This window comes from Acomys minous (genome assembly GCF_964271855.1).
Source record: "Acomys minous genome assembly, chromosome: 10".
Classification (NCBI taxonomy): domain Eukaryota; kingdom Metazoa; phylum Chordata; class Mammalia; order Rodentia; family Muridae; genus Acomys; species Acomys minous.
In genome coordinates this window covers 97,520,596-97,664,774 of record NC_140491.1, presented here as the reverse complement: position 1 = coordinate 97,664,774, position 144,179 = coordinate 97,520,596, and the positions used below count along the sequence as shown (strand labels likewise).

The following is a 144,179-nucleotide window of genomic DNA, read 5'->3' as shown; positions in this document are numbered from 1 at the left end:
TTTATCCTAGGACAAGTCTCCAAGTCAGAAGCCAAAATCAAGGCCGACCTAGCAGTGCAAGTCTGCAATCCCAGCTATAAAAGGGGAGAGTGAGGCAGGAGGATTATAAATTTGAGACCAGCATCACCCAGGAATCAACTCGAGGCCACACTGGGCAACTTGGAGACCCCATCTCAAAAGGTAAAAAGACCCCTAAAGACAAAACTCAGTAGGGGAGCGTTTGCCTAACATGCCGCTGAGAGCCCTGGTGTCAGTGCCCAGTCTTGAAAGGAAAAATAAAAAAAGAATAAGCCAGGCAAACTGTTTTCCCCACCTTGGCTGAAGTCAAGGTAGCAGCAGGGCCCTGGTTTCCACAGCAATTCTAAGAACTCAAAGCCCACCGTGTTCCCAGCTGAGAAGAGGCTGCAGAGCTTCGTTCCCGGCCACCTGTCCATCCTCAAACCTATCACTGCAACATCTGCTCCCCCTCCTTTCTCTCGCACCCGGATCCTCCTGTTTCGATTTTTATCTTCACATTCGTGTCTACACTGGGCTTCTCTGGAGAATCTAGGATAGTCTCTTCCACTCAAGCTCCTGAGTCACCATTGCAAAACCCATTTATTTGGCTGTTCACTTTCTGGAGGTCGGGGCACGCGCTTCTAAGAAATGAGCCAACATAAGTAAGACAGATTACTCGCGTAGCAGTTTGACAGTAAGCAGCTTGAGATTTTATTACAGAGCAAAATCCACGTGAGAAACAAAAAGGAAATGTTACAACCTAAACAGCGAGGTAAGTGGACTTCGCTGTTCATTGGCAGCTGATCGGGACATGAAGGCAAGCACAATTACCAGGGTTGCACAGTGAGCTACGGGATGATTGTACAGCAAAAGATATTTAAATTACAAAAAAAAAAAATTTAAAGGAATTGTGACTGTGTCGCTTAGGAGGGGAAACAGCATAGCTCTTAATAATTAGTTGAGAGGGTGCGAGATGTGGGCCAGGGATAATTAGCAGAGAGGTTGAGCGTGTACTCCCTGCATTCGCTGCGAGCTGACAAAAAGAGGAAAGGAGCCAAACTACAGCGAGAAGCTAGGTTTTTAAAAAGGGAAGTTCTTGACCATGAAGATCAGACTACCAAGGGAAGCTGTGTAATCTCCATCCTTAAAGAGCTTTAAAAATAGTATAAACAGCCATCTGCACAAGATGATTTATGCATTGACCTTCAGGAGGCGGGCCCGATCATCCCGTGAAGTCCCTTCCAAGTGTGGGATTCTATGATTTAATCAGTATGTGATTTTTCTCAGCTCTACATTTTGTGAGATAACCAGCAGATGGAAGACACAAATTCCCCAACATCATACCAAAATCATGGTTCCTCACACTGGTAGGGCCCAGTCAAGCTTGCCAAATTGGCATCCATTGAAAAAAAAAATCATTGAAGGACCCACCTCAAACATTTATTTATCTCCTTGTGGGTGTCTGGACCACCCATGTCCACAAAATATAGATGATCTTTATACTGATTCGTGTGCATTTAGCTTTGACTTAAATAAGAGTCATATTGAGAGTATGAATCTCATTTTGAAACCTGAAACGGCAGCTCTCGAAAAATGAAGGGAGGGCTTACAACTTCCAGCTGAAGGAGAAATGAGGTCAATTAGACACAGCCTTCTCACAGGAAACGCTTTATAGCCCACTTGAGCATTACTTGTTTTCACTTAAATAGCAGACGCGCTGTCTGCATAGACTCATTAGTTCTGTGGGCAGCTATGTAGTGCTTCTTATATCCTAGGTCCAGTTCAAAGCCACGGGGAGACAAACGCCATCCATTCCTCACCGTGCTTAGTCTTCCAAATGAAGAGGCCATTTTTTTTCTTTCTTTCTTTTCTTTTTTTGTTTTGTTTTGTTTTTTGTTTGTTTGTTTTGTTTTGTTTTTTTCGAGACAGGGTTTCTCTGTGTAGCCTTGGCCGTCCTGCACTCACTTTGTAGACCGGGCTGGCCTCGAACTCATGGAGATCCACCTGCCTCTGCCTCCCAGAGAGGCCATTTTTTATGCCGTCCACAGAGCACTTTATGGGGTTTAGGTTATGGCATAAATGATGGGATGACACCAGTAGAACAGACCAAGTCTAAGGGAACCGAGGGGCTTGGACTTGTATCTGAAGGGCAAAACAAAGCTGTGGAGAAAAGAACGATAATAAAAAATAATGTCTGGAAGGAGAGCATCCAGGATCAGTGGCTGGTAAATCAGGTGAAGTGGAATTTGAATACAGCTGGTGCCTAAGGTGTAGAGAGAACGGTAAAAAGGTGAGTGGGCAGAAGGAAAGATCCAGAAATGAGGGATGCTGAGAGATCTCGGGAGATCTCACAGGTCATGCAAAATAATTGAGACTTGACGTGGAAGTTGTATAGCCACTAAGCGACGTGGAACAGCATGTCCCTTTAGAGGATTTACTGAGTGCTCTTCGGAATCAAAAGATAGGAAAGCGTTTACGTATGATTCAGCAAAATGAGGGTTCAGTGGCCCTCACTGAGACTTCAAGCAGTAACTCAGTAAGGCAGAGCATCGCCACAGAACTTGGATGGGGCACATCAGGGTACTCTTCTTTCACCTCCAATCCATCCCCCCCCCACTTGTCCATTATGAGCCCCAGGGTTACATTCTTGGCCTCCTGAATTTTAAGCCTCCACCCGAGACAAGCCAGAAATACACTGGCCCTGTTATCTCACTCACAGACCCGAATGGCCAATGAAAGGGACCAGTGACAGTTCACGTAGCCATGGCTGGGGAGAGGAGGTGCATCACAGCACAGAGCTATTGCTGCACACATGCAGTGGAGAAGGTGGCCTTGTTCCCTGAAAGGGAAGGGTCACTTTGCAGGTTAGCACCTGTGCCAATGTAGCAACTCTGGTTTGTTTGATAGAGACAGAAGCAGACAGAGCATCAGTGTGGGGAAGGACAGTGAGTGTGGGGATGGTGTGTAGCTCCTACCTGGATCAAGGAGGAAAGATGCAGTCTCCAGTGAGCCCACAAATTACTTGGCCACACTAGCCACAGCCCCAGGACAAGCGCCAAGCCTCCATAGGCACCTCAATCAGAGAACAGGTTTCTCAAACTGTGTTCTTTATTCAGAACTTATAAGCGGCTGGCAGGTTCTGCTCCCATATATGAATTTCCAATCAGCGTGCTTTTATTCAAATTGTTCTTTTGTTTCATTGTGTTACTAAAAAAAGTGTGACAGGTTGGCATGCTTGTTTATGTAAATGTCTGGAACTGTAATCTCTTATATGTTAACTTCAGATAATTGCATTGGCTATCTTAATCTTTGAGGACCCAGCAGTCATCTTAAATGCACTAAAGTTAGACTTTTCTTAAATTAGTGATAAAGAAACATGTATGAAATATTTTATTAATAAATGATTTACCTTCCTCGAATCTTCAAAGAATTTTAATTTTTGCCAATGGAAACGACATGGAACAGTATATATGCAGCTATATAGATAACCACTAGATGGCACCATACATCTTTTCTTCCAATTTTATTTCCCTAAACTAGCTTTTATAGAAAAAGAACCGTGTGTTGTTTCAAAAAGAAAAAAAGAAAAGAGAGAAAAGAAAAAATTTAAAGCCATGATACTTTTGCAACACTCATTGAACATTTGTCAGTGTTATTGCTTATTGGTAAAACTATCTGTACTTAAATGACACATGGCAGGAATACATTTCCTAGGAATTTTTTTTCTAGATCTTTATTATCAAACCATATCGTTTTATTTTTTTCTTGTTTTACAGTCCATTTCAAGACTGCTGTCCCCATCATTTCTCTGCAATATCTTTATTTCTATAATTTTTCTTCCCTACAACTTTTCCAAACAAAATTTAACTTCATTTAATTATGTTAAAAGAAGGAAGACACAAATTTTGTTTAAATTGTTAATAAATTTAACAATAGCAAGAGTAATAAACATGCATGCAATTTTGGAGGAAGTCAAATCTTTATTATATTTTTCGGTCATCAAAAGAACACTTTTGAATGAGTAATGTGCGTATGCTTTTTGCAGACGTGAATGTCTATAAAATAAACTAATATTTTGGGAAGGGTGTAGTCAAAGATTCATTATAAAGGCTGGTAATGTGGAACTACTGTTCATGTGCAACTGCAAAGGCTTACATTTATTTGTATAATTCAAAAGGAATATTTATACTCCATATATGTAATGATGCCAAATTATCAATAAGCCAGAAGACAATCATTAGAAGGGGTTAGGAACTACAGAAGGAATAAAGTAATAACTTCAAGAATAATCATGATAACAACTTTGTTTAAAATAGAAAAGAAATATATATGGTAAGTCAATATCTCTGGGAAATAAAATTCGTGTTTTTGAAGACTTTTGAGAATTCTGTGCATTTTCTATAGTGATATATATAGTGTTCATACTCAAAGAAAATAAACAAACCTCAGAGACTTTCCAACAGCTAGAATTCATGGAGATTGCAAAAATACACTATTTTCTAATACAGACTTATTTATTGCTCAGTTTTCTTCAGAATAATTACTTAGTAAATGAACAATCTTCGTGATGTTCCAGGCAGGAAGGCTGCTGAAAGAAGATGGACTTTTTGCTGCCTTTCTACAGGCATTCTCAGCCATTGCCCAGGGAGGTGATCTTGCTGGTAGGCAGCAGCCTTCTCAGGACTCTGACCTCCCAGACCCTCCCTGTGAAAGCCTTCATCTTCCTGCAAGTGGCAAAAACCTTTTTGGTGTCACAGACCCTTTTCTTTCTTAAACACTGGTATTACATTTGTATGGGCAGTGTATGTTCATGTTTTACATATTCTAAATTAAAACATATTGATAGCTGTTTATTTACTTTAAGTTAGAAGAATTGCTCCGCTATAAGTTAACACAAACAACAGTTTTATGTGAAAAGATACATTGTATGAAACAGGTAAAATGCAGAAAGACAGTGGCCTGTTGTGCAGCAGCGTCTGGCATCTCTGATTTCTTTCTGGCTGGGAAGTAGATGGATCCTGCATTCGCTTCTGCACTCAGTCATTGTGTTTACTCTATGCAGCTTCTGGAAATCCTCGCTGTACCCATGGGATAAAAAGGATAAACAGCAGCAAATGACATCTTAGTATTATTATGAAAATACTGATAATCAGAAAAAAAAAACATTTAGGGAAACCCAGAGGTTCCTAGGTCTTGAGATTAGCTATTGAACTGGATTGTGGTAACTGAATTTTAATCCAAAATCTTCCTCTGCTTTTTTTCTAACATCTTTAGCTAAAATTGAAACATAATTTTGAGGAATGATGATTCTTCATAACCTATGTGCTGATGTCAACCTAGGGGAACATGTTAGGCTGGATCTGCCCATCATGCTAGAGGGGACTGAGGTTGATGACATCATCCACACCTCCATTCCATCATGGCCACCGCCATCTACTTAGTTACTCCTTGTTATCTTTAAAGATCCTTATGTTTTCTACTTTCTAATCCTCCAGCTGCTCTCCAGCTTCTTAGTGAGTCTGTCCCTGTGGCTGATGTTTTTCAGATCCTCCTATTTCAAATCCTGGAAGATGCAACTATAGATTTATAGGTAGAGAACACACACACACACACACACACACACACAAACACACACATACTCACACATAGTCACACACAAACGCACACACCATACACACACACAAACACACACACCACACACACACACACACACACACACACACTCACACACACCACACACTCATATACACACAGACACTCACACACACACCACACACTTATACACACACAAACACACACACACACACACACACACACACACACACACATACACACACACACCCTTGACCACTCATTTCTATTGATTCTGACCAGACGTGCAATGCTGCCTTGCCTCCGTTTTGTTTACCTTTCTAACTATTAATACTGTTTCTTTAGTTCAGTTCCTTCACACCTATACCCACAATCCCTCTATCCAATAATCATCGTCAATTAATGGAATCTTCAGGTTTTGCCCAGTTTCTCCTGCACCCTCACTGCTCCTGCTACCCAGCTCACACTTGTCCTCAGCTTCCTTGCTTTCTTTGAACTATACTGAATAACGCCCGGTTGGTTAAACTCAGCGTTCTGCTCACTTCTGCGCCTGCGCTGATATGGATGAACGTATCTAGAGAAAATGCACTGATGATATCAATGCAGATGCAAGGCTGTGAATATGACGAGGAAATAACACTGCCTAGCAACTGCATCACATCGTCCTGGTTGTTAACTTTTGCACTGTCAAATGTTACTGTGTCTTGCCTTCTCTTTCTTCAAATTCCAATCCCTCATTCACAACTGGTAGTTTTGCCTCCTTTGTAATTAACTGACGTAACCACCCACTCACTTACCTGCGTGCACAAGTGTTTCATTTCCCTAAAAATGCTATTGCTAAGCTATCTGTGCCCCCCAAAACCAGCCTCCAGGGTGGGTCCCAGCCCAGCCCAGCCCAGCCCAGCCCATCTGCTCTGACCTACTTAAACCGCAACCACAGACATGTTCCTTGTCTACTTTCAGCGATGATCAATTCACTTTTATTTTTCTATTGCTGGTTTAACAAATGTCCTTTCTTCTATCTCTCTCCAGCTATTTTCCTTGCAAGGGCTCCCTGTACCTGCCTGACTCAAAGTTAGCTATTGCTGCTAGCTCTAGATAATCACACTTCTGACCCGATTTCATCAGCGGTTTGCACGCTGCCAAACTCAGTGATCAATACTTAGGTCTTACCTTCCTTGAGATCTTGGCAGCATTTTCCACAGCTCTTCCCTTCATCCTTAAAAACAGTCTTCACTTGGCTACAGAACACTTGGTGTCCTGATTATCCTCTGTGACAGCTCCAAGGAAAGAAAGGAGAAGAGCATTGGCTGAACTGGAATTTTACAGGTTTCTGTAGTCACTGGGAAGTTAGGCCAGAGAGAAGAGTATTCCAATGGAGAGGGCCATAGGAGACACACCTGGGATTGGAAGGAAGTAGCTGGCCTTTCTATGACCCAGCAGGAAGACACTGTCCCTAGAAAACAGTCCAGAGAGCAGATGGGTGTTGGTTTTTACTCTGTTGGGTCCTAGACCAGAGATCTAGGTAAGGGACAGGGAGGGCAGAGATGGTAAGTAGGTATAAAGGCAGAAATGAGAGAACTGAGAGGCTCTGCTTTAGCTCAGTAGCCAGATTATGCTAACACCGCACATACACTTGTTGTGTGTGTTACAGTTTTTAATAAGGTGCTGTCATGTCCCTTGGCTTACTTGTTTGACGTATCCTTGTGTTTATCCTAACTGTGTGAATGAAGACATTGAGCTTCTCTGAGTTAATACAATTGTTTAAGGTTGTGCAGCATTTTAGCAGAGTTGAGACTAGAACCCAGACCCAAGAAAACCAGGAGGATAAGAGCAGCAGTCAAGTCCCCAAACAGAAACCCTTGGCAGCAGAGTGAGAAGCATCAGGTGTCTTGGTCCAAAAAGCCAAGAGCTTTTAGCGTGGGGCTGCTGTCCAGGTATACGTGAGCTGATAGCGGGGTGATGCGGTCAGCCTCAAGGAGCACTGCATAAGTGGCAGAGCTCAAGAAGCAGGTGAAATGGGCTGGAGAAATGGCTCAGAGGTTAAGAGCACTGACTGTTCTTCCAGAGGTCCTGAGTTCAATTCCCAGCAACCACACGGTGACGCACAACCATCTATAATGTGATCCGATGCCCTCTTCTGGCCTGAAGGTGTACACGCAGGCAGACCACTATATACAGAATAATAAATAAATAAATTTAAAAAAAAAAATAAAGAAATAAGTTGAGCTCACACGGAGAGATCCCATTCATTATAGAAGAGACTGCTCTGTTCTTTAACTTCTGGAGCTAATAGTACTCTACCCTGGCTGGGTTTAATGCTTAAGGCCTCATCTCCGTCTGCACGTGAATTACTTGACTGAGGTGTATAGCGGCAGTGAGAGAGGCTTCCATCGATCAACGCATAGACTAGCTGAAATGATGGTCTCTGTGGGAGATTTGGCATCACCTCCTGGAGGTGCTTGTCCTATGTAGGAAAGAGACAAACAATGAACTCAGTGCAAATGGGCCTAGGTGGCTGGACGAGGAATGGGAAGAGCGGCAGTCTGCCTGGAAGATTTTTAAATAGTTCATGGATGTGCATAATCAATCCCTTAGAAGTAAAATAAAAGAATCAACATTTCCTTTTTTTTTTTTTTTGGTCCTGATTTGCTGTTCCTGATTTCTTGTTGGGTCACAAATGGGTTAAGGTTCTGGTATGCCAGGCGTTGAACAAGTGTGCCCAGTGACAACATCACATGAATTACTTACTCCCTGTCTATACATATGCACTGGAGTTGGCATTCCTTTGCTGCTGGCTGAACACCTGAGCGCATTGCAGAACTTTACTTGAGTGTCTGTGAGGGCTACTCACTCCAGTCTCCTCTGCAGCAAAGAGAGTTAAATACAACTGGAACAATTCCTCACCTGACTTCCCCCTGCCCTTTGGTGATGCTCTCCACTGTGGTAACTTACTCTCTCCACCTTTTGATTTCTGTCCTGACTTCCAGACCTTGAAGCTTACTGGTCAGTTTCTGAGCTGATGTCCTTTTAGGATTACCTTTTAGTATTCTGGGCCTGGCAAGTGTTTAGAAATGCATCTGTCCTTCATGGGAGCTTCCATTGGTACCCTGCAGGGTCTCTGTTAGATCACACCTCTGGCCCAAGTGGATGCATCTGACTCTGACGGAGCAATGACGGGCAACTGACCATCTCGGATGCAAATGGACATATGTCCATTTTAGACTTCACAATTCGCTAATTGCTTTCATTATACCTCTGTAAAGGTCTCACCTTGATGATTTAATGATCTCCTCCAGGCCCTACTTTCACATGGAAAACACCTCAGTTCTGGCTAAGCAGACTGGCTAAGCTAAGCATTCCTTTTAGGGGCCACCTGTGAATCTTTCTGTAGCCCTTAGTTACCTGGTGTCAATTTTAGCTTCAGGCTTCTGGCTCCTCATCTTTCGAGGATAGTAGGAGCCAAATGCAGAACCAATTCACACTGACTCACTCGAATGCCCGGTACATTATAGGAAATATCTCTCTGCCCTTTGAATTCTGGAGCTAGAAGTACTCCAGGCGGCCTGGATTTGATATTTAATGTACTCATCTCCATCTGCATGGGAAAAGCAGCTCCCTCACCACCCCTCTCTTCTTCTCTCCTGGGAGATTACCCTGGACCCATAAGAATGGCCCCTCCCTCTGACAGGCTTTAGGGGTGTCCAGTTGGGCTTGGAGAAAAAACAAACAAACAAACAAACAAACTTGCTCACCCATGTGCTGAAGTATGCTAAAGCCCTTATAATGAATTTTGGTGAGCGTCGTCGTTCCCTACCCTGCTTGGTCTGCTGGTAAATGCAGCTTTAAAAATACAATGCTCCTGGCAATTAAAATCATAATAATATAAAACAGTGAATTTAAGAAACTTTAGTAAAATATGATTTTTTAAAATAAAAAGTAAAGAAAGCACTTTATGTATTTAGTTGCAAGGGTTGAACTGAAGCTTCACACTAGGCACATACTCTGTCCTGAGTTACATCCCTTTTGTAGTAATCCTTTATCCTGTTGTCATTATCCTGTTTCTCTGTGTAGCCTTACTGGACTCACTTGGTAGACCAGGCGGGCCTCGAACTCACGAAGATCCGCTTGCCTCTGCCTCCTGAATGCTAGAATTAAAGGCGTGCGCCACTGCGCCCGGCCTCCACTTTGACTTTTTAAAGCAAGTTAGGCTCTCATTCTCTGAGAATCCCAACTATGAGAAAGATGATTCAAGACCCTCCAAGCGGAATCAGAACGGTGTCTTGTTACTAAGCTTTGGGTAAACCAGGCTGGGAGAAATGTTCTTTCCAACAGTCTCCTCTCGATGTCTATCCCACGTCACCATTTCCCAGTTTGAAAGTAGTTGTAGAGACTCAAGTCCCGGAGAGAAAGCTGTGTGTGCTGTGATCCAGCAATGCAATACCGCATCAATTCTATCTTGGATTCTCAGCTTCTAGCTTTAATTTTAAAACTCTATTACACAAGAAACAAAATAAAAACTAACCCAGTAGGTGGCACCTGCAGAAATATATACAGAGCATGTGTGGCAGATTGTATTTTCCAAAAATGGCCCTAGCAATATTTATGTTCCCACATAGTCTCCCAGAGCCTTGACATCCTTCCATCAAGCAGCTTAATCTATTCTCTTCCCTCTGAATATGGAACACCTCAAGCACGCACTTGTAACAAATTTCAGTGTACTATAAGCAATGCTGCCCGATTTCCTAGACACAGTTAAAAAGAAGAGAATGTAGCTTCTTGGTAGTGTTCTTCTTCCTCTTGTCCCCTCTCCTCTTCCTCATCTCCCCCTTCCTTATTCTCCTCATTTCTTTCTTGGTTATAATTAGTGGGACTCAGTGCAATTAAAAAAAAAATGAACTTACTCAAAATTAAAATTTCTAAGCCAATGACCAGCTCAGGCTTCCCTCCTCTCTCTGCAGATGGAACCTGTGTACCAGCGCAGGTCACAAGTCACAAGGCTGGTTCCAGTTGATAACTACCATCGAAGGCTGTTGTAATAGAGTGTCACAAACAGAGTGGCTCAAGCAACATACATTTGTTGTTCACAGTTCTGATGCTGGTGGCTCATATCAAGGTGCCCCTCAGGTCAGGTCCCATTGAGGACCAGACTTCTGTTTTACAGACAGGCATCTTCTTGCCACGTTCTGTAGTGGAGTGAAAGGGTGAAGGGCTGCTTTTGATAGCACATTAATCATTTAATGACCTGCCCCTGTTGTCCAAATATCTCCTAGAAGCCTCACTTGCATATGCCTTGACTTTGGAGGTTGAGTTAGACTTGTGGGGCATGAGCATTCAGTCCACAGAACACCCCTTGAATTACCCTCCTAGCCACCAGCCATTAACTATGTGAGTGATCAAGTGCCCGGATAACGCTAGACTCTGGTCATCAAGCCTTCTGAATGAAACTCAGACTTCACCAACAATCAATAAACAAAGCCTTCACTAGGCCCTGTCCAAAGAATCCATCAACAAATGGTTTTGTTGTTGCTGCTGTTGTTGTTTGGCTGTTGCTCTTGTTTATGTTTGTTTTTCTTTCTGCCACTGTGTTTTGGGGTTGATACCCAGCCACAGGAACTAAAATAACACGACCATAGCTATGGCATACGTGCCCTCTCTCTCTCTTGGAGGAATGTTTTTTACATCTCATAATAACACCAATGCCTTCCCCATGGTCAACAATAAGCCCATGTCTCTATACTACACCCATCACAGCCCACCAGCAAAAAAGTCCCCTGTTCCTCCTGTACCATTGCCTCCAGACTGTCTTTGAGGCATATACGAGCATCAAACCTCAAGTTGCATCTGTGTAAGTCTCTCAGTTTGACCCTAGGACCTGGGACTTGCTGAGACTACACAGAGCTGATTTCATGGGTGGACTACCAGTCACACCCACCAGTGCCAATGGTCCCAGTGCAGGTTACCCTTCCAGGAACTACATCTATTAAAATCCTCAGGAGAGTGAATTCAGAACTTAGGTATCACTTATGTCAGGATTTCTATGAAACAGAAGCCTGAGACCCAAACCCACAACTGGCAAAACCTAATGTTTTATTAGTGAAGAGTCATGACCCAGCCTGTGATCACACAGGATCCCTTGGACTTAATGGCTGCTGGAAGCCTGTGACTCTTCTTTCTGCGTGCTTATCTGCGTAGCTTTGGGAGCAGTATCTCTTGGAATTTAAAATGTTCAACCCAATGTAATTTAATATGCCACAGCACTCTAGAAAAGAAGTATAAAAATAAAGACTCTAACTAGAAGGTTAGGCTTTTTTTGTTAGGTTTTTACAAATTATGAAACCATGACCACTGAAAGAAACTCATCCATTATACAAAATGGTGTGATGAGTTATTTTGAAAATGTAGGAATGTTCTCAAACTAAACAGTTTTCTTACCATGGTGAATTTATTTTGTGCAGAACTTGTTGAATTATCTTTTCGGTTCTTGTTAGTCGTCCAGCTTGGCTGCTCTAGCTGAAGTCCTCTTCCCCCTGACTTTACTTTCAGTTCTATATTAATGCAGGAACCACCTCAAAGGCATGACAGCATTAGCTTATTTTATGCATACTCTTTAAGCACATATGTATTCTCAAACATTTCAGACATCCTTTATATTTCTTTCAGTTATCCAGCTGTCAAATAAACTTTAAAATCTCATAAACTTGCTTTTTTTATATTAAGCCTCATACAAATTATTTGAGAAACATAAGCCATAATACAAATAAAAATGAAAAACGGAAATAAAACCACAGTGTATTCACCAAAGGAATCCTGTCAAATAATGTTTTTTTAAGTGCATGAGGTTCTTTTTTTTCCCCACCCTTTCTTTTTCCTGAACCATGTCCAAACTAAACCAAGCATGATCATAAAGAAGGGTTATTAAAATACATTTCTAGTTCCCTACGGGACCATTCTTATTGCTAGGATGTTACAAAATAGGAAAAGAAATGAGTTATAAAAAAACAAAACAAAACATAAATTGCTGGCCAGAAAAACCCCAAACCAAGGTTTAAGAAACAATAGAAAGATGACCAGCCTGCTAGTGAATATTCTAAGGCATTGGCCTCCCAAAGCTAGATAAGTAGAAACAGTTTTAAAACATTTTGGAATATTTTGACAATCTTTAGCTCCATGTGACCACCCAGTTATGTTTGTGGAATAAAATGACATGACTTATCAACTTTTTTTTTTTTCTTCTTCGACAACTTACAAGATGAGCAACACTCTAGCCATTACTCAGGAGAGGTCCTGGCATTGTGCTGCTATTCCAGTGTTCCACATTGTTGTTGACTTTTTTTTAAGCTAAGCTTGTCATAAGTGTACTTAAAGTGAGCAGCTGACAGGAAGCAGGCAGGTAACTCAACTGTGGTCCACAGTAAGTGGGTATTATAGAAATACATTGATGCAGATTATTTTTAAAAGGCTCCTCCGTGTATCTCTGATACCTAGCTGAATTTTTAAATTGAAAGTCATCCAATTAAACCGCAGAAATCCCCTTTGTCTGCACCTGCATTTCTCAAGCCACACTCCAAGGAGCATTAGTATGTGTGCCAATAACAACATGTATTGTAAGGATGACAGAGTACCCCAAACTATGAACTATGGCTCTGGAGTTTGACCTCCTACTTCATCTGCCATTAATTATATTAGCCTATTATTGTACCAATGAATGTGTTATGTTTCACCCTCCAAAAAGTAGCCTGTCACAGGACTGCCAAGGTGGATGGTAAGTAAACATTGTGCCTTGTAGGCCAAAGGCCAAGATCTAAATAGAAATAACAGCTATCAGATACCAAATCTCATCATGAACCCCCATCCCCCATCCCCCCCCACACACACACATAGCAGATACCCACAGTGGCTTTTCTCACTTGGGGGGGGGGTAGGAAAATATTCTTTGGATGAACTTAGTGGGTGTGATAGCAAAAAAAAAACAACAACAACAACAAAAACCACGCTCGATTTAAAAACAAACTAGAAGTGATAATAAGATGGACCACTCCACAGTTAAGAAACCAGCACCCACACAAAGGGCCTTTCAAGTTGTACAAGGCAAAAATCGACTCTGAACCAAGGTGAGCTGAGAAGCACATGCTGTGGAAAGTCTCCCAGCACCACAATCTCTGGGAGAACAAAGGGATGTCAGTGGGAAGCCTGCTTAAAGTGGATAATCTGCGCAGAGAAATGGTGAAAGCCGAAATCAGGAATCAGAATTAACTGAGCTAAAAATAAATAAATAAATAAATAAATAAATAAATAAATAAATAAAGCAAGAAGGAGGCCCTCCAGGAATCTCTCATGGTGCACAGCAAGCAACCAGGCCTTGATAGCAACGTTGAGAAGAGTACCGTCCTTTGTGGATTAGATATTTTGGCAGCAACCTACACAGGCCTGCGGTATTCAGTGTGTTTCGTGTCTTTTCTAAGGATGTCCCCAAATGATGTTTGCTGTGCCTTCTCAAGTGGCCCTCAGTAGGATCATTATGAGAGTGCATTGTAGGAGTTTCCGGGATATTTATGCTTTTGGTGCTTTTAAAGATCTCACATGGTCAGGGGAGAAAGGAACCTTCTTCAGCATGACAATGCCAGTCTTGAGCCTGCTCTAACAACTAAAGCTATTCTGATGTTAAATAATGTGCCACACACTAAATCAGAAGATCTCAACTTGAGGGTTGTGACCCCTTATCAGTTATAAATCAGATATCCTGCATTATGATTCACAACAGTAGCAAAATTGTAGTTATGAAGCAGCAACAAAATAATTTTATGGTTGGGGGGGTCACCACAACGTAAGGAGCTGTATTAAAGGGTGGCAACAGTAGGAAGGTTGACAACCACTGCTCTAGATGATACCTTGCTGCCCACGGGACACTGTGCAGCTTGCCTGGGACTCTAGTACAAAGGAAACTGAAAGACAAAATAATAGACACCTGTTGTGCCTCTGCCCCAGTCTGGCCTTGCACATTGGTTACTACCTGTGTTGTCAGAACAGAGGGACCCTTGATTCTATAATGCCAAAGTAATGATGTCCGTGCCCAAAGGTCCCCACAGATTCTGACTCAGGCCACTGCAAAGCTGCTGTCCCTCTGCCAAAGGTCCAGTTTGCATCTGCATCTCTCAGGAAGGTGACTATGCCTTTTCTTGTTCTCTAGCATCCATACAAGTGCCCTTTGTACTTTGCTTACAAAAGAGAGGAAGAGGAGAGAGAAAGGACTGTCCTACTTGCGCTACTGTGAAGTTTTCTTCCTTGAAAATAATACCAGGTGCAGAGAAGTGGCCTGTGCCTCATCTTCCTTTGTGTTTCCCTCTCTGCCTTGTTTGTTTGTTTTCTTCTTCTTCTTCTTCTTCTTCTTCTTCTTCTTCTTCTTCTTCTTCTTCTTCTTCTTCTTGTTCTTCTTCTTCTTCTTCTTCTTCTTCTTCTTCTTCTTCTTCTTCTTCTTCTTCTTCTTCTTCTTCTTCCCTAAAAATCATCTTTTAGCTACAGAAGAGTGGAGAATGGACTTAGGCAAATAATATTTGGGGGGGGGGGGGAAATCATGGTTGCTGGGGACATTAGAGGCACGGGAACGTAGCCAAACAAGGGAATCAAGCAAGATGTCCGTAAACAGATGGATGGGGAAGAAAATGGCTGTAAATACACAATGAAGTTTGGTTCATCCATGAAGAACAGACCTATGCCTGCAGGACAACGGACAAAAAGAGAGATGATGGTATGTGAAATGAATTAATCTCACCAGCGTGTACTTTCGTGGTTTGAATATGACAGGACCATAAGCTCACGGGTTGGAACACTCGATCCCCAGCTGGCGATGCTGTTTGTGGAAGCTGTAAGAAGAGGAGCCCCTCTCCCTGGAGGAAGTGAGTCACTGGGGGCAGGCCTTGAAGCTTTAGGGCCATTCTCACTTCCTGTTCCGATGTAACCGGCCAGTCTCCAGTATGGCCACTGTAGGCAGGCCAACCTGCTGCCATGTCTTCCCCATCATGATGGACTATAAGCCCAAATAAGCCCTCTCTCTCTCTCTCTCTTCAGATGCTTTTGTCTGGATATTTTATCACAGGAACAGAAAACAACAACAATAATAGCCAAAAAACAAAACAAAACAAAACAAAAAAACAGCAACACTCATGCTTTCTCTGTAATGCAGCACTTAGATGGAGAAAGGAATGGGGCCTGTGAGGCAGGAAAGGAGAGAAGGAAAAGATAGGAAATCATAATGGTTCATGAGTGTAGTAAAAGTGATGTGTAAGCCAGGTGTGGTGGCGCACGCCTTTAATCCCAGCACTTCCTACAAAGCAAAAATATACAACGCCTTTTATGCCTGTGCCCCAGAAATCATAGAGACGCACATCCATAGAACTCTATCAGCTACAGAGGATAAGACCAGAGCTTTGAAGAGAGCTAGCCAAAGCCATGCGTGCATGCCTGGTAGACTCGTTTCTTGGAAGCTGTCTTTAGAACCTGGAGAGATGGGATTGGAGAGATGGCTCAGAGGTTAAGGGCACTGACTGCTCCTCCGGAGGTCCTGAGTTCAAGTCCCAGCAACCACATGGTGGCTCACAGCCATCTATAATGAGACCTGATGCCTTCTTCTGGCCTGCAGGTGTACATGCAGACAGAGCACTGTATACATAGAAAGAAAGAAAGAAAGAAAGAAAGAAAGAAAGAAAGAAAGAAAGAAAGAAAGAAAGAACGAACGAACCTGGATAGAACATAACAAGGATGACGTCTAAACTCAAGAACCTCAGAACGGTTAATAAAGCTGGGACTACGTGTTGTACTCTGATTACTGGTTTTGGCTTTGCCTGTGTTTGTGAAATTGACTTCACCTTTAAATACCAAACAACAAAGCATAAAATCACTATTGGAGAGAATATTAGTATGGTGGTTTGAATAGGAATGGCCTCCATAGACTCAGTGTTTGAATGCTTGGCCCATAGGGAGTGGCACTATTAGAAGGAGTGACCTCGTTGGAGTAGGTGTGGCCTTGTCCCAGGAAGTATGTCACAGGAGTGGGGTGGGGGTAGGGGGTGGGCTTTGAGGTCTTCTATGCTTAAGCTACACAGAGTGGCACACTGTCTCCTTCTGCTGCCTGCAGATCAATATGTAGAAGTCTCAGCTCCTTCTCTAGCACCGTGTCGTTGGGTTCTGGGTGGAAGCAGAGAAAACGCACTTCAGAGACAGAAGCTTAAAGTGCAGGCTTTGTTTTCTGCAGGTGCAGAGAGGCGGCCAGCTCAGGATCTAAACCACATCCCTGAAGGGAGACTGTTAAGACGTTTTAAAAGGATGGGAACACAAAGCAAGAGGGAACAGGGTGGGCTGCTGCGTTGACAAATCAATCATATTTTGTAACAAAAGGTTAAGCAAGGAAGTAAGTGTGGGTGTCAGGGCCTCTCCAGGTCACGTGGTTTCAAGACCCTTGAATCAGCTTTGTTAAGTGGATCTGCTCCTGGACTCTGACCTGTAATTTACGAGGAGGGAACAAAGGAGTGGGCCAACTGCTGGTAGTTAATTAAGTGAAGACAGGCAACTCATTTACAACCTGTGTGCTTCAGTTTAGATAAGGGACAATGGTCACTTCCCTCTTTACGTCCTTTACTGGCTAACAGACAAACACGAAACACCTGAAGAAGCAGGAGAGGAGTTGGGTTCCGGGGCCTGGAACATGACAGCAAGATGCAACTTGTTCCTGAAAGGGCTGGACCCAGAAAACTGTCTCTTAACACATGTCTGCCTGCAGGGCATCAGGCGTCTCACCATACAATAATGGACTAACCGTCTGAAACTGTAAGCCAGCCCCAGTTAAACTGTTTTCCTTTATAAGAGTTGCTGTAATCATAGTGTCTCCTCACAGCAACAAAACCCTAGGTAAGACAAATGGTTTTCTCTAACTAAATACGAGGCAGCAGTTAAAAAAAACAAGAACAAACAAACACCTATGCTTCAAAGAGTCTTTTAAAGTGGAAAAGTGTTCAGTTAAAATGCAGATGACAAAATACTGTATGTTCATAGTCTAGCCTGTTTTTCTTAAAACACACACACATATATGTTCATATGCATATAAAATCATGCACACAGACTAAAACGAATCCTATAAATGTGACCAAGACCAAGCCTTTTCTTCTTTATGCATCTCCAAATTTACTGTAATCAACATGTACTGTTTAGTTATCTTATCTCTAGCATGTATAATTAAATCCTACAAGGGAAGTGAGGAGTTAATCTTTATACTCCTGCCTGGAGCTTTGGCTTCGAAAAACTACCATCAAATGAGAAGTAAGCATGCATTCTACAGTGAGACTTGGGAAAAGTAAAAACAAAGCCTTCAAGATGGCTGGAGATGGCATTCCTTGATCTCAACAAGCTTTAGAGGAGTCTTGTGAGGCAACACCGTAGTTCCTAAATTATTCTATGGGTAGAAAGGGTAACTCAGACAACAGTGAGTCCAAGAATTGAGTACACTGTTTCTGTAACACACACACACACACACACACACACACACACACACACACACACACACACACACGTGCACATGCACACAGGCAATGTTCTGACGTGGGTAGTGTTTACCATTTCTAGCAAAGTTGTATAATCAGCAGCATTTGGTTTCTGGAATAGTTCTAGAGTACCAGTGTTTATTTTTCTGGTTTTGTCTTGTTTTTGAGATAAGGTTCCAAAAAGAAAAAGAAAAGAAAGGCCGGGCGTGGTGGCACCTTTAATCCCAGCATTCAGGAGGCAGAAGCTAATGGATCGCTGTGAGTTCGAGGCCAGCCTGGTCTACAAAGCAAGTCCAGGACAGCCAAGGCTACACAGAGAGACCCTGTCTCGAAAAACCAAAAAAAGAAAAAAGAGATAAGGTTGCATTATGTAGCCAAGGAGGCCTATAATTCACTATGTAGCCCAGGCTGACTTTGAATTCACAGTGATCTGCCACCTTCTGACTGCCAGATTCTGGGATTCAAGGCCTGTGTACTGATTCTTCACTTAGCATGGGGTGAAGTTGTCCTAATCTTCTAAAATGTAAAAGCAAGGTGAAAGAATAAATACGATTAAAAATCCATATAACACAGCATTTGAAACTGAGAGTTCAAAAAAAAAGAAAAGAAAAAAGAAAAGAAGAGAAAGAAAGAAAGGGAAGAAAAGGAAAAGAAAAAAGAAAAAGGGAGGCAGGCACGGTGGCACACGACTATAATGCCAGCACTTGGGAGGCAGAGGCAGGCAGATCTCTGTGAGTTTGAGGCCAGCCGGGTATATAAAGTGAGTCTTGGTAAACCAAGGCTACACAGAGAAACGGCGTCTCAAAACACTGGAAAAAGAAAGAAAGAAAAGAAAAAAAAGTGAGAGTTCAAGGATATCTATTGGAAAATGCAATATTTTTAAGCAGTAGTAGACACAAAATAGTAGACACATACATAAAGGAAGAGAAAGTATTTAAGTGAGAGAAGTGTGGAGTAGCAATCAGAAATAAATGTTTAATGAACTATGATTCCTATGACTGAACTTCATTTCTATATCAGAAGTAATAAAATATGGTACAGATCAAGATTTTTTTTTTCCAGTTTTTCAAAATAAGGTTTCTCTGCGTAATAGCCCCAGCTGTCCTGGATTCACTTTGTAGACCAGGCTGGCTTCCAACTCACAGAGATCCACCTGCCTCATGCCAGGCTCAGGTCAAGATTTTAACTCAAGCTATTAACTTCATTTTCCAGTGGAGTTTAAAGTATTTAACCATATAGTTCATGATAACTGCATTTAAATTCCTATTCCTTTCATGGGCTGTCTGGGATTCATTCACTCAGTGTCTGTTCTTCTTTTCTTCTCCAGAAGAGCCCTCTCCTTAAACAGGGCATTCACAGAGAATAAAGTGAAATGTCCTGGCTGGAGCCGTGTGTGTAGGTTGTCAGCAATGATTTTTAAATGAAAGTATCAGTCACCCCTGGGAAGCATCTAAAAAGGCATCAGCACAGTTCCATTGTCCTTTCCTTCTCACAGCAATAATACAGATGATTTGACTAGAGTGTGAACATCTATTTTGGTGCCTGAGAGACTGCACCAATAGAGATGGAAGAAAAGAGAGACTGGGCATGGTGGCACAAGCCTTTAATCCCAGCACTTAGGAGACAGAGGTAGATGGAGCACTGTGCGTTCGAGGCCAGCCTGGCCTACAAAGTGAGTCCAGGACAGCCAAGTCTACACAGAGAAACCTTGTCTCAAAAAACCAAACCAAACCAAACCAAACTAAATAAAACAAAAGGACAAATACCAAATGCTGTTGATCATGCAATTTCCTTAGCAATTATTAATTCTACCTATTTACCTATGCCAGATCAGTGTGTGTGTGTGTGTGTGTGTGTGTGTGTGTGTGTGTGTGTATAGAAACAATTCGCTGTTTTGGGTCAGGGACTGTTATTCAGATATTGTTCTGCACAATTAATAAATGGGACTTCATGAGGCTGAGAAGCTTCTGTAAGGCAGGAGACACTGTCAAAAGAACAAAGCAACAGCCTACAGACTGGGAAATAATCTTCACCAACCCTGCATCTGACAAAGGTCTAATATCCAAACTTTATAAAGAACTCAAGAAATTAAATGCCACCAAACCAAATAACCCAATTGAGAAATGGGGCTCAGAATTAAACAGAGAATTCTCAACAGAGGAATATCAAATGGCTGAGAAACACTTAAAGAAATGCTCAACATCTCTAATCATCAGAAAAATGCAAATCAAAACAACTCTGAGATTCCGTCTTACATCTATCAGAATGGCTAAAATCAAACATTCAAGTGACAACACATACTGGCGAGGATGTGGAGAGAGAGGAACACTCCTTCATTGCTGGTAGAAATGCAAACTAGTACAGCCACTTTGGTATTCTATCTGGTGCTATCTCAGAAAACTGGGAGTAGGGCTTCCTTAAGACCCAGCTATTCCACTCCTTGGAATATACCCAGAAGATGCTCCAGCACACAACAAGAAAATTTGCTCAACCATGGTCATAGCAGCCTTATTCATAATCGCCAGAACATGGAAACAGCCTAAGTGTCCCTCAATAGAAGAATGGATAAAGAAACTGGTACATTTAAACTATGGAATACTACTCAGCTATTAAACACAAGGAATTCCCGAAATTTGTGGACAAATGGATTGAACTAGAAATGATCATAATGAGTGAGCTAACTCAGAAGCAGAGAGACTCAAATGGTATATACTCACTTATAACTGGACACTAGCCCAAGGGGCAGGTCCCATGAAAATCTGCACCTACCAGGAAAGTAGGATAGAGGTGAGGACATCCTATTGAGACTCTAGGTGAGAAAAATATAGGGGAAAGGGAAATAGGTGGATCCAGAGGGTCCTAGAAACCTACAAGAAGAACATTATTATGGGTGGATCTGAGCCCAAGGGTTCTGCTTGATCTAAGGCACCAACCAAGGACAAAACGTGCAGTCATCATCAAACCCCTACCCAGATCTAGCCAAGGGACAGAACATTCTCCACAGTTAAGTGGAGACTGGGGATTGACTTTCACAGGATCTCTGGTGCCCCTCCTTTGTTGAGGAGGCCCAGTGGCACTCGGAGGAAGGATAGCAGACTACCAAGAAGAGACTTGATACCCTAGCACCATATTCATGGGGAGGAGTCCCCATCAGTCACAGTCATAGGGAAGGGGGATTGGGGTGAAAGTGGGAGGGAGGGAGGAAAGGGAGGTTGCATGGGATGGGATAGAAAATGAGATGTAATATGAATTATTTTATCTTTCAATAAAAATGTGTTTTATAAAAAACAGATATTGTTCTGCAGCTTGTAGCCAAACATACTCTCACTTGATTTAAAAATAAATCTCTTATATGTTATATCTCTCAAGAGTTTCTGTTGTAATATTGATAAATATGCCTCCACACTACATATTTGTTATAAGGGGACTTATTGTAGAAGAGAGAAGAGGAGAGAAAGTTAGGGGGGAAGAGGAGCCCCAAGAAGACAGAAGGGAAGAAGCTGAGACAGAGAGAGAGAGAGAGAGAGAGAGAGAGAGAGAGAGAGAGAGAGAGAGAGAGAGAGAGAGCATGACAGATGGATTATATCCTGAGGGGCTGGTGCAGGTGATGACATAGGACCAGGTGGTGATATAGGACACTGTCAGGACCCTAAAGGACCCTGAGGACAGGCCAGTTGAATTGCCTGTACACCAACATAAGTGACACCACAAGTCTGGTTTAACCCCATACTCAGGTCCCATGGTCACATTGCCAAGTTCTGTGAGGGGAAGCTTCAGATGCCTTCTTAATCCTCTTCATATTCAGGGGACCAAGCCTTAAGCCTCATGCCTGGAGCTGCTATTGTCAGGTCTACATATGGTCTACCTTGTTACTGGACTCAAAAGGCAGGTCTCAGATGTACCCTTTTACCATTTCTTTAGCTTAAAAGACAGCGACCACTCACAGCAGTCTCACATGTGTCTCATGGTAAATTATTAGGTACAAGGCCTAAGATTATAGAAGTTTAAGTTAAAAAAGGAAAGCTTCTAAGAAAGCATTTGAGAGTCTAAGATGGGTTTTTAAGGTTGATAAATGCAAGGTTTAAATGTATGGATGTTAGAAGGTCTAAAACGTTGTTTTTAAGGTATCGAAAACAAGTAGGTAAAAATGATTCAGATTTCTTTCTGTTGCTATGCCGTTGTTGCATTAACTGTTCAGAGCTTTGACTTTAATCACTGGAGCTCTGATTTATTAATCCAACTCAGATCAAACATTCTACTATACAATCCACTATCTTGGGTCCAAGCTCAAGCTTCTAAATTTCCTTTGGCTTATTTTTTTAAGTATAGACTTAATATGTTTCTCATTGTGCTTGATTTATATACATCCAGTCCTCTGGACAGAGGGAGGAAGCCCCTCTTTCATGATGTGTACTCAGGCTGAAAATTAAGATGAAGTGGGATTTTGCCCTTCTGCTCTACAAGAAGTTTCTGTCCTCCCTGAGGACACCCATGCTACCATTTCTTAGATGTCAGAAAGATCCATAAGGCTTCTGCCTTTCCTAAGATCACCTCAGAGAGTATTCATGCTTTTAACCCAAGGTTTTGTCCCAAGCCTCTGCTTTGCTACCTTTTTTCTACAATGTGTATTTCATTGCAGGCTGCTAACATGTGTAAAGTTTATCTCCTTTGTAAACTTAAAACAAGATTCTTGTAAGCTTCAGGAGGTCCACTCTGAGTCCACAGGTCACACTCCAGATAAGGACCACTTCCAATCAATAGCCTAAGCTTCTATGGCTTATTTCAGAGGGTGGGACTCCCTCCCCCATCTACCAAGACCATGGGCCTCAAGTTTCAAATGTGTACCTATTTTTTTTTCCTCCCTAACCTACTTAAATTTATCTTCTGCCCTTATATATGTTCCAGTACCCTGACAGGTCCAGGTGCTCTCTACATCCAGGACAGCACGGAATCAGCTACCCCCACAGGTGCTCCAGTCTAATTCTGCAGATTGCATCAGCTGGGCCTGTACTTTCTAGATGTTCTCACAGGTCTTGCCTAGCAGCAGAGCAAACCAGCTATCTCCCCCAGGGACTGTGTTAGCTCACCCCCACCCCACTCTCTTAGGGTTCCCCAAAGATGTCTTTGCCCCTAAGTCAGCAGGAAGCAACCGTTTTTCACTTTTGAACAAAACGCCCTCACTCCCACCTCACCATCTTTTCCTAGTTCCTCATTTTTTTTTTAAATTAAACAAAAAAGGAGGAATATTACGTTAGTGTGAAGGCAATTCAATTTGGCCTACCCTCAGGGGACTTTAGGGACCTGACAATGTCCTATGCCACCACCTGTGCCAGGAGTGAGGGATATAACCCGTCTGGAAGCCCTGCCCCTTCCCCCCTTTCTTTCTCTCCCATTCTCCCTTCTACAATAAATCTCCTTATAACAAATATGTATCATGGAGGGATATTTATCAATATTACAATAGCTTCTATTCCTAAACCCCCTAGAAAACTTTCCTGCTTGCAACCTTCCTAGATCTTAATGTTGTAGTGACCCCCCCCCAACTATAAAATTATTTCTTTGCTACTTCGTAACTGTAATCTTGCTACTGCTATGAAGGATAATGTAAATATCTAATATATAGGATATGTGATGTGCTATATGTGACCACAAAGGGGTCACGATTCACAGGTTGAGAACCACTGCTCTAGGAACACCATTCCAGAACTTTCTTTTCTCCCCAGGCAGGCAGGCTTCTTGTCGATTTTCCCCCTTCTCTCTTCCCTCCCTAATATTGAGCTCTAGCTACTATTTCTCACTGCCTAAACTCTAAATCACCTTCTCCTTATGACTCCTATGCCATAACAGGACCTCTTCAAAAGCTAAGAAAAGTAGCCGATAACAGTGACCAGCTTCTCTTTAAGAGGAAAACAGAAGGGGCAGAAAGCCCAATGGGAAAGCTCATGTGTTCTTTCTCTATATAGCATAAAGTTTTCCTTTCTAGATGTGAAGCAAGAAAAATATTCAAATTTTGAGAAGGAGCCTTTCAATGTGTACAAGCAGCTTCACGTGGAGAAGAGCTGGAGGAGCAATGGCGAGGGGGGACAGGGGGGGAACAGAGGGGGAGGCTGCTGCAATCCGAGGTCAGTGAAAGAGGGTATCCAGACTCAAGAAGGAGATGGAAGACAGCTGAAAAGCACTGGGAAACAGGCAAGGTGGAGAAAAGTAGGAAGCAGTCCCCAGTTCTAAGTAACTCTCTGGGAAGGGAACCGAAAGCCACAACCACAAGAAAGCCCCGGATTAACACTGATTAGCAGTCCTAGCCAGATGAAAACCCCACAGTTTTCAGGAGCCATGAATTTGGGGCAAGGCAGGGATTTAATATGACACTGTCCCTTCTTGCTTAGCAAGCCAGCAATGAAGAAGAAAGCTCTTGAGTTGCCCCCTACCCCCACCCCCATCCCTTGCCATTCCAGAGTACTAGATAGCCATGTACCATCTTAATAGCCTGTTGGTTGAGACTGAGATACTATGGGGTGTTGGAGGAGGCTTCTTAATGAATTCATTCTATGATGGGGAACTAAAAACAAACGCTCTCTAGCTCAGCCACTTGGCGATATGCTGCCATGGTTTCTGGGCATAGCAGTAAGAGACCAAGTAGAGACAGTTGTTGAGAGAAGGATCAGGTGTTGAGCCTCTGAGCACTGGCTGTGGACGCGGCAGCAGCCGGAAGCTCTGCGCTCTGTGCAAAGGTGCAAAGCTATCTTCTGTGGATTACGGAACGTGAAAGCTCTGAGCCTATGGCTGGAGGATGGCTTGGCCTCACAGACGGCCTGCATGCAGGCTGTGTGGAGCTTGCAGTGAGGCATCACTGAGCTCTGATCCACTCCCTGCAGGTCAGCTGTTTCCTGCAGACTTGTCTCTCCCAAGGTGGTTTCCTGCTCAACAGGATGTGAAAGCCTTGAGGAGCAGCAGGCAGCGTATGATTCCCTGGGGTCAGTATCTCCAGCGCAGACATCCGCGCTCTGTTTGCTTTCTCCACTCTCCTCTACACTTGGGGAACACCCTTTGGTTTACATGTTTTACATCCCCGAATTCACAGACTCTGGATTTAATTGGCAACTTGCTGAAAGCCCCAAAACTGGTTAGAGCCAAGAACAAAGAAGCGAAAATCTGAAAGTGGACTTCATTCTAATGGTGACAACATACTTAGCCTACTTGTAGAACCAATTCTTTTAGCCCACTTGTAGAACCAATTCTTTTTTTTTTTTTTAGAACCAATTCTTAAGGTGGGAATTCAGACGCAAAATAGACACAAGCCAAAACTCACTCAATACCTCCCACACCGGACTACTAGGAGCTTCTCCAAGTCTGTGTCTAAAACAAACCATAACAACAACAACAAAACCCCAAACAAACAAACAAACAGAAAACCCAAAAAACAAGACAAAACAAAAAAACTATTAAAAACCAAAAATCAGCATTTTTACATCATTTTCTCATTTTTTTAGCCTTTTATGTTTATATTTTTCTTCCTCTTTTTATTTTCATTTACTTTTATTTGCATATTTTTCTTTAGTTTGGAGTTGTTTTTTTTTTAATTTTGTGTCCTTTTTTCCACATTTATTTCATTCTTTTGTTGCTCTTACTTTTACCTTTACTAATGGTAGTTCCTCAATGGTCCTTTTCCTATTCTTTTCCACTCTCTTTTCTACGGTTGCTAGTGGTGAAATGGTGTCCTGACTTTTGAAAATTGTATTTCTCTATGTGGCTTGTTTTAGTGGTGTGGCCTTTACAGTAGCGTGCTTTCTTCTCTGAGTGGTGTTGTAGACTATGTTTTCAGGGAAAGCTGCTCACTAAGAAGACTCTCCATAAAACCAGAAGAGACACCCATTTTAACAAATGCACAAGTTTATGAACTAGTAACACAAGAAACATGACAAACAAGGTGGTATGACTCTACCAAGAGTTTATAGCTCTTTAATAGCTGAATCCAAAGATATTGAGAGGGTTGAGAGAGTAAACAAAGAGTTTTGAAATGTACTGTTTAAAAAAAAATGGTCAGTGATCTCAGAGAGGGTTCAAATAAATAGAAGAATGAATTAAGTAAGTCAATTCAAGACTCAGGGGGGAAAAAGCCAACTATTAAAGATAGAGACACTGGGGAAGAGAGGCAGGTGGATCTCTGTGAGTTCGAGGCCAGCCTGATCTACAAAGTGAGTCCAGGACAGCCAAGGCTACACAGAGGAATCTTGTCTTGGAAAAGAAAAGAAAAGAAAAACAAACAAAACAAAACAAAACAACAGCAACAAAAAACGCAAAAAGATAAAGACACTGGGGGAGGGTGAGAATTGTTGAGAGTGAAAATTTTTATAAATCACACCAAAAATCCAATGTACGCTGTCTCCAGGAGACTAGACCACATAGAAGAATGAGTACTGGGACTTGAAGGTGAGATTGAAATATTTATAGTCAAATAACAATAAAGAAAAATACAATCAAGCCCTTTGGAGCATAACTAGGGGAGTAAAACCTCTTAATCAGGTGTGTAGGGTAGGGAGCTGATGTGGAAGGAAAAGAAAAAAAACCCTTAAAAACTCAATCAATGGAATTATAGCAAAGAATTTGCCACATTAGGGAAAGAAATGGATGTCCAAGCACAGGAGGTATCTAGAGCCTCAAATAAACATGACTAGAAAAGAATCTCTTTACATCATGCTATGCTTCTTAAAGTATAAAGTCACACAAGAAAGAAAGAATATTGAAAGTATTTCCTCATAGTTGCTCATGAAATCTTCCAGAATTAAATGAAAAATGCCATGTTCTTCAAACTACCTATAGAGCAGAAGGGGAAAGAACATTTCCCAAATCATTCTGATGTAAAGGTCCCAAGACTTTAAACACAGTTAACTCCATGTTGGAAGAACCATTCTTGTTGGGGGACAGTCTGATGTATTTTGATGTTAATTACTGCTTACTGTCTCTGTGACTCACCTTTTGCTTAATAAAAAGCCATCCCACCTGGGCAGGGCAGGAGATAGGTGGGGTAGGAGAGAGGAATTCTGAAAAGAAGAAAGACCTCAAAGATGAGGAAGGAGAGATACCTGAAGGGAAGAGAGGAAGGGAGGAAGGCCGCCATGGGTTAGATGGAGGAGAAGCACATGCTGGCATGGATGGGGAATCCGGCCCAGATGAAAAACATTAGCAAGTATTTGGGATTATGGATGGGAGGTAGCTTGATAGAAATTATTGGAAACAAATGGCATGGGATTAAGGCAGAGATCCCATGCCTGCACCCACTGGAAGGTAGTTTCGAGGATTGATATCTGCCCTCTCTAGGTTAACTAAGGCTATTTTAAAATATAACAAGTATCTGTGTCTTAGTTGATTGCTAGCTGGGCATACTGATAATACACATTCTGACCTTAGAATCAAGCAGGTGCATCCCAACACCTACCAAAACAGAAACAAAGATCTAATCCAACAAAAGCCTCATCCATACCTCCAGGGTTTGGAATATCATATTGCATGGAAAAATGTTTTTACATTTCAATACAAATGAGTCAATTCAGTACACTGCTTGATTTCTTAGCCAGGAGATGAAATAAAAGTGGTCCAAGGAGTCAAAGACCAAGGATGACACTATTCTGTATCTAAAATATCCTAAACACTGTACCATCAAGCCCCTAGAACTGATTAACTTTATGACAATGGAGTAGTAGACTTATAAAAATCAACAGAAAAAAATGTAGCTTTTCTACATAACAGTGCCAGTCCTATTCACAATAATCTATAAATTAAATGTAATTCCCATCACAATTACAATAAAATTCTTCATATTAGCTTGGAAGAAACTCTAAATGGAAGCCCACAAGATCCTACTCAGCCAAAGGATTCTTATGCAAAAAGAGAAGCATTATAGGCATCACAATTCTTGATTTTGGCTCTACTACAGAGCAAGGGAAACAAACCCAGCAAAAACAACATAGAGACCAATGAGTGGAAGACTCACAAATAAGCCAGGCAGATATAGACATTTAATTCTCCACAAGGGGACCAAAAACATACGTTGGTAAAAGAAAGCAGACTCTACAAATTGTGCCAAGACAGTCAGATATTCTTTATAGAAGACAGAACCTAGATACCTATCTTGCCTCATAGGAAAATCAAATGGATTAAAGATCTTAATATAAAGACTGAAGCTGCTAGAGAAAACATAGGGTAAAGATTTCAGAATAAAACTATAAGCCTGAAATAATAGCAAAAATAGACAAAGGGAAACCACATGGTATTATCTGTACCACCGAGGAAACAATTATCAAAGTTATGATATAGCCTACAGATTGGGAGAAAATAGCTGGCAGCCAACAACTCTAACCAATTAATGGGCAAGAGCAAACGGTGGTTCTCAAAAGAAGTGCAAATGTCCTAAACACACATACACACACACACACACACACACACACTTAACATCTTTACCCATCAAGGAAACGCAAAGCTACACTGAGACTTTATCAGCCAGTCAGAATGGTTGTTATCAAGAGAAAAATTCAAGCGACACCACGTGCTGGCAAGGATGTGGGGAGAGAGGAACATTCCTTCATTGCTGGTGGGAATGCAAACTAGTACAGCCACTTTGGAAATCTATCTGGCGCTATCTCAGAAAACTGGGAATAGGGCTTCCTCAAGACCCAGCTATTCCACTCCTTGGAATATACCCAGAAGATGCACTAACACACAACAAGAACATTTGCTCAACCATGTTCATAGCAGCCTTATTCATAATAGCCAGATCATGGAAACGGCCTAAGTGTCCCTCAGTAAAAGAGTGGATAAAGAAACTGTGGTACATATACACTATGGAATACTACTCAGCTATTAAAAACAAGGAATTCCCGAAATTTGTGGACAAATGGATTGAGCTAGAAATGATCATAATGAGTGAGTTAACCCAGAAGCAGAAAGACTCAAATGGTATATACTCACTTATACTTAGACACTAGCCCAAGGGACAGGTCCCATGAAAGTCTTCACTGACAAGGAAAGTGGGAAAGATGTGAGGACATCCTCTTGGGACTCTAGGTGAGAAAAGTATGGGAGAATGGGGAAATAGTAGGATCCAAAAGGTCCTAGAAACCTACAAGTAGAACATTATGATTGGCAGATCTGGGCCTATGGGTTCTGCACAAACTATGGCACCAACCAAGGACAATACATGCAGTAAACATTGACCCCCCATACCCAGATCTAGCCAAGGGACAGGACATTCTCTACAGATGAATGAAGAGTAGGGACTGACTTTCACAGGAACTCTAGTGCCCCATATATGACCACGTCCCCTTGATGGGGAGACCTGGTAGCACTCAGGGAGGGAAGGATAGCAGGTTACCAAGAAGAGACTTGATACCGTATAATCATATACAGGGGGAAGAGGTCCCCCTCAGTCACAGTCATAGGGGAGAGGAATAGCGTGAAAGTGGAAGGGAGGGAGGGAAGGGATGGGATAACAATTGAGATGTAATATGAATGAATTAATAAATAAATAAATTTTTTAAAAGACAGAGTGTCATTCAGCTGCAAAGAAGAATGAAATAACATTGTTTGTAGTAAAACTTTATGCAAGCCTATTGAAAATGCATGGATTTTTTTTTTCCTTCTTATGGCTTCCTGTATTGAATGAAGACTTGAAGACAGAAGGTTGCCCAGTGGTGAGAAATAATATTGAATAAAGAGCAATAGCAATCCAGGCATAGCCTTTCAGTTCTTTGATCTCTTACACACAACTAACATTTGAATCTGGGGCTCCACTCTGTCTTGAAATGCCAAACCACAGCTTCTGACTCTGGAGAACAGATGCCATTATGATCTACTTCCCACACAGTTAGAGCTAAGCACAGTGGGTGAAGAGACCTGCTCAAGTTTACATAGCACATGACAAGCTCTGATGAGGGTCTTTAGTACTGGCCGTGGCTCAGCAGGAGAGCATCTGACCTTGCTACACCTTGCCTTCAGGCCTGGAGATGTGATTGTGTTTGGCTACTAATGTGTGAATTCAAGACCAGTCCCTGATATCAAATTGGTTTTAAGACAAGTTTTTCTACCTTATCCCTGCCAGAAGGCATGCGTGCCTCAGGATAAAGTGAGGTCATGCCTCAAGTATTCAGAGTGGAGCCATTGTATAATCGACATGTAATCTGAGACAGAATAGATTTTTATATTAGAACATTTATTCTTATCATGCAATTTAATATAAGTTGACTGGTTAAAGGAAATGGCACATAGTGTACGTGAATCAAAAGCACATGAGTTACAAGCTCACCCCATCCCAAGGGACTTGCCCTGGGTACAAACAAGACTGAGCCTGCAGGCATTGTGGTACTTTTCTACTTCCAAAGTCAGCCTTGCTGGGCATGGTGGCTCATGCCTTTAATCCCAGCACTTGCAAGGCAGAAGCAGGCAGATTATTGTATGTTCGAGGCCAGCCTGCTCTACAAAGCAAGTCCAGGACAGCCAGGGCTACACACAGAGAAACTCTGTCTCAAAACAAAACAAAACAAAACAACAGCAACAACAAAATGTCAGCCTCTTTGCAATGTGGTGTGAAGTGTTCTTAGGCTTGACAATCTGTTCACTCAAACTAGCATGGGCATTGCTGCTGAGCCCCAGCGTTTGTTGCCAGGCTGCCACAGGTGTAACTCAGCACAGAGTACTGGGTGCTGCTTCTCTGTGGCCCAGCCTGCTTCATGCCTTGGTGGATCTTGCTGTCACTTAACCTCAACTTCTGCCTCTACAGATAAACCAGAAGGGTAGAGGGACATCGAGAAAGGTCTATCCCTGTTATCATCCCTGACACAACTTTGCGAAGGGAAGGAGAGTCTGCAATTAGGTATATTGTTAAAGTTCCAAGTCAAGGGGCACTAGGAAGGCCTCATGGAAAAGAGTGCCTAAACCTCCGCTAAATTAAAGGTCAGACATCAACTCATGCCTTATCAGTGTCCAACTAGAAGATCAGTGGTTGCCATACAAGCCATAAAGAGATCTGGGCTTGTGATGGTTTGAGTAAAAATGGCCCCCATGGGCCCCACAGGGAGTGGTACTGTTAGGATGTGAAGCCTTGATGAAGACAAAGTAGGTGTGACCTTGGTGAAGGAAGTATGTCACTGAGGGTGGGCTTTGAGGTTTCAGAAGTTCAAGCCAGTCCCAGAGTGTCACCTTTTCTTCCGGCTGCCTGGCAATTTAGATGTAGACAGCTCAGCTCTTTCTCCAGCACCATGTCTGCCTGCCCATGCTTCCTGCCATGACGATAATGGGCTAACCCTCAAACTCTAAGCCAGCCCCAATTAAATGGTTTTTTTTCTTTATACGAGTTGCTGTGGTCACAGTATCTCTTCATAGCAAGAGAAACTCTAAGTCAGGGTCACAGCTTTGTTTATATACACCAACAGTAGCTCCAGTGATTTCTAAAAGCAAAACAAAACAAAACAACAACAACAACAACAAACAAACAAATGAACAAAACAAACCCTAACTAAAATAATCAGCTTTCCTCACAAGTGGAAGTCACCAGCTTGGGGGCACGGAAAGGGGTTTGGAGGACACAGCCATCACATGCCATCCTCTTCAAGGAGATGTGGTCTGAGAAAGGACAGTTTACATTTCATTTGCACAACACGCTGTATTTGTCAGGGCAGTTGCTTCCTTGTCCAAAGTATCCTTCTGCCAGTGACAAACTTGTATCTACTCATGTCTTCCAGCTGTGAAAATCTCCTGACATCCCACCAGCATAGCATCACTGTTGTCTCTCGGAGAGGGCGATGGAAAGATTTCAACATCAACAAGGAAAATACTAATCCCTATGTGTCACAGTGTCAATTTAAAAACTGTCTTTGGCTTTTAGTCAGCAGCATTAGCACCTTAGCAAACTCATTTAAGGATATGAAAATAATATTTATTCGCTATAAACCTTTAATAAAATCTGTAAGAGCTAATTCCTTAGGGAACATATCTTTTCAGCAGGACAAGCCATGTGAATAAATGTGGGAAGAGACAAGATAATTTTTGTTTTGTTTTAAAAATTACAACAAAAAGCAACAATACCCCTTATGTTATTTTCATACTTACTTAATTTGGGTTGATTCTGCACCTCCCTCCGTTTTATCTTGGCTCTACTGCATTCTCTTTCACAAAAATATAAATATCTGAAAACTAGGAACTAGCATCCTCACATGAGAGAAAACATGTGGCATTTGCCTTCCTAAGCCTGGGTTACTCCACTTACTGTAACATTTTCCAGTCCTGTGCATTTTCTTGTACACTTCTTAATTTCGTTTTTCCTTACAGCTGAATAAAATTCCACTGTGTATGGGCACTATATTTTTATTATACAGTCATTAGTTGATGGGCATGTAGGATGATTTCATTGTTCTTGACATTGTAAATACTCTAGCAATAAACACGGGGGTGCAAGTAATTCTGTGGTGGATTGCATATTGATATATTCTCATCATAGCTGGAGCAGATAGGTATTGTTAGTTTTAGTTTTTTGAGAACCTTCTAGACTGACTTTTAGAGTGGCAGAAGACGCTTACATTCCCACTGGCAGTGAGTAAAAGTTCTTCTCTCCCCATGCCCCCACCAATATTTGCTGTCATTCTGCTACAAATAAGATATTTACAAACTCATCAGGTACATGCTCTTCTGGACAGAGAAGCCACAGTCTTTCTCTTCTGCCCACTTCTACTTCCAAAGATAGTGAAGCCTGAGGGAAAATGAGGAAGAATAGCTCAGAGCACAGAGTTACTTGAAAGTACAAAGAGGAGCTGTGGGTTGCAGTGTTCCACGCAGGCTTGACTTGTCTCACCTATGTGATGAGAAGGCCAGCTAAGGCTGTGTCTGCTTTCTTTGAGTAAAGCCAATGTCTTGCAAAAAGATATATTTCTATGTTTCTTTTGTTGTTGTGTGGTTGGTTGGTTTTTTTGTTTTGTTTTTCAAGACAGGGTTTCTCTGTGTAACAAGCCCCAGCTGTCCTGGACTCTCTTTTTAGACCAGGCTGACCTCGAACTCACAGAGAACATTCTGCCTCTGCCTCCCAAGTGCTGGAATTAAATGTGTGTGCCACTGCACCCGGCTTATGTTTCTTGATTCTGTAAATTCCTATGTACTTTTCGTGAGTATATGTGTGGTAGGCACACAAATCATGTCCATCATGGATCGAGATAATTTCTTATAGACTAATATAACTGAGGTAGTTTCTTTAGTTGAGGTCCCCTCTTCCCAAGTGATTGGGTCAAGTTGTCTAACCAGGACACCTACTAGTCTTTCAATTAAATTCAGTGGCAACATCTTCACAGTCAGCTTCAAAAGTCTTGGCAGCTAGGTTCCCCCTTTCACACAGTTTTCGTATGTGCCAGCTTTCTTGACTCCTTCCCCACTTCCATGGGAGTCCTTACTCCTCCAAAAGGACCCAGCTCTGGGCCCATCCTTGGTGAAGCCCTTTGGAAACCCACCCAGGAGTCTTTGCACTCACTGTTTATTTAGCAGAAAGCACCGGCATCTAAATGGTGTAGAGTTGTGACTTTGTGTACCAGTGCAGCTTGTGATCAGAGTTGCCTCACCCGATGCCCTTCCTCATACTTCTTTCTTCTTTTGACCTGCTGCCAAGTCCGCACTGGCTGAATCCAACCAAAAGTCAAAGGGAGGAATTGTGAGTGTTGATTTTATGCCCTAGCTTGACAGAGCTATTGTTTCCCAGTGTGTCTGCAAAGGCTCTCTTTGGAAGCCTAGTATTGGAATCAATAAGCTAAACGAAAGGTTACCCTCAGCAATGAGATAGTGCATAAAGTGTTGAGGACTTAGATCTTATGTAAGGACAGAGGAAAGAGCTTTTTCTCTGTCTAATCTGGTTCATGAGTCTCTTTCCTATTCTTGTGTATCTGTCCTCCTGATTCTTACATCTTTAGAAGTTGATTCTTGGGACCTTACATTTGGTCGAGAACTGTATTGCTGGCTTTTGGGGGCCACCACTGTGCAGACAGCACATCATAAGACCATTTAGTTTATTTGTATGATCCAACCCTTATAATAAACGTCTCTCTATATGTCCAAGTAGAGATAGGTGATAGATGATAGTTAGATGATAGGTATCTGGTGGATAGACAGACAGACAAACAGATAAATAGATGATAGGTGAGATAGATAGATAGATAGATAGATAGATAGATAGATAGATAGATAGGAGGAATAGATGGATACATACATGTGTCATATTTGTTCCACTCTTCTGAAGAACCCCGGTTAATACAGGAACACCTTGTAGAGCCAGGGTACTATGGAACCTGACTGGAGCAGGAGTCTGTTTAATCCTGGAAATCTTGTCTTGAGTGTGGTAGGAGTGGGATCCGCTCCTTCCCCTGCCCCCAGGCCTGAGTGTTCCAGTACCCATAGTCCTGTGACCCCCACCTTTGCCCACACCAGAGGAGATCATAGTCTCAGCCAGGTTAAACTTCCCCGCTCCTTATAAGGTCGTGTCCAGCAAGCACTTGGTATTCCTCTTCATGTAAATAAGGCATTCCCAGTGCCTTGGCTCTGGCCAATGTTGTACACTCACCCCCCAAAGCCTCTACCCACTCCCCAGAGGTTTAAATAGCCTATGTTCCCACCAATTAAATGCGCTGCTCAGTGAAGCCTGCTTCCTAAAAGTCTGTTCTCGTCATGTTCACTCTCTGAATGAGGTCTCCATCATCCCCTGGCCATTCCTGCCTCCTGCTTCCTCCCCTTAGGATCCACTGGTTGCTATTGCAGCCTAACCCACCAAGAAGGGAGGGGGAAACAGAGCCCAAATGGCACCACCCAATGCAGCCCTTATGAATTAGCCTTCTCAGGGAAAACCAAGGCAGACTAAGATGTGAAGTGCACACAGGGGTGTGAGAAAACCAAAGGTGCCAAGCCCTTTTTAGTGCTTTTGTGAGATTTTAATGCTATGGTCTGTTTTCAGCCGTGTTTCCCCCCTGAACTGTTTAAGTCTGCCTACACTGTCTCTACGTTCTCTGCATGTGGCAAAAAGTTTAGACAATGTTAGTTACCTAGTATTTGTTGAATTAAATAAGAACATGGCATGGATACTCTAAGCATAAATGGTCTTCTTGAATATTCCCCAAAATCTATTTTTAATATTTTTTTTTTCCTAGGCAGCTTCTTAATTTCTATCTTCTGGAGTCTGATTGTTTTTTCTGGAGTAAATTTCTGTGATTTTTCATTCTAAGCACAGAAGCTATTTGTATTGTCTTTTTGTTTGTTTGAATTGTGTTAATGAGATTTTTTGTTATTTAGGCCAGTTAAGAATATATCTTTGAGCAAGTTCACTTTAGTCTGTTTTATTTTTGTGTATATAATTTTGGGGCAATTTAATTTACAGAAGAAGGTACATTTCTAGCGCGTAGTTTAAAAATTTCCCTTACATTTTTTCACTGATTTCCCAAATTCCTTTACAGAATTTATATGGATCTTGTCAATCAAATTTATTCTGTATACGAGATTAATAGAGAAATGCTACATTATAAGGCTTCCAATTTCCTTGAATGATTTTTAGTATTCTGTAACACTTTTTTGTAATTAAGATTTAAATACCCAATCCCTCAAGACTTGCCATACAGAGAGCTGTCAATCAAGGAATTGGCAGTCTGTATGAACCACATGATGAAGTCTTTATCTTTCCTCTCTGGTGCCTTCAAGACCAGCTTTCCCGAGCTGATCCTTCATTTCACATGTCTTAGAACTCGCTCACACTTCTTATGCTTGGAAATGTAACACACACAGTGACAACGTAATCCACAGCTAATAAGTTAGCAGCTATAAAAATGAACATCCACGCTAACGTGCCAAGCATGGAGGATGGAGGTGTTACACTGCGCTCGTGTATACATGTCTGCCAGGGCAGTAGTACATATGCCTTTGTAGATGCTTCTAAGTTATGCAAAAAAGCCGACGATATTTCTTGAACTTTCTTGTCAGGATCCAGTTCCATTTAGGAGTCAAATCAGCTGCATCAAAACACTTGGCCATGATTAGCCACAGTTGAGCCTTCAAAGAAAGCACAGCAGAGTAGCCCTTGATTTGGAAGTTTTGAAGAAATAGGCTGTCCTGATGCACTTTGCAGTTTCCTCCCGTAGGGCTTATGTCGTGGTTCTGGAAACATAACAATAGAGCTTGGAAGCCTCCTCTGCCTGTCCCCTAACTCACCATACAATGATGTAGAATTAATAACTACTACAATCATTTAGTGGAAAGGGTGACTCTTAAATGTATGCCATTGGTTTAAGTATAAGAGTACCAAGAATACAACTCCGATTTTTTCTTCCATTTTCCTTCAAAATGTAAGTTTTTAAGTTTATTAATTATAAGCAGGGATTGAACGCCATTTGGAGGCCGGAAGCAAGCCAAAGTTTACCCACCACAAGCTGAGCTCTGTCCATTGCAATCTTTCTTTTCACGGGAGTGGGAAGAGGAATGCTAAGACGGGGCCTCATTCAGCAGCCTAGGCTAGCCTGGAACTCACTCTGTAGGCCAGACTGGCCCCAAGCTCTTTCCTACTGTCTCAGCTCACCGAGTGCTGGGATTAAGAGCACCGAGGCACCATGCCTCCAGTGTTTCTGCAGTCCTGAAACATGAACCCAGCGCCTAGTGCATACCGTGGTCTCTTGCTGAGCTACATCTACAGCCTGAAATCCAACTGTGATGTCTACTTATACCACAGGAGAAGATATTCTATAGACATGCTCTACAAATATTTTAACTATATTATAGATGTAGATAATATATATGCTGGCCACTCACAATCATCTTGCCTCCAAACCCCCTAGAGATGGAATTCCAGGCATGTGCCATCTACTTTGTAAGTATTTCTTAAGTAAATGTGATGCCATGATATAAGATCATCACCTTATAAATATGCGGGGCATCTCTAGTCTGCGGACTGGGTAAGCTAAGTGACAGCAGATAAGAAAGAAGTCAACACCTTTGCCCATTAGAGTATAAGGCTAATGCTCCCAACTGCAGTGAGACCCCAGAGGTATGTTTCTTTTGTTTCTATGCTGATTCCGGTTACAAGACTTAGGAAGGTTGGGTAAATTACCTAAATTGACAGCCTGTAAATTGTAAAGCTGGAACATTAACCCAGATCTAATTAAAAAGTGTGTTATTTTTATCATTCCCCACAGTTTTCTAACATACTGAGAGTAAAACAGTCCACATATTCTTTGAAGATAGAAGCTCTACCCAAAACATAGCCGTGCGTCTCCGTGTTTGTCTGTTCTGTCACTTACTCATTCATTCAATAGGCATGAATGTATTTAGCATCTACTCTGAGTAAGGTAGTGCGTGCTGAAAATACAACAGTGACCAAGATAGACTAAAGACCTCTTCCTCAAAAGGCCTCCAGAGCAGGGTGAGTGTCAGATGAGGAAGAAAGCAGTGGGGATATAGTGTGGTTAGTGAGGCAAGCAATCTTAAGGTTCTGCTGGGGAGCTCGTTGGAAGCGGTCCTGAGTGAGAAGAGGGTGAGCATGAACGACTGGGATTCAGGAGGAAAAGGTGGGGTGATAAGGAGATGGGAGTGATACTGCAAGGAATTTTAGGTATAAACACATAAAAGAACTTAGAAGCCAGAGGATCACACCTCTCTATTTGAAGCCTGCCTCTCTGAGCAGAAAAGTGACAAGAGGTAGAGACTGATGTGGTTGAGGGTCTGAGGGTAACGCTTAGCTCAGTGGCCTAGTGGTGTCAATCCAAAGTAACACTGTAGGCTAGGAAGTGGAAGAGCCAACTGTGTGGCTTAGTCTGAGAAAGGGAGAAATACACTGGAGGTCGGCTACCGGTAAGGTCAAGTTTCTCTTAAAGGGACCACCCCTGGGTTTCCCGTACCTAGAGAAAAGCATCCAAACAACCATCCTGTCAAGGTCAAGACCATCCTGAGGTGTTCTATGGGAAAGCTATTGCAGATGCCACTATCCAGTAATGACAACTGGGTCTTCTCATAAGCCTTAAAGAACAGCTCATCCTTTAAAAAAATAAAAAATAAAAAAATATATATAAATAAAACAAAACCTTCAACATTTAGAAGGAAAATATCTAGTAGTGAGGCATCCAAACATCCTAAGGTGTTTATCTCTGAAAAGATTAAGGGGTACTGCCTGACACTGTGGGGTCAATAATAGAATCACATCTTTCTTGGCAAAATAGAGCAGCCATTCTACAGTATTGATTTTATTTTTCCTTTCCAAAAGAAATGAGATTTACTCTGGATGAGTGATACTGTTAGGTTCCTCCTTATGTTTGTGCTGCCCCATGCCACCGACACTAATTAGTTCCTTTATTAAGACTGTCTATTAGATTCATAGTAGCTGAAAGAGAGTGTTAGCTGTTTTGGTTAATTCTGAGTTGTGAATAATTAGTGAACCGGAGACCCAAATATAAAATGAGGAGATGACTTTTGGACAGTAGCCATAACCCCAGAATGCTTCATTACTTCAAATTCTCATTATAATAGTTAATTACATTTATTATTGATCAAATTTATTAATTTTATATACTATTTTATTCATGTAAGGGTGACATAAAAATGGAAAATATTTCATGCGTGTGTTGTGGGATATTTGTGTATGGTATATGCATTAGTGTGTGTGTGTGTGCCTGTGCGTGTGCGTGTGCGTGTGCGTGTGTATGTGTGTGTGTGTGTGTGTGTGTGGTGGGCGCAAGGGTGTACAGATGTGTACATGCACATGCCCATATACATGTGTTGATGCAGGCACATGAGGATGTCAGAGGAGGTTGTTGTGTGTCTTCCTGTATTATTCCCTACCTTGTTTTGTTTTGGTCTTTGAGACAGAGTCTCGCACTGAGCCAAAGGTCACTGTTTCAGCTTTGCTGACAGACAGAGAGCTCCCAAGATCTTCTTGACTCCCTCACCCCCCAATGCTGGGACTGTAAGCACACAAGGCTCACCAGGGTGCTGAGAATTTGAACTCAAGTTCCCCCGTTTTCACAGCAAGCTCTCTCACCTACCGAGCCATTTCCTCCAGCCTCTAAAACACTTCTTGTCAAAGTAATGTGGTGCCCTAAATGTTTGTGTCTCCCAAACTTTACGTCAAAATCATCAACCCAGTGTTACGTGTGTGCAGATGAGACTTGGGGAATGTGGTCAGAATGAATGAAATTGTGTCCTGGACCATGAGGAGGGAATCCCCCATTCGCTTCCTGCTGTTTGACCACAGAAAGGAGGTCACCTGCAACTCTACAGAGGACTTTCACCCTGGCTTTGGATTTCACCCACCAGGATAATAAGAACTAAATGTGATGGCTTCTAAGCCACCAAGACAAACAAGCACTCTACAGTGAGACAGTAGAAAATCCCCTGAGCCTTCTAAACACAACTCACCCCTGACTCAAAGAACATAATGAAGGGTTGTGTTGTAAGTGTTACTGACATTAGGTTTTATAGAAAATGATGAGATTTTGTATAATCATAAAGCTCATAGTTATTGTGTGTAGAATAATATAATACAAATTTTCATCCGTCATTGGCTCATCATTGCACTTTTAAAGCTATATTAAAACAATTTTCAAGCTTAACTATACCGTGCCAGGATTGTAATGTCAGATTTATGTTTGACATAATGTAGAATGTGTTGCCTTATGAATAAACCTCACACATGGTAGTTGTACTATCTTAACTGTTCATTTTGGTAGCTCAAAGGTGTGCATGAATGAGCTATTTCTTATGATTCAAGTTACTCTTTATGTGTATTTTTCCTGCCCTTCCTTTTTATAAATCTTCAATGGAGATTAGCTGTGTGAACCCAATCAGTCATGAATAGATGCCTAAAGCAAGCAGTATCCACGTAGTATATATTCTATTACACACTTAATCAAAAGTATTCACCAAGCCATAGGAATGGACTTTCACAGAGATGGCTGAGTAGACGAGATACTCAGAAATATGACTCTATGTGTTTATGATTTTCACTAAAACAATAAAGACTGATTTGTTTTGCAGTACAAATAGTAAAACTGGGCTGGGCATGGTGGTGCATGCCTTTAATCCCAGCGTTTGGGAGGCAGAGGCAGCCTGATGGCTGTGAGTTTGAGGCCAGCCTGGTCTACAAAGTGAGTCCAGGGCAGCCAAGATAACATAGGAAAACCCTGTCTCGAAACCCCCCACCCCTCCAAAAAAAAACTTCAAAGAGAAAATATAAATGACCTATTTTGTAATCAACGCCTTTCAAGATAATAAGGAGGGAAAGCTGTCTGAAGTTTGTCTATCAGCAGTAATGAGTAGGGGAAAATTCAGAATCTTTTTCTGTTTTGTTCTGGTTTTGGCTTTTGATTTTTCAAAACAAGATTTCTCTATTACACAGAGCCCTGGTTGTCCTGGACTCTCTTTGTAGACTAGGCTGGCCTCGACCTCACAGAGATCCACCTGCTTCTGCCTCCCGAGTGCTGGAATTAAAGACCTGCACCATCATGCCCGGCCAAAACTCAGAATCTTGATGAAGGGAAAAAAAAAAAAAGTTACAGATTTGGCCTGGAGAACCTTGCCAATCCAGGTGGTTTAATTTTGCCACCTTTGGAAGTGAGAAGTCCTTGATTGCTCCTTTCAAAGCAACTGCAAGGCCTAGAGGGGCTGACAGCATTTCAAGAACAGCTGAGCATGTGAAGAGAGTCTTTGAGCTTCTGAGGAGAGAACTGGGCTAGACAAACAGGGTGGATGCCTCCAAGCAGCTAAAGGTTTGTAACTCCACCCAGAATGTCCAGTATTCCGTGATCATAGGTAAAACGTCTCACCACTTATACACTCCATAAATAATACTGATATGAAACACTGCATATGTTTAGCAGTACAGGTATCTTAAATTACTAGCCTTCTTCTGTGCACAGGTGTATTCTTAGCTCCTAAAAACCCCGAGGAGAGTTCACAAAGAGAAACCAAAAAAGAGCTACCTTGTCCATATAGGAAGTACACTCTTCCTGGGCAGGAAAGATGAACTCGCCTATCATAACCGGAGAAGGTATCTCCCATAAGCCCTTTCCTCCCTAAGGGAGCCCGTTACTGCTGTGCACATACATAGCACCTCCCTTCCTAATAGTCCGAGGACTAGAAGCAGAACAAGCTGCTGAATAAATGCTTCTCACAGCCCCCTTTCAACTGGAGTCCATCTGGGAGACCAACTCCGTCCTTTCACTCTAGTCAAAAACGGTTCTGACTTTAGAATCTATCTCAATATGTTTCTTTATTCATATAGCAAGATCTTAGAAATTAAATAGTAATAATAATAATAATACAAATGAAGACTCCACTGTTATTCACTGACCCATTGATATCCCTCAGAAGAACTTACTTGTCTCTGCCTTTTCAAGCCTTGTAATAATGCTTGCAGGGAGTTACTTGGAAAAGACAGGGAGGCACCGCCTGATGTGAACTGCTAAGGTCATAAAGAAACAGAGGCCTGGGGCCCCTGCTCTGCTTGCTAAGGCAACAGGGTTCTCAAACGCCAGGAATCAAATAAGCCAGGTTGACCACTTAAATTTAGCATATGTACATAGTCACCCCAAATCTTACAACTTCTACCATAGAAAGACCATAATATTTTTTTCAAACGTACTGAGAGTTTTGAGTGTTCATTTGGAAAAGAAAAACACACAGTGCATGTACTGTCTCCATCCCCTCCCCAGAAACACTGCTATTACTAATGTTGCCCCAACCTTGCCGGGATCACAGAGAAGGTGAGGATTCCCTTTTATAAGATTTTTTTTTCTTTTCTTTTTTTGCTTATTTTTAACTTGTCTTGCCTCCAATAAAATGATCTTTTCCCTGTATCAGCTTCTCAAGAGGTGTGGAATACTGTCCATTCCTTTCCTCTGTGAACATCTGTCCTCCATCCTCCTGAGGGAATCCCATTTGTGCACAGCCCTTCAGCACTCTACAATGTTGATCTGCCATCTTCTGCTCCTCAAAATGCCTGCAATTATTTTTAGCCTGTGGGCTGTAGTTTTCAACCTTTCAGTCGTTTTTGTGTCCATAACCTCCACCCATATTTCCACGTTTTGCTGTGTGATAGCTGTTTGTGTTATCTTTTTCCAAGGAATTCAAAGAACTTAACTGAAGAGCCCTCCACCCACACACTCACAGGAGGCAAAAAGGTTCCCTCCCTGTTTTTTTTCAGAAGTATGGAACTGTTTGGCTCCAGAGAAAGTCTGTTTTTCCAGCTGTGAAGTAGCAGCTGACCAGATGTTTTTTTCTACACACTGAAAAAAATGAGCGGAGCCAAGCATCGATGATGTGCACGGCTGATGCAAAGACTCAGAAGAGTGCAAAGCAAAGTTTCCAGATCTCTGAACGGGTCCATTTCTAAAAGCAGTGAAACTAGGAGAGAGATGGATTTAACATTTAACTTTAAAAAAAAATTTTTATGATGTGCTGAGTACTAAGTGGCTGCATGCTGAGAAGAAACAACAACAACAAAAAAAGCCCAGCCTCTCCCCTCTGGGAAAGAGAGACCCAAATACCCAAATGAGTCAGCACTCAACTCATTCCTATGAGCCTGGAACACCTAATAAGCAGCTAGTGTGTTTCTGTCATCATTTTGAGTCTCAGAAGTCCATCAGCGAACAGACAAAACCCTTGGGGCTCTTAGATAGAAAAACACAGAGCAAATCACTGTACCGTGCCCCGGATCAAGCCATCTGGGTCCAAATGCTGTCTGTTGGATGCAGGAGAGGGAAGCCGCCTCTCTGTGCCACAGTTTCCCCTTGCAGATTGCAGGGAAGACAGTAAGTAGTACCTACTGCACAGTGTTGTTATGTAGATCAATGAAGACGACACCTTTTATAATAGCTTTTCTCATTGTTGAGGCCAAAGATCTGACAATAAGCACCTTAATGGGGAGGTGTATTCTGTCCTGTGATTAGGAGAGTCTTTTAAGGCAAGGAAGGCACGGCAGCAAGAATAGCTTGTAGCTTTGGCAATAGAAGCTTGCTCAGATTTGGGTAGATCGGGGCTGGGAAGATGTTGGGACTAATCTAGAAGGCTCCATTCCCCCTTTTATTCAGTCTGGTAGGCCTGACCGTGTGGTGCTGCAACTTGCAGTCAAAGAGAACTGTCTTTCTTTGGTTAAACCACTGAAAACACCTATGGTATGCCATATTGGTGGCCGCCCTTGGCAGTCAAAACTGACCATCATATACACACTGATCTTTCATCCAGAACACAAAACTGTGTCCATGATTCTCAGCTATAGTTTTATTAATATTATACTATTACTTTAGACAGTAAAGGGATGCTTTGTTTTTATTCTGGCACAAAGCTCTCTGGGTACAATGAGGCCAAGCATCCTACTAGGACGTGTCTTCTTATAGGACATGATATTGTTATGCCCAGATCTTGAAATCCCCAAAGACCACCAAGAGTCCGAAGTCATATGCAAAAAACAAAGAGTCTTTATTTCTCTACCTTACCAAAGCAGCGGATCAGTAGCAAGAGCCTCAAACCATTGTTACGCAGGGTTTTTATTGTGGTTATAGCAAGCAACGAGAATTTTAGCAAGAATGGAATGGCACAATGGGTTCAGTCAAGCTTGGTCATAAGAGAATAATCAATCTATCAATAACATCTGGGGACATTAGGTATATTCCTGATGTCCCCTGACTAGGCCTCAGGTGGTTATTTTCCTAGAACAGTTTATGGTTTTTCCAGTAGCTAGGGTGAACTTGAGGACAGGCTTAAGATGGAGTCTGGTGACAAGATGGAGCCACCATGGCTCAGGCCCCACCACACCTGACTCCTGCGTGTCTACTAAAGCCAAAGTGAACAGAATTCCTAGCCAGAATACACTGTATTTTAAGGTTCTGAAACAAAGGGGAGAGAGGCTGCACTTCAGTTCTTAGAAATGCAGGTAGCTTAAGCTATGCATGGTGGGCACAGGACTTAATCCAAGAAGTTGGAGGGTGGAGGGAAGAGGGTCATGAGTTCAAGGTCAGCTTCACTTACCCTAGAGGCCCAATCTGCCACCTTGAGGCACAGTCTGGTGGAAGACACAGTCTGGTGGAAGACACAGCCTGGTGGAAGACACAGCCTGGTGGAAGACAGTCTGGTGGAAGACACAGTCTGGTGGAAGACAGTCTGGTGGAAGACACCCAGAAGCTGAGTGCCACGGAAATGAACAAGTATGTGGTAGAGAGATGTGCGCCAGGCATGGTGGCACACACCTTTCATTCCAGCATTCTAGGAGGCAGAGGCAGGCACATCACTGTGAGTTCAAGGCCAGCCTGGTCTACAAAGTGAGTCTAGGACAACCAAAGCTACACAGAGAAACCCTATCTCGAAAAACCAAAAAGAAAAGAGAAAAGAAAAGAGGTGGAACTGGAGATGTAAGTGTGGTAAGAACAGCCTGATGTGAGTAGCCTGCACTGCCACCTGAGGGCATGGTGCTATCTGAGGGCTGCGTAGAGCTGGCCCCACCCCTCACACGGGCAAAGTGGGAGAGGTAGTGGGCTGAACAGCTCAGCCACTACCCAGGCCCAGATCCAGGGCTTTCAGTTGGTCCTCTTCAGTATCTACTCCACGTACTAAGTGCTGAAGTGTGTCAGGGGGCTGGTCAAACAGAGCCAAAGTTGCAGCATCTCCTTGACACAGGGCAACAACAGGAAATCCAGGAGGAATCCCAGGGAGGGTCCAGTACTGATAGTGCAGCCAAAGCGAAAGGCCTCAAACCAGAACAAGGACTTATTGCAATGAACATCTGCAAGTAAAACTGTTGGGCTAAGGGGTATACTGTGTGACACACTGCAGCTTCCACGGCGAGGTTTTATTTTCTTATTTTATTTTTACTTTTTGTTGTATTTTAGGGGGAAGGTTGCAAGAGTGGAGGGCAGATATGGAGGGACAGGGAGATGAGTGAGATGTGGTATGTGACATGAAGTTCACAAAGAATCAATAAAATGTTTGATGACACCTGAACTCCACGTGATCAAAAAAAAAAAGAAAAAAAAAAAGGAAAGAAAAAGGGAAGAAGGTGGGAGGGATGGAAGGGAGGGAGGCAGACAAAGAGACAGAGAAAGAAGGTGAGAGGACTCCAGGAAGAATGTGGCCTAACAGAGGTTGAGGAGGGAGCTATGACCACAGCTGTCAGACAATGGCCCAAGGGATTTGAACAATCTTTAACCTGCTGCCCAGGGTAGGGGTGATGCTAGTTTTAAGCAGGGCTGCAACAGAGGCTGCCTTGTAGGGCACTGGCCAGTCAGAAGGGGCTGGAGAGTGATCCTGGCTGGGAGAGAGGAAGGCCTGAGCCAAGGTGGAGGATAAGGGATGCCGGAGCAGAGGCCCATGTGTGGGGAAGGAGAGCTGTCTATGCAGGTCTGCTGAGTTTCTGGCTTGGGCCAGTTTTCTTCATCAAGGAAGAACATTCAAGGAAAAGATTACATCCGGTGAGTGGGAAATTGTGCTGGTCATGTTTACAATGCAGCTGGTAGTCCTCTGTGTCACCTAAGTAGGGGCTTTCTGGAGGCTTGGAACCCATAAGAGAGGTACCAACCAGAGGTGAAACCAGTGGTGCTTGGAGCTGTGTGAAACCTGGAGAAGAGCTGCTGATGACTCAGGTATCATTACAGCTCCCCACCCCTGGGAATTAGGTTGTAAAAGTTAAGAGCCAAGGGCAGATAATTGCTGAGTGGCAGAGCCAAGCTTGTCTGACTGTCAAGTCTTCACTTTCTTCACTTCAAGGCTTTCCAGGTGGCTGGGTGAGCCATTGGAAGAGGCAGTTGCCACTGTTTGTAGACAACAGCCCAGCCCAGCACTGGTGGCTTTTCTAAAAATACACGCATTAATAAAGTATGGCTGTCACACTGCAAGCAAGATAAGCCAGACAGGAAGGCCACAGATTATTTCCATAAAACACACACAGCTTAGAGAAGGAAGTTTGTGCAGGGTATGTTTGGCACACGGTTTAAGAATCAAGGAGGGCCTCCAAGCCAAATGCATCGTCAGTCTTACCTACCGCTCTCAGGTTTGTTTGTCACAATAGGTGCAATCGAAAATATAGAGAAGGAAGAAGGTGTCCTGTCTATGAAGAAGATAAAGAGTTACAAAAGAGGATCTTCAGAGTGGGAGGGAGATTGGAAAAGAGATAGAAAGAGCTGGAAGGGAAATAGGAGGTGAGGCACTTATTTCAAGGATCTAGTAAGACTACCTCATCCGGATGGAACACTATGACATGCCAGTGCTCCGCCCCTTGGAAATGCTTCTCATGACCAGCAAACACTGACCAGTATTGACTTTTGCTTGCTCTGGTAAATTACAATTGTAAGTTATCTTGTAAACCCTCTGATGATGGGGACTTGCCTGACTCATCTTGAGATCTGTACACTGCCTGGCACAGCAGCTCTTCAGTGAGTATGGAATATGTTTTAATTTCCCTTGGGGGCAATTTTAGTTTACGTGCCGCTGCGTTCAGGCTGCTATGCTAGTGGTTGTGACAGAGAGTCTTAACTACAAAGACAGAAACATTTTTAATGAGATCTCCAAGAGTATCCACCAGAACATAATTTTCTTCTTCTTCTTCTTCTTCTTCTTCTTCTTCTTCTTCTTCTTCTTCTTCTTCTTCTTCTTCTTCTTCTTCTTCTTGTCCTCCTCAATAATAAACTTTTAATAACTTCAGCAACGTCTTTTGGTATAAGATTGCTTTAGAAGGCTTCTTACCAGGTATTTTAGCAATGGTCTAGATATTTATCATCAGAGTTATTAAAAGTATGGTGGGCTAAAGAGATGGCTCAGTGGTTAACATCACATTGCCTTTGCAAAGGACCAGATTTAATTCTCAGCACCAACACTGTGGTTCACAGATATATGTGCAGGCAAAAACACTCACACACATAAAAAAGAATGGATTAGATATCACACACACACACACACACACACACACACACACACACACACACAGTGGGAGGAGGAAGTATAATGATGAGAGGATGGAGTCAGCTATGTCAGCACAGCTTTTGCGGGGGGGGGGGGGGGGGTGATTAGAGGATATAGAGACCAAAGAATGAGCCGTTGAGCTGTTCTTCCTGCCAAAAGAGAAGTATCATCAATGGTGTCTCAAGACACATAAGAAAAATTCCCAGAAGCTGCACCCTCATTCTGCTTTGTGGGAATACATGAAGAACACCGAAATGAAAACACAGAGCTTGCCTTTTCACAACTTACTGTCACATGGGAATCATCCATCATCACACGGGACTTGACAACACTAAAAGCAGGCAGGGGGAGTGTGAAAGCTTCGATAGTAAAAATGAGAAAGGCTTCAGGTCTTCCCTGATGGAGCCTGTTGGCTTACAAAAACAGGAAGTAGACTAACTAGAAAAGCATAAGACTCATGTGAGGAACACCAGAGATCTTTTCTGATTTGGAAACATAGGTCAAAGACAGGGCTGCTGGCAGTCATTTGATGACCCCTGACCTTTCTACAGTTGGGCAGACTTCTATGAAGGTTGTAAGTCTTGGCCTCATTGCCAGAGATGGTTTTTGTTCATATTGAGTCTTAGCACTAACCTTTCAGAGGTTCCTTCTCTCGGGATGAATGCAGAATTTCCATCATGTATATGGAGCCAGCACACAAAACATTATTCTCTGATCTAGAGAGATTGGAGTGGTCATACTGGCATCTATGCATGTTGAGTATGCACACTGAATAGCTTCTTGAGGGCCAAAAATTCTTGTTTTTGTCTCACCAATATACATTTTTTTTAATGATTTGTACATTTACTCCAATTCTTTCTAAAAATAAATAATGGACTTATTTCTCACTCTATTCCCATCTTTATTATGTAATTTTCCCTTATTTTGTTATTCATAAATGGACCAATCAAATCATAAAGCTTCTTATAAATCGTTTCCTGGTTATGTGATTTACCAGCTAAAATAGAAAACGGTCGCTCCCTTACCAAATTTGAGATTTTTAAAAAAGTCTTGCTTGGGTCCTGCCTTTAGCACTGTTTCTCTCCCTAATCATAAGAGCCACAGCCCATCCCCCACCTCAGCCCTAATGCCAATTTCTAAAGATCTCATAAACTTCTCCCCTATCAGCACATCATCCATGTATTTACAGCCCAGACAGCACAAAGCAGGAGCTGTCCTCATAGCTACATCTACTTTGGAGAACTGGGTTCTAAGAACTTAACGTATTCACTCACGAACCATATAATCACTTCTTAAAGCAGAGTTTAAAAGAAGCAAGTTCTTCAAATTACAAAACCCACACACTCTCCAAAGGGCACCAACAAAAGAAGAGCACAAAGGTCTCCAGGAGACTGGCTGGTGGCTGGTTTAACAGGTATTTGCTGAGCACTTGAAGGTAACTGGGGAGAGGTGAGCTTTGATCTGAGATCCACAGGGCATGTGCTATTTGGCCCAAGGGCAGCAGGATCTCATCCTCCCAGGGAGACTGGCTTTTCCTGCTTGGAAGGAGGCAACTCTCCAGTGAGGAGCAATAGGCATCCCACACTAGCTGTGCTCCCTCCTTATCAGTTTCCCTCACCCCTGCCCCCAGATAGCCTCTTCCCTCACTTCCTCTTTTCACAATAGGATCCTGTTGCCACCAGGCTTTACAGTTTCCTAAGAGCACTCACAGAAGGATATGATGTTATTATTTATTTATCTTTACATTTATCCAATGACTGTGGCTACTCATATTCCCCACGTACTTGGAGAGAGAAGTGAAGGAACAGGTGAGACATTTCCACTCGCCATAAAGAGGCGGTTCAACAAACAATAAGCCTTAACTTGGTTTCTACTGTTTACTTGGTTCCTTTCTGTTTGTGTCCCTGCACATCCTCCTGGGAGCCACCCCTATGCCAACACCATTGTCTTCTATCCACTCTGTTTCGTCCCTGCATCTCTTGGGCTCAGCCACAGAGGGCCAAAGCACTGAAAGGAGGAAAAAGCAAAGCAACAACAAATCAACAACAACAATAGCAAAAACCTGTAGCATTTATTTCTTCTGCTTTACATCTGCTTTGTTGTTTATGCTCTGTTACTTCAGCTCCAAGATCCAGGTTCTCTAAGGGAGCCATGACTACAATGGTTGCACAGATAGCGTGTTGTTCTTGAGTATCTGGCCTATAAGTGTAGCCATGATAGATGTGCCACCATTATGATCACGTGTAGCCTTCTGTCACAATATCAAAATACTTGAGATCTTAAAATGTTAAATAGAAAAGCTTCTGTTGGCTCACAGTTTTGGAGCATTCAACCCACAGCCAGTTGGTCCTGTTGTTTTAGACCAATAATGACGCAAAGCATCACAGCAGGGAACACTGGGGGAGAGCAAAATCGCTTCTCTAGTTCCTAGGAAGCAAAAATGTAAAGGAAGGGTTGGATTCCTACAATCCTCTTTGAAGTCATATCTCTACTCCATGAACACCTGCCAAAGAGCCACATTGCCTAAAGGCTCCACTTACCTCACAGTAGCTCCACTTGGAAGACAAGTTGTTAAGAGTGGACCCTGGGAGACAGCTAAACATCAACAATGAGGTACTTAAAAATGGAATGAGTAGATGGCAACAGTTTAAAATATGGATAGACTCACGCAATGAGAAAAAGTCAAACAGAGTCTGAGCTGGGCGAGGTGGCGCACGCCTTTAACCCCAGCATGCAGGGAGGCAGAGGCAGGTGGATTGTTGTGAGCACAAGACCAGCCTGGTCTACAAAGTGAGTCCAGGACAGCTAAGGCTACACAGAGAAATCCTGTCTTGAAAAAATAGAAAAAAAAGCAAAAAAAGAAGGAAAAAGAAAAAAAGAAAAAATCAGAGTCTGAAAAGAGGAAGTCTGACATAAGTGTCTGCTACTATAACGGAATACAAGAGTCTGGGTAAATTATAAACTTCAGAAATTTTTAGACTCTGAAAAGTGATGATGGCCTCCTCACTGTGGTGTAGAATGGTGGTGCCCACATGGTGAGAGCAGGAGTAGGGGAGAGGGCTAAGCCTCCCACTCACCTCTTTTTAATTAGTCCACATATAGGAACTAACCTCAACCTACTCCCACAATAATGGCCTCATATCCATATTCATGAGGGCAGTGCCCCAACAACCTAATCACTTTGAAAATGCCCCAGCTCTTAACATTATCATGATAGCAATCGTACTCCAACAAGGGTTTTTGGAAAAAGTACTTGGGTCATGGTAGTCCTGCACTTATGTTTCCACATTAAAAAAAACTTACAGGCCCTGGATGCCTGGTAGGAATTAATCTTTTCAAGAAAAGATTCTGACTGAGGATGCTGTCACTGTACATAACTTAAATACTTCTCCAAGTCTTCCTCAATGCACATGAAATCTGGGATGCCTTATAAAAGGGAATAAATTTAGACCTTCCTGGAGTATTAAATACTGACCCTGAGTGTATATGAATTTCTCTGGAGTTAAAACACCTCTGTGAGCAGTAGCGCACACCTTTAATCCAAGCAATTGGGAGGCAGAGACAGCAGGATCTCTGTGAGTTCGAAGCCAGCCTGGTCTACAGAGTGATTCCAGGACAGCCAGGGCTACACACAGAGAAACCCTGTCTCGAAAACTTAAAACAAACGAACAAACAAAAACACTTCTGTAGTGACTGTACAGATGGCACAGCAGTTAAAAATACTCGCCCTTGAAGAGGATCTGGGTTCAGTTCCCAGCACCACGTGGCTGCTAACAACTGTTGTTTGTAACTCCAGTTGCAAGGGATCCAGTGCCCTCTTCTGGACACTGCGTGCACAAGATGCCCAGGCACACACTCAAGCACAATACCCATAAACAAAAACTGCATCTCTAAAAACAAAACAATACCATGGTCTCCTGACAGTTTTCTATTGTTGCTGCCACAGAATGGCCACAAACTGAGTTGCTTTGCTTATGTATTTGCTTGGTTGAATGAGGATGCAAAGTATTAGGCTTCCTCGTGGAATTTTCAAAGAAAAATTGCTTTTGTTGCTTCTCCTACCCACATCCTCACCTCCATCATCCTCCCCCACCCTGTTGTTGCATAGCACCCACTTACTACAGGATAGTTCTAGAAGCTGGAAGTCTGAGACAGCTTTTGCTGGTTATCAGAAAGCCCCTGCTCCATGACAGGCTGTAAGGAAGCATCTGTTTCCTCCTCAGCTTCAGACCCGAGAGACCAACTGTGATTAACCTCTAAACTAGGAAGATATATTAAGGAGTATGGTACAGGGAGACTCTGGCACCACCCCTCCGCACCAATATGGAAATTCGAAAGCGCATTCCTGTGTAAGTGGCATCGGTCCTAGGTCAAGTGGCCGCTACTCAAGAACCTCACTAACTCAAAGCCCCCTATCATTCAAAAAGTTTCAGGGATTTAGTTATGTGCAACTAGTCAGGGCATCCCTTCTAATTGGAAGATAAGTCACTCCAGCCTTCACATCTACCACAAGGGAGAGCGACACTCGCCAGAACTCTGGATATTGGAGACACTATGATTGGGCGTGCTTCGCCACCCCTTTGCTCGGTGATATGTTGGGCTGTTTCTTCTGAATAGAACTTGGAGGGAGAGAGAATTCTGCAAGTCTATGCTATTACACAAGTTTCCTTGCAACTTGAATTTTGTGACCCAGTCCACGTAGCCCTTAGTATGAAATGGCCAAAGCAGCCAGGTCCAATGATAGAGTCATGAAAAATGCCTCAGGTTTGAGAGCATCTCATTAGTTTCTTTTAAAAACAAAACAAAACAAAACTATATTTTATGGATATGAGCAGTTTGTCTGCATATATATCTGTGCACCCCAGGCATGCCTGGTGCCCAAATAACCCTGAAGAGACATGGGGTCTATTAGAAATGGAGTTACAGATAGTTGTGAACTCCCATGTGACTTAACTCAGACCCCATGGAAGAAGGACAAACGGTCTTACTTCCTGAGCTATCTCTCCAGGCCTGCTGCTTTTTGTAGACAGCATCTCCCTATGTAGCCCTGGCTGGTACTGCCTCCCCAGTACTAAGATTAAAGGTATGCCTTCCACCAACATCTTAGCTATTTATTATTATGATTATTTATGCCCAAACTCGGGAGACCTCCTTAAAGGTGGCTAAAGTGACTTGGGAGGCAGAGGCAGGCAGACCTCTGTGAGTTTGTAGACCAGAATGGTCTTCAAAGTGAGTCCAAGATAGTCAAGGCTATACAATGAAACCTTGTCTTGAGATAACAAAAACAAAAACAAAACAAAAACAAAAAGGTGGCTAAAATGGCAAATGACTGCTCGCTATTTGAATTTCAGCAACTACCTTGGTCCCAGATTCCAGCAAAGGCTGAAGGGACAACCTAGAAATAGCAAGGGCCTCAGTTGGCCAGAGATACTGTGACTAGCTACCACAACCTGCGTAGTTGTTTTTTTTTGTTTGTTTGTTTGTTTTGTTTTTTGTTTTTTGTTTTTGGTTTTTTAATGTGATTTGTTCCCTAGTTCTGGGTGCTAAAAGTCACAACTCAAGGGGTCCTACACAGAAGATTCCTTCTGAGGCCTGTGAGGAAAACATCTGCTTTTGGCCTTTGTGGCTTGTAGGTGGCCATCTTCCCCTTCTGCCTCTCTATGCCATTCTCCATCTTTGTGTGTCTTTGTTTTCCCATTTTATAAAGATCGGAGTGACACTGTATTAAACCCTCATGGCTTAACACGCAGAAGGCCTATCTCCAAATTCGGGCCAAATTCGGAAGGTCTGGGAGTTGGGGCTCAAATATAAATTCTTGTTTAGGAGAGTCACTTTAAGAGATATCACCACTAGCTAGACAAAAGAGTTCTCCGCATTGAGCAGTGTCTTATCTGAGCTTCTGATCGATCAATCTGGCACGTGTAAACACGTTGGACCGTTAGATGGAAACGGCATGTATCTGTAGAAGAGACAGCCCACCAGTTCCTCAAGGTAGGCACTGTTGCCGAGAACTCGGCCTCTGCCATCTCTTCTCAGACTGTGTTAATGGCTTTCCCTGGACACTTCTCCTCAGTGACTCTGTGGAGAGGCCCCTCTAACCAAAGAACAGTGGAAGGGGAAGCATCATTCTGTGGGGGGGGGGGAAAGGCTGACACAGCTGGGGGGTGGGGGATAGCTGCTATATCAAAGCTCCATTCAGAAAGTCTTCCTAAGGAGCATTCTGTGAGGGAAAAGAGATGATGGAATGGATAGCTATGCCTGCCGACTGCTGGTGGCTAATGTGGTGACTAGCTGACTCATTAAGGATTTATTAAAAACACCATCAAAAGGCAGATACATGAAAGTCTCTCAAAATGGGCAGAGTGTGGAAATTACTGTGTATAAATGAAAGATGTATCCCAGAGAACAAGATGATATATTTTATAGATTCATCCTCGGTGCTGGCTTACAGGTTAACCCAAGGGTTGGTATGGTTTTTACTGTTGTTAAGGGCCCCAACTGCTGAGAGCAACGACAGCAAAGAGCTTTGTGCACTGTTCCTTTTTAGGCTTTTTGTGCCTTTTTAGGCTGCCTCTGCAGCCCCAGCTCAAGACTGCAGTAAGTCCTGACTCAACTTCTGGTGTTAGGTGAGGAAGGCAGAAACACACTGGGACACTTGGGAGACATAATTAAGAGGACATTTTTTTCTGCCTTGGTCTGTTTGTGTGGCGTGCCACAGATTATAAAGAAATGCACTTCTCTAAGTTGTGGAGCATAAGCCTAAGGGCAAGTGGCTTCATTACTTCAGCAGTTTCCTGCACCCTTAATTTAAGTTCCAAAACGTAATAGCTCAGTGACTTGGTGTTAGTGACTTAATGTCACTGTGCACAATACTCCTCCCTGTAAAATAACACAATTTTTAAAATTTAAGTAATTTATTCAGATTACATCTCATTTGTGACCCCCTCACTTGTATCTTCCCATTCCCCCTCCCTCCCTCCTTCATCCTATTTCTCTCCCCTAGGTCTGTGACAGAAGGGGACCTTGTCTCCCACTATGTGATCACAGCCTATCAGGTCTCTTCCTGGTAGTCTGTTTACTCTTCCACTGGGTGTCACCAGGTCTCTCCACCAAGGGGAAGAGGTCTAATAGGGGCTACAAGAGTTCATGTCCTAGTCAGTCCCTACGCTCCACACAATTGTGGAGAATGTGCTGTCCATTGGCTAGCTCTGGATAGGGGGTCTAGGTTTACTGCATGCATTGTCCTTGCTTGGTACAGTAGTTTGAGCTGGCCACAATTTTTAAAATAACACAATAACGTAGGACAGTACTTACAGTAACTTTCACCTAAGAAATGGTAGTATTGGGGGCTGGAGAAATGGCTCAGAGGTTAAGGGCACTGGCTATTCTTCCAAAAGTCCTGAGTTCAATTCCCAGCAACCACATGGTGGCTCACAACCATTTATAATGAGAACTGGTGCCTTCTTCCGGAGTGCAGATACACATGCAGGAAGAATACTATATACATAATAAATAAATATTTTTTTAAAAAAGGAAGTGGTAGTGTTTTTTTTTTTTTTTTTCCGTGGCTTAATGAGAAGAGACACCCGCAAAATAAGTGGAAATTCACCTGGGAGAATTAATACAGATATTCAACCTGAAGTGTCATTCAAAAGTAAACAATCACCCAGTCTCTCTTTTTGCCAGCCAGATAGCGTGGGACACTCAAGCCCTTCTCTTAGCAGGACACACCTTTCAGGGAAAGAAACAGAGAACTGGTGGTTAGTTTCAGCAGTGAGTGAGCTGTGAATCTGCCAAACTCCATGCCCTCTTGGACCTCAGCTTCCTCACTTGTCCACGCAAGTGAGCAACAGTTAAACCCCAATGTGCAAAGTCCCTTTCTGCAAAGAGGGATCGCTGTCCCCGTGTCCTCCACAAATGGGGATCCTGCGTGCCACTCCCGGACTCTCCTAGAGGTCCTTAAGCGGTCCGTCCGTCTGCTGCCTCGCGCCCACACTGCGTATGAAGCCTTTACACCGAGCCCGCCTGGCGCTAACTAATGTTTAACTCGGGGCCGAAACTTGGCGGCGAGTTCAGGGTGACTGTGTGCAGAGCAGCGGCGCAGGGCGCAGGACGTCCGTCTCCGCGCGCGGTGACTTCTGCCGGCGCTCACGCCTCAGAGCTCAGTTCCAAGGATCCGCCCGACCATGAAGGTGAGTGCACCTCGAGTCGCACAGCCCTGGCCCCAGGTTGGGGTTGTGGGTACTGTTCCGCCAAATTCTCCTCCAAACTGCCCCAGATTTCCTAGAGGCAACCAGGAGCTACCATTAGGCGGAAGCCACGGGGCCACTCTAGCAGGTGAAGGAACATTGCCTCCCGCGCACAGGCTTTGCACTGAGCCTTGTAGGTCGGGGAAAGACACCCTTAGAATGCTCGCGGCACCCCACCTTCATTTGGCTTCAGAAGGGTGGGTGGGTGGGAGGAGAGAAGCCAACAAGATCAGAACGATCATGCTGGGGCCAAAATTCAAGGACTCTACCTGAGTGAACCCCAAACTCCACCAATCTACTGGTGCACCTGCAACCCCCTCTGCCTCTGAGGGGGCCTAGGTCCCAGCCCTCTTCCCAGAAGAGGGACAAAGGCCTCCCTCTAATTGTTTGCAATCTGACCCGCTTGCAGACACTGTGGAAGGTTCTCCTGGGACTGCTTGGTGTCGCTGCGCTTGTCACCATCATCACCGTGCCAGCGGTTCTTCTGAGCAAAGGTAGAACCTTGTAACATTTTAAAAAGCTAGGGTGGTTGGAGACTGGAGTCTGGGTCAGGTGGCTTAGGGTTTTTTTTTTTTGGTTGGTTTTTTTTTTTTTTTTTTTTTTTTTTTTTTTTTTTTTTTTTTGTGACCTGGACAGATGTGCCAGGTTATGGCTGAAAAGGCTGTCAAGACTCCAATTGCATTTGCTGCTTCTGGGGGCTCCAGTGTTTAGGCCTTGAGGCTTCCTCGTTTTGTTGTGTATCACAAACACACACTTCCTGAAACTGGGGGAGAGGTGCGGTTTCTTTTTATTAAATGCAGTTGAAAAAAAAAACTTAACTTCAAGTTGATTTTAGAACGTTGTGATTGCAGAGCTTCTAAGGAAATAAGTCAGCTTTTGAAGATCCAAAACATAGTAATGAGAATGTCTTAGGCGGATTGGGAAATGAGAAAGCGGGGTCCATGATACAATTTGAAAGAGAGAGGGAGAGGAGGAGAGAGAGAGAGAGAGAGAGAGAGAGAGAGAGAGAGAGAGAGAGAGAGAGAGAGAGAGAGGAGAGAGAGAGAGAGAGGGGCAGACAGAGAGAGACAGAGAGAGAGACAGAGAGACGGCGAACAAATGTGTTTCTCCTTTAAGAGTGAGCAGAATTCATCAGTTGGAAGATCCAGTTGTAGAGAAGTAATTATTTGAGCATTGTAGAAATACTGCAGAACTAAATTGCCGCTGTGCATAGCGTTGGGACCTGAAATCAGCCAGCTTTTACTGGGTTATTTCATTGAAAGCCGCCTGCATGCATTTGTATGCTCCAGCTCAGCTCCAACTTTAGGCACAAAACAGATTAATGGAATATCCACTACTAGATGCAAGCAACTGAGGATGGCTAGTCTGCATCTCCTTCAGCTCCTTTTCTCTTATGAACTGCTATTATGATTTTTTTGTATTGTGTATTTATGTATTTGTTGTTGTTGTTGTTTTCTTTTTGTTGTTGTTGGTTTTGGTTTTTGAGGCAGGGTCTCTCTGTCTTAGCCTTGGCTGTCCTGGACTTGCTCTGTAGACCAGGCCGGCCTCAAACTCACAGCAATCCACCTGCCTCTGCCTCCGAAGTGCTTGTATTTATGTATTATGTAGTAATTTCCCAGAACACATTGTGCACATTCTACATCAGTCATCACTTGAACTGGTCTCTCCGAGTGGACGTGTAGTTAGTTGGTCTTTGTCAGAGTTCAAGGCAACAACTGAGAATTAACATGTAGAGCTATCAAAAACATTCAAGTTCATAGTGGAGCAAAGGTACCAAAGATTAACCATTGAACCCCACTGCTGATGATATTTAGTTACGATAATCAGTAGCTATTGCCGTTAGACAACTTAGTTCTGTTGACTCAGAACTAAGGAAGATCAGAAGTTCAAGGCCATCCTCAACTACAGAGGAAACTGAAGACCAGCCTGGAAGGCACGGGGGCTCTACCTCAAAGTACATAAAAATAAAAATTAAATAACATTCCTCACAAGGGTGAGGAAAGGATGGGCCATATCTAGAATCAAACAACCTCAAGTCTAGCTTCGGAGAGGCTATTTTTCTCCACCAAACCAGGGAGGCATCACAACATCCAGGAAAAACTGTAACCACAGAACTTCCTTAAGGGGAGCTTTGTGGGATTATGGCATGTGGATAAAAGCCCACTTGAGATGGATGAAGGGTAATCATGGGGCCCAAGTCATGAACTTGCCTTGCAAAGGGCTTGCTCAAATTATTGTTAGCTGTACCGAATCTATTTTACTGGGTAGAGTCTGCACACTCCAGGGGGCATGTTTGGCCCTTTCTCTTGAACAGCATCCATTATCTTCTCTGAATAAATATCAAGGGTGCTCCTCTGTTGAGGACTTCCCCCAGACTCACATGTCTGCTTTCACTGACTCTTTAAGCTGGTGAGGCCTGAGCACACTGTCCTAAGGGCCAGAAGAAGATCCCTTGGGAAATCTAAGAAAGCTTGAAGAGTTAGCAAACATGAGTGGCTTGTGCGGCAACTCACACAACAATGATATTCTGTGCTCTGGGGCCAGAGAGAAGTGGGCCTTAAGCCATAGGGGATGCAAAGCTATGGGAAACTGTATGTATTTAGATGTATGTATTCTTTTTTATGTATATGAGTGTTTAGATGCTCCAGCTACCACTTGAATACCTGGTGCCCATGGAAGTCAGAAGAGGGTAGTGATCTCCTGGAACTGGAGTGACAGATGCTTGTGAGCCTCTGGTGGGTGCTGGGAATTAAACCCTGGTCCTCTCCAAGAGCAGCACCCAGGCTTACCCACTGCTGAGCCATCCCTCCAGTGGCTCCTCTGAAATACTTGTCTGGGAGAATTTTGAGCATGCCTGGACACTTGGGCTTGATAGTAGGAAGAAGGAAAAGCAAGGAAAGTGGCCCCAAACAAGGTGCAGTTCACCATTTGGAAACTGGAAGCTACTCAGATGTGAATGGCTCTAACTTTTATACTGGCTAACCTGAAGAGGATGTGGGGGAGGGTAGCAGAGGCTGCCTCCTGGGAGCCTGCTAGAAACCTGGCTTCCTAGTAGCTTGTTTACAGTTATATTGCCCTTTCTTTTCTTTCTTTCTTTCTTTCTTTTTTTTTTGTTTTGTTTTGTTTTGTTTTTTGTTTTTCAAGACAGGATCTCTCTGTGCTAGCCTTAGCTGTCCTGGACTCGCTTTGTAGACCAGGCTGGCCTCGAACTCACAGCAATTGGCCTGCCTCTGCCTCTGCCTCTGCCTTCTGAGTGCTGGGATTAAAGGCGTGGGGCCACCGTGCCCGCTTATTGCCCTTTCTTTTTACTTCTGAATTCTGTGTGTTTAGACAGGAAATGAAAGTCATCTTGTTTTAACTCTTACGTTATCATAAGGGGAAGATATTACAGACGGGGGGGGGGGGGGGGGGGCGCGCTGGAATTGCCGCTGCTAAGTCAGCAATACCTTTCCAGGGCCCCACTGTAAGGGACTCTTAGAAGGACCCAGCTTCATCTTGATGAGATAACGAGATGCCTGCCTGCCCCACCCCATTGCCAAGGTTTAACATCACACCAGCTCAGGCAAGGAAGAGGCAGGAAGAGAGAACGCAAAGGAAAAGAGAAAGAAGAGTGACAGGGAGAGAAGGAACCGCCGGGAGGGGAGGGAGAGTTTTGAAAACCAAAGAGGCTTAGAGTATGGGCAAAGCAAAGAAGTAAAGAGACAAAGGACACGGGCCAACCCAAGTGCTTCCCCCTGAGAGGCTGGTTTAAGACAAGGTCAAGCTTTTCCATACGAAATGCTGATGTCAGCAGAGCCAAAAGCCCTAAATACACAACCGGACTGGGAGGAGAGACCTCGGAGCATTGTCTTTTTTGTTTGTGAAGATAAACAGCTTTCTTCGGAAGTCAGAAGTTATCAGAGAGGCTTGCTTTTCTCTAGGAAGAAGTGAAAGGAGCCTATGCAAAGGCTCTCTTTAAACTTTCACTTACTGTGATAGAGCATGTTAGATTTCATTTCCCAGAGAACCAGCAGGGAAGCATGTCAACCCATTACCTGTCAGAATAGCCAAGTGGACATGAACCTTTCTCAGAGTTTGTTGACTACTTCACCTTACGGTATGATATTTGAAATATTTAGTTGTCAAATGGTTTTATTATTCAATTTAACCTTGGAATAGAAATGTCCTCCTTCTTCTGTTCTTTTTCCTGCTCCATGGTAAACTTCCTGAGTACCTTCTCTTATTTCATAAGAAACTTGATTTTTTTTTTCTATCCACCCCGAGTTCTAAAAGGAAACCCAAATATGAGGAGAAAGGCATCACCAACAAGAGAAAAGATAACATCTTTGCCCGAGATGGTCCGGGGTTGATTCCCACTTGAAAGAACAGAAGTGAACCTGAATGAAAGCTTTGTATATCTCAGCGGGCAATTTCTAAATGGCCTGCTCTGTAAAGGCTCAGTTGACTGTTGTCAACCTCCTGTCATCAGCAATTGGTCTTTCCAGGCCAGCAATTTGAGCTTTTGGTTCCCTAGCTATATGCTACGTGCCTTGACTTTTTTTTCTTTCTTTCTTTAATTTATTTTAATTTATATATTGACTTTACATCCCAATCATAGCCCCCTTCCTCCCACCAATCTGATTCCCCCCTCCTCTCTCCCCTTGTCCTTAGAAAAGGGGCGCCCCCCCCCAACAACAACCCACCCCAGCACATCAAGTCGCATCAGGACTGAACTCCTCCTCATCCACTAAGGCCAGTGCCTTAACATTCTTTGTCTTGGAAATTTTTTCCTTTCCTCTCAAAAGGGATCAGAGACTGAGAAAGAGAAGGTTGTTTGTCTGGTTAATGGTCAAAGAATAACAACTTAAAGGGACTAATGGTTGGTTCAGTGTGCTTTGAACGTCTAGTACTGAGGCCCCAGGGGTAGGTGGCTTGTAAATAACAGCTTGCTTTGTGGGGAAGAAGATACGCAAGGATGAAATAATAGTGGGGCGGAGTTCACTCTGTGCCTGGTACTGGGCTGCCAGCTTCCACGAATTACCTAGTTAGTCCTTCAGACAACTCTTGTAGACAGCACTATCATGATTTCTATTTGAAACGGGGAGAAGGGGTTACTTCACTGTTGTAGAACAAAATTCTCCAAAGCTCCAGGCAACAGGCATTATCTCCTACACTATGGGTGAGGAATTTGGGTGTGGATCATCTGGGGATTCAGGCTTAGGGTCTCTCCTAAGGCTGTCACATGAAACCTTAACTGATAGTGGGGGATCCTATGCAAGGTCTTTTAGCTACTTTTTAGCTACAGACCTCAGCAAGGCAGCTGCATTCTCTCACAGGAATCGCAAGAAGGCCTAAGCAGGAAGGCCAGGTGCCTGTCGTGACTTAGCTTCAGAAGTGGCCATCACAGCATCAGTTCTGCTGTTTGGCATTAGCGGTACAGAACAACCTGATACAACGTGGGGGGGCTGACAAACACCAGAAGGTGCGTATCACTGAACCATCTTGGAGGAAGGATGCCAAAGAAATTAAGAAACTTTCTTAGTGTTCCATAGAGTAGGGATTCACACCTAGGCCATGTGACTCAAGCTGATACTTGATACTGTTAAACCCCACAGTCATTTTGTTAGCTTGTGATCAAGTATAAACTCAGCCGGGTCTTATTAGCATAATTGTCACAGCTTCTAATTTACATAGCTATAGCATAACGTCACAGTCACAGCTGTTAATCTCTATGTTCTAAATGTTTTGAGGAAAAGAGCCTGTTCCAGGGCCCTCTCTTCCTATCTATCTATACACAGACAACAACCTTCAGAATTAATATTTCAGGCTTTGCCACCCCCCTCACCCTATGTGATGCCAGAGAATCCTGGGGGTTACATTGAGGGCCTCATGATGTGCTGGGCACATGCTGTAACCATTGGGGTACCCCCCAGGGCAGCACCTGTGTTTTTGAATGGTCTTATTGACAGTGAGAGTGAGCATGAACCAAGAGTCAGTTCCACCTACAATAACCTGAAAAGTTCCTTTCAAAGGCCTCCACTCACTCAGGTGAAGCTCAGATTCTTGACCTCACCACAGAAAAGAATTTCAGGACACATCAAGGACCCTAAACCAGAATCCCAAGGTGATTTACATTCAAACTCCTCACCCACAGTCTAGGAGGTAGTGCCTGTTGCCTCAAGATTTGGAGGAATTTGTTCTGACACAATGAATAAGTAATCCCCTGCTTCATTGTCTTTTCTTTTTCCAAATGGAAATGTAAATAGTACTTTTTTCAAGAGTTGCCATAAGGATTAAATGACATACATTGAAGCCCATAGCCCAATACAAGAAAAAGAGTTGGAGTCTGTTATGAATTATTATTCCATTAACGTAGAAGGTTAGTGGAGAGAGGCACTCGGAGACGAATTAGGTTCACCTAAGCATAGGTATAGCTTCTCAAGAGAGAGCTGGCCTTAAGTGTCGGCAGTAATCTGAAAGGAAGATTTTGGTGCTTTCAGAAGCTACATCTCAAAAGGTTGCTAGGGAACTCATTGAGATCATAGGTCTGTTACTGGGTGCACCAAACAGAATTACAGCTGATAAAATAAAACCCAGTAGCCAAGGTTGCACAAGGAGTTAAAAATGTTCATAGACTCATTTGTAAAATATCCAGAAAACTGTAGGTTCGCACAAGTGTTAAAACCATTATGAGAGGCACATATGTTCAGGACTTGAACATGGTTCCTGGCTATTTGAACCGTCTCCATATAGACCACCTTTTCGGCAAGTTTTGTTAACTGTCTTCTTGACTCTCAAGCAGATTCCTCTGTGTGTGTGTATGTGTGTGTGTGTGTGTGTGTGTGTGTGTGTGTGTGTGTGTGTGTTGTAGGGGTGTATATGTGTGTGTGTGTGTGTTGTAAGGGTGTGTGTGTGTATGTGTGTGTGTAGGGGTGTGTGTGTGTGTGTGTAGGGGTGTATATGTGTGTGTGTGTGTGTTGTATGTGTGTGTGCATGTGTGTGTGTAGGAAGATATGTGTGTGTATGTGTGTGGTTGTGTATGTGTGTTGTAGGGGTGTGTGTGCATGTGTGTGTGTAGGTGTGTTTGTGTGTGTGTGTAGGGGTGTGTGTATGTGTGTGTGTGTGTCTTTTCCTTCTCATGTCTCTTTAATTGTCCCTGTTTTTCTCTCCTGACTTATTACGTAGTTTTAGTAGTAACAGCTCGTTCTAATTTATCACCAACACTAAACTTGCTTTGTCTCTGATATAAGTTTTATTACTCCAACTAATCTTGACAACATAGTTGATTTCAGAGAGATTTATATCTTTTTAAACTTGGGAACACTACGATCTGGACAGCTCAAGGTCTTGCAAGAGATTAAGAGATGTTGCGAATCCAAATCTTTTGCCTTATAGCCTCCCTGAGCCTGTATGGTGGTTCTCAGAAACAACTGATTTGAAGAATCAGTTTTTCAAAATTAAATGTTTAATCATTGCTTCATGGCCCAATGTTAATCCTTGCATTGTTGTAAATCAATATCTTGTAAATATGTCGACATTTAGTCCTCACATCCCCAATGTAAATGTCTGCAGGAAGGTGGTCTTTCAACTTGAGAATAACGGGAAACCACAAAATTAGCACTTCTGAGCTGTTTTCCTAGTTTCCAAGTACAGGGTTTTCAGTCTTATGTTGTACTCTAAGGGTATAGTTTTATATAAAGTTTTTCGATAGTCTACAGACCCATCTCTCTGTGTGTACACACTGACGTACACAGTTCTCAAGTATTTGGTTCACTGTGTGAAAAAAAAAAAAAGATCCAGGAACATATATTATATAATTTACCCATTGTAGGCCTGAAAAAATAAAGTAATTTAAAGCAGGACCAAAGCCTGTAGTGATCTCATTCCTGGTTTTCTGGGAGCCATGGTAGATCAGGAGGTGTGACTGAGAAAGATGAATTACTAAGAGAAGAGCATAGATGTGGGACCACAATGCACGCCTCCCCTGACTGCACAATCCCTAATCTGAGTTAGTGGTCTTATTCATATCCACCGTACTTAAGCTCAGTACCACAAATCTTATGGGTTAGTCTTATTTTTTTTAACACTTATTTATTCTTTTATTCTATATAATATAACTACTTCATTCATGAGAAATAGTACCTCTTCAGAGATAGTCTTAGAATAACCAAGGCAGTGTTTGTCAATTTAACACATTTATTTATTTATTTACTTATTTACTTATTTACTTACTTACTTACTTACTTACTTACTTACTTACTTTACATCCTGGTCATAGCCCCCTCCCTCCTCACGTCCCAGTTTCACTCTCTCTCCATCTCCCCCATCACCCCTGCCAAATTCTCCAGAAAAGAAGAGCCCCCCCCCCATCCACCCCAGCTCTTACAGTCATATCACGACTGAGCACCAACACTTTTTTTTTTTTTTTAATACCAAGAACTACTGTGAGTGTAGGGACATTTCTGAGAGATATGCACAAAGACCGCCTCCTCTGGGCCTTTGTAGTCCACTGCAGGCTCATTTCAGGCGAGTACAGAAACCATTTCAGATGGTAGTAAATAACTGGTACGAAAGTGAAATGGGACTGGGAGATGACGGATACAGAGGACGGATACTGGAGGGTTTAAATGCGTGAATCACATGGTATTAGTTACACTGAAAAGTATGCCTCTGATTCCTGCGTGGACAGTGATTTGGGGCAGGGGCTAGTTTGTACTGATGGGAGGGGAGATTTATGGGTGCCCTGGAGATGAAATAAGTTTGTTTGTTTTACTGAGCTGTATTTCAAGAGATAAGGCAGTGTGGGAATGTGAGGAATTCCTGGGAGAAGAGTAGAGAATGCCTTAGAATCCACCGGCTGAGTCTCCCAATCTGCAGAGGTGTGTGTCTGCCCAATTCACCGTCATCCCCCCAGGCCAGGCTTTGGCTTTTTTTTTTTTTTTTTCTGTAACATTCTCCCAGCCCAGCCTTGCAATTCTCCTGTTCAGGAAGTATCTTTGGAGTATATTGTGAACGGTGGAACTTTGTCCTGCGGAACATAAAGATGAAAACTGTGATCTCTGTCCTCCAATGGGTCACAGTATTAAAGGACACCTGAACGTTCACTGCGATAAGAGACCCAAGAGCTCTTCTCGTGCACGATCAAAGTGCTATGGGAGTGTTCAGAAGCAAAAGTCAAGTATTGTCCAGGAAAGTTGGTATAAAACCAACCTAGCCAAGCATGAGAGATTAATGATTACTGGGCCTGAATATAATTGTTCCACTTCCCCAACCCCCTGAGATCACACCAGGCATGCAGGTCACACCGTCGTGTTCATATTCCAGCAATCGACAGGCCTAGGATTCGTTATGAAGATCAATGCGATATTTTCATCTGCAAGAAATTAGACTACCTGACCAGAGTTGTTTAAGATGCAGAATCTCACCACCGCAGTATTATAAGCATCTTGTATAACTAGGATTCTACAAGTAAGGCAGTGTCATGTGTCAGTGCCATAACCAGACAGCCTACTCAAGGCCCTAGGTCTTTTCGCCTTTCAGATCTGTCATCCTCACTTTGCTTGGCAGTTTTTCTCCAGCGAGTCTTCTATGGGATCTCTCATGTCCCTTTTCCTGGCCGAGCACAGGTACTTGAGGGCACCATCTGCTCACAGGGCTCTCCTGGGGAAGGAGCCGAGGCTGTTCGGCATCTACGGCCCACTGCATCATTGGAAAAACTAGTTCTAGAAATCCCCTGACCTGGGGCCGACTTTCCTTACATTTCATTGCCTAAAAATGTTGTCTCTTCTCTATTTCTAAATGTATTATTAGCAAGGAAAACAGATGCTTGTTATTGGGCTAGACTAATAGATACCAGCCTTTCCAGGGCGGAAGAGGAATGCAGTTCTTTAGTGCAGGGAAGAGGGACAATTTAGGCTGAGCTGAAAATTCTGAAAGACAGGAGAGAAACGGGCTGTGCAGACTGCCATGCATATGGCCATAGTGCCCCTTTCTTTGCATTAAGAAGATACACGTCCCCAGCAAAAGATTAGCTTCAGGATAGCTCTGTTCCCCAAAGAACTGGATCTTCTAATTCTCTTCTCATTTTCTTTCCTAGTTCCCTAAGTTTATTGTAAAACTGTATTTTAATGGTCCTTTTTTCCCCCCAGGGCACACTGACTCCAAAATTGTCCTTACCTTGGCCTCCAAAGAAATTATAAGCAGGAAAATTTGAGGCAAAGGGAAGTCAGAAACATTTAAAGAAAATTACTATCCTGTCTCTCATATGAGAACATAGAAACTATCACCTTTTATCCAATTTGCAGCCATAAACCTTGACATAAAAAGTCAAGATAAAATGAGCAATTTTTCCTATATTTGTTAATTTTAGTTTTTGTGTATGGATGGTTTGCCTGCATGCATATCCTTGCACCATGTGCATTCTGTGCTCTGAGAAGTCAGAAGAAGGCATCAGATTCCCTGGGACTAGAGTGACAGACAGTTGGGAGCTACTCTGTGGGTGCTTGGAATAGAACATGGGTCCTCTGAAAGAACAGCCAGTGCTCTTAACTGTAGAGCCATCTTGCCAGCCCCTAAATAAACATTTTTTTAAGAAAAAGGCTGGTGAAAATAAGATCTACAAAAATTAACTCAGGATAAGAAGGACTCAAAATAATTAATGACCATAAAAACAAATGAAAATCAAATCAAATTACCTCATGTCTCTAGAAACTATGACAATTTTACATGGACAAAAGAACGTAGCTGATCTCTCTCTCTCTCTCTCTCTCTCTCTCTCTCTCTCTCTCTCTCTCTCTCTCTCTCTCTCTCTCTCTCGTGTGTGTATGTGTGCGTGTGTGTGGTGTGTGTAGGGGGCATCTGTTAACAGGTATAGCAACAGTTCTGTCTAAACAGAAGTAGTTTAGCCACACCAAAGAGAATATCCAGAACCCAGCAAAGAGTCGCCCCTTGCTCCTTCCTCATAGCTCACTTGTGGTCTGTTGTGTCAGGGGGGAAACCACTTCTGGAAATCCCCTGATTTGTCCACCCCCTTAATGGAAGAGTCCTTGTATTGCCCACCTCTCAAGCCTCCATCTTGCTTCCTGCTCATTCTCAGATCAAGACCCTCCCTGCTATTATAATGAGAAGCCAAAACCATTTGAAGATAACTCAGTTCTTATGAGCCCATCTGTCCATCCAATGAGGATGAGGGGCCAAGTCTCCAGTTCCCATATAAAGCCAGGCCCGCCATTTGTGCCCTGTACCCATCTCTTTGTTCTTTGTCTGTGGGATCACTATTTTGCTCATTTCTATTCAATTATAAACATACCACAATCTCTCACATCCTGAAAAGAGAACCTTCTACTCTTTCTCTGACCCTTTACTGCAAAACCCCGTAGATTTTTTTTGTTACCGTCATCTGATTAGTCAAAAACTAGAATATTAGAGATCCTAGGTACGGGAGGATTTCTGTCTGCTGTGGCTGACGAGGAAGATGAACTCATGTAGCTAGGAATGTGTGTGCATTCTCTAAGAGGGAAGAGGCAGCCTGGCTGGGAGTCAGTAAATAAATGAAAATTCCAGCCTTACAATCCTAATGAAATGAATCTGACAACAGTGTGATGAGCTTGACAGCAGATTTTCCCCCCGGGGTCTCCAGATTCAAACCTAGGCTAGCCAACCCTTGACTTCACACTTACTGTACTCTGAGGGGATCCAGCTGTGGCAGGCTGGACTTGGCGACCTACAGATCCAGAGCTTATAAACTGGGGACTGGGAGGTGGGGCTGGTTATAAATCCATTGAGATTGTAGTAATTTGTTAAACAGCAATAGAAAACAAATGCAGTGGTCAAATTTAAACATAGGCAAATCATGTCCTTCTCCCCCTCAAAACCATTCAGTGGCTTAAGCCTCCTTAAAGGGAAAACGGAGCTATTGGCCAAAAAACATGGCCAGATCAGCTGGCCACAAGATCCAACCCCACTTGTCCAAGCTCCCTATTGTCTCTCTGTGGTTCATCCTACTAGCTCCCCCTTTCTCCAGAGTTTGTTTCCTGAGTGAGTGTGATGCCCTCTTCCTCACCTTCAGATCCTGTCTCAAATGTTTCTTATCCATCAGCCTTTCAACCTCTACTGGTGAAAACAGAAACATGCTGACATGAACATTCCTCTTCCTGCCCTGGTTTGTTTTCATGACACTTATTTACTACCACCTAACTTTCATTACTGCTGACTTCTTTGCTCCTAAGTCTCTCCTTTTAGGATGCAGGCTTCCGAGGAGGAGAAGTGTTTTCTTCGGTTATATCTCTAGTGCCCAGAGCTTTGAATAATTACTCAGTGAATTAAAGCAGAGTTAGAAAAAAAAAAAGACTGTTTTTTTTTAAACATTTGATTGTGTATGTGAATGCTCATGCCACAGCTTATGTGTGGAAGTCAGAGGACAACATGAGGTTCTCAGCTCTTTCAGTCCATAATATACAGCCAAGTATTAGATAGAGCTCAGGGAGTCCTGTGTATGTGTGGGAGGGGGATAGAAGACCCAGATGAGACAAGAGCGCTGCAAGACCAACAGAGTCAACTAACATAGATTCATGGGGGCTTACAGAAATAGAAGTACCATTCAAAGAACGTGTGTGGACTGGACCTAGGCCCCCTACACATATGTAACCGATGGGCTCTTTGATCTCCATCTGGGTCCCCTAGTAAGTTGAATGGGTACTGTCTGTAGCTTGGACCCTGTTGACTACTTTCCATCACTCTGCCCTAATGGGGCTGCCTTGTCTACCTCAGTGGATGAGGAGGAGTTCAGTACTGATGAGACTTGATGTGCTGGGGTGGGTTGGGTTGGGTTGGGAGGGGGAGGGGGGGAATCCTCTTTTCTGAGGACAAGGGGAAAGGGAAGAGGGTGGGAGGGACTGGAAGGAGAAGAGGGAGGGGGAAGAGGCTATGATCGGGATGTAAAGTGAATATATAAATTAAAAATAAATTTTAAAAGAAATGCCAAATGATAAAAAAAAAGTTCATAAATACAGACTCAAAGCATCTTACACAAGATCATCTAAAACTACTATTTGTACAGTCTCATTAGTTTGACAAAGGAGCATTCCCTCTCCTTGTATAATTATAGTCTGATGAAGAAAGAGACTTTAGACTGTGTATTTAAATAATGATATAAAATGGCCTGACCAATTGACCAATTATCTGGCACAGAGTATAAGTGTAAGAGAAGACAAGGAAGAAGAGGTAAGCTTGGGCTGAGCAGCAATGGATTGATCAAGAGTCCTGATGAGAGATGGTGAGAGGAGAAATCTGAGGCTATAGACACAGACTGTGTACTTGTGAGGTTATACTAGTACAGGAGACTAGGCAGAGAGCTCTAAGAGGTAGCAAGGTCTGGCAAGCATTTCCCTATGAGTGACCCCTCCCATGCACACTTAGGATGGGGAAGAAGTAAATAGTGAAGAGAAACTGAAATGCCTGAGAGGCAAAAGGCGAGATGATGGCCACGTCCTTTGCAAGTCGGGGAATGGAGGGTGTGAGGCACAGGATGGCCAGGGGTTGTCAGATTGTCAGAAGGGCAGATGCTCCATCCCTCTGAGCTCTGAGAGAAGGAGTAAGCAAACAGGATGGCCAAAGTCACAGCAGTGATGAGCACGGCGGTACAAGATGCGTCCCCGTGTGACATTGATGTAGAAGAAGCTATTGCTTTTTTAAATAAATAATATTATACTCTTCAAACTATATTATCACAGGACACGCATCATTCAGCATTCTGTAGTTTGAGAGTCTAGGAAACTGTTTTAAAAAGCTGATTAGTTTTTTTGAGAGTTTAGAGAGAAGATGGTGAAAACCCCATGGAAGGGAGCATAAGGTGGATCAGCTCCTCCCAGGAGTGTCATCCTCACTACATTCCAGAGGATGCTCTCTTATTGTGAAGAGATAACTGTCACTCTTCACACCGCCAGGCCTGGAGAGACCAGTCAACTGAGAGTTGACTATTTCAATTAGCTGCAAGCCCTGAATTCACCCCCCCACCACCACCATAAGGCCTAAGTCACTCCTACCAATTCACAAAATCTGCTCTCAGGGCATTTACCGTGTGCAATCACTTCTCTGTTTAGAGAGGTTTAGAAGAAAGTCACAAGCAATGGAGTCGATTGCCTGTTCAGATGTGGCTGAGGGGAAGGAGGTGGCGGGGTGTGGGGGGTGTAGGGGTGTGTGGGGGAAGCGGGGTTATTATTCATGGCACTTTGGTCACAGCTGTCTGTATCTTGGTCGCCTTATTTCTAATGCGGGGAAAGGCTAAGGTGAATAAGTGAGTTAATAAAATACACAAAGCCTAGAACTATCCAGCATGCAAGAGAATGCTAGAAGAATCACACATGTGATTCTGGATTCCATTTTCAAAGTGTTTTTGTTTCTTAACAGTCCCAGAGGCTAGAAACCCAATAACATTTACCGTGTGCCCCATGGAGCTAAAAATTTTGCCTGGTAAATACTGGAAAAGGAGACCATTTCTATGGGACATTTTCCAGTGATTGGTTTTCCTTGTACTCTGGATTAGGAACATCTGTCCCAAAGAGTAAGTAGCTTTGCTAATTATGCTTATAAATATTTCTGGAAAGTTCTTCAGTGAGTCAGTACTAGGTTTTTCCAGCTTCCCTAAACGATGATATTCTTCCAAATACCAGTTGATCGCTCAAGCTTGCACAATGGCAGCCTTCACCAATGTCTCTCCATAATTATGTTCGGTTGTTTGTTATCAGAGAAACTACCCCCTAGGGTGAAGCAATTTGATATAGTCTGCGGGTCCTTTATCTCTATACTATTAAGATGTTTGTTTTTTCTTTCCTTCACCGGCTTCTTTCTTATCTCTTTAGTTTACACTGTCAGGCAGCTTTAGCAAGGCATCAACTCACCCCTTGTATTAGTTTAGGCCTTTGTTTTTATGCCTTATTTATTCCCAAGAGAGTTCAATGAAAGGGTGAGAGAGTAGCTATAATCAGAATAAAGGTTAATTTTACCTCCAAAAGCAGTAAGCAAGCTTGTGGCCCTCTGTAGAATTGGTTCTACGTGTGAAGCCTCCTGGACCATCTCTTGCAGCAGTCAACATGGCTCACAGTTCTACACCAGGGGCAGCATTGTTTCATCTTGACCCAAATACAGAACCCATTTGCCTCCCGCTGCTCTATGGGGCCATGTTCCTGTTGCTTCCAGGCCATCCACATGCCAGCCAGTCTCAGTGTCTGTTTGTCAAACCCGATCTTGAGTGGTGTGCTTTGTTTTACTGCTCACAGTTTCTGATAAATGTCTACATACTTTTTTAACACTCCACATTGGCTACCCGCTTTTGTCAGTAATGTCTTGTGGAAACACGGCATCATTTCATTCACTAACAGGTTTGCTGCAATGACCTTTGAGTTACAAAGGCTGACTTTGAATAGCTACAACAAAGGCCAGACAATTTATAGGCCACAAAACCCAAAACATTTCCCACTCAGTTACCCAAGAGAAGTTGTGCAACCCCTGGTCTAGATAAGATGTTGCAATCTTACAACTGATATAGACTTCATTTCTTGGATAGATGAGTAAGTTTCATGATAGCCTAGAAGTCACAATAGTTGTTTAAGGAGACATTTTTAGTATAAAACATAAAATTGGTTGTGCAAGTGCAAAATGGAGGAGGAAGACTAAGGAAATGCTGAGTGTAGGAGAAAGCTGTGTCTAAGGCTTGGGAGCACAGACATTCTGAGCTCAGGACTCTGAGGTATATATTGAGCCTAACTCTTCTGGTTCTTCTGGAAGGCAAGCCAAACCAAATTAAATAGGTTCTACAAAGGAGGCTGGAGGCTGAATGGGTGCAGCTACTGGCAAGGATGAGCAAGGACTAAAAGAGTCCTTCCTCCTCTCCTCCTGGTGTCTGGGCTTGCTCCAGGTTTTCTATTAGCAGAAGCTAACAGGGGCCCTGCAGACACCTAGATCTTGGAAATACACCACAAATCTCCTCAGTATTATAAGGCAAAGAAGACTAGTAAGTCTGAAACAAGAAGACAATACATAAGACTGAAAAACTGGTGCAAGCTTAGAGAAATGGGCCTATTGGAGGCTAGTGACAGGCCAGAACCCAATTTCTTATTGACTCTACTGAGAGCAGATTGCGCTTTCTGTCTCACTACCACTTGCAAGTCTGCATTGGCGCTTGTGGCTACTGCCTCTTGACTTGTGATTATCTGTCTTTATCCTGTCATCCAACATCTGTGTATGTGCCAGGTAGTGTCCAAGTAAAGTGGTGTGATATGAATGAATGAAATAAAGGAGTGAAATAAAGGAGTGCCCCCAGAGGAGATTCCACTCAACTAAGATAGCCAGACAGCAACAAGAGGGTAAGAGAGCTATGGTATCAGATGCTGCTAGGGCTAAGGAAACATGGGAAGGAGCATCCAATCACTTGCGTCATCTCCTTTTAACTAGACTCTTTTTACTCTGGGAAATATGAATCAGGACTTTGGTTGTTTCTCGTAACGAACATTTGAAGTGTAATGGACGTTAACGTTTTGTTCTTTGTGTTTAGTAGCAAACACAGGGTATTACATAAACCGGGCAAGTGCTTTTACTGCTGAGCTAGATCCTCAGGCAGATGGCTGTGTTCCTTAATAAAGTTTGCTCATCTAACACTGATCCTGAGGTAGATGTTTAGAGCACTGGGTTCCAGTATTTTATAGTCCCTGGCTAACTGTCCATACCATTATCAGATACTGCTTGCTGATTCTGGGTTGGCTCCTTTGTTGGGAAGGACATCTGCTGGCTGTGACTATCTTCCAAGTCTCTTGTATAACCAGAAAAACATCATTGTTTACTTAGCCCTCATCTCATTAACTCCTGGCTTTTCTTTCATCCTTCCTGCATACTTTTGACCTGTACCTATGGATGCCAGGCATGGTTTTAGGTACACCGGAGGGAGGAGATAATGAGCTTACACATATCTCTAGGTGTTTTCTTAATGTAATGGATTCTGACTATCATAATATGACCATTTGGTATTATTTTATCTATGGTCAGTATCTAAACCAGGTGTCTCCAGGGTCCTGATGTCTTTTTTTTTTTTAATACTTAAAGTTTCATGTCTTATTAAAAGAACTGGCCAGGGGAGGCACACACAGATTACAAACTGGCAAAGAAACCTGAGGCTTCCTAGAGAGGCAGCAGGCTGGCTGAGCAAGAGAGTACTCAAGATCCCTGGTTACTGTTTGGGGCAACTTTTCATGGAGCTTAACGAGCTAACTACTAGGGTTTAAGGAGGATGTTTTTATATTTTGATGGACAGATTTAGTTTATATAACCTTTTGTCTGTAGAGCACATTTCTTCCTCTGATGTTTCTGGTTTTAGTCATGTGCCCATCTAGTTATGAATAGGCATAAGATGTTAGTAGGGCATTCTCCCTAAAAGTTCACTCAGAAGTTATAATGTTTTATTTCACAGCCCCCAGACCAGTCCGGACTGGGTCAACCTTCCCATTCTCACACCTAGATATGTGTAAAGATATACAAGCATAGAAACTGTCCACGGGAAGGGAATCACTGATGTTTGCTTTGGACATAAAAACACTCCATTGTTTGGAGTGGGTGTGCAGGCAACTCAGGTGGGGTTCCAGGGTTGCTAAGAGCACTGCTTAAAGCAGGGTGTGTGTATATCACAACCAAGTACAGTTGCAGGTGTCTAAGCTGTTCTTTATTATTACACGCCTCAGTTGTCAACACAGTGAAATTTAGTTGGCTGCTATTTTCTTGACTTTGAACTTAGTCTCACCACCGCTGCTAGGTGCTCCAGAAACTTCTTAGTCTGTCTGTCTATCTATCTGTCTATCTATCTATCTATCTATCTATCTATCTATCTATCTATGCATCCTGACTTTCTACACAATGCTTGAAACAGCAAAATAATATACACTGTAGAGCTTCCTAAATTCTAGGTCTTGAATAAAGCACATTAGTTATGTTACTTCATTTCATATTGAAAACTCCCCTTGGCTTTTTAATGCCATTATGTTAATTTTGTGGATTGAAAACTTGAGTCTTTTTTTTTTAACTTTTAAATTAATATATTCATATTACGTCTCAATTGTCATTCCATCGAGTCTTTTGTTTTTTTGTTTTTCTGAGACAGGGTTTCTCTGTGTATCCTTGTCTGTCCTGGAGTCACTTTGTAAACCAGGCTGGCCTCGAACTCACAGCAATCTGCCTGCCTCTGCTTACTGAGTGCTGACATTAAAGGTATGCGCCATTGCGGGTGGCCAAAAAACTTGAGTCTTTAAATGTCTGTCTTAGCTATTTTGTGTTGCTATTAAAAACAACAACAACAATGATTAGATAATTACTAAACCAACAACAACAACAACATTTCTTCACATTTATAGAAGATGAGAAGTCTAGTATCATTGCACTAAGTAGACGTCTCCTCAATAGCAGAAAGTCAGAAGGGCAGAAGGACACGTTAATTCACTCTAGCTCTTTTTATACAGATCTGATTCCCCCATGAGAGCAGAGTGCTTGTGACTCAGTCACTTTACTACAAGCCTTGTCCCCCTTTTTCATTTTTTCCTTTATTGAAAATAGATTATTTTCATATACGATATTTCCTGATTACAGTTTCCCCTCCCTCTGTTCCTCCCACTTCCTCCGCACCTCTCCTCCTCTCCAGACCCACTGTGAATTTCTGTCTCTCATTAGAAAAGATCAGGCCTCTAAGAGATAACAACCAAACATGACAAAACACAATGTGATAAGACAAAGCAAAAGCCATCACCTCAGTGCTGGACAAAGTAATCCAACAGATGGAAAAGAATCCCAAGAGCAGGTACAAGAATCAGACACCCACTTGTTTACACACCTATGAGTTTCATAAAAGTATTAAGCTGAAAGCTGTAATACATGTATATGGAGAAAACCTGGTACAGACACATGCAGGCCCTAGGCTTGTTGCTTCGGTCTCTGTGAGTTCATACAAGAAGGTTTTCCTTAGTTGACTCAGAGGGCCTTGTACCCCTGGCGTCCTACATCCCCTCTGGCTCTTTTTGCCTCCTCCTCTGTGGGAGCTTCCTGGCCTCCGAGAGTGGGATTTGATGGAGATTTAGAGTTCTGTATACCAAGGACTCTCCCTCTTAACATCACAACAGAGAGTAAGTTTTAATTCATGATTTTTGAAGGACCTTCAGACCAAAGCATCCCACCACCCTAAAATTCATGTTCTTCACGCCAGATATGTTCAGTTCCCCCCTCTTTAGTCTCAGAAGCTAATTCTAGCATCCACTCAAAAGGCCCACGTGAAGAGCCTCATTTAAATCAGGAGTGAAACTCAAGACTCATCCTGAGGTAGACTTTCTCCAGCTGTGAAACTGAAATCAAGTACATCACGTGCCTTAAACTACAATGGTGGGAAAGAAATGTGATAGGGGTTCCTATTTCAAAAGAGAGAAAAGGGCAAGAAAGAAGTAGGTCCTAGGTAAGCCCAAAACTCAACAGGGAAAGCTTCATTAATTCTTCTGTGTCCTGAGAAAAACATTCGGCTCAGTACTCACTGTTAGACACACGAAGACAAGTCTTATGTCTCCTGGTAAGTACAACCCACACCTTATCTCTTATGGGTTGGAGCCTTGTGCCTGTGGCTTCCCCAGGATGGCATTTCAAGCTAGTTTCCCGCTTCCAGGCCCAGTTCAAGAACCTCATGAACAGACATGACCCCTTTGCTCTACTGAACTTTGTCTTCCTGGGGCTTTCTAGAACCTTACCAAGGCAGTAGTTCTCTCTATAGGCCCTACGGCTTTCTGAAATAACCTTGAGGCTGGTAACTGCCATACCTGTGAAGGTCATACACCGTGTTTATCTGTAAAGATGTTCTGCATGTGTGCCACCAAGGATTATGACCAGTATCTTCCAAAGTGGCCACTGAGCCACCCTTAGACCTAGTAGAGCCACACACAAAGCAGCAGAAAAACACTACACCAGAATTCAGGGAGTATTGATTCAAGGCAACTCCTAGTAGTGAAAACTGAGTTTCTGTGGGCGTGCAAGGCTCCTATTTTGGTATGGCTCCTTGTCTTGACATGCCCACATCTGTGATGAGAAGGCCAGCGCCAATAATTTCCAGAGTGCATTTAAAGTCATTCTTCCAGTTTCTTTGTGAATGATGCTATGATTTGTGATCTTTGATCTTTATGTGTTGAAAATTTAACTCTCAGTGCAGAAGTGTGAGAAATAGGCCTTACAGCAGATGTGAGGTGGTGAAGGCTCCACTCTCAAGAGTGGGTTATTGTTATGTTTGCAGAAGTGGGTATTTTATAGGAACAAGTTACACATGCCCTTGCCATATCTTGAAGACTTCGTTGTCATGCGATACCTTTTGCCTTTTTATGACACAGCAGCAAGGTGTCTGCAAGACATAAACAAATGAACTTGGACTTCCCAGTCTCCAGAACTATAAGTTAAATAAACTTTAACTGTTCATGTCTTACCCAGCCTGTGGTGTTCATCTGGAACACCTTAACACAGACCGAAGCACACAACCTCAGGCTCCCTCTTTGTACACTGACCTTGTATCAAATAATTATTTGTCCATACCCTTGGTATTCTTTCTACATATGCAATTTCATCTTTATGACCTAGTCAAGCTAAAGTTTTTCCAAGTATTTTAAGTTCTGTTTCCCTTTTGATTGCCAGCAATGTCTGGAGTTCATGTCTTTATTCTTACATTTTACTATAGGCAGTTAGGACAACCCACTGAACACTGTCAACAATTTGCTTAGAAGTGTCTCCCACCAAATTAAGAGCATAGCTCCCATATTGTACTTTCCAGAAAGCCCTCGAGAACAGACGCAAAGTCCTTTGCCACTGTAGAAAATGATGGCATTTCCTCCAGTTTTCAAAAGGATGCTCCTCATTTCTAAGACCTCACCAGAGTGATCTGTACCATCCTGATTTCTCCTACCATTCTTAACTATCACTTAGAATAATTTCAAAGAAGACTTAGGCTTTCTCTGAAGTACTGTCCTTTGGAGCCTGTGCTAACATTGTCACACTAACAGCGTGAAGCATATGTGACATGTGCTTCAAAACATTTCCAGGCTCTATCCATTACCCAGTTCCAGTGTTGCTTAGCAACGCTTCGCTTTTCTGGTACCAGTTCCTGCATTGGTCACTTCGTGATGCTATGACAAAATATCTTATCGAAGGCCGGGGGTAATTATAAAGAACAGAAATTTATTTCTCACAGTTCTAGAATCTGGGAAAGTCAAGGTCAAGACACTAGTCAGTTCAGCATTGGCTAAGAGATTGCTTTTTTTGATGACATCTTCTACCAGCAGCATCCTCATATGGGGGAAAATAGAGAGACACCCTCCTCCTATGCATCTCATAAGGTACTAACTCATTCCTGAGAACTGAACCTCCAGGACTCAGTCACCTCCCTCCAAGGCTGCGGTCTCTGAAAACTACTGCAGTGGCTTAGATCTGAGCCATAGCAAGGATGCCGCAGTTCCCTAAAGGCAAATTCAATAGCCAAGTCTGTGCTCAAACCTAGGTCCTTGGCTTTCAAAACCACCCACTACTCCATTCTTCCTGTGCTATGGCTCAGTAGAGACGGGAGGTGGCTGTGTGGTCCAGTCTTAAGGTCTGAGAGGCCTGTCCATTAATTGCTTCTTTTTTTTTTTTTTCATGGAAAAATTTCCCTTTGTCTGTCAAGACTGTTATTTTACAAGAGTGAATTCTAAAGTAACACCTGTTTTATTTCTTTGTACTCATCATAGAAGCAAACATTAGTGTGGAATGTTGACTGGTTGCCATATGGCACCCACAAACTATAACCAGCTACCTCTTTTCCCTGTTTCTTTTTAAACAACTTTATACATTTATGAGCTGTAAGAAGCATATTTCTTTTTAAAGGTATTTCATTGAATATTTAATTTCCAAAACAATTTATCTTTGCAAGTCGGAATTTTTACAAATCCAAGCTTTAAGAGTTAAAAGATTAATGATGAATGAGCATAATAATTTAAAATGTAATACTTTGTACAGAAGGTGACATCGGTCAAAATCAAGGCTGCTCTGCAAAACCATATTCTCCTTTACCTGGATTTTTATCACTCTGGGATTACTATTGATCTAGATGTAATTCTGATCCTGAAGATAGAATTCGTTATACTCAACCTTTAGGGAGAATTTATTATTAGTCTGATCCAATTTAAATGCTGCTATTCTTATTTTTATGACTGACAAATGGCATTTTCACATGGTTGATCCTAGTTGTTCGAGCCAAGGGAGTAAGGCAGAATACAGCTACTCTCAGCCTAAAATTCCAAATTAAAGAGGATTGCATTTCTTTATGAGTCAATGGATAACATATGATTAACTGCTTTCCTTGGCTGGCACAATGCTTTGAACCAATAAGTCAAGTGAACGGCATGTCCCAGGTCGCACCACAGAAACCACAGGAGCAGCCAAGGACCTTCATCTGTTGCTGCAGCCGTGCCGTGCCCTGTCAGGGAGCAAGGACAGGAGGAAGGAGAAACATGAACAGCAGCTCGGCCTGTATGAGTTTGACAGGAGAGGTTGTACCTTGGCAACAAACTGGGAAGTTGATAAAGGTCAAAACCTGGACTTGGCACTCACGTTTCACAGAACTCGCTTATCTAGATGTTTCCAAACTGTCTTCCAATGTGCCCTGCTTATCACATGGCAAGACAAAAGAACAAAACCCAACAACAACAACAACAACAACAAAAAATCGAAACCTAAAAATACAAAAACAGAAAAGCAAACCGGCACACACACACACACGCACACACACACACACACACACACACACACACACACACACACACACACACACACTACACATACACCCACACCCACACCCCCCCCACACCCACACACAACCACACATAGATCGTGTGTGGTTCTGCTCCAGTGTGGCCAGGCTCTCCAAGTGTTTGTGAATATATAGAAACTGGTTTGCATTTGGCTTGCTGAGCACTTAGATGAACCTAACACAAGGCGAGGCAGGTGTGGGCCCTGCAGGGCCACAGCGGCAGTGAGCCATCCTCCTCCATCAGCTTGCAGACTCACAAGGAATACCAGGAGCAGAAGGAAGCCTAAGTGAGGCACAGAGGAGGGGCTTAGAAAGCAATGGGCTGATGAGAGAATGAACTGAACGGTGCCAGTGCTGGAGCAGTGCTAAGAGGTAAGCGTTCAGCGGGGAAGGCGGCACCCATCAAATACCAGCCCACTGGATACAAGGTGACCTCAAGGGAACTTGGACTCAATCATTACTTTAAAATATTAATTGCTTAATTAATCAATAAGTTCTTAATTAAATTTTTACTATTTTAAACAAGAAAACCTGGGAAAGCAAATTTCTATAAAATATCATTTAAATAAAACAGAACTGTGTGACCTATTATTGGTGTCCATCCATTTCCCTTTTCCCTTCTTACAAAACCAAGCGCCAATGATGTATGTTCTGTGGTGGGGCCTCTTTCATTATATATCCACGTATATGTGTACATATATACGTTTCCTTCCCTCTTATGGGTTAATACCAGCTCTAGGCCAGAAGAGAATCAGATTGTGAATGCTACTGATTTGGGACTGTTTGGGACTGTTTGGGAATCTTTTGTGTGGTTGTAGAATAGTACCACTTTTTGTTTGTTTGTTTGTTTTTGTTTTTGTTTTTCAAGGCAGGGTTTCTCTGTGTAGCCTTGGCTGTCCTGGACTCACTCTGTAGACCAGGCTGGCCTCGAACTCACAGCGATTTGCCTGCTTCTGCCTCCCGAGTGCTGGAATTAAAGGCGTGTGCTACCACTGCCCAGCCTAAAACTTGCTTCTTCACGATTTGATGTAAGAAAGAATAGCTGGATGGGCCCAAACAGTTGAGAGCATTAGTGAACGTATCCAGTCATGTTGTTCCTTTCTGCTGTTTTGGTAGTACAACACCTAACTTCTTGTTTGAAGGTGACTCAAGGGTGGGTTTTGCCCATTTGCTGTATTTCTGCTCATAAATATCATTATCTTAACAACATACAGGGTGACACTCGGGGTTGAACTGAAAAGCAAGTGGATTTTGTATGTCTCGTTAGCCTATCTAACACATTTGGTTTAAAGAATATCAGTGAAGTAATCAGGAAAATGTAGCAATTTAATCTATAGAGACAGAAGGTTTGATGAACAGATACAAGATACTGCCAAAAGGAACTACCGTTAAGAACTTTGTTTGAAAGAATAGTTTCTATAAAAGAATTACTTTCCCACAGGCTGTGAAAAGGAAACATGGAAGGGACAGCTTTTAATGGAATGCTCCCGACATGGCTGGTGCTGTGGGTGGTTGTCTCCATGCATGTGAGACCACTGAGGATGTGAGGAAGGACATTAGACTCTCTGCTATTAGTTTTTGGCAACAGGGATACTAGTCACTTTAATTTCTGTGTAATAGTTATGTGATGGAATCTTACATCAAGTAATAAAGTGTGTGTGTGTGTGTGTGTGTGTGTGTGTGTGTGTGTGTGTGTTTCCTTCTACCATCTAACTGAGCTGTGCCAGCTGAAGAGAGTTAAAGCAAAACAAACAAACCCCCCTCCCATCCTGCATAGAATGGTGTTCTTACTGCTAAGAGTGGCGTTGGTGTCTATGCCACAGGTGTTTAGTTTAACTAAACAACAATAATATGTTACCCAGAGGGCTCTGTAACTGTCTCTGGTATGGTTGTTTTGTTTTGTTTTGTTTTTATACCAGGTTTATAGTATCAGACATGAATTCCCTCCTGCAGAGTGAGTCTTGAATCAGACAGAAGTTAGTTACCCCTATAACAAATAATTGTGCCATGGTGGTGAATGCAGGGACTCCTGCTTACTTAAAATTTCAAGCGCCCAGCCTTTAACACGACGTAGATGCCATCCCTCTGAAGGCCCAGGTAACACTGTAGAACCAACCAGAAGATAAGGAGACAGGTTGCATAATACAATGACACAGCTATTTCAACCTTGGACAACAACTGCAATTGCCCACACAAGACTGGACCTGTCAACACCCAGTCGTGGATGAGAGAGGAACCCTTGGATCCCTACCCATCCTGGCTAGTGATGGATTCTGAGAGAGACACAGAGAGAGAGAGACAGAGAGAGAGAGAGACAGAGACAGAGACAGACAGAGACAGAGACAGAGACAGAGACAGAGAGAGACAGAGAGAGATGCATCCGTGGGTTTACCCACCAGCCTCCAGTGGGTCATTTCTTATCTATGCTCTCTTAGATGGCCCTGGTTAAATTCAGTGGGTCGCAAAACAAAAGTCGTGAACTCGGAAATAGAATTTGTAGCACAGCATGGTGGCACACGCCTTTAATCCCAGCACTCAGGAGGCAGAGGCAGGCAGATGGCTGTGAGTTCGAGGCCAGCCTGGTCTACAAAGCGAGTCCAGGACAGCCAAGGCCACACAGAGAAACCCTGTCTCGAAAAACCAATAAATAAATAAATAAATAAATAAATAAATAAATAAATAAATATTTTGTATGGAAACATAGAAATTGCCAGGGGAGGGTGGCTGACAGTGATCAGAATGCATTGTATACATACATATATTATTTGGAAGAATACATTTAATTAAACCAATAGCTCTCAGCACAAGAGTCAAAAGACTACGAGAAGCAAATTAGAGGGGCCAGAATGGGAGGCGAGAGACAGAGAAAGACAGTTGAAGCCTTTGCAGGGAAGTGGTTGAGGCTGAGGAGCAGAGATGGGAAAGACGCAGAGGGCGCCTGTGGTCACTAGCAGATCACAGGACAGGGGGAGACAGCATCGGCAGGCAGTGGGCATGACTGCGACAAGAACGCTGTATCCCTGTGTCCGGCAGTGGAGGCCTGCCTGCTGGTGCCGAGCAAAGACCTTCAGACAGCAGAGAAATACGGGGGAGCTTTTGAGGACGAGATCACCAGGCTGAAAGGCATTCTGTTGGTGGTAAGGTGGAGGGACAGCAATTGAGAACTTGAAGTCCCAAAACCTAGAAAACACATCTCTCAGGAAGACTCAACAGAGCCACTTATGTGGAAGTGGAAGGGAATAATAAAAATGATTTAAAAAAAAAATGATTTCAGGGACCAGCAAGAAGACCCGAGTTAGATCACAGCTGCAGTATGGAGAAAGGAAAGGACCAATTTACGTGAAGTGTATTCTTGCTTTCGTTCATATTCTGTGGCACGTGCGTACTTTCTCTCAAGCAACACACACGCACACAGAAAACAAAACAAACAAACCACTATCACCACAATTTGTTGTTTTTTGAGACAAGATTTCTCTGCATAATCCCGGCTCTCTTGGAACCACTCTGTAGACCAGGCTGGCCTGGAACTTACAGATTCAGTTGCCTCTGCCTCCTGAGTGCTGGGGTTAAAGATGCGTGCCACCACTGCTGGGGCCCGGGAGGGGGGATTTTAAAAAACTGATTTGAAGAGGAGGGACTGCTTCTAACACGGACCTGGATGCTATTGCCTATTCATTGATTATTTCCCTCTGGTGGGGCGGCCACGCCCACCCACAGAGGAAGAGGATACTGGTAGTCCAGATGAGATTTGATAGGCTGAGGTCAGATGGTAGGGGAAGAGGGCTCCCTTTTTCTGAGGACTAGGGGAAGGGGGAGGGAGGAAGAGGAAAGGAGGTTGGGACCAGGAGAAGAAAATGAGGGGGGGGGGGCTACTATGGGGATGTAAAGTGAATCAGCTAAAAATAAACAAATTCATATTTTAAAAAACTGATTTGAATTTGGGTCCCGACTAGCAGAATTAGAGCCTCACTGATTCCAGGAGTTCAAGGAAGAATAGAACCCAGATCTGTATGTACCAAAGGTCTCTGAAGAACAACAAGACTTAGAATGGTCTGAAGGCCAGAGCAGAAGGGGATCTGGCCCTGCACCCTCTCCTAGAGTAGACACTGGCCTCATGCACTTATTGACTCGAAATGAACATAGTTGAAATGAAATGTGCTGTAACTCAAATCTAGGTACCAGATTTTAAACAATTAGTACAAAAACCACTATGGAAATTCTCATTAATAACATTTCAATATTGGTTACGTGCTGAAATGATAATATTTTTACATGTTGTGCTAAATACAATATGCCATTATAATTAAGTTATCTTTGTCTTCAAGTATGGCTGCTGGAAAATGCATTCATTACATTTCTGTTGATACCGCTGATCTAGACGTTCTCCGTGAAACTTGCTTCTATAATAGTAAACACACACTCGCTTTATACTGAAAGGGATTCTTACTGCACTTACCTAATCTAAAATCTTTCAAGACATATTTTGCACTCATTCTGTGAGCTTATTTTAACATTTTGTGATCAGGTATATTATTTTACACCAGACTTAGCTACTCTATCTTACTGAGTATTTTTCCTCTTTTTTGTTTTCCTACCAACAGATGATGCGGCAGCTGACAGCCGCAGAACTTATTCACTATCTGATTATTTAAAGAATACTTTTCGAGTCAAATCCTACTCCTTGCGCTGGTTTTCAGGTAAGGCTTTTGTCTCTCGGGATGGGAATGTTAGGCTTGCAGAGGGCTTTGGGCAGTGAGAAGATGCAAGCCTTGCTTTTAAACCGCCACGCAGAGCATTCATTCTTACGTAGAAGTGCAAAAGGGAGCCTGATGGTGGTGGTGAACACTTTTAATCCCAGCACTCTGGAGGCAGAGGCAGGTGGATCTCTGAGTTCAAGGCCAGCCTGGGCTGGGCTACAGAGTGAGTTCCAGGACAGCCAGGGCGACACAGAAAAAGCCTGTCTCAAAAAAAAAAAAAAAAAAAAAAAAAAAAGGTATCAAGGAGAAGACAGGAGGAAACTGAAGTGTTTCTTTGCAATATACTGTAAAGAGTTCAATAACATGAGTGATGGACATATGGATGGGTATTAGTACAATGTTCTTGGTTTCTGTTTGCCCAGCATAGAATGTTTTTGTGCCCCGTGGGAGCTTGAATTTTTTAAAAAAAATTTTTGCTTATGGAAGTGTTTAACAGCAACTTGTAATACTTATCCGGCCATTTTCTCTCTTTAGATCATGAATACCTCTACAAACAAGAGAACAATATCTTGCTATTCAATGCTGAACTCGGAAACAGCTCCATATTCTTGGAGAACAGTACCTTTGTATGTTTAGTCACACACTTAGTTCATGTATGGAATTCTGGGGACTGTTGTCATTTCTTTTCCAATCATGAGGAGTCACTTCTCATCCTGTTGGACTCTGCAGCACACGGCCCAGTGGATCTTTCTTTCCTTCTTGACATACTCCCCGCCTTGGCTACTTTTTAGTCTCCTTTGATGATTCCTCCTCTACTTGTGTGTTTGAATGTAAGTGGTCCTCGGGCTTTGTCTTCACTCACTGGCCCCTCTCTTCACTCTTGGGTGCTCCCCTTTGGGTAAAACCTCAAGTCGTCTCGTGGCACGGCTGTTTGTCCTCCTGTGGCATGGCTGTTTGTCCTCCTGCGGCATGGCTGTTTGTCCTCTTGTGGCATGGCTGTTTGTCCTCCTGTAGCATGGCTGTTTGTCCTCCTGTAGCATGGCTGTTTGTCCTCTTGTGGCATGGCTGTTTGTCCTTCATGGCATTGATTCTCACACATCTGTCAGTACTAATCTCTCAAGATCCAATGTTCACTTTCCAAGAGCCTGCTAGCTGCTACACACCTCCCTGGGCATATTAGACTCAGCATCCTGAACTACACTAGTTTTCTCCCATCCAGTGCCCTAGTCTCTCAAGCTGTCATACTTTTCTTGCTTAAATCTCAATCTTGGAAACAATCACTCGGTCCTCCAAGTCACTTAAGCCGGAAACTCCTTTAACTTCCCAGCTATCCCCTACAATTAGCTATGCAACGCTCTAGGGATTTCCTCCTCTTCGTTCCAACTGCCTCCCAGATTTTCATTTTCACTGTGCCTATGTCTCCATTGTAAAGACCAGACTGATACAACACCCTTCTCTTCCTTCTGATCTCAGCCATGTGTCACCAGAGTGTATCTTGTGAAAAATAAACAAAGTAGATACGCTATTTTCACCTCCACGTACTAAAACCCTTAGTTTGTAGTCCATGGCCTGTGTTTTTGCGATGTAATGTCCTCCCATTTTCCACCCTGTTGGCACAGCCATGCTGTATTGGGGTTACATGCAACCCTCGAACACTCTAAACATGCATATTCTTTTCCATACTGGCTCTCTGTCCCTGAACCATGCCCCTTCAGTTAATCCTTCCTCTCTGGATTTCTAACAATCATTGTTGCCCACCTCACATGACTATCATTTGTGTGGGTGACTGTGCTCTCTCTGTGACTGGGCATCTCCAAGGCACAATCCACATGTGTAGGGTTCCCCCTACCTAGAGAGTGGTCAAGGATCGTTTGAACCATTCAATTTTCTGTCTTCTACTTGACCAACAGGAAAGCTTTGGAAACTCTGTAAGTGATTATTCAGTGTCGCCCGATGGACTGTTCGTTCTCATAGAATACAACTACGTGAAGGTAAAGGATCTGCCTTCTTGCATGGCATCTTAAAATCCAATGACTGTGTTGTCTTCTAACTGACTTCAGGTATAGGCATGTTTGAGGGTGGTATCTAGTCGCATCACTGACAGAAAAACTCAGTCAGCATCAAGTGTGTGTTCTCTTTTATAAATGACAAATCTACTGCGTATGTTCAAAGAATGCATTTTAATGATTTAAAATACTAAAAGGCATAATCAGTACATTAGGAATACTTATGAATAGCTTAGTAAAACATATCATAGGAGTTTATGATATAATTTTAAAGTATCTTTGTGTCTGACTTCTACACACAGTGATCTAGTCCAGTGTCTCCCACTTCTCAGACTATATATATATAGTCTGTTTATATTTGTGTGTGTGTGTGTGTGTGTGTGTGTGTGTGTGTGTGTGTGTGTGTGTGTGATGACCTTCAGTAAGAGCTTGCTTTAAAGATGTTATCATCCAAGCTGGGCATGGTGGCACACACTTTAAATGCCAGCAGTCGGGAGGCAGAGGCAGGTGGATCACTATGAGTTCGAGGCCAGCCTGGTCTACGGAGTGAGTTCCAGGACAGTCAAGGCTACACAGAGAAATCCTGTTTTGAAAAATGAAACAAACAAACAAAAGATATTATCATCCCCATCTTCCAAGCCCCAGCCTACAGCCCAACCTTCCTCAAGCCAGTCTTGAATGGAGTTTCAGCTCTAGTCACAAAGGTCCTACCGGGAACATTCGGCCTCTCCCAGTCACCCTTCTGAATAAAGTCTCTCAGGCATTTAAAAAGGTTACCATCAAATCATGCGTTCCTCTTCATGGCCAACCATCACTTTAGCTGAATGTTTTAGTTTTGGGGGTTGAAAACAGTTGTCAAGTACAGAGACTTTGAAAGAGGGTTGGAAGGACTGAAACTCTCTAGAGATACTCCATACTGAAAACAGAACACAAAGGCAATGGTTCCTACGCTTGATTTCCCTGCCTCTGGGATAAATAATGTTGAATGGCCTTATCTCAGAGACCAACCCTGCTGGATTCCAGCCAAACCAAGTGTTCCCTCATCCATTTGCCACCTCAGAACGGTGTCACTCAATTGTACTGTTTACCTTGGACCTAATGCATGGGCTTTATTTCCATGCTGCTAAATCCATCAGCTCTAAGCAAATCAGATGTCTGTATCTCTTTTACACATCTGTTCTCGGTTAGCGTGCTTGTGTGCATAACTCTGTGCTTCTTGTTTCAATCCCCAAAACAAATGTGCTTGAGGAAAACTTTAAAGTCCTGATGCCCAGCTTTAATCTTCCCACCAATCAGTTTCACTTGCTGGCATTAACTCACTGTCAGAGTTTTCTAGAGGCGTAGATTATTCTAACAAGCAATGGGGCTGTGCACTGGTGGGTGAAGGTTAGGAATAATAAAAGCTAATGCGTGGAGGTAACGTATAAGCAGGATGAGAAAACCAGCTCAGTTTACTGTTCAGTCTGGATTGGCATGTGTGATATGACGTACTACCAGATATAGCTCCCTGGCTAGCCATAGACATCGGCATTAGTGATGCATGTTAGCATGTTTCCATCACTGATTTCAGTGTGCTTTCTAGACCCTCCTATCCACTCCGGGCAGTAGTCCGTGTGTTTGTTTCCTTTACATTCTAACTTAGGTTTAGTTATAACTGTGGTAGCTATACCCTCCAGGCTTGTCCCTTACAGAAAAAAAAAAAAAAAAGCAACAACAACAACAGAACACAGCAGCACAGCCAGGGCACTGCAGAGCCTCTGTGCATGGACCTCAGTGGTCTGGCATCTGAAGCACCCTGCCTCAGGCTCAGCGTATTTGATCAACACTTCTCTTCCTTGCTGTGTCACTTCAGAGTCACATGGCTCTTTCTTTCTCAAGCCTCACTCCTGTGCCCAGCCAAGAGCCAAAGTACGTGTTATTTCTTTCTGCTGGAGCCTTCCTTCCCCCACGTCTTCCAGTTTTCTGCCTTTATCAGCTCCTTCCCAGGCTATCTTGGGTCACTTTGGTACGGCCCTCCATCATTGTGCCTACCCCACACCCGCTCATCACTCTCTCACATTACCCTCTCTCATTTTCCTCTTACTGTTTACGCTGTTTTGATATTTCTTTGCTTGTTTATTGCCCGTCATATTTCTTGCAAGTTTCCCCATGTTTTAGTCTTGACTGTATTTCTAGCCCCTAGGACTGGACCACATAGTAGGTGTTCAAGACGTGTATATTAGGGGAATGCATGGTTTATTGCAAAAAATTGAACTCTTAGGTAGCTGCAAACAATGGACTGTATCCCCAACCACCCCCTGCCCCGCGCTACACGCGCACACACACACACACACACACACACACACTTCTCTCCTGAAAGTATCCAATAGAATTTGAGGAAAGTAGTGTCAATGTCTTGGTAAACACCTTCAAAAAAGGAAAAAGCTAATTTTACTGCATCTTCTTAGACATGTAACGCCCAGTGTTCTTTTTTTTTTTTTCTTTTTGATTTTTCGAGACAGGGTTTCTCTGTCTTGGACTCACTCTGTAGACCAGGCTGGCCTTGAACTCAGAGCCACCCAGCGTTCTTTAGATTCTGCTCCATCACATTTTCCATCACTATTTCTAAGTTGTAACTGAAGACCAATGAGTGACTGATTCCGTGAGTGAATAGGTGTCCTGCCATCTGTACGGATGCTCTCCCATTATCTCTGCTCACTGCCACACACTCTGGAGATGGAGCTGTGGTCTCTGTCACATGCTGATCATGCTTCTCGGTCTTGGAAGCACTTCACACACAGTCACACACACACCTGTCATTGTTGCTTTTGTCATCTGGCTTTCCTCAAAGATAAAACTAAAGTTTCGAAAGCAGCTTGTCTGACCCTTATAAAGTGGAGACTTTGGCTTTCAGGGTGGGAGACGTCAGAGCTTACAATCTTACACTTGACCTTTCTTGTCGTTGCATTTTAGCTTCTATTTTAGCTGCACTTTCTCTCTTGCTCTCTGTGGCTATCATCCACTAAGAACTCAGCCCAAGATTCCTGTTTCCCAGAGGTCTCTGTCTCTGTCTCCATCTCTCTCCATCTCTCTCTCTCTCTCTCTCTCTCTCTCTCTGTCACTTTCCTTGCCTGCCTCCATTATAGCTCATGGTAGATTTTATTGTGGTTTTTGTTTTGTTCTGTTTTGTAGTGCACATTCTCGTGTGCTCGGCTTAGTTAGGAGGAGGCCTTTAGTGGGAGGCAGTGTCAGTAGGTAGGTCATGGCACCAGTGTTTATATCCTAAGTAAACTGATAAACATATTTCATCTTATACCTCATGAGGATTTTGTCATGATCCCAGTCTTTCTTAGTATTTCTAGACTTTACCACACCTTTTGGCTTTGGGAACTATTATGCTTGAGGTTGCCAAGAAACGAGCATGGGGTGTGTTGAAGTAATCCTGGATCCAGGAAAGGAATGTACGACTTACAAGATGTGGGAATTTAATAAATACTTGTTGACATGAGGGTGTAGGAGGGTGAGGAGTGATAAGTTGCTAAGGCTAGGAGCCCTGACTCCGTCTCAGCTTTGCTACCATGTTGCCAATTTCCTCCTTATTGGCAAAACCTAAATTTTGTTTCTGAAGCAGCACAATATTGTTTGCTCTAAACTTCAGCTATCTATTGATAATAAGACTTGCTTTCTTACCCATGCAATCATTAGAGAACACAAACACACACACAAGGACTTTCAAAAGTACCTTTAATTTTATTGAATATATACATATAGATGAAGTTTTCCGCAACTGTAAGGATGTGCTCATACACATCATATATTCCCCTCTCTGTTTTTACCTCGTTTTCTAAAGTCTAGTCTATTTCTCTGAAGTCTCTATTAATTCATATGATTCTATGAAAATACTTAGGGATCTTTTTCCAGTTACTGCATACTCTATTGAAATGGAATGTGATATTGTTCCTTCCAAGTCTTAGCTCTAATACATTGCAAAATTGATAGATATTTGGAGCAGCCTTAGTTTTGCTGAAAGTAAGCAAAAGGTCCCTACATACTTCCTCACTTTCCTTTCCTCAGTCCTATATTGAGGGTGGTCCATTGCAGCAACACAAGAGCCAACACTGACACATTATTATTAGCTCAAGGCTACAGTTTTACATTGGGTCCTTTGTTAATTGTGTATCCAACACTGAGGAGGCCTGGAAATGAGAGGTCTCCTTGTGGGAAGGCCCCTGTGATCTGTCTGTTCTTCCCTCCCTGAGGCCAACCACCACTGTCTTCACAGTTTTGCTTTTTCTGGAAGTTATATAATTAATTCAGTGTGCAACCTTTCTGATTGCTTGATAGCTATTTCTTTTTATCACTGACTGGTGTCCTACCACATTCTCTGTCACACTCTGTTAATCCATTCACCTGTTATTGAAGGATATCTTAGCTGCTTTTACGTTTAGTCAATTCTGACTAATGCTTCTTTCTGTAAACATGTCTATTAGTTTTAAATACTAAGAAATTTGCAGATAAAGTCATTTGAATATGGGATTTTTCTTTATTTTTACTCATTGATTCATGTGTTTATTAGCTGTGGGGCTATTTCAAGAAAAATTTCCTTGTTTCTGTGCTTTATGACTTATTGAAAAAATGTTCATAATAGTCTCAATCTTTTAATAATTGTAAAGTCTGTTGCTGTGTCTCATTTTTTCATCTCTAATAGCGATTTCTTATTTCTTTGTTACGTTAACTATGTAGCAGTTTTCACTGTCTTATGGAACCAACATTTGACCATGTTGATTTTCACCACTATATGCTTTGTAATTCATCCTGGTCTTTACTGTATTGTTTCCTTTTTTCTTTCTCCCTTGGATTTAGTTTGTTTTTCAAGACAGGTATATATTAATTTTTAAAGATAATTCCAGATAGCTTTAAAAAAAATCCCAACACTGGATGTTTTCATTATTATTGTACAAAGCATTAAGTAATCCTCCTCATCATGACCACTACCAAAAAAAAAATCTTAGTAATTTAGAAGTGATGTGGGTAAAATGTGTGTGTGTGTGTGTGTGTGTTTCCTAAACAGGCACGCTTATTATACTATGCTAAGGATAATATCACTCAGTATCAAAACCAACACTTTGCCCCTCAGGGATCCTGTGGAAGGACCTTTGAGGAGCTAATGCAGAAGAGAGCAAACTCTTCATGGCTTATTACTAGATGATTTCAAAGATACTTTTGATTCCAAAATTCTCAGAATTTAAGGAATGATAATATATGTTGGAATTTGAAATTTATGCACTGACCCGTTGCCACACTTGTTGTTATCTTGAGCAAATGGCCAGCCCATCAGAACCACAGAAGCCTGAGATGTCTGTTTTCTCTTGCAGCAATGGAGACATTCCTACACAGCTTCCTACAGCATTTATGACTTGAACAAAAGGTCAGTGATTTCCCCTATCAAGACTACTGGACTGTTCAAACATAATTTTCAAAGATATCCCACCCAGAGTTATTCTTTTGGTAACGTCTCCTCTTATCTCTTCTCCAGACAGCTGATCACGGAAGAGAGGATTCCAAACAACACACAGTGGATCACGTGGTCACCAGAAGGTCATAAATTGGTTAGTATATTTCTCCTGCTGTCAGAAAAAGAGCACCTGGAGTCTTTCACAGGCAGATGACACTGACTCTAGTATAAAGCAGATATGTGACAGTCCATACATTCGTAACGCGGGGTCATTACCCCCAAACAGTATTATTAGCCCAACAAAATAGAATTATTAAAAGTTCCAGACATCTATTACAGACTTTCTTATTCACTAGGGGGAGGTGCTTATTGGACTCTTCAGTTCCCCTGGTCTGTTGTGCTTGGATATTTTGAGTTTCTCTTCAAAATCACTGTAGATGTTGTTCCTATTCCAAGGTGCTAGGAGAATGTTAGTTAGAAGCCCAAAAGAATTTAAATAACAAGAGAGAATGCTTTTGCTGCTAGTGCACTTTCTTGTCCAAGAATGCAGCTACATTCCCTCTGCTAATATTACAAACAAGAAACACAAACCTGGATGATCCCATGCAGGAGAGCATTGTGCTAGGTCTTCTCATACATGTCACTGTCCACACCGTGATAGCCCCGTGCTTCCTTGTTTCACCACGTTAAAAACTTTTTTTTTTTAAATTTTAAGATTATGGACTGAATACCTATAATTTAAGAATGATGTTCTTACTTAAACAGGCTTTCTATGGTTATCCTTTCATTTGCATAGCATTTTAAGATTCCTAAGATAAAACATACTGTGACGTGATTTCTGATGTCAATATTTTTTTTTTATCTTTTTAGGCATACGTCTGGGAGAATGATATTTACGTTAAAATTGAACCCAATTTACCTAGTCAGAGGATCACACAGTCAGGAAAGGAAGATGTAATATATAATGGGATAACCGACTGGGTTTATGAAGGTAAAGACAAAACCTTTAATCAGAAAGTCTATACAGCTTTTAAGAATACTTCAACATTGTTGAATTAAAAACTGGGGGGCATTCAGTAAAATCAAAATGATGTTGTGTACGTAAACATTCTGTGAGCTCTATGTTAGACCTCACGGCAGGTAATACAGAACCTTTAACTGTTCCTGGTGCTGCCTCTGGCCCCATTGTCTCACAATGCCCTGCTTGTCTCTCGTTTCCTTCTACAAAGGGCCCTTCTGTGCCACTCTTCTAGCTTAACCAGGGCATAAGGCAGCCAGCTTAACATCAGATGTTTCTCCAAGGAGCCTATCTAGCCCAGAAGTTTCCAAGGAAAGTGAAAACTTCCACAATATTGAGAGAGAGAGAGAGAGAGAGAGAGAGAGAGAGAGAGAGAGAGAGAGAGAGAGAGAGTTGCCAAGTAGAAAAGAAGAAATTACTTGTTTTAGAAAGGATTTGTGTTCTGGGCTGGATCGTGATGTCCTGGTTTTAAAGAAAACAAAAATGATTAGGAAATTATAGTAAAAATTAGTATAAAACAATGCTAAAAAGCTTTTTTTTTAAAAGGGAATATTTTGTCTTTTAGGATAAAGAGATTTAGGAACTATTAGGAAAGCATTTTCCATGTGTTGGTTGCCAAGATAAAGGGCATTTCGAGGCTGTCCTAAATAATTCACAAGGTGTCTCATATTTGTTAGAAAGACTCATCCTTATTTCATCTTGTTATTTCTTCTTCAAAGTTAAAAAAAAATGTTTAGCTCCCTGCTGTAATTCTGATTCTTAGTGAGACTCAAGTTAACTTAATAGATAACACATGACAGCAAGCAGAAATGTCAAGAGAAAGAGAAGTTTCTGCTTTTCAGAATTGTTTGATTAAAATGGACGATGACATTATAAGTTCTTAAAGTGGTGGGCGGCCCAGCATGGAGGGTCTTCCACTGCCTTCAACACGGAGCAGGTAAGCCTCCTTCCTCCACCTGTAGCTGTTCTTGGAAACAGCTGGGCATTACTAAGATGAGAACTCAACCAACTAGCTAGCTCACAGCTGTCTATCACTCTAGTTATAGCAGGGTGCACCGCCTTGGGCCTCCTTGGTCACCTTCACTCACGTGTACACATACACACCAACACATAATTTAAAACAAAACTGAATGCATTTCCAGCTACTTGCAAAGAGGTTATCTAAAAACCCGATTGGCATACATACTTTCCTAACCCTATGACTCTAGAATCTATGCTTTGGTTTTATACTTACACCATGGCATGAGATGTAGATGGGGAATTTCCACCATTTTACCTGTGTGTTTAGCTGTCTTCTCTCATTGTAACAAAGTGCACAGGAAAACAGTTTAATGGAGCAGATGTTTATGGTTTCAGAGACTCAGTCCATGCTCCCTTGGCCACTTGGCCACATTGCTTTGCCTGCACAGCAGGGTCATGCTGTAGAGGATTTCTTTACCTCACATACATAAAGAAACAAAGAAAAAGGAAGGGGTTGAGGCCCCAACATCTCTTTCAGGGTCACAACCCCAATGCCCTGAGTTCCTTTCAATAGGATCCTTCTCTTTAACTTATCACCACTTTGCAGTCGCACCACAGGCTGGAGACCAAAAACTACACGAGTCTCTGGAGGGACTCCAGATCCACCCCACAACAATATAGATCCTCAGTCCTCCATTGGTGAGAGCAATCAGAGCATCTTAGAAGCCTGAGATCAAATGTCCCATGGATAGGTCCAGTAGTAATCAGAGTAAGGAATTGTCTCTGTCAGAGACTGAAGAGGAGTCCAACAATGTAGTTGAGAGCTGTGTCTTCCTCTCCACTGCCCCTGTCTTCTATCCTCTTCTCTATATATCAGGGGTGGGGGTGGGGGGTGGGGGATGGGAGGTGGAGAGCTAAGGCAGGGAGCTTTCAGTTTCTAGGCTGGGGAAAAGAGGTGTTTCTCTGTAGGGGTCTGCAGAGCTCCCTCCGTTCTAAATCCATCCTATCCACACCTTATTTGTGCCAGAGTAGTAAACTTTGGGCACCATATTGGTTTGATAGCCTAGAGCTATATGTACCACCCACCAGTACCTTGTGGACTCAGTACAAACTCAGCCCAGTCAGGGAGAGTATGCTGGCATGTTGACTGTTTAAAAATTAGAATGGAAAATCAGCCTCCTGTGTGAAATTTACTTTTAGTATGTTTTGAGGCATAAATTTAGAGGATTATAAGATAAAGAAAAAAATATAGAGCTTATATCCAATACTGCATACTAAAATATTCTAAAATGGTCCAATGGGTGACTTATTTTTTTTACAATCTAGATATATCCTTGGAGGTTTTATTTTTATTCATTTGTATTACTTTGATTTTGGAATCCCAGCAAATGTGAAACGGTTCATTAGTTGAACTCTAGTATAATTACTAAAGCTAATGAGAACAATATTTTGAATGCCAAAGCCAATTTATCAGCTTTCTTGTAACAGAACAATTTATGTCTTTTTTTCAGAGGAAGTCTTCGGTGCCTACTCCGCACTGTGGTGGTCTCCAAACGGCACTTTTTTAGCATATGCCCAGTTTAATGACACAGAAGTCCCACTCATTGAATATTCCTTCTACTCCGATGAGTCACTGCAGTACCCCAAGACGGTGTGGATTCCATATCCAAAGGTCTGTGCCCTTTCTGGATAGTGGCTCTGTGATTTGATGGGAAGAGAATGGTTGCATTTAATCCCTTCCCGCTAATGAAAATATTGTCAGTCTCTCTTCAACAGCTTTCTGTGATTTCTCTTGCTGAAGTCAACAGCATCTGGGCAATTTTAAAGTATTTTTATTATCCCAGGGAAGAGTGTGATTTAAGGTTTTGTAATTTCTCCAAAAACTCTTAAGAAATGACAAGCAGAAAAAGATGGTGAAAATGCTTTTGAAAGAGGTAGGGGAGGGGTAGGAAATGCTTGAATGAAGGGAAAGAGCGGCTGTAATTGAATCAGAAGCTCATCTCATTTGTAGAAGTTGGAATGAGCCCGGATTGAAGTTGAAAAGCCTGGTTATGTATCAGATTGTATTACTAATTAACAGGATGCACTGTGTGACGAGCTTCAGTGGCTCCGTTACAGGTTTGGCACTGATGGGAGTTCTGCACGTCCTACATTTGTGATGTTCGTGTTGCATCCTGGGTTTCAAGATTGTTCCCTGCTATCCACGATGTGTGCATTAAAATCAAGGAGCTTTGTGGAGCAGTGTGAGCCAGGAGAGGGCTTTAGGAGGGAGCCAGGAATTCTTCAGCACCATAACAAAAACGGCCACAGCGTCGTCTACAGGAAAAGCTAACAACGTATTTTTTTTTTTCCGTAAATGATTTGGGAAAAAAAAAAAAGGAATTTTTATTTTTATCAACACTCACTTAATTTGCCTTATGAAGATCTGCCATTTTAAGAAGGGAGAGGAAGTTAAAAAGAAAAAAAAGGAGCCTAAATTAAATATGGAGATGTGTTTTCAGAGAATGTTATTTTTTGATGAGTGAAATCGAGGGGGGAAAAGCGCCATAAAACAGTCTCTTAAAATCCCTATTATTTCTAACTAATCTGTCAATAGAAGATCCACGTGTACATTTTTAAAGGGCTTACAGACTTCTGTCATAATATTGACTATTGAGGCCCAGCACAGTTAACCTGGCCTTGGAGTGGAGTGACACCTGCTTAGTTAGCACAGTTGGCCCTGGGTTCAGTACTGGTGGACTGAGCCTTTGATGGTATTCAAGTGATATTCACACTGAAGCCACCAACACCTTTTGTTCAATAGAATCAGAATATATTGGCAAATGATAGAGTTGGTTTTTTAAAGACATTTGTCCTCGCTGGCACAAAGCACACAGATTATGAACAAACATGCATGGTTTAAATATGAGTGTTTGGGCCTTCATGTTTTATAAACAAACACATGCACACATGAATATATTTTTTTCACCTGAGCACATAAAGGATTTTTTTTATTTCTATTTCATTTTATTTCTGTTAAATTGTTTGACAGTGTCCAATAGTTATAACTCTATAGACACAATTCAGACATTTAATGCAGTTTAAATTTATGTAATGATGAAGCTAAAAAAAAAAAAGTCATTATCAATTCCATGATTTTTTTTCTCCTCCTAGGCAGGAGCTGTGAATCCAACTGTAAAGTTCTTTATTGTAAATATAGATTCCCTCAGCTCAGGCACTGGTGTGGCTCCCATCCAAGTCACTGCGCCTGCATCCGTGGCGACAGGGTAAGACACTTCACCTGTAGATGGTTTCGCACTTGCTGGGCAGAGCATTGCGGACACAGATGGTGGCATCAGTCATAGCATCATGTTGTATCATTGATTCATTCTTTTGTCCAGGAGCTTCCCGTTGGCACAGTTGTAATGACAGGCATCCACAGTGAATAGGGCAGGCAGGCGTCACTGGAGGAGACAGACAATAGTAACCAGAGGAACGAATAAATATGAGTCTAATATGCCAGGTGGTGATAAACGTTGTGAAGATAACCAAGGTGGGCAAAAGTGATGGGGAGCTAGCGAGGGGTTCCAGTGAGAAGACACAAGGTTAGGGTGCTGTCTCTTCTGGGATGCCTTGTGGGACTACTACAGGCAGAGGAAATCCAAAGTCTTATAAAGAGTAACCTCACAGAGGAATGGAATCCAGTGAGGGAAAGCAGAGGGTAACTCAGGTTAAGGACCACATGGGGTTTTCTGGGCATGGCAATATGCTGTCTCTGGCAATGTGTGTCTACTACACCTGGTGGTCCCTGCTGTGACCTGTCAGTTTATAGCCCACACATGTCTGTGGAGAAGCCTCTCAGGAAACAATCCCCAAATCTGAGACCAGCTTTAGATAGCAACAGTGGTTTAAAAACTTTTTTTTTTAAAGCACTGAACACTCTCATTTGGATGAACTATAATTCTCTCCTGCAATGTAAGACCCAGAGAAATTCAGAGAAGCTGTGGGTCACATTTGGGAACCCCAATAGTTGACTATCCCTCAAGATGTCACTTGCTTAAATAACCTTAGATATTTGAAATCCTGCTAGCAAGCACTGTAAGACCTGAGTCATTTCTTTTCCTCTGAAGACTAGAGTAGGTACAATTCTCCATGCAGCTCTTGAATTCGGTCTGTTATTTATGCTGGTTTGGTTTAAGTAGCAGCTATCATGTGCTGAGCATTTGCTGTGTGCCAAGCACGGGCTTTAACACATGATTTCTCTTAACCACTTAAGCTATCTTAAGCAGTTCTCTTCGCAACAGCTATGATGGCCTGTTTTTTGTACAGATAAGAGAATGAAGTCCAGAGGTTAAGAACAAGACCTTAACCTTGGGAGGGCTTGTTCAGTCAGTCTCTCTGGATAGAAGGCAGGGTGGAGTTGTGGACGACTTTGAGGAACTTTCTCTGTGAATATATCTGGTGCTTTCAGGGACTCAGAGATGTCATTAGAGTAATGGTGGAAGCACACTGTTATTTTGAGTTGACATCATCAAGCTAGGTGCAGGCTGTTTCATGCTTAGAAAGTCACCAACTTGGTCAGAAGTACCTGTTTGGACATGGTTATTCAAGCAAGGAATCTTTTTTTTTAAAGTAATTTATTCAGATTACATCTCAATTGTTATCCCCCCACTTGTATCTTCCTGTTCCCCCTCCCTCCCTCTTTTACCATATTCGCGTCCCCTAGTTTGTGACAGAAGGAGACCTCCTTCTCTACCATATGATCACAGCCTATCAGGACTCATCTAGATAGCTTGCTTACCCTTCTTCTGAGTGCCACCAGGTCTCCCAAACAAGGGAAAGTGGTCAAATGGGGGGGCAGCACCAGAGTTCATGTCAGAGTTGGTCAAATGGGGAGGCACCAGAGTTCATGTCAGAGTTGGTCAAATGGGGGGGGGGCACCAGAGTTCATGTCAGAGTCAGTCCCTGCTCTCTCCACACAGCTGTGGAGAATGTGCTGTCCATTGGCTAGATCTGGGTTCTAGTTTACTGTATGCATTGTCCTTGGTTGGTACAGTAGTTTGAGCTGACCCTCCTGGATCCAGATCTGCCAGTGTTAATGGTCTTCTTGTAGATTTCTAGGACCCTCTGGATCCTTCTATTTTCCCATTCTCCCTTACTTCTCTCACCTGGAGTCCCAATAGGAAGTCCCAGTATCTATCTCAATCTCTTGCTAAGGGAAGACTTTCAGGGGACATCCCTGTTGAGCTAGTGTCCAATTAAAACTGAGTATATACTATGTGTATTTTTCTGGGTCTGGGTTAACTTACTCATGATGATCTTCTTGTTCCATCTATTTGCCTGTAAATTTCAGGATTTCCAAGCAAGGAATCTTATCAGTAAAAAATTTAAATCCAACAATTTTCCATGAGTTTCCCCCCTAGGTATAAAACTATAACCAAAGATTCTAAAATCTGTTATTTGTTTATTTGTTTCAACCTAACAACTTTTTAAGTCACCATTGATTAAAAGCCATCATTTACAATTCATGGTATGCAAAAGTGTGTGTGTGTGTATGTGTGTGTGTGTGTGTGTGTGTGTGTGTGTGTGTGTGTGTGTGTTGGTGGGTGGGTTGTGGGGGGCTGGGCACCCTGCAGCATTTTTATCCAGGGAGGAGCTACCAAAATTTCATATAAATGACTAGGAGAGTGAAGTGACAGGGGTATGAAAAGCAGGTTGGAGGCATAGGAAGTCCGGTGGCCGGATGAGTTTTCCATAGCCAGAGGAATCAAAGAAAGCTTCCTGTAGAATGCGCACCGAAGGGCTGGATTGAAGCAGGGCAGAGGCGCGGGTAGGGGGCAGGTAAGCACTGAAGTGGAACCCACGGGGCATGAGAATGCATGAGGCTGTGGGGGGGGGGGGAGGGAGGGGTAAAGCCTGGGTGTACCCGCTGTGACCTCTCCATCTCTAGCCAACACCTGTCTGTGGAGAGGTGCAACCCAGAAAACTGTTCCATCTAGAACCTCTGTAGCCCTCAGAAGTGGTGACCAAACGTCTCCAGAGGACCTGAAAGTCTTTATTTAGATGTGACATAACACTGTGGCGTATACTTCTAGAGAATGAGTGGAAAATGGCTGCTTGTGCTGGGCAAGCCTCCATCTTGCCGTGACTCCTTCCCCTAGGTTCTAGGTCTTAGTAGGACCCGGGGAAGTCCCCAGAACCATCAGAAGTACCCTGAGAGTGATCTGGGGGTCACACAGAAAAAACAATTTGCTTAAATCACGTAGCAAATTATCATGAGAAATAGAAATTAGGAGGACAGAGACCTTTATTTACTGAATGAAAAACAAACAAACAAACAAACAAACAAGGACATGACTACTCCAGGGTATGGTTGAGGACAAGGATTTTACTGTAGATATGAGGGAGCGGAAACAGCCTGAGGCATCTGAAGTCACGCAACCTGCTTCTCAGGGATGAAGATAGCTTTCAAAATCATCCTGTGTCCCAATTCCTTCTTTTCTCCCTGGGACTAGCCACCTGCAAATTCCACTGGCTGAAACAACAGGACTGGAGAGGGTGTGTCTATCGAGGTAACCCCTCCCAGCATCCGCTGAATGGCCCCAGGGGCCCATCACACCCAATTTAGGATTTACCCTGCCCTTTTTCTGCAGGCTCCTCAGGGACACAATAGATAGACTCCCTCTATCTCTCTGAACACTGGGTGACCCTTGGTCTACACACAAGGCTCATCAAAGCCTGAGATTGCCAGGCAAGAGGATAACTGGACTGGTATCCCATCCCTCATAGTCAGCAAACAGATGACACCTGCAAGAAAGCAGACAGATTAGGGTGTGTGTGCTGCACAGTGCTGTTTCCCTCAACCCTGTTGCATCTAACCTCACCCATCCCTGTTCCCAGCAATCTGTCAGTGGACCCGGGACAGTTGGCATCCCTATGAGAGCAAAGGGTGGCATGGAGCCCATGGCCAGCACTGGCAGTACGCCGGCTTCTTCTGGTGATTCACAGAATTAATCACTCCCCAGTCTGCAGTTGCTCTGTGTAGCATACTCCCCATGCCCACCTCCCCCCTGCCCCATTATTCCTTCTAGTTAGCAAAGCATAGCTTATTTTAAGAATCATTAATGTAGAACTGAAACATTTACACAAAGCAGAGGCAGGGATGTCACAGAAAAGCCTTTTGTGAAACGCTTCCTCTTTGCTAGGACAAGAAGTCACTTCACAAGATTTGCAACAGCAAGATATTCCAAAGCAAGTCCTGTGAGTGTAGCCAGCTGAGTTTCTTCATAAAATTTAGCATAAAAGTAACTCTCAAGGAATAAATAGGTTTCACCGAGGAAGGAATTGTACACTCGAGGAATCACAAGAGTGAAACAAACTAAGAGGGCTTCCCAGTGGGACCGGCAGACTATGTACAGGAGAGGCAAGTACAAACAAGAAAAGCTGAAGCCATCTGCCTGATTTGAATCATCATTCTAAAACTTTCTGATTGGTTGGCCCTGGGAAAGTTACTTGACCTCGCTGCACTTGTGTTTCCTCATGTGCTAGGCAGGACCCACAGTGGTGCCTGCCTCCCAGAGTGATCATCAGCGTTATAGGAAGCATGCAGCCCCCTGCTGGCACAGAGTCAAGTTCACATCGGTATAAGCTCTTATAAACCCAGAAATCCCTCACCGCTTCAAAATTAAAACAGACCAAATTCCCTTTGTGACTAATGAAGCTCTGGTTGGGTCACTCTGCCCAACCTATGACAAGAGACTCAGGCTTGGTTGTAAGGGCGGGAATCACTCAGCATTTTCCACTTACCACAAGAGGGGAAGTCTGCTCAGTATTTGACCCCCTCCTCAGTCAGCATGCTATTCTGCAAAAGGTAGTTGAGAATCCTGCTGTAGCATGTTGTTTTGTTTTATTTTTGTTTTGTTTTTGCTTTTGTTTACCAGTGGGACTCAAACCTTTGCGTCAAGAATTGAGTTGAGCCATCCATCAGTTTTCCTCTTTCTCATGACTTTCTCAGTACCATCTTGGTGTGACGTTGGCTCAGGGCCATGAGTAGAGGAGAGTATGTTTATGAAAATGTCTCCAAACAGATTGTCTGCTACCTTGGTAAAAGGCTTGCACCAAGCCTTCTCATAGTGCAGAGTACAATCTGAGTCACTGACAGTGACGAAGGTATCAGACCCAGGTTCATTAACCTTTATCTAGAAGTGGACAGGGAGGATGGCCAATGCACATGAGTTTCCTGGCTGCTCTCCCACATTCCATTACCCAGTGTTTTCAAATGGCAAAAAAAAAAAAAAAAAAAAAAATCATCACTTCTCATTGTAGACTTCCAAGCCTGAGGTACAACTTACAGCTTTCATAGATAAAGCTACATACCATGAGCGACTCATCTGCCTCTCTGCAACCAGAACACTTTTAAAAAGAGGAGTGTTTCTGGGTGCCAGCACGTGAGTAAAGAGTCTTTTTTGTCCCTAGGAAATGGGTTCACAGATCTCAATAGTCTCTCCAGAGAGTTTTGTTTTTGTTTTCTTTTGGTTTTTGTCTTTTGAGATATGGTCTTACTTTGTGGCCTTGGCTGGCTTTGAACTTTCAACCATCTGCTTGCTTCGGCCTTCAAAGAGTTTGTTGTGCTGGTGTTATTTGTTTGTTTAATCTAAATGGGCAAGAATGAGTGGATAGGAGCAGGGTTAACAGAGGAGAATCCCTGATTCTAATGTAGTGCGGCTGCCACTGACATCCATCTTCGCACCATCCATAGCTGAGACTGTCTTTACATTGTGAAAGGGACAAGAACCGTCAAAGCAAGAATTCATGGCATCGAAACTCAAGCTTTCTATTGAAACATGGCCACTCTCAATAGTGTCGGCATTGTCTCTCTCTAGCTGCTCCTGTAACTGTGGCTGTGTGACAGTCTATAACATGTAGACCACAAAGACTAAAACATCTACTCTCTGGGCCCCAACTCAATGTTTCTTCATCTTTGGTCTAGGACATGAATTTCAAAAAAAAATTCATCTTTCTGTATTTTATTTTTGATTCTTCCCAGTTATTTGCAAGGATATATTACTCTTCCTGGCTAAGAGTTTCCTCTTGTTCTGCTTGCTTGGCTGCCCTGCACCGGGTGAGTGCGGAAGAGCTGGGCTAGGTTAGAGTCCAGGGGTCCCTCTCAGGAGGTGAAGAGCACTCTCAGACACTGCATTCTGCTGACTCCTGGAACCTAGTGACATTGGTTTGGCAGCAAAAGCTTTGCAAGAAATACCACTGGCACGGGGACGCTTCAGCTGGGAACTAGAGAAGTAAGGACACAGTGGTCATCTCGGAATAAGGATCAAAGTGGTAGAAAGAGAGGCCAACTGGGGAAACTATTTGAATGTTCAGGAGAATGTGACTGCCAAGACATGGGAGTGTGAGGAAGCCTGAAGTGGGAAGATAGCAGTGTGTGAGCTAATGTGATGCCCGGGTGCTGCACTGGTCCTCAGATCCTGAAACCTTCGGTGAAATAACAAGAGACCCAGAGTGTCTCCAGGGCACCAGCACAGGAGGCATCCATGCCATAAAAGGGGAAATGCAAACCAGTGAGTGCTCAGTCTTGGATGCTCAATCAATGCCTGCTGTAGGATTCGGAGCCTAGGAAAGGAAGGAAGAAAAGAAAAAGGAAATTCGAAAAATGCAGAACATGAATTTCGCCTTTCTTTTATTCTTTTTCTTTTCTTTTTGGTTTTTGTTTGTTTGTTTGTTTGGTTTGTTTTGTTTTTTTTGTTTTTCCAGACAGGATTTCTCTAGCTATCCTGAAACTTGCTTTGTAGACCAGGCTGGCCTCAAACTCACAGCCGTCTGCCTGCCCCTGCCTCTCTAAGGGCTGGGATTAAAGATGTGACTTCTCAGTCTTTACCAAAAGTGTTCAGCTGTCACACCTTTACCAGGGCTGATTACTATTAGGGACGTATTTATAGTTGGCCTTTAAATCCAAGTAAGTTCCTTGATGCTGATTCTCATAATTCAGTCAGTGCTCAGCCATCCTTCAGACAAGGATGAGGTGTTTCTGTTGGGGACGGGTTGTTAATCATTTCCTTCTGGAAGAACGTATTGCATATTTTGTAAGGTCCTCTATGGGTTAAAGATCTAAAAGTGTCATTTCTTTTGTTAATAAATTGTTACTATTAAAAAAAAAAAAAAAAGAAGATGTGCCCCACCACGCCTGGCTAAAGTTTGCCTTTCTTGAGAGCTACATTCCTGGAGAATTTAGTGAGCACCTGTTTAATGAACAAGACCCATGTTGGCCCTGCCTCAAAGAGCGGGCAGCCACTCCCTGAGAACAGGCTGGCCACAGGGGAGGATGAGTACCTGCCAAAAAAGCCCAGAAAGGGGAGTATTCAGAGTGGCAGAGTGGAGGAAAACAAGGCCATGGGCCCAGAGGGGGGGAAAGTAAGATGAAAGACCCATCATGAACCCCTGACAGAAGGGAGCCAGGCTTTGATCAGACACTGAAGAGAAGTGACGTACGAATAGTCACCAAAATCACACCAAGGAGGGGCAAAAAATGTCTAAGAAAAGAAACCACCCAGAGCACAAAAGGTTAGGAAGGCTAGAAGAGTAAGTTGTAAATTCCGCACATGTCACCATAAGTCACGACACAATTCTAAGAGTACTTGAAGGTAAGTACTAGGGAGGATAGCCTGCTGGAACTGGCTCTATAAATTTAGGTTAAAATACTACAAAATACTTTTGTTCACAAGGGCCACCTTTTGACTCTGGAGAAATGTGTGTTGGTTTATAGTTCTTTGATTTGAAAAGTGTGTAGAGGCACGGGATCACTTTTTTCCTCCCAATCTAGAAATGAAGCTGATAAAAGGGTCAGCTATAACTTCTTCCTAATAGCAAGGACTTGTCAACAACAAAGACTAAAAAAATCTATTATCTGGGCCCCAACTACATGTCTCTTAATTTTTGGTCTAGAAACACCACTGAAAGGGGCATCTCTGCCAGTGTCCCTGACCTCACTGACTTACTCTCAGGCAGCAGAGAGGAGATGGGAAAGCCTCACCGTTGACTCTCTGTACCAGGGGTCAAGATGAGGACTTAACAGTCCTGACCCTGTGGTTTCAGTCACCTGTGTTGAGTCACTTCAGGGTGTGTCTTCTGTTTTTTTCCATGGGATATACTTTAACTTCTTTTAGAAATTAAATTGCATATTAAGCTTAAGGGAAGAGAAAATGTTATGCAATCAAATGGTGCTCTTAATAATGTAAAAATCTGACTTCTCATCAAACTATGTCTTAGGTTTTCATTGCTGTGAAGAGACACCATGACGACAGCAAGTCTTATAAAGGAAAACATTTCAATGGAGCTGGCTTATAGGTTCAGAGACTTAGTCCATTGCCGTCATGGTGGGTAGCATGGTGGCAGGCAGGCAGACATGGTGCTGGAGAAGGAACTGGGAGTTCTACATCTTGATCCTCAGGCAGCAGAAGAAAACTATGTACCACTCTAGGCAAGCCCACTCCCACAGTGACACACTCCCTCCAACAATGCCACACCTCCTAATAGTGCCACTCCCTTTGGGCCAAGGATTTGAATACATGAGTCTCTTGGGGCCATTCTTATTCAATCCACCACAGACTAGGTTCCTTTCTAATAAGTAAAATGTTCACTTGCAACAAGGTCTGGAAAAACCATATTTCTTTTGTATGTGTGTGTGTGTGTGTGTATGTGGTGTACATCTTAGTACTTGCATGTGTGTCGGCTCATGTATGTGTGTGCATCCCTGTAAAGACCTGAAGTTGGTTAGCATGGGACATCTTTCCGGATGGTTCTCTACTCTTATTTATAGAGCGGGGTTTCTGGCTGAACCCGGAACCTGCCAGTCCTGTGTAGTAGTCTAGCTAGAAGGTTGACCTCGGGATCCCCTGTCCCTGTCTCTCTAGTGCTGGGATTGTAGGTGGCTGCCATAGCTGCTTGGTTTCTACTTGGATTGTTGGGAGGGGTGGGGTCAGAGTTTTAATCCTTATGTTTGCAAGGCAAGCACTTGATCTACTGAGCCATCTCCCCAGCTGCACACTTTCTGAAACCCCGCCCCCTTCTTCTCCTCTCCAGGGACCACTACTTGTGTGAGGTGGTGTGGGTTTCAGAAGAAAGAATTTCTTTGCAGTGGCTCAGGAGGATTCAGAACTATTCCGTTATGGTTATCTGCGACTATGATAAGACCAACCCAATATGGAACTGTCCATTGGTAAGATTTCATGGGGGGGGGGCTCTGCTTTTTTTAACAGCATGGGACTCGAGGGAGGTCTGTGTCCTCAGAGTGAGTGAAGGTTGGGCCTAATTAGGTGTAGTTTCTTTTCTTTCTGAATCCATATCCAGCACTGAGGCAGCAGGCCAGTCTTCCCTGTCAGGGCTTGATATGCGATGGTGCTCCCATTTCGCCTTCGCACACTAGTCACGGTGTGTTAGTTGTGGAAAGGATCATTTGGGGAGGGGAGAAGGAGTGAGTAGAAGCCCAGGAGACAGAAGTTGACGTCTGTGTTCAAAATAATAAAGAGGACCAGAGCCTGCAAGCAAAATGAAGGTTATTTTAACATATGAACTATAAAGGATGGGAACTAGCTAGCTGAGCATGTGGGCAACAAAACAAATAGCAGGAGGGCACAGCACCATTACTAGACAGCAACCATCTCTAAGCAGAAAACTGACTTAGAACCTAAACACATAACCGTCAGCCCGAGAGGGTGATGATGCCGAGGGGTCCCAAGTGTTGATCCAACTGTGAGGTACCCAGCCAGGACAACTTGAAGTCCTTGCAGGTTGAGGAATTAAGCAACTTCTCCCCCTGAGAAACAGCATCCTTAGAAGGGACAGGAGCCGAGTGTTGCAGGCATATGCTGTGACCTCTCTGTACCTCCCTTTCCATTCTGGTCATGAACCCTGCATTTCACAACTCTTTTCCTAGATGAGCATGGGGCAGGTCCTCACCCGAGAACTTCAATGATATTTCATGTCTTGACTGACTCATTTGTTTATGCAAGACACATTGCTTAAAATGTCCCCACCTTATTACTAAGCTATGGGATTAGGTTTTTGTTTTGTTTTGTTTTGTTTTGTTTTTAATTAACTAAACAGCCTGCATTTCTTTTAAAAAAAAATGCTTTTGTTCTGATGGGGAGTGTAGTTGTAAAGATGTGCCATAAGACTTTCTGTGCATTGAACATTTACAATGGCAGGTACAGTGGAGCCTGAGGCTCAGGGAGGTGAAAAGGTGCTTAAGTCATAAGGCACACTTGTACTTGAACTGCAAAACCAAACCGGAGCCCTTTGCTTTCTGCCGACTCATCACAGGGCTGAAGATAGACACAGAAGGTGATAACTGTTCCTCTGCCGGAGTCAAGTGAACAAAACAGGGAGTTGGCTTGGGCAAAGATAGAGAGCTATCTAGGATAAGATGCCCATGTGCACAGATAAGAGAGAAAGGTCCGTTTAAGCTGAGGATGGTGCAAGGACATCCATAGTGAACAGCCTAGAGCATGGAGGGACTGACTGTGTTCACCACCTAAGCTGAAAGGTGAGGGACAGGATGGAAAATGAGGCTAGTGACTTAGACCTTGGCTCTAAGGGGGCGGGGGGGGGGGGCAGCGCCCATGATGAGGTGCTTGTATTTATCTTATAAGGAATGGAGAGCTGTTTGTTTCAGGACTCTAAGATGAGGACTCTAATGGGAATAGAGCCGTCTATTGCCAAATAAGATCGGCAGGAGCTGAGCAGGAGGGGTCATGGACCAGAAGGAATAGGAAGCAGCTGAGCATCCAATTAGGACACCGGCAGTAGACCATGAGAAACATCCCCATGGGAGTATCTGTAGGGAAGGACAGAAAAGCTGAAGAAAGGGTCTAAGGGAGGTTTCTGGGAGAACAGAGGAAGAAGAGTAGAAATCTAGACTGAGTGGCTAAGAAAGAAAAAGATCTAAGAATAGGCTGGCGGGCTAGGGGAAAGCAAATGTAGATTTTGTGCTTGTTGGATGTAAAATGCCAGTTGGTGCTTCAGGCTGGCGCCACGCAACAGGGGTAAACAATTAAATGCAATCACGTGAAAAAGTAGCTAACATTAATGGAATTATAGGAGGGGAGGTGGTTTTCATTTAGTTTGTCCTAACTGCAATCTCATTCGTAATGCTTTTTTTTTTTTTTTTTTTTTTTTTTTTTTTGTGGGGCTAAGGAGGTAGCTCAGTTGGTGGAAGGCAGGATTAGCATGCCCGAAGGCTTTGGTTGGTTCAGTTTCCAGCACTACATAAAGCTGAGCATGGTGGTGGGCCCATGTAATGCTAGCGCTTGGGAAACCAAGACAGGATCAGAAGTTCAAGGCTATATTGTCAGTTTGAGGACAGCCTGGGATACTTGAGACTCCTATCTTAAAAAAAAAAAAAAGGATTTCACTATTATCTCTTTGAAACACTGCACTGTCCTTTTCTCTCCCTGCAGGAGCAGCAGCATGTTGAAATGAGTACTACCGGCTGGGTCGGAAGAGTAAGTGTTCAGAGTTAATGGGTTCTATATACTTCTTGTCTGCTACTCGGAGCTGCCATATACGTGACTATCCTGGGTATACTGAGGCACTTGTTACTGATCAAATGTGAGTTGGCCCGTTTCTCAGCGTGTAGGCTGTGCATACCCAAGAAGGTAAAGGGACCGGAAACGTCAGAGTCAAGAGCAGAACTGACAAAGCAAAACATGGTCTCCAGACAACTGCTGCTTCCAGGGAGCCGAATGCAGCCACTACCGGATGGCTGCCAGGAGACAGAGCGCGCTTGTTGATCTGTTGTATGAGTTCTGTCCTCTGGGAGGCAGAAAAAGATTTTTCAACCCAGTGTGGATAACAGCCACCGGGAACAGTACCGACCCAATAGTGCCCAATGCACACCTCTCTGGAGGAAACCACACATTGGTGTGCACTCTGAGGAAGGTCTTTAATTGGGAAAGCAAGTAAAACCTTGGAGACTCTTGTACACGCGCAGCAGCATCCACGCAAGTCTGAGACTGTGCTGTGGAAGAAAGTGGGGTGGGAGTTGGGGGCAGGACTCCGGCCACCATGACATCTTGCCTGAAGGATGGAAACGGAATGAAACTTAGCTTCGATGAGTACATGTATTAATCCTTCTGTAAAAGGGAAACAAAGTGACACAAAAATGTAAACATTTCACATCTCCCCCCCCCCGCCCCCCCCGGAGTGAAAGCGGGCAGCGAGGCTTCAGTCCAGGAAGACGACCCCTTTCTGCTGGGCTGGGAGCTACTGCAACATGCACATGTCCCTTTTCTCCAGGCGCTGACTGGGCAGAGGGGAGAGGTTTGCCAACATGAAAAGTGGTTTCCTCCATGGCAAGAGACATGCTACACTTCCTCACGACTCTTTGAAAAAAAAAATATGTTTTTTCCTCTCTGTATTTAACCAGACAGATGCCACTTTTCACACATTTCTTCTAGGCACAACTCCATCCAGGGGAAACAGGGAAATGTATTAAAAAGATAAGGCTGTGAACATAGGTCTAGAGAGGAGAATGTGTTTGAGGGCTCTCCGTAATGAGAACACCAAGTGTACTGCACGCCTCAGCTTGCTCCATAAATGAATTCACTTTGAATCACTAAGTAGAAGAGGCAAGCATTTTCCTTCCTTCCCCAAGTGGGAGCTGATGAGAGAAGACACATCGAGGGCGAAGTGAACCAACAATCTTAAAAGGCCAGCCCCTACCTGCTCATAACACAGCCAGGAAATAGAAATTAAAACGCACCGTGGTCCTTCCAGGCTGGGAAACACACTCTGCTATTTAAACGTATTTTCTGGGTCCTATCTTTTATTGAAAAAAAATTTTTTTTAAATGTAATTTTTGTTCTACATTTTCATGTAACCATTTTTATTTTTTATTTTGGTAAATTGTTGATCATCTTTAGCAGAAATGAAAAGGCTCAGGATAAAAATAACTGTATGAATGCTTCCGTGGGAAATCTACAACAGATATTCCTGACGACATGCAGTCCAGAAGTGCTTAACGAGTAAGCCCGACCTTCACAAAAAAAAAAAAAAGAAAAAGAAAAGAAAAAAAGTGTAAAAACAGAAATGAAAATTTCTCATACTCCAAACCACTCCCAACCTGAAACAGATAAGATGCCTCCTAGAAAGCGCACTGTCGTATCAAGGAAGTTCCTTCAAACAAAAGCGAATGCTAGGTTGCATGCCCACACAGCTCCCTTATCCTTCTTGAAATTATGTCCTAGAACAACAGAAACATCTCTGCGTATTCGGTACCCGCCTTGGGCACCTTTATGTGCATTCTCACGTTTACCCCCACAAATTAGCCTATGAGTTTCTTCTCTGCTCCACATTTTCCGCTTAGGAAGATGCTCATTTTAAGATTCTTAGTTTCACTTGACAAGTAAAAAGCAGCATAGGTTGGTTTTTTTTTTTTTTTTTTTGGTTGTTGTTGGTTTTTTTTTTAAACATAGGTGCTGGAGAGAACATCTAAAAGCTAGGGTTGGTATTGAACGAGACTTGAAGCGCAATGTTTCTCTGCTCTGTCCCTGTACAGTTCAAGCCTGCAGAGCCCCACTTCACTGCTGACGGAGGCAGCTTCTATAAGATCCTCAGCGACAAGGACGGCTACAAACACATCTGCCACTTCCCCAAAGATAAGAAAGTGAGTGCGTTTACGCAGCAGATCCCAAGTTGACCTCTTTTCCTGACAGAAATAGAAAGCATTTTTATGACATTGAGCAATGTGTACAAATAGACTTAAGTATTCACGTTCTTCAGTGGTAAATGGGATGAGGTGGAATGAGACACTAACACCCTCCTCCCCGCCCCTAAAATATATCTCAGGGTTATTTCACTTCTTGATATAAAAGATTAAATCCTCTACTTAATGTTGATAGGAAAGTCTAATAAATCTCATATTTAAAAGCCCGATCAGGACTGTACATTTATTACAAAAGGAGCCTGGGAAGTCATTGGGATCGAAGCACTGACCAGCGATTATCTGTGAGTATATTCTAATAATCAGTAAACTAGGCTGTAAACCCCGCGCATTATAATCACGCCCTCTCACAGCAACGCAGGAAAAGCTCCCACAAAGAGTAGTTGATTTGGAATGTGTTCAATCCCTTTTTTTTTCTTTTTTAACATACGGAAGCCTTAATGATTTTCACATACGCTCAGCAGATTTGATACCATGCCACCGAGCGGTTCTACCTCTTGGTTTTACCTGCTTTGCACTGGAGAGGCTGCAATCTCTCTGGAAGGCCCTGGACTGTGGCACGGGCATCCTGGCCTTCTGTTAGCTTCAGCCTGCCATGGGCTTTCCGAAAGGCTGAGAAAGGCAATTTTATCTGCGGGTGGCTCAGCCCTGCTCTTGAGAATATGGAAAGCTTTGCTCTAAGCGTCTACTAACAGCATACATGAGCTGTCAGCAAAAGGCATTTTTCTTTCCATTAAGATCTTGGGCTCCTCATGTATTGGCCTCATCACAGAGGAATTTTGCCATTGCCCAGAGTAGTTTCTGAAGATTTTGCAGAAAAGTCTCTGCCACTCTCTGGAATATGAACCCCCTATGTCCAATGCAGCCCATGTTATAAAACAGAAAAGACGGGAAACAGGATTGGTACTTGGGGCGGGGAGGTTCTCAATTTCAAACTAGCTGTCCAGCATATATATTTAATACAAGCACTCTTCTGCTCTTCTGAGTTCTTGCTTAACACTTCAGCTCAGAAACAACTCTCAGGATTCCTACATTCCAGACAGTTTAAAGGGAGTGTCCTGGGTAGAGGTAATGGATGACGATGGCTCCTGGGGCAGGGGTGGAGGGACAGAGCAGCAAGTGTGGCCAGAGCGCAGCACACTCACGCAGTACAGACAAGTGTGCCTGTGTGCCTGCCTGGGGTTGGAGATCGGCGGGTGTTTGTAACATTGTTGTAAAACATATTTAAGACCTATAACCTTTGTTTTCTTCTCAGATACTACATTAGTAATGAACATAAAGAGATGCCAGGAGGAAGAAATCTTTATAAGTAAGAGCACTGTCAGGATGCTGACGTCATTGGTATTCACTGACACTATTCTTGTGCTCTCTCTCTCTCCCCCTCCCCCTCTGCCTCTCTCTGCCTTGTCCTAAGTAATACTACACTTGAATTGTTATAAGTACTTTGATGACTTCACTTATCATGCGTACGTGACCAAACCAATGACTTTATAAGGTGTTTACTGGCATTTCCTAACAGTGGGGGGTGGAGGTTATTGTGAATTAGTATCTGTGTTTTATGATGAAGAGAGAGAGAACCCAGCAGTCTGTTTCCCCCGAAGCCAGAGCATGGCATTCCTCGGTTTCCTCCTTTCCCACAGTTTCTGACGAAGCAGCTAATTCCACTGTTGGCTTTACAGAATTCAGCTTACTGACCACAGAAATGTGAAGTGCCTCAGCTGTGACCTCAATCCAGAAAGATGTCAGTATTATTCGGTGTCATTTAGTAAAGAGGCAAAATACTATCAGCTGATATGTCGGGGTAAGTTTGCACTGGCTGTGAAGAAGAGCTAATGACTGGCCTGTGGAAGCTCCTGTGCCTACAGCTCTGAGGGGCAGGAGGCCCCAGGGTTTCCTCCCAGAACCTAGTCTTTTTTTACCTGCTCAGCCGTTTTTCCTTTGCAAACCTTAGGAGCCCTTGAAGACACCTCAGTCTTTTTCTACATTAACATATTATGGGGTGTTTAATCCTCCCTGAATTCCTTCTTAAACACCCACATGTTACAGGTTATAAATGATTATTTTACGCATCTGCCCCTTAAGTTAATAACAAACTGTGAGTGGTGTCTGTTAACCAGAACGCTCTCTGCTCTGTCTCCTGTTGATATTGCCACTGTTAATATTTATTACAACTCAAGAAGCCGGAGCAAGGGAAGGCACAAGGGCAGATGCAAGTCACAATGTAAGTTCAGAGTACTCTGAGGAACCTCTCCTAAAAACCCCATTCTGATGCTGTGCCGGGGTGCTTCTCAAAACAAGAGAGAGGATCTAGTTGTTCTATAAACCATCGTCAGTCGCAAAAGGGGACTTCAAACTAATCCCGTTCTGTTCTCACTGGTGTATTTCATTTACTACGAGATGCGTTTCTTTAGTGTTCTTTACTATGGCTGAATTTTGCCGTCATCTCTTGGGTACGTGCTTTATACTAGGCACTGTGCTAACAGCTTAATATTTGGCATCTCATTGAAACCTTAATAAAACTCTTCAAAGCACATATTATCCTCACTTTATAGGAAAGGATATTGGCGTACAGATACATTGGCCTAACTTGTCAAGCAAGTCAGCCAGGACTCAAGCCGAGATCTAGCAGTGCCTTCACTGTAGTTTTCAAGCAAATATAAAAACTAAATCTCTCATTTAAATGCCTCACAATTAAACAGCTCACAAGATAGCTTGCTATACATTACCTTCCACTCCACAGCTACCACACTTGGGATAAATAGTGAGGAGATTGGCTTGTGAGAAAAACACTTTTGCATGCCAGAAAGAAACTGCTTATCCAAGGGAAGAAGCATTGCAGATGTGTCTCCTGGCTCCCAGACTCTCCTGAGAGGGGGCCCGGTGTGGGCACTCGCCTCCTTCAGGTGAATCTGGTTCCAGAGTGCTGCCCACTCACTCTCCGAGGAATACAGGGCCTGAGAGGCGGTTATGGTCAGTAGGAGGTAGCAGACAGAGAATGGGAAAGGTTAAGCTGTCATTTCCGCTCTCTGATGAGGAAGTGTTAGGCTACGGAGATGGTAACCTGCCCAATATGTCCCGCGGGACAGAGGACCATTTCCTACCCTCTTTACCCGAGGCCCCGCGCCTTTCCAGGAAAGCATCCTTCACTCGATTGCAGCTATTTTTTAAGGAAAAAGAAAGTGGGAGTGAGGAGGAAGCAGCTGAGCTTCATATCTGCACTGCAAAGCTGGTTTGTGCTCTGTCAAACAGTAAGAGCTGCTGTTTGAAAGCTCATTCAGGCCCGGTATTCTCATCTGAAGCACATTTTTCGCTGATTACATCCACAGGCCCCGGTCTGCCCCTCTACACTCTGCATCGCAGCGCCGATGATAAAGGTATTTTATTATAGCTCCCCTTCCACTGGCTTGGGTGAAAGCACAGGTGAACTGGAGTAGCATGAAAAATTTCCCTCGGCTTTAGTGTCTTCACCCCGAGGTGAACACAAGCTGTCCTGCCTGAAGTATGCACAGCCCCGTTGCTGCACTGCACCCTTGCTCACTATTGCATCACATGATCCAACTTCTTGGCACTGACATGAATTATTTCTGTTTCATATATTTGTTTAGAGCTACGAGTTCTGGAAGACAATTCTGCTTTGGATAAAACGTTACAGAATGTCCAAATGCCTTCAAAAAAATTGGACTTCATTGTTTTGAATGAAACGAGTAAGTCAAACTTCTTTTGGAATAGTATTTTTCATGGAAACAGCAATAAAATATAAATAATGTGTCAATTTGGTCTGAAAACATGTGCTTTGTGTTGCGTAAGTCTAATTAAGAAGGTTATTTTTTTTGCCACGAAACATTCTATCATGGCAACTACTACTTTTTGCTTTTTTTTGTGTGTCTTATGATAGTAAACTACATCCAGGAATGTTTTGTCTTGTCAGGGCAGCGTTTGTGGGAAATGCACTATAGACGCGTCAGTTCATCCAGTTGGTAACTCTAGGCAACTAGTAAGCTCTCACAGTAAAGACATGGCAAAGTCAGATCACACCAGATACGGTGCATCTGTGAACTACAGAGTTAGAAAATACCCAAGATGGTTACATTAACAATTCAAGTTTGTTTCTAAAATGTTTAAACTTCAATGGGGGGGGGGAGTTGTTATTTCCTAGTAAGCTCAGGTCAGGGTCATGGCATAAGCATGGATTACACCCAGGGACCATTAAGAATAATCTGTTTATTTAAACTTGAAATGGTTGCTTCTGTTCAGTTTCTTCTCCCACTAGGAAATAACAATTTGCTGAGTGTGGTGGTGTACACCTTTAATCTCGCCACTCAGGAGGCAGAGGGAGGTGGATTGATGTGAGTTTGAGGCCAGCTTGGTACACAAAGTGAGTCTAGGACAGCCAAGGCGACACAGAGAAACCCTGTCTCGAAAAACAAAAGCAAACAACAACAACAAGAAAGAAATAACAATTTATGGGAAAGGAAGAAAAACATCATAATTGATAGAGTCTCGTTTTTTTTTTTTAAAGTTTTAAAGTTAGCATAATGGAAAATATGGAGCTGAAGAGCTGGCTCAGCAGTTGTGAGCTGTTACTGCTTTTGCGAGGGACCTGGGTTTGGTTCCCAACACCTATATCCAGTGGCTTACAAACTACGCGTACCTTCAGCTCGAGATTCCAACACCCTGTTCTGCATTCCCACCTGCTCTTATTTGCACAAACCTGCACGCAGAGACCCATATACACATAACCTCAACTAATAAAAGCAATTAAAAAAAAAAAAAGGAAATGGAAAAAATACTCAACTCCTGTCATTGTAAACGGTAGGACAGCCCTGGAAAGCAGAGCCCGCTTCGGCAGAATAACAGTGTTAGCATGCTGTTCAAAGGGTGTGTGAGTCACCAGGGTCCGCGCTAACAAGCACCTTCCGACCCAGCGGGGGTGCCACTGCTCCCTGTCCCTGAGGCATCTTGAATGTAAAAAGCTCATTTGGACAGCCTGGTGCGGAGTTCTGCAGTACATATGGAGATGTCACTCTATTTCAGTGGGCACACAGTGGGAGTCCTTGGCGTTTGGGGCCAGGGAGGCCACATGGTTAAAAGGGAATTTTCATAGAGATTGCAGGAGGCACTTGACATAACAGGAGGTTGGGACCCATTCGGTTAAAGTCATTTGCACTACAGGAAAAGGGGGCTGAGAGACGGCCTGAGAGAAGAGAATTGGGAAGTGAGATCCTGGAACCAGAAAGAACCCCTCCTCATAGAAAAACTGTATATTTATAGAAATATGGAGTTAGAAACCCCTTCTAATCAACTAGTACTGGCCAGACAAGAGAGAGATTAAATAGTGATGGGTGTACACATTAAAAATATCAATTTGGCTAATAGTTTGATATTTGATTAAAATTATAATAGGAAGCTATATTTATTCTTATGGACACACTGAATAAGAAGCACAAAACAATTAGTCAACACAAATTGGCAATAAGCCTATCTATATAAACATTTGGCTATTGAATCTGTCTTTTCTCTTTAACCAAAAATCATTAGAAAAGCAATCGAGAAACAAAAAGGAAAGTAAATGTAGGAAACACCTCTAGAGATCAGGATATTTTTGAACCTGCAGTTTAAATCCTCCTGAAAATGTAGAACTCTGATTAGATTTATTAGTCTTATTTACTTTGAGAGCAAAGAAAACAGACTCATTATTTTGAGATAAATTTTTTTTTATTAAACTGTTGTTAAATCAAGCACAAGAATTTTAACGGACCCTAGGGAGAGCATACAGAATGTACACAGCAGTTTATTCCACAGAAGCCGACTTCATTCTGTGAAATCCTGAGCTGAAAATGGGACTCTGCTTTGTGGTCCGGGATGGCAATAGGAATTATAAAAATGCTATTAAGTCAGAATTTTAAAAGAGAGTTATGGCCAACTACAAATTCTAAACAGCTTCAAGGAAATTCAAGAAGAGGAAAACATTTGGGAGGAAAATTTAGCACATAAACAAGCTAGAGAAGTAGCTTGGGTGCCAAAGAACAGACGCATAAAAACAAAACATTAGGAATCCTAAAATGCACTTGTATTTTACAAGGCACCAGTGGACTTCACGGCTGTATTAGAAACAACTTCATTGTTCTACTGCAGAGGAACTAGCATTTGTGATCCAACCAGAGTGTTTCTTATATCTTTAAAACGTGAGCTATCTAACTTAAGAAACTGGTAAACTCTAGACGTGACATTACTGAAAAATAAGGAATGAAATCTCACACTAGTCACTATTTTTAATTCACTGATCTTTCTGTTTGTTTAGGATTTTGGTATCAGATGATCTTGCCTCCTCATTTTGATAAATCCAAGCAATACCCTCTACTGTTAGATGTGTAAGTATCCAAGAGAGGGTAATCCAGCACTCAGCTGCCGCATTTCTCGGTGGGTGCAGATTAATGAACTATAGAGCCAATGCTTCTCTTCTTTACTGCGTCATCGGTCACTGTTTTCTCCTCCCATTTTATACCTACAAATTCCATCCTGTGTTTTCTCCCAACTTAAAAGACAAGATAGACACTTCTCTCAGTCGTAATGTTACTGTTTGCTTTGCTTCCCTGGAGTTTACAGAAGTCCCACTGGTGTTTTTAGGTCCTCACCTTCATCCTTCCTTCTGGACATCTTATCAAGCAAGAGACAAGTTAACCTCCCAGTTTCTCAATCCTTGACAGGGCCAAGGAGTTTCATGTTATAAAAATATGTTTACTCATAGATGAATGCATTCATTTAAATTGAGAATGCTACAACATGTAGTTCTAAGTTAAAATTTTGTGATATTTTGTTTAAATCAAAGTACTTTTAACTTTTATCTCTAAAAAAAAAAAAAAGGCAAGAAAGTGTTAGGAGAGGCATGTATGCAGGCAGGACTTGCCTGTTTTTTTGTTTGTTTGTTTGTTTGTTTGTTTTTTGTGGGGCTGAAAGAGCCAATGTGTAGGAAAGAGATGAATTGGGCGGGAACTATTATTAGAGAAGATCTGCACGTATCCAGGAGTCATGTAGACTATGCAGAGATGACATTTAAATAAGAAGCAATGAGCTATGGGGTTCATCTCCTAGCACACAGGGGATGTGATAAAGTTATACATATGGCTACATGTGTGGTAGGTTGTAGGCTGTAAAGATCGCAAATACAAGGATGTTAAAATGGCTGAACAGCATACCTATTTCCCATATCAAGTTTATATATATTTTTTTAATCCTTAAGGTTTTAAGTCCTAGCATTCCTTCTTACTATGGTCCTTTCTACCATGGTTTAGAGGCTCAATGTGAGCAACACTATGCAAGATCCTTGGGAAAATGTGAAGCATGTGACACTCTGGCTAGAGTCCTTTAGGAACCCACAACCTAGGAAATAAAGGGATAGACTAGTATGGAAAGCTACACTAATTGACATTGCTATTTTTACAAGGCAATTTCCCCTATCTCCACTATTTGATGAATTGCATTTTCTATTTCTAAGGTTACACAGTACTTAAAATGTAGAATGTGTTTGACAATAGTGTTCAAACATAAAACTTAGGACTGCATTTAAAGAAAACACACAGTCATAATGGTCATGTTGCCAAATTAAAGGACCAGTTCTTGATAACTAAGTGGTTACTATGATTTTTTCAGGCTCATGATTGAGAAAGATGCATATACCTGGCTCACGGGAGAATAATGGATGTGTTCTTTAGTTAATTTGAGAAAATAATAGTCTTACAAGGTGGAACTTTTCACAGATATGCAGGTCCCTGTAGTCAAAAAGCAGACGCCGCCTTCAGACTCAACTGGGCCACATACCTTGCAAGTACAGAAAACATCATAGTAGCTAGCTTTGATGGCAGAGGAAGTGGTTACCAAGGAGATAAGATCATGCATGCAATCAACAGAAGACTGGGGACACTGGAAGTTGAAGATCAAATTGAAGCAGCCAGGTAAGAAACTGGGACAAGAATTCAAACCTCACTGGCTTTCTCTTTTTATTAATTGATTGATTGATCTTTTATTTGTTTGTAAAATGGGAAGAATGTGAATGTTCTTGGGGTAGAACCTGTAATCTTTCACCCCTGCGGGGTTTTTTTCCGTTTTGTTTTATTTTGTTCTGGTTTTTGGTTTTTCGAGACAGGGTTCCTCTGTGTAACAGCTCTGGCTTTCCTGGAACTCCCTTTGTAGACCAGGCTGGCCTCGAACTCACAGAGATCCAACTGCCTCTGCTGGGATTAATAGCATGTGCCACCACTGCCTGGCCACACCTGCAAGTTTTCAGTGCAGAATATATATATATATATATCAGTAATTATAGATTATATGAAGTTTTAGAAAGGCATCTCCTAAGTTTCTTTGTCTATGACTTGGGAAAGAAAGTTGACATATACACTACTCTCATCTGAGAGTGGAGACTCAGACCCAGGAAACACATAGATAAAATGAGGAGTGAGTGGGCCTGTTAGTGAAACTTTCCGGTGCTGTGATAAAACATCTGTAGAGGCAGCTTCCAAGAGGAAGGACTCATTTGAAATCTTAGTTTGAGAGAGTCCAATGCATTCTTCTTGGGTCAATTGCTTAGGACAGACTACAGTGTTTTCAGCCCTTTCTCTGGTGTGCTTTGCTGACAATTTTCACTTTAAAGTTGTCCGAAAGCAAAGGGCAATTATTATGCCGTACATGGAATGCTAGGTAGCCATGAAATTTCCTCCCTCAAATAAATTAGTCTTTCTCCAGCCAGGCGGTGGTAGCACTCACCTTTAATCCCAGCATTCGGGAAGCAGAGGCAGGTAGATCCCTGTGAGTTCAAGGCCAGCCTGGTCTACAATGTGAGTCCAAGACAGCCAGGGCTACACAGAGAAACCCTGTCTTGAAAAACCTAGATAGATAGATAGATAGATAGATAGATAGATAGATAGATAGATAGATAGTCTTTCACCATTAAACCCAGCCATTCACAAGGTCTTAGGGAATGGGAAAAAGTGAGATAAATCCTTTACTACAATGACCTTTGATCCAATTGTTAATCCAGTCCCTTTCCCTATCTGATTCCTTAGGCACAGCAGTATTTGCTGCTGCCTGCCTTCCTATCAGCACTCTGGTTTTCTAAGCTCCTATCATGACCACTCACTAACCTCTGCTTGCAGCATTCTAGCTGGTTTCTTCAGATCAACTTTTCTAAATTTCTCTTCCAAAGGATTCTGAACTGTGAGGCCCACACAGCAATGACCCTATCTCTTGGTACCAATATTCAATGTCAGTGAGATTTTCATTGCGATTATAAAGTACACGACTCACCAACTTAAAAGGAGGAATCATTTATTCTAGAGCCATGGTTTCAGAGATTCCAGTCCGTAGAGTCCTTGGCTCTGTTGCTTCCAGGGCCCATGGTGTGGGAGCAAATTATGGCAGCAAAACTGTGGTAAGCCTACTTTCCTGTTGGGACAGTAGCGAGAGCTTTCTCTCCTTCCTATTTCTATTACCTCTGCACCCGGCTGGTGAGAAGGCGTTGTTTCCATTCAGAGCTGGCATTGTTCACATTTGGGGTGGGTGTTCCCCTGTTAGTGATTTTCCCATCAACACATGCAAGGCTGCTCTTTAATAATCCTCCAGCCACTTCTCAGTACATTCAAATTGAAAGTTCAATGTAACTATGATACTAGGTGAGCCTCCGCCTAAGTGGTTGGGCTCTTCCCTTAGAGTCAAAACTACATGGTGGAGAAGCTGAGTGTCCACAAACCTTGTAACAAGTAAGGGCTAATGAGGCTCAGGAAGGGGCTCCTACAGCCCAGATAGGATGAAGGCGACTCTTCTATTTTTGGAAAGTTTGGGGGCACAACTGTCATGACTCACAATTTATAAGGGCTTCATTAAATATGAACACCGTCTCCACTCTGGCCTTCCCACAAGAGAGGTGGACACTACGAGAGGCACAGGGCTTGCGGCAGACCAGCCCTGGGAGGGGACATTCTCACCCTGTATTTCAAGTAAAGAAGCAGAACTTGTCAGGATGAAGTAGGATTAGAACCCAGTCCATCCACACGCTTTTGTTCAACTGCACCCAGCGCTAAATGAGTTCTGTAACCTGTAGGTTCCCAACCAACCTGATAGGTGTTTGAAGACCCTCTAAGAAATGGGCGGTTTGAGACCATGTTGTAAAATCACAGACTGAGAAATGCAGGACGATCCAGGAATGATCATAAAAACTCCTTTAAGGAAAAAATAACCAGTGAAAAGAGAAGACGTTAGATAAGTATTCCTAACTGAATGAAATTCCCTTATGCCAAAGTTAATTACTGACCACTTTCTTTAAAATGTAAAAGGAATTTTAGGTTACAGAAAGGGTAAATTGGAGGCTTTTCTGTTGTAAAAAAATAAATGTTTATCTAGAAAAACTGGTCATCTTTCTGTGAGAGGAGGCTATGGCTTCCATAACCTCATGAATCTAAGCTTTAAAAGTGCCAAAATCACCAAATTCAATATTTATAAAATAAAATCACAGTTTAAGACAATAGTGACATGTAGTGTTACCTGTACAGTGGGGGCACTGTTACAGCAACTAAAATGAACTGAATACAGCAGCGCAGGTGAATCTCAAAATAGTGCATGAAAGAAGCCAGGCACCAGTGTTTGTATGAAATTCAAAATCAAGTACAAACTCACGTGGTTTTTTTTTTTTTTTTTTTTTTTTTTTGTGGAATTCAGGAAAAGGAAACATTTTAATTCATTTATCTCTTCAGACAGGAAAATGACCAAAAGCCCCGTGACAGCACATAGTTTGACTTTGTAAAGGCGTATGTATCCCTTGTGCAGTCATGACTCAGCCCCTGCGTATACATCCTCCCTGTTTACAGAGATTGACAAGAAGTGTTGAAAAAGTACTCTTAATTTGCTCTGGTACCACTTGACTCTGCAGCCTTGGACATGCATCACCAACTGAAAAGAGAATTATCTGTCCACCAGATCAAAGACCTCCACACCTCCCAGACACCTCACAATTACAAACTCTATTTTCTAGACTTCCTTAAGTAAAAAGAATTGGCTTTTGATGTAAGGGCATGATTATAAAAATAGATGCATAAAACAAGGTCGTTTGCCTGGATTTCAACTCCTGACACAGTTTGGTGGCAAAGATGTTTCTTAATCTATCAAAGAAAATATACTTTCATTTAACGGCGCTGAGCTAGCTAACCAATGCCCAGCGCAGGATGGGATTTAGGCGGTTGTGTTTAACTTCTCAGGGAAGAGTGCAGAGATGGTCCTTAGCCCCACTCGGGTGTCCTCCATGTCCTTGTCTACTTTATTGCAAGGGTAGTCACTTCCAAGTTGAAAAACATCTGGAGAGATTTAAATTCAATTATGTAAAGAAAAGTGCATCTGGGCTGCAAATTTTTATATAAAGCTGTGAAAAAAAACTGCCAGGATTTGTTTTCTGTGAATCATGCACGCACACGCACACACACACACACACCACACACACACACACACACAGAATTTTTATGGACGCAAATAAACTCAAACCTTGTTCACATAGTTCTGATGTTAGCGCGATAGACGTTTACCTCAGGTGTTTTTCATTGCTGGCACTGGCTCTTCTTTGTAATAAAATGAAGGAGATAACAAGTGTCAGGCTTTTTTTTTTTTTTTTTTTGCATTTGTGTAGCTAGCTTAGTTTTTCTATACACAGTGGAAAACTGATTTGTGAACTTCTTTCATGTATTCTAGACAATTTTTAAAAATGGGATTTGTGGACAGCAAGCGAATTGCAATTTGGGGCTGGGTGAGTAGTTTTGTTGTTATTGTTGTTGTTTTTTTTGTTTTTGCTTTTTTGACTCATGAATTTGGATGCACTCCTTAGTGAATATAACAGAGTGGAGGTTGATTTACCTTTTGCATGTAAATATTTGGAGATGAAAAATCATGTCTATCCAGTCTCGGGCCTCTGAGCAGCAGGCTTCTTGAACAGCTACTGAGCTGGATGTGCCCTCCAGTTTATTATGATGAGATAAAGAGGCTGGAGCAAGAGGGGGAAGGAGGGAGGGGGTGAGTAGAGAAGAAGAGATGAGAAGGGAAGAGGAGAAGGCATGGAAAAAGATCTCATTAATCAGCAAAACTTTTTTGTGCTTATTGTTTTGTGTGTTACCTTCTTTAGTTTGTATATGGTCACCTAATGTCCCATGATTGTTTTCTTATGTTTATGAGAAAGGACCAGGACTCTGAAAGGATATTCTTTAGATACTGCCCAATTAAAGCCAATTTAAGCCTCCTATAGCATGCTTTCTATCTCTAAAGAGGCACAGTATATAAAGATGTGAGAAATGTGGAAACCGCGATTCGCTTACCATATGTCCTTATTCCTTTACCTCCATAAAAATAACTGTTTCCATTCCCTAGTCATATGGAGGGTATGTAACCTCAATGGTCCTGGGATCGGGAAGTGGCGTGTTCAAGTGCGGAATAGCCGTGGCACCCGTGTCACGGTGGGAGTACTATGGTATGTAACTGCTGTTGTATGCAATGAACTATTAAGTGTTGACCTTAACATTCTAGTGCGAAAGCCATTCCTTTTTTTAGTTTTCTGTGTTTCTATGGAAAAATAATAGGCTGCTTTCTTTCTGTGGCTCTTTGCAGAGACGTTTAAAATGTTCTCAGTCACTCTGCTGTTATTCCAGCCTGAGTGCTATTGTGTGTAACCTGCACATCTAATTTCTTATCAACAAATCCTGTTTCCAGAATTTTAAACAGCGCCAGTGCTACATTTCTCAAATAACTGTTTCTTTATCTTTATTCAAATTTGATTTGGGACTTCACATATTAACAGAGGAAAGGAAGAATGTATCTTTTTCTCTCTGAGTGAAGATCAAATATGAGTTGGCCGTTAGAGGAAGAGGAGACAGGAACAGATGATTTCCAGGAGGATTTGCTTTCATACTGTCTTTTACTACTAGCATATCATCTTCATCATGAGATAGACCATACGGCATCATTCTTCTGAGAATAAAATGCCCAAGGCAAGACTAAGCAGAAGTGAACAAGGAGGGCTAGGAAGGGGATGCCGTATTTTCTCGAACCTTCTTTGACTTCACTGAAGTTCTTTCTGTAGCAGTGTAAGAACGGAATTGTTGATAAGGAATATGCTCGTTCATATTTATGCCCCAATATACGGCAGTACTAGTCCCATGAAAATCCCTCTTTGAAAATCTCTCCAAGTTAAGAGAAGCCAATGTGCAAAATATCACTATCTTTTCGTTGAAAACTTGGCAAGTGCAGTTACAATTTAACTTGCACACAATGGAGTTGTTTTCATGTGATACTTTTGTTTTGAATTAATTGTTTGGTTGGATGGTTTGTTTCTGGAGACCTCTGGTGGTCAATCAAATAATAAAATAGCCTTTGTGAGGTTGCAGACTTGTCGAAAACAAGTTCATGCGCATGGCCTAATACCCAGCAATGAAAGAGAGCTTTGAATATATGTGTAAATTTAAACAATTTTATTCAAAACTGCAAACAAAGAATATGTAGAAGGTGTTTCAAGACATTGCTCTAAAATTTCACAGCTACATTATGTAGCTATGCATATTTTAAAAAATCATATTTTTAAAATTTTCAGATCTTAATACACATGTAAATATAGTTAGTATAGATAAGAAAGTGGCATTATGTTCTAAGACAAGCAGATTGAAGGCTATGGAATAGATGTTGGGGAAATTTTTATTTTGCTCTCAAGGCCTGTTTTCCCCCTATGAAATATGCAAGCTAAGTTGTTAATATTTGATTTTTCAAGTTAAAATTCACATGAAAAATTTATTATCTTTTACATTTAAGTGTCCTTTAAGATACTATATTTTCATAGGGATATTCTCTACATAGATAAAATTATATAGCCTGTATTCATTTTTAAGTGAAATAGTAGATATTACTATTGCTCATTTAGTAGGAGAGGGAGGTAACAGTGGAAAAGCAAACTCTCCTCAGTGGTGCTTTCAGTCTAAGCCTCGGTCACTAAGTTGTTGAATTTAGTCAATAGAAGAATTAACTTAAAGAATTCATAGACTTAATGTCAAAATGCTCATCCAATCCACTGACAGTCAAGTACAGATACAATACATGATTTTTATACTTATTTACTGCTATCTGGCCATTTAAGGGTGACAGCTTTTAAAACATCATATAAAGGGAAAGAAACCAGATTCAGAAAGACAAATATCACCTGTTTTTCTTTATATGTGAAACCCGGAATTGACATTAACATATAAAGGAACATGCATATGATATAAGAGTAGAAGGAACTATCTAGAAAAGCCAAGGAGACAAGCATGTAATCTGAAGGGAACAGGAAGGGAGACGGGCTGAATGTAGGCACAGTACAGGATGTACTGGGATGGAATATCTTTATTAAATTCACCAATTTGTACAATGAATAAACACTGATAGTTACAAAACAGAAATAATGAAATTAGTTACACAACAAATTCCATTAGTGAAGTTTTAGGTAATATATAATATAGGACTTCATTTTTTTAATTGTGTAAAATTATGTTTAATTACCCAAAATAGCCAAACCAATTGTGCAACCTGTTATTCCACCATATTTATATATAAAAGAGCTTATGTCAGTTCAGCAGACAGATATTAATATAATCTGTTCACAGTGCTCATGTGTTACAGCACAAAACTTGAGACCTCCCCATAAAGTGAGGGAAAACAAATGTTTAACATGAATTATGATGAAGCAGCTATGTCAATATGGACTGTTAATTCTTTCCTTTCATCAGAGTGAATCTCAACCTACCCAAAATATAAAGTTTAAGCAAATCACTAGTAATTGATCATTGTTAGGAATTCCCAGAAGGAGATAGATTACCATAGCACGAGGCATGTGTTTGTCTGGTTCTTCAGCTTTCAAGACAACCGAGGCACTAGATGACTTTCATTGAGTAGATCTTTCTGCACGTTGGACTTTTCTGCAGGTCAATTGCTGATTGTGTTTTAAGCTGTCTGGTTTGTACGTCTACTGCCCTGATCCTGAGGGCTGAGTGCAAATGGGTCAGTGCTACAGAGAAGTCGAGAGTGTGAGTGTGCACTCTGCCTGACAGCATCTCAGGTTTCATTAGCAGAGGCTGGCTGGGGGAGAGAACATCCTAGTGAAGGCACAGGAGGACAGGTAAAGTGATGCAGCAGATGTGCATAAGAAATGTTATTGGAAGAGTTGAGCCTCTTTTCTCTTTTCCTGTCAGACTCAGTGTACACAGAGCGCTACATGGGCCTTCCCACTCCAGAAGACAACCTTGGCCATTACAAGGTAAGAGAGAGAGAGAGAGAGAGAATGAGAGAGAGAGAGAGAGAGAGAGAGAGAGAGAGAGAGAGAGAGAGAGAGAATGAGAGAGAGAGGGAGGGAGAGAGAGAGAGAGAGAGAGAGAGAGAGAGAGAAATGAGAGAGAGAGGAGAGAGAGAGAGAGAGAGAGAGAGAGAGAGAGAGAGAGAGAGAGAGAGAGAGAGAGAGAGCTGTCCCAATCTTATAGCTGTGTTTAATGGGCTAAGAACGTCTTCATTGTATCTATTTTAGAAAAAAAATATTATTTCCAACAAAATTCTTGTTAAAAAGAAATAACACAGGTGGTTTAGAGATACTCCAATAGCTTCCCCTACTATATTTTGCATAATTACAGTCTTTATCATATGCTATATAGGTCACAATATGCATTCATTTGGAAATACAAAGCAACATCAGATAATTACTTTAATTATAAAAAATTCAGTTTAGAAAACATGTCAAATTCAACACATTCCTTTTAGGACCCAGAAGATTCTTCAAGCCTTTAGCAAGATATTAAAATTCTTATGTTATTATAATAATGAAAAGGTAAATGCCTGCCTACAATTTTCTTACTCATAGCCAACCGTGTAGATTTTTAACACGGGATTAGCATAAAGCAGGTGAGGCAGCAGCTGTAACTGAGTAGAACCTGAGAGCCCTGTCCGTCAGTTTCTAAAAGAGCTTTCAACAGTGGGAGAAGCAGTGGGCAACTTGCTCCCCAGGGAAGCTGCAGTATTTGAACTGGGACCTGGCCGCTGCCACACTTGTCAGTGCTATTGTAGAGGCCACAGCAAAGCCAGATTATACCCCTTGTTGATGACACCCTGATGCAGCTGTATGGACCAGTGCCACTTTGACATTTTCAAAACTTTCCTAGTTCTGTTGGCCATGTCAGTTGAGAGAAGGAAAAAAACAAAACAAACAAACAAACAAACAAAGAAAAAAACACCACCAACTTGTAAACTAGAACTTTTCGATAACCAGGAAAATCATCTCTGACATTTCCATTTTTCTGAAGATGTCCAAAACTCTCCTTGAGAGAATGCATTAAAAATAAAGAAAAACAAGAACAATGTCAACACAAAATTTTCACTGTGTTCTGACTCTTAAGGCATAGATCTGGGCAGTACATTTTTATAAGGTGACATCATTATCACAATAGAGTCTGAAGCCATCTGATCAAGATAATAAATTCAAGCTTTTTCCTTTGCAAGATATGTGTGTGTGTGTGTGTGTGTGTGTGTGTAATTTACCTTTACCAGCTACTTTCAACTTAATTAGCAAGCTTATGTACATATGTACATGGGGACCCATTCTGTTAGTACCTGCATGTTTTTATATATGTTTCTGAGACATACTAGAAAAGTAACAACCCGCAAAGTAAGATGGCACACTAGACATCTTTACATACTAAGAAGCCTCATAATCAGGCTATTCCTGTTTGGACCCGGGGTCTCATCTGACACCACATACTCCATTCTTTCCACTCTTTTTATTCCACATGCTGTAATCGGCTTTAGGCATTATTTACCTTATTCATAACTACAATGCTGCTGGCAAATGAGCTAGCTCCCTTTATAATAGGAGCCCAGTTTGTAAGCTCTTGCGGTGTCTTCCCAGAATCCAGTCTATTTCACACCTTGCTAGCACATTAACTGCACATCCATGTTTTAAACATTGTTACCTTCTTTGTATGACTCTTAACTCTCATCTTAATCTACCTTGAGTTAGTAGTTACTCTGCACTGGATTGTCCGCTCCCCACCCCCCCACCTCGCCCCCAATATCCATAGTCAACCCTACATATCTTGAACATTTCACTCCTTGGGGCTCTTTCTATGAACCATCAATCTACAATTTATCTTAATTCAATTAAAAAAAGTTTTAAAGGAAAATACTGTGATACAGTATTTTGGTACTTGACTTTTTCTTCTTAATTATCTAACCTGAAAGAAAGTTCTCTTGGCTAAGTCAAAGTGCTGAAAGTCCTTGTAAACTCAGAGCTACACTGCCTAGGATTCTAATGTCTGGCTCTAGGGAATGGTGGATGGGAAGCCAAAGCATTCATTTTAGAAAACCCCAATTTGAAGAGCCAACAAGGCCTGAGGCACAGGGTTAAGTTCAAACCCTGATACCAAAGGAGGTCACGACAACCTGCCTTGCTTCCTCAGAACAGGTACCATCCTTTAGCGTCCCTGAATCAGCTCTCTCAATGATATTATAGGATGGAAGTTAGAATCTGCCTTTTCATGTTTCCTCTTTCAGCCTTTTCTACAGGCTCCTCTTTCCGACACCAATCCTCCCTTCCCCTAGTTCTACCCCCCACGGTGGTGGCCATTTTCATCTCTCCCCTTAGGTGTTCCCTGTATGAGGTAGTCATGTAAATAGAAGTCACTTCCTCCTGCCAATGGCAACACACGCACATTGGGTGCACAAAGTCACTCTCTCTCTTCGCTGCACAGATGGCACCCGAGGACTGTTTAATCCTTCCACGCCAGGAGTCGGGTTTTCTTGGCATGAAATTCATTGCTGGCAATGGACACATTAAAACTGCCAGTACCAGGGAGCTAAAGGTTCCCAATGTGTTAGTCAGAAGAATTATCTGGGAGGGTGATAGCTAAGGTGGGCAGGAGAGAGCCAGGCAAATGCATTAGCGGAACTGTCCCCTGCACCTTGCTCATTGCTTCCTCTGAGCGGGGAGGAATGAATCTGTGTGGGGCTCTGAATCTGAGTGGAGAACTGAATCTAAGTGCCTATTTTTGGTGCACAGCAGGCTTTAGAATAAAGCTGCCCTCCTTTGTTTTTTAAATGAGCCTGTGCTTTTGTCTCTGGCAGGAATATATTCAAACATTCTATTTTCCTCCAAGGCCCCAGCTGCCCCTATGGACTCCATCGTCTACTTCTTTTCCTTCCCAGGTTTGCTCTCTCTCTCTCTCTCTCTCTCTCTCTCTCTCTCTCTCTCTCTCTCTCTCTCTCTCTCTCTCCCTGTCCTAGCCCTTGAAAAGACATGAAAGAGCTAATTCAACAATTCCTTAAAGGTTTTTGTTACGTTGTGCATTTCCATGTGTCGAGAAAATATTTTGTTTTAAAAAAAAAAAGTTCTCATTTAGTTAGGACTCTCTTAGCACATCCAGAGTTAGGGATGTACAAGTGTGGGTTTGTGCAATAAGTAAGTTCATGTTCTTAGCTAGGAAACCATCGACACAGAATTATAGAGTTCGGAAGAGACTATAATTTTCAATACAACTGAGAGGATTCAGTGCCAGTGGACAAATGAGCTGGTCTTTAGAGGAACTCAACCTCCAAGAGAACACAACTTGTGAATCTGGGCCCTTTTTACCACTGAGAAAAGAGAAGCCAGGTCAGCATGTGCCCTGCTCCAAGCTAATATGTCCACCATTTATGAAAGCTAACACCTGTATGGCTGACTCCCTGCAGCAGGGATATTATTTCCTATGCTTTAAAAGTAGCCATAAAGATTAAAGGGTCCTGGGACTGAGGCTTAGACTCAATACTGTGATACCTGTAGTGACCCCATAAACTGAAGATTACCTCCCACCTGTGGCCAAATGACAGAGCAGGAACTCTTTTAAAGACTACAGGGGTCCTATAGAAGAGTCCCCTCGCCCCACAGACTTCTCCTTGAGGAGAGGGGAGAAGTCTGAGCTATTGAGCACTGTAATTCTAAGGACATGTCTTCTCTACCAACAGTCTTCATGAGTGACAGACAGAAATGGCAACAGCTTTAAGTGATGAAATAGGACAAGCAAGGAGGTAACACTGCACCCAGTAGCCACTAGCATGCCGCAGTGTAGTGTAGCCACACCTCAAGGAGTAGGATCCTGACCAGTGGGTGGACAATTCCTCAACGCCCATCTGCAGTCAGAGCTACAAAGAATTAATGTGTAAGAGACTTTCATGCACCCATTCAAAGTGTCCTGCGTTTGATGTCTTCAAAAGTTTACTCCTCATAGATGAGAAAGGGGGCGGGGGGACCCACTGAGGAGATACATTTTTAAAGGATAACAAAACATAAACTTGAACATCACACAGTATCCAAATCCAATATATATGAAAAAGACTAGAATCTTCTAAATTGTGGCCATAGAGTCGGGGAAGCTATGTCAGAAACCAGAAGGAAGTTCTGGTTCTGGGAAGAGGAGGAGCCAGAACCATAGCATTTCAACCCCCCCCCCATCCAGCTTCACATGTCCATTTATTTATTGTGTTAGTATAGCTAGACTCTATTCTAGAACCTTTACACATATCTATTAGTTTCAAGTATTCCTGGAACACTCTAGGATAATTATTCTGATTACCACCATTTTATTGACAGGGAAATGGAGGCACTGAAATACTAAGTAACATAGAGATGTAGAGGGTTTGAAAAGGAAGAGGACAGCATATGAGGCAGGAAAGAAGAAACGACGAGGACATGATGAAGATCAGAAAGGTTCCCAAGAGGTTACCGTAAAGGGGAGAGGGCATCAGGGGAGATAGACGTGATGGGGGAAGGGATTTCCTGGTACCTCTGAGATCCAGGGTGATAGACAGTGATGGAGGAAGGGATTTCCTGAGACCTCTGAGATCTACTGAACTGAAGGACAGCTTTGGGAAGAGTAGACCAAATGCTGACCAATAAATATGATAGGACATAGACTGGAGAAGGGATTGTCTTGTGAATAAACAGAGAAGTAGAAGCCCGAAGGGCAGGAGGAGTGGGGCCCCAGTCCTGAGCCTTGCTGCCAAGAGGAGAGGGCAGCCTGGAACACACAGAAGGGCTGATTTAACTTGTAGAGGAGATTTATTTTGCATTTTGCTCAAAATTTGATAGGCTTTTGGCAAGTGTATGAAACAGTCATAGATTTGGCAGTCTTCTGCTAGCAGATTTGAAACGTTCAATCCGTAAGAACTGCTGCATCGTTAGGTTATGCAAAACAGGGTGCAATTTTGTAAATATGCCATCTTGTACTGATTTGACATTTGTTCTATTATCCCAGAATATGCCAAAGGGAGAGAGACCTTCAGATTTAAGCCAAACCTTAACTTGTTTGTGGAGTGCTGATAAAATGTTGACTGCTGTGTGATCTTTAAAGCAGCCAGTGTTGCTTGTGAGGCCTGAGGTAGAGCCCCCTGCCTGGGGTTGATGGGAGCTCTTTCCTTGGCAACTCATGGGTACAGTTGTTAGATAGATGTAAATAAGAAAAACATCTTATTTAGTGGGTTGGATTCAGTTTTTCTTAAATGTTTTCCATGCCCTCTGCCTGGTATTAATGATAATTCTCCAAGTGGCACCCTTTATTATTATTCATGCAGCATTGACTACAGGAGAATCCATAAGAGTGAGCCAGTAAGCTCAAGGCATAGTTTACTGAGTTGCTAAGCTGTTGTCCTTCAGACCCAGTGGCTGTTTGCCCCTCTACAGGAGTCTGTGGGTGGTAATGAGTAGTCTGGTTGTGATGTCAAAGGACTATAGGATATCTTGGTCAGGAGCATTGGCTTTGGACTTCAGTCTACGTCCTTACTTCTAGAAGTTTGAGCTTGAGGAGGTCACGTTCCTTCTCTGAACCTCAATTTCCTCCTCTGAAAAAAAAAATAGGAGTAACAAGATATGCTTCCCAGGGCCACAGAAGTGGTTATAGGCGACCCCTAACACCTGCCATGAAGTAAGCTTCGAAACCATGACAGCTGCCACCGTCCTTATCTTCAGGGGGCAAATTGTCCTTCTGGTTTGTGAACAGCACAAAGAGTAGCTTGGAAATTGTTGCACCTCCTGTTTCTCACAGCATTTCCCTCCTCTTTATCAGCTCCTTCCTTTATTTCAAAAAAATACAAAGATTTATTTGTTGGAAGGTAGCTGAGGAACCAGCATGATCCAACAAGCAGCTACAGATGGTTCTTCTTGGGGATTGAAGGAAAAGCTCCTCACGGAGATGCTGTGGAATCGGCAGTGCCACTGGACCAATCCTCTCCACTTCTCTCTGCCAGACTGTTGCTGGCAGCAGGGCTCTCCGGAAGTTTCTAGCCTCAGGAGAGTGCCAACTGCACCACCATTGCATCCATGCCCGTTTATCACTCTGAGCTTCCTTTTTAGTCATTGGTGATAGACTATTCGGCTTGTAACTTAGTCATCCATTTCCTTTTTTATTTCTGTTTCCCCATGGATAGGCAACAGGGGATCATCCAATTTGGGTGGGTTAAAATAGCACAACTAATATCTTCTCTGCCATTAATCATATACTGGAGTGATGCATGCATTTCCGACACTGGCTTTGCGTGTTTTCTCCACAGCTCGAAGTGTGCCATGTAGCGGGCAATAGAGTCTTACTAGAGAAGCCAGGAAGCACAGTCCAGTAGGGACCCGCTCGCCAGTGGCTCCCGAGGCAAAGTGACATCGTTTTATTTGAGGGTGAAGGCTTGTTTTCTGCACTGAAAGCCCCCAAGAGCGTCTGCTCCTAGCACCTGCCTGTCTCTCTCATCAAAAGGTCCCTCTGGAAGCTTCTCCCAATGCGCAGAGAAACGTGCGCCGAAGTGGCACACTTATCTTGCAACTGCAGGGGAAGCTTTTGTTTTATTTTTCCCTTGCTGCATTAAAGTATTTGTCTTTCTTTCTTTGTAGTGTAATATTGTTAATGTAAAACAATTTGCATCGTGACACTTTTATCACAGTTTTCGTCTTTTTCTCAGTATGTTGCATTTCTCACCATGTCTAGTTCATCACAGCTACAGTGTGTACATCACAACATTTATCTTAGGCTCAGGGTTTTACTTGTTTATAAAAATTGTCTTCTTTCAGCCTGTATTCACTCCATTTAAGAAGAAAAAAAAAAAAAGGCAGCCAGAAACTGTTTTGGTCCAAACTCCAGTAGTTATCACATTCCTTGCTAACTGTCCTGTGTATTTATATGTCTCCTAACTATTACTCTGTGTTTCAATGACATTTCTCCATCTCGTGGCACTGGGAGGTTGTTGGAGCAGCTTCTCTGTTCACGTTGCCAAGCAAGGCAAGCCCACTGGGGCTGCTGGAGGTGAGGCAAGATGACACGGTTGTATATCTGGGTCAGGTCTGGGTGTTGAAGTTGATTGTTATCTGTGGGAGAAGGGTGGAATTGAACTTGTTCAGAAACACAGTGGTGGCAGGAAGTCAGCACAGGCTGAGTACATGACGGGCAGGGGAGACTACTATGAGGGGTCCCTAAGGGGCTCTGGCTCAGCAGCTCAGAGTGAGTCCTGGGTCCCCTAAGCTACCCTTCCTGCATCCAGCTTTGTCAAGTGGATAACAATGCCTTTGAGGAAGGTTGGATTTGATAGTCTCTTCTGACAGGGTAGAGAACTAACTGCTCAGCGTTTTGTGCTATCACCTGCCATTGGGGAAAGACACCCCACACAGCTTATACGTTTGTTCAGACCAACTTCTAATTATTTCATTATGAGAAAGAATTGTGACTCAGAAACCAGAATGCCCACTATTACGTACTTCCAGTTCCAGGACAGTTAACATTTTATTTTGCATGGTTCCTTTGCTGGAGGACAGTCATAAGCCTGTTGGAACTTTAGAAGAGATGACAAGGGAACAGAAAGTAGTTTTACCCAGACTTGGTGCAACATGGACACTTCCTAGAGCTGGAATGTGGTGTCCGTTACTTGCTTATAAATCTGTCTCTTCACATATAGAACAGGGTTGCATAGGCCTGCCTCACACAGGTGTGGGAACTTGGCTCACTTTCATGGCTCCTTCAAGATGGTTACTTAGCACAGTGACAGGCACAGAGGAAATGCTCAAGGAATGGTAGCTAGGATTACAACAGCCATGGTACAGCACTTGGAAGTGGACACAATGACTTACTAAATTGCAGAATAAGAATATTTTATTGTCTACTCCATTCCCACTTAATTCTGGAAAAGCAGGATCAATTATAGTAGATGTCAGTGCTGAATAATTTCATTTACTCATTTAGTTGATACATATTTAGTTTTGGATTAGGTGGTAATGATAAAAAAATATATAAGCAAGTCACCTTGTGGACCTCACTATTTAGTTCGATGCAAATTAATGTGAATCATAAATATATAGAACATCCCATCAAATCAAAAGTTTCTCTAAAATTAAATAAAAACAACGTTTAATGAGCTGCAATGTTTATTTGAAAAGTTTATGAATACTTTGGGTCAGAAATTGAATATGATCAGGTTGAGTAGGAACTAGTCTGCCTAACAGGATGGACACTGACTTTTAGCTAACCAGTTCAGGGTGATCCTAGGGGTCTTAGTGGCTGAATTTTGTAGACTTTTTTTTTTTAATCACTTTCCAGAAACATAGAGTCACAAAAACTTTCAGTCAGCACCAATAATTTATTTTAAGCAATGCTTCTACCATGTCCCTGGACTCCTAAGTGGAAGTAGTCTTATTCCCATTTTTGCAGAAATCATGACTCAGAGTGCAGCACGTGTGTCTCCAGCTGCAAAGCACAGTAGTATTGACACTGAGGAATGGACTTCAATATTTAACAGGAGCCCCCATACCTTTCTGGCCAGACCACTAGGACTCCCAGCAAAAACATTAAGTGTGCACTAGCTCTGTAGATGGAGATGTCACTAAATGCAGACCTTGCCTCATGAAGAGCTATTGGCTGCTGTTGAGTCTGTGGAAACGTCACTGCCTCATCCTCATCCAGTCCATGCAAGGACAAGCAAGGCTGACTTCCTGCTTCCCAGTCTCTATCTGGCATTTTTCCTTCATCTCAACCTTGTGACTAGTCCTAAATTTAAATCATCTGACCTATGCTCTCAAAGGTTTTATTTTCCTTCATCCAGGACCTCTGACCCTTATTTTAGAAGCCCCAAGATGACTCAGGGCACAAAGTAGACCTTTTAACCCTTTATCCTGTCCCCCTGGCTCGCTTGGGAATAACATTTAATAGCAGCGTTTCCCCCAATATTCAAAATGAGGAAGTGTCATTCACTGATTTTTCCGAGGCCACCCTTGATCTTTTTCACCCTTTCCCCTCCCATATGTTACATTTGCTTAGGTTGTAAACATCTGTTTCCAGAGAGGTAGTGCTTGCTTTTCATTCAAAACCTTGCAATGTGGACCAAAGTTCACATGACATATTGCAGAGTATGTTTAGTTGCAAATGCTATGTACAGGCTCTTTGAAATGTAGCATGTATGGCACCATGTGACACATGGTTGCTATGGTAATACACTTTTTGGCTGAACTACAGCAGAAGCCCATGGAACATACATTGCTAATATGAGACTGTGCCCTGTGCTAATGCATAGGATGCAGGCAATCTGTGATCTGGGACTCTAGGGGTTGTGTATGCAGCCGAGGGGACAGGTGCCCTCATCCTACACGTGCAGGGAAGATGTGGCATTCTTCCTTCCCAGTCCTGTCTCTCAGGCACAGGGCATGCTGTGCGTTCTGTCATGCATGGAGACAGCATTTGCTTGAATATCGGTTTGCTATATTTTGTATCAAAGGGGGCCCCAGCTGAAAACATTTTATTTTGTAAACTGAAGTGAAAAATCAGTTATGGCAGATCCTTTTTTGAATAATGACATTCTTTTTCCCAATTTCAGAATTCAACAGTCATGAGCAGAGCTGAAAATTTTAAACAAGTTGAGTACCTCCTTATTCATGGAACAGCAGATGGTGAGTTTCAGTTAATTAGACTTTTTAGTATCACAGACAGGTTTGCAATTTCACTACTGACAAAACAAAAGCATGAGGGGCAAGACTGTTACATTTACTTCAATAAAACAGTGTTGCTTTCCACAACTCACTTGTCTTGGGCTCAATGGGATGCTGAGTCCTAGAACTGCAGTCACTTTCTTCTGGTGCCTTCCCCTGGGTATCTGAAAACTCCAGAGGCTATTAGCTACTTGTTTATGGCTGTTTGTTCACTTTCTTTCCCACAGATAATGTTCACTTTCAGCAGTCAGCTCAGATCTCCAAAGCCCTGGTGGATGCTGGCGTGGATTTCCAAGCAATGGTATAATAAGATTTTGTTCAGGGGGAACATAGTATCTGGTGGGTCTAGTTTCCTCCTTGGGGGTTATTTTTTCCCAAGGAAGTCTCTGAAGATAGGAACAGAGGAGAGGGCTCTTATCATTCCAGTGTGGAGTTGGAGATGTGATATCCTTGAGTCATACTCAGAGTAAATATTAGACAGTTTGAGGTTGAGAAACACAGTATTACATATCCTGGGAGTGTCAAAACACCATTCTTCTATTCATGTGATGGTTCAGTCTCTCCATGTTTTGATTTGAAAGTAATCACTTATTCCACAAATGTGTGGCAGAGCAATTCTAAAGTGAAACCAGCATGATAATAGCTGAAATGTAAAATCCATTCTGTTACTATGATTACTAGTCATCCTAACAACAGTGGGGTATTAATAATCAGCATGCTCCCTTATCTTTTGTTGAACAACTGCAGGCAACAAGCAATTAGGCTTTTTTTTTATAAAGTCAGAAATGGCTGGGGCTGGTTTTGCCTGTACAGAGGATGTTTTGGGGTATTTAGTCTAACTTGTCTTCTACATTAGAAAATTTCAGATTAAAAAGAAAAATATACATACGTCCTTACACATGTCTTACACTAATAACAATACAATAGTGTAAAGCACAGCCTTCTTATCTGTTTTGCCTCCCTTTTGGAAGATCGGTTCCAATAGTGCCCTGTCTAGAAGTGGGTTTTCTATTATGTGCTGAGAAAACCTGTCATGTCTTTGGGCCAGATTCTCAGAAGAGGTTGAGGTTTATCTATTTCATGGTTTAAAGCAAAGTCAGATAATACTTGAGGCATGATTTTAAAATTAACTTATGTCTCAGTAATATGTATTTGCCTGGCAGTGCCTCCTTGAGTCATTTAGTAAGGTATGAGTTCATGTGTGTTTGCCTCAAGCCGTAGACTTCTACATAAATGTCAGACACACACAGTTTTACATTCTCATTATAAAATTTAACTGTTGGTAAATAATACATTTGGCTTTTGACTTCACTTATGTTACATGCATAAAACTTTAACATTTAAATTGATTTCTCTAGCCATTTAGAGGCTTATATTAGGAAATTGCTTTAAAATCTATTTGTTTTAATGTACACTGAAGCATACAGAAATTTGACGGTTGCTAGCACCTATTAAAATAGTATGCCTGCTGGTATAAACTTTTCTATTCACAGTGTGCTTTTAAGTGATCTTTGAGTCACCCCTGAAAGTTGATTTGGGTATTTTTAATTAGATATACCGAAGTTTAAAGTCATAGGCAGTAAATCCAAACGCACAGTGGATTTTCTCAGGACCCAAACAAGAGGAGCAGGGATGTCTTCAGGACTGAACATGTCTTGAAAAGCTCTGGGGAAGAACTAGCTACCCTCTCTGATCGCACTTCAGTTTATAAACTCTTCCCGTTTTACACCATGCAAGAACTCATTTGAAATTTTTTTTTCTTTAAAGACAGCTGGCCTCCTAATTCTGACCTCTTTCTCTCTCCAGTGGTACACGGACGAAGACCACGGGATCGCTAGCAGCACAGCTCACCAGCACATCTATACCCACATGAGCCACTTCCTCCAACAGTGCCTCACCTCACATTAGCACTGCAAAGCTAGCCACAGTTTATTTGAAAACACGTTTGTTCTCATTATCTCAAAACTGCACTGTTAAGATGACGATCTTAATAATGCTACGTCGAGACATTCCAGGCTGCGTTCCAGTTCCATACCTGCAGTCCTAACTAAGGACGCTTGTCTTCACAACAGATTATTACCTTACAGCAATTTGGATTTCCCCCTCTGTTTTGTTTATCATTTAAAATCATTTCCACATCAGCTGCTGAAACAACAAATATAAATTATTTTTGCAAGAGCTCTGCATAGATTTACTAAGCAGAATTTCTTTTTTTTTTTTTTTCCTTACTAGACTTGTCCAAATCTTGTTTTTCAATTGAGGGGGGTGACAAAATGTGGACAATGGTGTCATTAGGGCAGCAACAACAGGGAACAGAGATTTCAGATCATGGCTAGAAAGGCAGGTCCAAGCATACCAACCCACCCAGGCTACTGTCAGCTCGCCTCGAGAAGAGCTGTTCGCTGCCAGGCTGGCACAGTTTTCTGAGAAAGACTATTCAAACAGTCTCAGGAAATCATATATGCAAAGCACTGACTTCTAAGTAAAACCACAGCAGTTGAATAGACTCCAAAGAAACGCAAGGGAAACTGCCAGCAATGCAAGGCCCCCAGGTGCCAGTTATGGCTATAGGTGCTACAAAAACACAGCAAGGGTGGTGGGAAAGCACTGTAAATGTGCTTTAAAAAATTACTGATGTTTCCTAGTGAAAAGAGGCAGCTTGGAACAAACCGACTTGCCCTGTTGAAAGTTGAAAATATTTGTGTCACAAATTTTAACATGAAGGAATACTTGTGTCAATTTTTCTTACTTCACTTCTTTTAGCATGTTAATTAAAATATTTTAACTTCATTGACTTTTGAATGGAAAATGAGTGAGAATGTTGTGTGTTATTATTTCTGTCTTACACAGTGGAATTTCTCGTGGTCATTTAGTAACTATGCTTCCATTTTACAGAGGTAATGGGTTACATCTTGAATCAAACTTAAACCGCACTGACATATGGACACATTTGTTCAAAGGTTCTTGTTTAACTTGTTAGAAATCCAAGACTGTCTTGTAAACATGGAAAGAGTTCAGCTTTTAAAAAACTTAGATACATAAAACTGTTTAATGTTAAATAATTCATAAGAGTTTATCTAATACCCATGACATTTCTATTCTCATACTTAACACATAGCTTTTGAGAAATCAATTAATAATAATTTGGTCATTTGTGAACTATGGAAGATATAATAATCTAAAGAAGAGTATGGGTTCAGAGCATGGGAATGAATACTATCAGCAAAGTAATTTTGGTATACATGTCCCTCAAGGGTATTGTGGGTTTTGTTTTGTTTTGTTTTTGTCTCTGGTCTCTTTTTTGGGAAGGGAGTTGATAAAACAGAAAGCATGTATTTCAAATACTGAATTTGATGTTTGGACAACTTAGAAAATATGATTTTTTCAATTATTTGTAACAGCTGCATTTTAAAAACAGACTTAAAACACTTAAAACATTTAAATGAAGTTTTAGACCATTTGAGAGACAAAATTATCACAGACAGGTGAGGTACAGCAGAAACTCCAAACGTGACAGAAAGGGAAACCATCTATTGATTTAAAAATGTGACTAGAGACTCATGAAAACAATGGACAGAGGCTCTGAAATCAGCTTTGATGCTATTTCCAGGGCATGCCATGGATTCATTTCACTTCAGCTAACTCTCACGTCCTACTTTTCCATCGAAAGCATAGCTGGTACGTAACCTGTAGGTGTTTGGCTATAATCCTATTTTTGAACACAGCCGGTCACCATGTGTAGCAGCACCAATCTGCAAAGTTCTAGATCAAGGAACAGAGGTAACTCATGCTCCTGACAGCAGGAAAACATCAAATCAAATTAAATAAAAAGTATACTTTGTGAATTTGTTAATCTAAACCCCATTATATAATAACTGGGATTTATGTTAGTAATTCTTATGTGAAATATTGTATAACATTTATATAATACCAAAACCATGTTTTTTTGTTTTGTTTTGTTTCTTTCATTTCTAAATATGTTATTTCTGGAGCCTGAAGTAATAAAAAATATCATAGTACGTATTTTTCAGGCAATAGGGGTTTTAAATGGTGATAATGTGAATAAATTCAGTTTTTATTTGAGTCTTACAGGACAAGTTTTACTGCTAAGTAAGAGTTGTAAATTAGATGAACAACCTGATACTTAAATTATAGGTAAACTTAAGAGTAAGTCAGAGACACACAGGAGGTAGCAATGTACTGCGGTCCATAGACATGCCTCTTAGAGGCTAATACAGCCTTTGGAAGCAGGTGGAGCACAAACCTCCTTTCTCAGAACCCAGAACCCAGTGAGGGCACATGCGCCAAAGAAGCAAGAAATGGTGACTCTCACTCAGAGTATTACCAGTTCCACCTCTTGGCACTTACTGCTTTTGCTCTTAGTTGTAGTGAGAATTCTGATTTATAAGAGTACTAGATTTGTACAATATTTAAGATTCAATAAATTCTAAGTGAAGAAACATACCAAAACACAAGCATGTTTTTTTCCCTAAAATAAGATAATTTTGTTGTGCCAACTTTATGACAGTTATTTCAGCAGTATTTTCACATACATCCTGAGTGACCTGAAGCATACATCCAGGATGTTTTGGGGGATACAGATGGCTGAGAATGAAACACAAATGGGGGTTATAAAGCATAACATCACAGGCTACCCCATAAGAAGATCTCAGAGCCTGGATTAATAAGACCACCGTGAAGCTCAGTAGTAGCTAATCATCTCTTTGCATGTCATATATCTCTGACCATGTTAAAATGTAAACCCAAACAAATAAGAATAGAATATTTTTTACTGTTATTTAAACAGTTCTATCTTTCTTTTTTATTATCATTTAATTAATTTATTCAGATTACAACACAATTGTTATCCCATCACTTATATCATCTCATTCCTCCCTCCCTCCCGCTTTCACCCTATTCCCCTCCCCTAGGCCTAAGACCAAGGAGGACCTCCTCCCCCACTATATGGTCATAGGCTATCAAGTCTTACTTGGTAGCCTGGTTATTCTTTCTTTGAGTGCCACTAGGCCTCCCCACCAAGGGGAGGTGGTCAAATACGGGGCACCAGAGTTCATGTCAGAGTCGGTCCCTGCTCTCCATATAACTGTGGAGAATGTCCTGTCCATTGGGTAGATCAGAGTAGGGGTTCAATGTTTACTACTTTAACTTTCAATGCATATAGACCAGTGGGTCTCAACCTTCTTAATGCTGCATTCCTTTAGTGCAAGTCCTCTTGTTGTGGTGACTCCCAACAATAAAGTTATTTTCATTGCTACTTCACAACTGTAATTTTGCTACTGTTATGAATCATAATATACATATCCATGTTTTCCAGTAGTCTTAGATGACCCTTGCAAAAGGGTCACAAGACACCCCCACCAAAGGGGTTGTGACCCACAGGTTGAGAACCACTGTTATAGACTATAAATGTCAACAAATTTAATAGAAGTTTATATTCTATGCAGCCTTTTCCAATCAATTCTCCAAGCTTGTGAAATTACTTAAAAAGCATCCATCATAATAGTAGGATTATGTGACCATTCAACAAATAAAGTCCTTGTTCATATCTCTCTGTATCTACAGGGCATTGGGTCTAGAGTCTCCTGTTGATACAGAAAGGGAAGCTTGTCTTCCTCTGTACTTCAAGTAACCTCCAGATTATTATAATGTGCAGTACAGTGTAGATGCTGTATTGAAGGAGATGATTATAAGAGGAAAAGTAAACACATGATGAATGCAGACATAGTTCTTTCAGAGATACTTTTGGTCAGGCACTGTTTGAATGCTCACATGCAATGAGACATAAATTTAGGGGCACTGGGGCACACGAAGGCACTCCTTTAAGTTTTTTTTTTTTTTTTTATATTTTATTTTTTTTTATTTTTATTTTTTTTACATAATATCAATTTTTATTTTTTTATTTTTATTTTTTTTTATTAATTTATTCTTATTACATCTCAATGGTTATCCCATCCCTTGTATCCTCCCATTCTTCCCTCCCTCCCATTTTCCCCTTATTCCCCTCCCCTATGACAGTTCCTGAGGGGGATTACCTCCCCCTCTATATGATCAAAGTTGCTTCTATACAAAAGCATAATTTTGCGAATTGTGATCAACCAAATGGAATTCACTGGTTAACTGTTGGTCCATTGTCAATCACAGAGAAAGGAGTGATGGAGCAAGTATAGTACTACACTGAGAAGAAATAGTACTCAATCTGATCCTAGTTCTAAGAACCAAAGTACATGCCCTGTTAGAGATGAGCAGAATCTTTTCTCACCTCCTGTTAGAGACAGTGCCCTTCTGCTGAAGTCAGACCCACAGGGCAGATAACCAGCAGTTGTGACAAACATAGTATCATTTAAGGAACATTTTCCAGCTTCTTCCAATTCAAGTCCACTGGACTTAAAAAAAAAAAAGTGTAAATAGGAAGGATAGCAGGCTACCAAGAAGAGACTTGATACCCTATGAGCATATATAGGGGGAAGAGGTTCCCCCTCATACACAGTCATAGGGGAGGGGAGTAAGGGGAAAATGGGAGGGAGGGAGGAATGGGAGGATACAAGGGATGGGATAACAATTGAGATGTAATATGAATAAATTAATAAAATGTATTTTAAAAAGTGTAAATAAAACTCCTACCTCAGAACTGTTGCATGGCTGAGATTTACACATAAGCGATACCCAGCATCTTCCTTTTCTTTTTCTTTCTCTCTAGCCATAGAACTTTGCTATTTTCCCTTCCTTGGTGACTGCATACTTTGCATAGATTCTTGCCGTAGACCTTCCTGTCCTCAAGTGCCAGATCCATGTAGAGTCCAGTATGCATTGCTAGTGTTCTAAAAGTCTCTTTTGTATCCTTTACTGTTCTTTTTTGGCGGGGTCGGGGGTGGGGATAATTTTTGCTGTTGTTGTTGTTTTTGTGTGTTTATTGTTTTTCAAGACAGGGGTTCTCTGTGTAGCCTTGGCTGTCTTAGACTCACTTTGTAGACCAGGCTGGCCTTGAACCCACAGCAATCCATTTGCCTCCACCTCCTGAATGCTGGGATTAAAGGTGTGCACCAATGCACCCTCATGCAGTTCTTAACAAACTGAGCAAGAGCATTTGCTGGAACTGATTTACTGATGCTTCTGAAACAGCTGTTGCTGTTTGGATAGGTATCAGAGCACAGAATCCCATCCTATAGAGTTAACAGGGAGGGATAAGACACCGCCGCTACCATCAAGGGGCTTAGAAACGAGTGAAAGAAGCCAATAACTCCACACACAGAAAGAAGTGGACCTAGATATAACTTCAGTCCACAATAAGAAGAAATGAGGCTAATGGAACTGACGAGAAGCAGAAAATGTAAATATATCCACTAAGGAGTCAGAAGTCATCTCCAATTGTTGACCACAACCACCCTCTCAAATACTTAGAGACTAAAAGCATTCAGATGGTTGACACCTCAGTAGTTTTGTTTGTTTGTTTTAAGATTGTACTTTGCTCTATTTAGGCCACCGTGACCATAAACCCATGCTAGCATAGGCTGCCTCATAATCCTGGCAGTCCTCTTAGCTCAGCCTCCCAAGTGCTGGCATTATAGCTGTTTCCACCCAGATGGTATTTCATAACTGGATATACAAGATCGACATCCTGAAAAGTTTGAAATCAGTCTGTCAATGATAGGAAAACAACTCAGGAGAAAATTGGCTGTAGCTGGACACATTCGGAGAGGTCAGTGTAGATAGGAGGCAGAATAACTCTCACTTCTAAGACCTATGAGAATCATAAAAGATCTGGAAGTAATCCCTAAGTGTCTCTATCAGACTATGAGTCTGAATTACCTCCATATCTAAGACAATCTTGAGCAATAAAGTAGCTGCTGGAGGTCTCGCCATTCCTAATTTCAAGTGGTATTACAAAGCTATAGTAATAAATACAGCACGGTATCGGCATAAAAACAGACACATTGATCAATGGAGTCAATGAAGACCCAGACGTAAATCTACACATCTGTGGACACTCAATTCTTTATAAAGAAGCCAAAGATATAACACTGGAAAAAAAAAGATACCATCTTCAACAAATGATGCTGGCTGCTCTAACCAGAAGTTTGTATGTAGGGGTCTCAACAACCCAACAAGTTATTCAGATACAACGTGTATGCCGGTAAGTGGGAGCAATTACAAGAGAACCTACTAGTCAGGAGAATTATGAATTATTAAGCAGGTACATTTCCAAATACAGTTTTCACAAGATTTTACTAGGTGACTGCAAAGAACTGGGGTCTCATTTGACGTCTACAGCAAGCAGAGGGGATACATTTAGGAAATATACACTTTAAAAGTGCAGACTCATGAGCTCTAATAGTATGGATCCCATAATGAGCCTTTCACTTACTATAGGGGTAGCATCACTTGTACTGTGTTCTGTGGGGAACAGGGCATATATATCCTTAAAAATTCCTCATCATTTTCTGTTCATACATTTAGAGTTGTTTGAATGTTCTTGAAATGTTTATGTCACGAATGTTTCTTTACTGTAGGGATGTCTTAATTTAAATGTTGTGCTTAGACTACTAAAATACTTAACCTGATTTGATGATTAATATGAAGAAAAAATAAAGACAAGACACATTGCACACATTTTAAAATAAGCATGTAAATTAGTCAGGATAAATATTTATTTCCACATAACATGTCTTAGTTTTGAAAAACACAATATCCTAGTCACATTTACACTTTACTTAAACATTGCAATAAATTACATTCGAGATATTCAGTAATTTTGACCAGGAATCTGAAATTAGGAGTAAATATATAATACTACATTTTCTTATATTTTATATGATTTCAAAATATTAGGATAGAGATAGCATTAAAATTCACACAAGAACAAAATTACTATAAAAATACTCAGAGATACAGAATTTCATAGGATGATTGCTTGTTTGCACCAGTGATCATGTATCATGTGAAGTTGAATTCACTGGCCATTTTTAACAGAACAGGCATTATTCTATGGAGACATGGGGAGACTGCTTTGGGGACTGACTTGATAAGTCATAAACAATGAGAATGTTTAGATGGAGTGTCACTATTACACCATACACAAAGGTAGCACATTTGGAACAGATAGTTTTGCATTTTCTTCATCATTTATAAATACAAACTTTACTAACTGCAGATTTTTCTCATAGTTTTGGCTTATATCATTAAAAATGGCTTGTGAAAGGATTGTAAGGAAGCTTTTTGTTCAAAAGATATCAAAATATTAAAGTTAATGTAGGCTTTGTTGTTTTCAACCTTCATTAGCTAAATAACAAAAAGGATTTCCCCAATTATATGCATTTACATGGAGTATATTAGTTTATAAAAGCCACTAGGCTCTGAATTTTTCTAAATTTGGACAAGGAAAGATTATATGTTGTCAATCATTGATAATTTGTAGGAACTAAGAACCCTATGAGATTTTATTTTATTAACTCATATTTATCTAAAGCTAAGTGAAATTTATATTTAGTAAGACTCAGAAATCCACAACTTCCTTTCTGTTTCAATAAGCTTAGTAAAAGTGGAATGTTTCATATAGATTGAAATATTTACATAACCTTCTCTAACAGAATCTGAAATTTGAGTTCAAAGATTGTTCTCCCATAACATGCATTTAATTAAAATGTGGAAAAGAGCTTTGCAAAAAAATAAAATATATATATATAGTTGGAGACCTGTTGGTCTAACATGACAACATGATAGGAACCAAAACTAAGCAGTACATGACCATTGTCAGCAGAACAGCTGAGTAGGAGTGGCATTTCATGTACCATGACTCACCGTGTGGCATTCCGTAAGTATGTGTGTCATAGGTGTATTTGGGAAGCAACTGCTGTCAGTGGGAGGGAGATCCAATGGCACATCTCTGGTAAGGATTTAAAATGCAAAATCCCACACAGCTCTTCAAATATCTCTAAAGCCTTTCATACAAGCCTAGTACTTGACTGTGTGGTTACAACTTGAATTCTAAGCAAATATTACTTGGCTCTGTGCAGTATGTCTTTTAAGAAGGTATGAACAGGTCTCTTTCTCCAATGACTTGAAGTATCAGTTAGATAGAAAGTATTAAATGTATCATATTAAGTCAAGGAAATACATAAATACAATTATTAAAAATGCTTTCAAAGTAATTCTTTGACTTGGGCCTTTCTAAACAAGTCACTAATTCTATGCCATAAAA

At 42.2% G+C, this 144,179-nt stretch overlaps 2 protein-coding genes and 2 long non-coding RNA genes across 13 annotated transcripts in view; 1 reads left to right on the top strand and 3 right to left on the bottom strand.

Moving 5' to 3' along the window:
- Positions 1–4,759: 4,759 nt before the first annotated feature.
- Positions 4,760–12,154, bottom strand: LOC311607886. Its single transcript, XR_014782780.1, has 3 exons — positions 12,025–12,154; positions 6,763–6,869; positions 4,760–5,075 (listed from the first exon to the last, which is right to left on the bottom strand). It is a non-coding gene; the product is annotated as an uncharacterized lncRNA (long non-coding RNA).
- Positions 12,155–49,111: 36,957 nt separating this feature from the next.
- On the bottom strand, positions 49,112–54,877 carry LOC311607887. The gene is made up of 2 exons (XR_014782781.1): positions 54,792–54,877; positions 49,112–49,338 (listed from the first exon to the last, which is right to left on the bottom strand). It is a non-coding gene; the product is annotated as an uncharacterized lncRNA (long non-coding RNA).
- A 231-nt stretch (positions 54,878–55,108) lies between these two features.
- Positions 55,109–136,757, top strand: DPP4 (dipeptidyl peptidase 4). Its single transcript, XM_084800053.1, has 26 exons — positions 55,109–55,252; positions 55,719–55,803; positions 82,727–82,822; positions 83,357–83,448; positions 84,733–84,813; positions 90,183–90,235; positions 90,344–90,416; positions 91,133–91,253; positions 93,752–93,912; positions 95,394–95,506; positions 104,313–104,448; positions 106,688–106,732; positions 108,787–108,894; positions 109,159–109,235; positions 110,207–110,260; positions 110,631–110,752; positions 112,278–112,325; positions 112,557–112,655; positions 115,253–115,322; positions 116,709–116,903; positions 120,679–120,733; positions 121,348–121,447; positions 124,191–124,255; positions 133,852–133,924; positions 134,191–134,264; positions 135,770–136,757. Exons 1-26 carry the CDS (start codon positions 55,247–55,249, stop codon positions 135,869–135,871), a joined length of 2,304 nt encoding a protein of 767 aa, XP_084656179.1. The 5' UTR covers positions 55,109–55,246; the 3' UTR covers positions 135,872–136,757.
- Positions 136,758–142,611: 5,854 nt separating this feature from the next.
- Positions 142,612–144,179, bottom strand: part of SLC4A10 (solute carrier family 4 member 10) — a 257,846-nt gene continuing 256,278 nt past the window's right edge. For all 10 annotated transcript variants that reach the window (XM_084797965.1, XM_084797968.1, XM_084797974.1 and 7 more), the window contains one exon: positions 142,612–144,179. This exon is cut by the window's right edge and continues 456 nt beyond it. The gene's annotated coding sequence lies outside the window, so the exon portion shown is untranslated.

Coding starts and splice junctions, on each gene's coding strand:
- DPP4 (XM_084800053.1), top strand. Junction 93,913..95,393: donor TGTGGATTCCATATCCAAAG/GTCTGTGCCCTT, acceptor TTCTCCTCCTAG/GCAGGAGCTGTGAATCCAAC. Junction 121,448..124,190: donor GTCACGGTGGGAGTACTATG/GTATGTAACTGC, acceptor TTTTCCTGTCAG/ACTCAGTGTACACAGAGCGC.